Below are 113,003 nucleotides of genomic sequence, written 5' to 3'. Positions count from 1 at the left end.
GCGTTGCAAGATAGGAACCACCTTCACACTGCATTAGAGGGAAAGACTGTTGTCTGTAGTGATCTCAGGTGTCTGGGGTCTCAGTTCTGGTATAGAGGGGGTGAGGTGTATGAGCTATCTCTCTTCTGCTGTACAAAATGCATGCAATAGCCTTGCTTCATACTTGGCCCAGCATCCTTTGGCATAGAGCATGAATGCTCCTGTCAAACAGTGACTGCATTGTGTCTCAGGGCTTGAGAGACTTGGCTTGGGACAGGGAGTCTAAGAGGCGTAGAGCTGAGAAACCTTAGTCCTTTCTCAGCCATCAGGCAAAGAACTGGGAATAGAAAAGAGTTGCAGATGAGGCAAACACAGCTCCCCACCACAGAGGGAGAGGTCAGGAGCTGGAGGGGATGCAAAATATCTGACAGCCACCATAGTGAAGGCCACAGCTGGATGTAACTGCTTTAGTACTCTACCCTTCCTTCTCCTCCACTTACCTAAAGCAAGCCCAATGCTCTAACAGTCATTTGGGGAATCAGCATTGCTGCCCATTTCCAAGGGAGGGTAGATGACCAAAGCAATATTCAAGGTTGTTCCTTGTGTTGGCAGAGCTGAGGAACAGCGTGTATTTGTGCACAGTGAGCTCTTCCTTAAGGGGTAAGAAGGTGGGCAACATGGGATCTCAGAAGCTCTGTGGTCAATGCAAGAGCCAAAAACTGTTTCCTAAATGAGGCAGTTTAGACGAGAGCAGGGAAAGAGGGAGGGGAGGAGAGAGCGGCAAACCACCTCTGTCTGTTCAGTTTTTCCCTTGTCACAACTGAGTGCTCCCCAACCTCTGGTTTGCATGTGGCCTGGGAGAACCTTTGGTATCACTTTTGGGCACAGCTAGATAATAAAACTGAGGCTGTCATGGGAGAGGTGAGTTTGGGGCATTACGTGCTGCATATTTATTTCTTTAGGCTGGTGGAAGTGGAGGCACCTGCCCTCAGCCCTTAAACTGTTTTAAACTCAGGTGCCCTCTGAGGTGCGCTGGAGTTTCCTGCACTATGTATGAGGCTTGCCAGGCCCACGCATGGCCTGTGTGGTGCCAGGCAGGAGGAGTTGAGTGCAGTTGTCTTTGATTCAGGGGCTAAGTGAGGCTATTACTGCGGGGCCCGGCCCCTCCAGAGCACTGAGGAGATGCAGGGTCTCACCCCAGGCCCCATCTGATGTTACAGGTTTGGGGATTAGAGATGGGTCACCCCACAGTGGCTCAGAGTCCAGGCAGAGCAAACTCCTGCCTGCCTTCCTACATCCCTGTGCCAGTGGTGCGAGACATTTCTGAGCTCCTGCTTTTGAACCAGGCCTAGTCACAGAACATGCAGGTCTGTGTCTTCTAGCAAGAGCTCTGCTTTCTCTCTTTCAAAGGTAAAATTGCTCCTTTTTATGGCTATAGTTTGTTCCTCCCTAGGAAGGGGTTTTACTGCTTTCTCTGCAGCCAGGTACAGTGGGAAGGTCTTCTGCAGAGACATCTGTGAGGAGCCTTGGCGTTGTAGATGTTTCTAGTGTCACGCACCTCTGTGGTCCAAACCAAACAGTGTGTGGGTGCTGGCCTGCTGCATGGGTGTCTGAGGTTCCTCTCTTGGCCCTGTATAGATCTCTTGGCCCTGTATAGACACGACAACTGCAGGACTTGGGCACAGCAACGTGACTCTTCCTCACTGTAAGAGGGAAACAAAACACGACGTGAAAGAAGCCCTGGTTCTGCAAACAAACCTGGGAGCAAAAGCAATGTCCCCGGTGACTCTGTTCACTGTGTACACAGATAAATATGGGGACAGCTTTTTGGGATCTTCATTGAGGGGTGGTGTAGGGGGGTGTTAATTCCCTCTGCAACATAACCAACAACCTTGGGAGCCACAAGGCAACCACAGGAAAAGCCACCTCCTCCTCTAGCTGCCCCAGGACTTGCACAGTGGTGGCAATGGAGCCAAGGGGTCTGCTTTAATCCCTGTGCTCTAAGGCTTCTGCAATGCAGCCTTAGCACTGGGTTTAATCACTGTGACGATAAGTCCAAGGCAGAAAACAGAGGCTGAATCTTGTGGAGGGACAATCTCTGTTGTTTCTTTTTGGGTTTTGTCACCAGCTGTGTTATCTCTGACCTGAGTCTGTGGCTTGGACCCGATGTTTTGAGCTGGCTGGGGAGGCTGGGCTGGTTTTCAAGGGGCGGAAGAGCTTAATGCAAACTGACAGCAGGACACTGTGGTGTGAGAGCCCCTGCTCTGCAGCAGCATCTGAACCCAAAGGACTTGTAAAATAGCTAAGCTGGCAGCTGAGCCTGCCCAACAGCAAAGCTAGGCTGAGGCAGCATGTGAGAGCTGCTGTCTTTACAGCAGGGAACAGGGAATTGGGTTGTACTGTCAAAGATGCAATTCACATTCATCATTGGTGAGAAAGGATTCGAACACCTCCAGAAGGAGAATATTACAAAGGCCTGGCGGTTCAGCAAGAGGACTAACATTTTTTTTTTTCCCCCTGAACTATTTTGTGTGACATGAAATAAGTGAATGCTCCTTAGAAGTGAGGGCAGGGTCCCATGAGTGCTCCCCACGTACCCTCCCCTGGAGGAGCAAGCTGCCAGATCCTTGTAGCACTGTTCAGCTGTCTCGGGCACTTCTCTTTGGTGCTTGCAAGTGCCCTGAGGATGCAGATGTTTGTGTTACAGCCCTCTGTAGTGTCCCCTGTCTGCTACAGGGTGAACCTAGAATTTCAGTCCAAACACCTCCGCACCTAAACTGTGGAAGTGGACCAATAAAGCCAGGCAGTGATATTAGAAGCAAACCCTGTCTTACAGGTGGATAAACCGCAGGGCTTAGTCACTCTGCACCTCTGCACAAGACGGCTTCCCCTCAGCACCACTAACTGCAGCCCATGGGCTGGCAAAGAGGTGAGGGCAGTTGACACAGGAGGGGAAAATATCATCTGAAGGATGCAGCTGAGGAAGTGGTTTGCAGAAGCGTGAAAGAGCAGGGCAGAGAAGAGCCAGAGACTGGTTTTGGAGGAGGAGAGGACTTGTCCAGAGGGTGATGCCATTGGGGGCAGGCAAGGGTCAGTGAGGGAAGGTGCTGGGTGGGTACCTCAGGGAGCTGATAATGATGGGGAGCAGAATATAGCAGTGTTTTTTCTGGGACTGTGAATCAAGTTCTTCTTTGACCCACTTTGGCTTAGTCACTAAGAAAACTTCAGAGGAATATTCTCAGTGTTAAAACCTGCAAAGCCTCAGATGCATATTGAAGAAGAAAGTGCTTGTTCTCCCCTTTGAATTTCTCCCTTCACTGCTAATGTACCTAAAAATCCAGGCAGGTAGGTTATTTACCTGAGCTGCAAAGCAGCACATTTCTCCAGGTAAGAGGAAAGACTGATAAATAACTGCCTCCCTTTTTACACCAAGCCTCTGGGTATGGCAGCTGTGCACTTGCCTTTTCTATCATGGCTGTAACCAGTGCTGTGTCCTCCTCCTCACACGCTCACCCAGGTTTCTCCCTGTCCCTCTGTTACGAGTACTGTGTGCCTTCACTTCTCCCGCCTCCCACTCCTCCAGCGTCCACATTTTGTCATCTTGTTAGGGGCTTTGTGCAATTCAGTGCCCTCCAGGTCGTGTGGTTTGTATAACGTCTGCACCACCAGCATTAATTCTTGCCCTTTATCTAGCAGCTGAGTCATTGGTTGTATTGCTCTTTGTACATTCTTGAGGTACAGGGTAGAGACAGCACGTCACTACTTCCACAGGTACCAGAAGACATAGCATTGGTACAGTTCACTTCTGATTCCTTGGTCTGTGGGCAGAAATATGTCCCTTGGTTTGCTTATAAGAATCTAGGGGAGTAGGATGGGGTCTTGCAATTTTCCTTTTATTTATCTAATTATTTTTGTATTTATATTAGTGACTGGTATCAACAGAATAATCACCCCAAGAAGAACTCTTCATCTGTTTTCTTATCCATGAGTAATACAGAACTGTATGCCCAAAAGATTACTTTTAAAAATAATAGACACAATATTCTCGGTATCTTAAAGCACTGTTGTGCTTTAAGGATTCCTTGGCATTTCGGAATTCAGTGTGGGTGTTGATCCTAGGCTATTTCATGACTTCCCATTGTAATCAAGATTTTATTTTCCTTGGCCAATTATTTTTGTTATTTGGCTAAGAAACAGAAGAGACAGTAATTTACCCCAGATTGTAGAGGAAACCTGTGGGCAGGGCTGGAAAGAGAACCCAGATCTCCTGAATCCAGAATCTTCTTTTATTTAGAATATTTTATTAAAGATATTAACATTTGTCTTATTTTATTAAGACATCCTAATATCAATATATTCAGATATTTCTAAAAATATCTTCACATATTAAGAAGATTAGAAAAGATCTATGGCAGGTCAGAGGAACACGTGAATGAGGCACTGCTTGGTATATTTTAGTTTTGGCAAGACCTTCAACAAGACAGCAGCACTGCAGAAATGAAGGGACTGTTGCAGTGAAAGGTAAATAGATTCAGGGTATTTTTGATGCTGTACCTGAGATAGTGATGCTTGTATCAAAGGATCAGCCATCTCTAGTTGCCCTACCATTTCTGCTTCATCTGTGAATCCTGGGACTGGTAGTTCAGTGGTCCCTCTTGGCAGAACTAGTTCTGTGATCTAGGAGAAAAACACCTTCCTTCTTTTAATAGTAAAGACAACAGTACTCAGGATGTTTGTAACTTGAAAAGCTCCTTTACCAGCATTTAACATGATAGGGAGGGATTATTTCTGTGGTTGTTTGTATAGAAATGAGATGGTTTATGTGTCTACTTGTCCTGTCCCCCCTTCCAAATGACCAGCTGCCCCTGACAGCATGGCAATGGTCTCTAAAGTATTACTGGTACTACTGGTTTTGTGGCACAAAGTATCAAGCAGCGAAGGAAAGTCCAAAAAGTTGTATCATCAGCTTTGTTATGCCAGGGGTGTGGTGTTTCTGACCATTACATGCCTTCACATCCTTGCTGGGGCACTCAAGACAGACCCTGCCTTAGATGAACTGCTCTGGAGCTGCTTCTTGCTTCTTGCCCAGTGCCTTGTGAGGTGCTGAAGTTCTCCAACCCACCTCTGTACCCCATTCTTGAAAATCCAGGCAGGAATGTTTACTTTCATTTGGGCTGGGGCTAGCCTGAATGTCTGTCCTTGTGCTGGGAACCCATCACGCACACAAACCCAAAGCCCCTGAAGTGGCTAGCTTCTATTTCTAGCCGTGATGATCTGCCAAAGGCTTGGTGCTGGTTTGTTTATGTTTAATGTATTAAATCTGTCTCTGTGAATTTCTCTGTGACAGGCAGGCATGTCATGTTTGGGTGGTGTGTGTTTGAGCGGGCTCTGTTTCCAGACGAGCATTCCCCTCCTCCAGTCCCCCCCCCCCCCCCCCCCCCAGTCCCACCACCCACTTAGCACATTTCCTTGTGGTTGGGGAAAAACAGCAAACTTCCACCAACAGCAAAGAGGATGGGGCTGGGAGGAACAGCAACGTCATCTGCCCCAAATGCTCGTAAGAGCAGAGCGGAGATGACAGAGTCCTGAGATGGGCCCCAGGGAACCAGGACTTCAGTTTGCTGCCTCATTCCTTATTTATGCAGCTGCTGTTGGCCTGGGGAAGGGGCTGGGGCTGCTGCCTTGGTGTGTCCCACCTCTAGGTGGTGTGCAACCTCTAGGACTGATATATGCTACAAGTCGTGTGTGTGGTTCTACGTGATTTTTGTGCCTGTATCAATTCTTAAAATGCAATCCTTTATCATGTATAGTGAGAAAAATGGGTGAATACTGTCCCACACTCCAAGACACAGCCCTGTCTCCTTCCCCAGGCTGTCTGTCCCTTCCACCACAGACACGGCACTGCCACCTCCCACCTGCTCCAGGCCCTTTTGGGCCTCATGGAAAAGCTTTGTTGGCCCTTCCCAGCAAAATCAAAGCCTGCTGATACCTAATGGAATTCAGACTCATACATATAAGCTGTCTTAGTCTGGTCATCCCAACCTGGTGGCCTCTCGCAAGCCATTTCTCTCCTCTGTGACTGCTGGGCGCTGGTCTTGGTGGTGGGGCTTCACATTGCTGCAGGAGCAGCTGGAGGACAGTGCTGCAGAAAAAAACCCTGCCTGGAGCCTGGAGGCCTTTCAGAGAGCTCACGACTCTGCATGCTCCAAGGAGAAAGAACAGCACCCACCAAGGATGGCAAGATGGGCATGAAAGGTTCAGCAGCAAGCCAGCAGGAGCCTTTTTCTCAGGAGCAGCTTAAGGTCAGCTTTGTGTCTCAGTGCTGAATGTTGCACAGAGGACACAGGAACATGACCAAAGCAATCCTGGGAGCTTGTTTTCAGGCAGGAGAGAAGGAGCTAAAGCCAGGCTCTCAGCTCTTACTCCAGCCTTGCAGGTCTCGCTCTTTGTTGGCTCCTTGTAACACTCCCGTTGATGTTCTGTGCTTCCTTTCTGGAAGCAAAAACCCACTGTGGTAAATTATTTTCTCATGGTCTTACTATCTGATAATCTCCCCAGCTAGGAACAGCTCTGAGGTATAATAACAGCAGGCTTTTGTGCAGCAGCCCAGTGTCTGCAATAGTTGCTGGAGGACAGCAAAAGATTGTCATTGATAGTGCAGAGAAGGGCAGAGAGATCAGATAAGAGAGAAGAGCTTCAAGGGCTGAAGAAGATTGTGAACTTGATGTCTGAGCCTTTGGGATGCCTGTGTATCATCTGTTATCACCAAGCCCGAGGCTCGGGGAGGCCAGGCAATGATAAGGGATTCCTTGGCTGAGGAAGGTGCTCCTGACAGACAGGCATCTTCTCCTGTGGAGGGGCAAAGACAGGCACGTAACCACATGTCTCTCCCTTCTGGGGCTTGTACAGGACCTGGCACAAACAGGCCCTTAGTGCTAATAAGGTACTTGGGGGATTTTCTGGAAGAGACTGTTCTGACTGCAGTCATTACTGGAGTTAGCTGTTCATCTCAGATGAATGCTCAGGTCTCGAAACAAACAAGGGTATTTCTAAGAGCTAGTGAGTATTTTTTATTTATTAGGTGATCCAGCAGGTTTACCAGTGAATTGACCATTGAGCAAGACAGGTGCCTATCTCAAAGAGCTGAAGCGACAGGCAAACATTTAGCCAAGTAATATGGAAGAAAGTTCATTCTACAAGTGTGTACAGATGTTTGGTAAATAACATGTGCAGAGCAAAGACTCTCAGGCAATGTCTGCTTTAGGAAAATGTATGGTATTAGATAATGTCCTCATTAATCTTAGGCTTAGCCAGCCAGCAGGGTTGTCAATGCTTATGTACTGAAGAGGTTACTCATGCAGTGTATCTTGCTGATGAACATACAGCACCATTTTCCAGTGCAGGTGTGGCTGTATGTAGAAAACCGTATAAATAGAAATCCCGATTAATGCAACTCATTGGGAGCCAGGAAGTATTGCCTATAGATCTCACTAGTAGAACAAAGGGGGGAAAAAAAACCAACTTAGTTACAAGACCAGGAAGGACAAAACTGTTTTTGCTGGTAGAAGTCTTTAATGAAAAGTCCTGCTATGGAAAAACTTCTATGCAACCTCTGGGACTGATATATGATAGAAATCATTTCTGCGATTTTATGTAATTTTTGAGCATGTACTGAGTCTTAAAAGGCCATCCTTTATCATGCACAGAGAGAAAAATGGGTGAACAGTGTCAGCACATCAGACCCCAACCAACGTTGACCAAAACGAGGAGGGAGGTTGAATCCAAGAATGTCACCTCAGGCCTCATGCCTGCAGCACTGGTGATCTTCTTGTGTATCTGACCTGAGTTTTCTCTTGGTATCTGGCTAAGAGGACCACAAGCCAAAGTGGGAAGAGCTCCGAGGGAAGTTTCTTACCACATAGAGCACTGCCAAAGCTGCAGAATGATGTGAGATGGTTTTGCATGAAGACTTTTATATACTGAAGATATCATTAAAAAGTCAGCATGGTACCTTTTAATACCTCATTTTGCATTAAATAAAAATCAGCTTTTAACACCTCATTTTGTATTAAGTAAAGTTGCAGTAGTGGAGTAGCAGAAATCAATGTGAGACACTATAGAGAGGAAATGTTTTATTTTAAGCCACACTGATTTCACTTACCCAGACTAGCGCTCTCATAACTACATATTCACAAACACCAAGATGCATTTATTCATACAATTTGGTTTCTTTGCAATGACACAGAAGATGCAGGACAAGGGCTTTGGAGTCTTCATTATGTCTCCCACAGTTGTCTTAGTTTGGCCGCCATATGCTCATTTTAGATGCATCTCCTGCATCCTTGAAGAGCTGGCTGTAGTTGTCATCTTTTGTCTCTTTATCTTTTCCCACCTCTGAGTACCATAAGGTCTCACTGTTTCTTGCCTCCTTACCTAGGTATCTTATGGCTCTGTCATGTCCTTTTTCTTAACACCATCATCTCTGATGGTTTGATTTTGGCCCTTTTTAAGTCTTAAGAATGCTCTCTCCCTTGTTTTAGTACATATCTTGTTTTAGACTTTTTTTTTTTCCCCAATCTTGGTATCTAGAGGTTCTGTATGTCAAATGCTTCATGATCTGATATTCTAGGTGCCATCAATATGTGCAGTTCTTGTAGACCTTCTGCCTTTCTTCCTAGCACTTCCACACCCAGAGCTCTCCTTCCATTTATGCCAATGTTATTGTTTTTATTACAATTTAAAGGAAATTATGATCACTAGTGATAAAGACATTATCCCTGGTAAAGTAGTGAATTCTGGACCCAGTGCCATTGGAGGAAAAAGAAAAAAGATACTGAAAAGCAATAAAAATTGATCTGTCATTCCTTCTCCTTTTAAAATTCTTTCCTACTTTATGAGAAGATGTTTCTTGGTCACTTGGCCTGTTCAGCCTGGAGAAGAGGAGGCTGAGGGGGGACCTCATCGCAGTCTGCAACTTCCTCGCGAGGGGGAGTGGAGAGGCAGGTGACCTATTCTTCGTAATCACCAGTGATAGGACCCGCGGGAACGGTGTCAAGCTGAGGCAGGGGAGGTTTAGGCTGGACATCAGGAAGGGGTTCTTCACCGAGAGGGCGGTCGCACACTGGAACAGGCTCCCCAGGGAAGTAGTCACTGCACCAAGCCTGTCTGAATTTAAGAAGCGATTGAACTGTACACTTAGTCACATGGTCTTTTTGGGTCTTTTGGGCAGACCTGTGCGGTGCCAGGAGTTGGACTTGATGATCCTTATGGGTCCCTTCCAACTCGGGATATTCTATGATTCTATGATTCTATGATTCTTGATAAAAATAAACAGTTGTCAAATTGCATACAAATCATAAACATGTCTCCAAAACAGTGTGTGAAATTCATTACTATGGAAGGTCATCAAGTCAAATGACTTGGCTAGTGTGTGATGTTAGGAACGTTAATATAATTTGTAGTTATGCACTGGAAGATAAGAATAACTGGATTTAATGCTTCAAGGAATAAGGAAGCCTTTCTTCTCACCACAAACAGTATTTCACAATTAGCTGGGTATCATGCATTTCCCCCCATTCCTCTCATCTTCCTTTGAAGCCTATCAGATATTGACAACAAAGAGAGGTGAAGATCAGGGCTTGGTGTTCCACAGAAAATGTTATTTGCTTACTAAAGACAAAATCTATGATACTATAGATACTGAACCTGAGACAGAACAAAGAAACATATATAGCATGACAATAGTGCTTGTAAATATTTTAGCGGCTTCCTGCGTTCAAGAGAGCACAGAAATGTTTCAGTTTAATCTTGGTCTCACAAGGACTTGCAGATTTTGGATCTAAGATGCTGTCTAAGTTCAATGATTTAAAAAGAGACAATATTGTTCTTTATTATTTACCAGATGGATGAGCAGAGTGAAACCACAGCTGCTTTCTTATCGCACTGCATGTCTGGGCAGGAAATAAGGCGGGTAAATCTCCTATGATCCCCAGGAATGAATCATGTCAGGGCATTTTTGTGCTCATATGGTGAAGCAAAAGGGTTAGAGGTGGAAAAGGAGGAGAGATTGCTGCAACCCAGAAGCATGCTCTGTTTTTACAGTCATAGTTCAAACTTTTTGTTTGCTCAGTTTTTCACAGGATACTGGAAGTACAAGCAATTTTTGTTACTTGTATGGATTATTTAATCCCTGCACAGGATCCTCTGCCACATTTCTCAACATCCAAATAATATTAACAATATCCTTCCTTCCCAGACAGTAAAAGAAATAGGCTGATTAGTGCATGTGGACATGTGTGGGCGGGTAGGTGGGTGGGGGTAGTGTGGGGTGAAGCCAAAGGAAGCAACAGAATTATATCTTAGTCCTGAATGCTTTATGCTTTGGTTGCTTTATCCAGTGAATTAAATAACCTTGGTCTGGCTTTTGTGAGATTCTGGTCTTCTCTGCTCATGAATTTCCTGTTACCAGAAATCTTTTCTCATTGTTTCAGAACACAGCTGTTCTGGGAAGCCCTGGCCAAACATAGAGAGTCAGTCTTAGAGGTAACTAAATGATATCCCATGGAGAGTGCTGAGTGTTAGAGTCAAAGGCTTGAGCCAGGCTCAGTTTTTGCAGCAAGCAGAAATGGAGAGTAATGACTTCTCATTGAGTTGTACTGCTGACCCCAAATGCTCCTGTATTTATACTGGGCTTCATTTTGAAGTCTGATGGATTACAAGGAGTAACTTCGAGGATCACAACTCCATAGACCATGGCTATGAAGTTGTATCTGGACACTATTCTTTGAATTACAGTAAAGATTTTCCACCAACAAGAGAATACAGCAGCTAGAAAAACAAGCAAACAAACAAACAAAGAAACCTATCTACCAACCAACCAACCAGCCAAACAAACCCCACAGCTCACAAACTGGAAACCTCTCTTCACGGTAGTGGCTAATGTGGATACAGGCACAAATGCTGTAGGACACTGCAGGTGAAAGAATATCATCTCACCCTCTGGATTTGCTCAGAGGGGAAGGAACTGGGCCTTTTCATGGTACTTAATTTCAGTCCTGCTCCTTTGGCACTGGAATACTGAACAACCAGTCACCCCAGACTTAAGTGACATCCATCAGGTTGAATGTGCAGGTGTGCTCCATGTATGTGGGCAGGAGAAGGTCACTGAAAGGCATCATGTATGATTTAAAGGAGAGTTTCTAAAATGCACCCCGGCCCAAAACTTTGGAGGAAGCATCAAAGAAAATAGCTATGAGCTGGCAAGGGAACTTTCCTCTTCCATAGGAGACAGACGCTACCTGTAAGCCTCAAATGGTGGTCTCTAAAGTGGTCCTAAGACTATATGTGACATATATTTGCTTCATTAGAAGAAATTTTAATCAGAACTAATCGTTTTTTTCCCACTAGAAACTTTTCTTTTTGCACAAAGCTGTAATGCTGATGACAAGATTCTTCACAAGGGAAAGGTAGAAACAGATTTCAAATATATGTGCTTAAATATTTTTGGAAAAAAAAAACTAAAACACACTTCTTATGAAATTACTCCTTTCTCCCCACCCCTCCACTGAAATGGAAATAAATCACTTCAGTTACTTTGAAAAAAAATTGTTTGATCGCTGTGAAACTAGGTTTCTCTTGCTTATGTGTACCCTATTTCTTTTAATCTTTGGTGCTTTTTAAATCTAGTTTTGAAATGTTTAAATATATGTTTTTCCCAGGATGAAAAAATGACTTTTGAACTAGTTTTAGGGTTAATATCGGGTAGCTGAGTGAGTTTGCTGCCAGAGCTAGCACACGTCCAGATATGTATATCAAGTTCTCTAAATGTCTGAAATGTGTTCCGTTTATTTTTATTTCATAGTCTTTTGACTAGCTCCTGTGTTTAAAAAACATCTCCTTTTCTAAAGCTTAGTGTCAGTATGCTAGTTTTCAGCACGATTTATTTTATGAGGTTGTTGACTTTAATTATATCGTGAATACTCGGACACTGTTACTTAGTGGCTCATTTATACTCGCTTCTTGGATCTGTTCCTAGGTATTACTTAGGACTAAATGAAAAAGTAAAAATAAAGTCTTGTTTTCTCATGTGCTGTAGAACTAGCTGTTCCAAAAAGCACTTGTTTATCATGTTGAGAAATCGCTAAGCCATAGCCCATATGGTGGTTGACTAACTTAAATCCTGAAACATCAGAGCAAGCTTGGGAAGGGCTCTCCAGGTCAGTGAGTTCAGTCACTTGATACTCTGGGCAACCTGGATTTAGAAATCTCTGCCATGGGGCTGATGGGGTTTATTCCCTTGCTGTGGTCGGTGCTCAGTGAGTGATCCTGCCAAAGCCCTCCTAGAGGTATAAAAGCTGGACACTCAGTGTGCTGGGCACTTGTGGGGGGTGATTTGCAGTCACCCCCAAAACGACAGATCTTTTTGCCATCACCTGTGGGAGTCACTGAGCCTCTCCTTGTTGACCAGAAGGCTTTTATAGCAGGAAAATAGACTGGCAATTAGGTTTTATTTCCAGTACACCCCTAGGGGTTGTTTCAGAACCTACAGCTATCATGGTTAGGAAACGTCCCATTTCAAGCCTCTGTCTCTTCAGGGACATAAACAATACCCATGTGTTTTTGTTCAAGTACTGTCCCTTGGCTTTAATAATTCTACCTCCCTAGTGCTTATCACAACACATTCATAGAGAGCAAATTATTATCCCTTCATTAAGCTCAATGAGCAGGGTTTTTTTGTTTGTTTGTTTGTTTTTCCCTTAACAGCCTCATTTACACCATTCTCATTTATTTCCACGGGAGTTCTTCCCTGAACACGAGTGACCTGGGCCATACAGAGGACTCCTGCTGAGGTCTCATTGGTATCCTAATCAAGTGTCACTAACAGTTGCCCATCTCTGCTGGTAGATTCTCAGTAGACATTTCAGAATCACCATTCTGTAATCACCTTCTGACTGTTGGTTCATAGTTTATTTTTCCTGATTTTTTCCAGTTTATGAGCTCTTAGTTAGCAGCAGGATTTTCTTTCTGCTAATCCCCTTGGAAGATCTTGCATTTGCACTATTGCATGTTACCCTGTTTCTGTTATTCCAGCTTTCAAGGCCATCTTTTTCCTCCTATAGGACCTCTCAGGAATCCCTTCCACTGATGTTGCTTTACTGCTTTGTGTTATCAAAAAACTTCTTTGAGGAAGTATTCCTTTTCTGAGCCAATCATTAACGGAAGTACTCAACTAAGCTAATCCCAAGAAGAATTCAAATGGTAATTTCTCAACATTTTCTCTTTTCCACTGCTCAAACTTCTGTCTCATTTGTCTGCTTCCTTGCCATCTCTCACTTTTGACTTCAGCATTCATTTCCTCCAACTTAACTAAAAATTTGCCAGATGGCACTTTGGCCAAAGCTTTCCTGATACCCAGATAGATGGAACAAACAGATCTTCTGTGCCCTGATTTCTCTCAGGGTTCTGCACAACACGGGGCCAAATATTCAGCTGTCCCTGGAAGGTGGTAGAAGAGGGGGCAAGAAATGTTCTGCTCTTTACACTACTTTTCAAAGGTGGCTCATGACAATGCCCCTACACCCTGAAGACTTCTGGGGAACATTTTACTCCTGCTCCCCTGTCCTCGGAGGAATGAAATAAGTAAACAGATCTCTGCCATGTCAGAGATCAGGGCAGAGCTTTCATCCCTGGAAGAGCATGTGCACTGAACTCAATATGTAATAACCAGACCCAACACTGGTTACACGGACTACGTATTGACCATCCCTAAAACTCTGCAAACTGTCCCTGGAAATAATGGTGTGACTCCAATCCAGACAGTTCCATGTCAGGTTGTTTTTCTCAGGCTCTGAGAGCCAAGAGCTGCTTGTGCAAGGACACATGTGATGTGGTACCTTCGAGCCACCGGTAGGTCTGGACTTCCCAGTCAAAATCATCAAGCGCTGTAGGAGCTAAAGATCCCACCCTTGGACAAGAGCCTTTGGGAACCAGGCAAAAGTACATAGATCAAGGATGCATGTGCTAACTGTGAGGTGACAAAGTGTCCTACAAAAGTGCAGCAAACCCACCTCTGTCCCAGACAGTCGGTGGTAACTCCACAGTTATGCTGCCATTTTCATTTTGCAACCAAGGCACTAAGCCAGGTCACACTCGATCTTTTCCTGAGCCAAACCAGCCACAGCCACCAGCTGTTTGGTTAGTGAATAGATGCGATGGGTTTTCTTTCTTAACCTCACGATTGCTGATTCTGCAGCTGCTCATCTCCTCCATCTCAGGTCTCCTGAGCTTAGTCCCTCAGGTTGTGCCTACCCTTACTTTGGGACCAGACCTGCCAGCACCCCCACTGGGCATAGCAGGGGTTGATCTTGGCTGAGCAAGGACTGCCCCGGTGAGATGTGTGTGCGTGCTCCTGGCCTGGGCACCTCCAGCACAGTCAGAGCCAGGAGCCCAGGAACCCAACAGCCCACCGAGCTGGGCATGTCCCGGGTTGTCCAGCGGGCTGTCCAGCACTGCTGTGGGTCTGGAGGAGGGGGCATCAGGCAGCCGCAAAAGGAACATGCAAGGAGACAGGCGAGGGCCTCCTGGGCTTGTGCTTCCCACGGAAGAGCCAATGGCCTGGCCATCAGTGTGGCTCTGAACAGAGTGTGGATGGGGAAGGAGGGGGCCGAAGATGGGGGGCATCAGGCTGCAAAGGGGAAGACCGAGCTTGTCCTTGGACCTCTGCCCACACACCGCTCCTGGGCACAGAAATGCAGCCTGGTTGTGGCTGTGCCCCACTAGCCCTTGGTGCCTGTTCTGGCTCTCTCCTCTCCCCCCTTGGCTCAGTTCCTTGAGGTTTCTGTTTCCTGGCTGTGGGCAGAAGGTGTTTTTGACTGAGAAGGTGGAAGCCTGGGGGTGGATCGGGAATGGGAGACAGAAGAGGGGAGGAGTCATTCATCAATGCTAATAAATAAAAGGTCCCTCTCCTTCAGTACAGGGTCCAGGACGCCGGGAGAGCTGCCCCCTCAGACGAGCTGCAGGCTGGCCAGGAAGGACGGCTTAGTGAGTATGCAGGGACCGCCTTACTTTTCCTGGATGGCTGCTCATTATTAATGCCTTGCTGGTGCTTCACAGCTGCAAAATGTTAGGAGTGATTGCTATGGCGTGTGTAACATCGTGGTTCTCCGCTCCAGCAGGAGACAGGCCAGAGGGCTGCTTTTCTGATCTCCCCTTTTTGGGGGGGACTGTGGAAATCTCCCTGGCATTTGCAGGCAGTTTATCTTACCTCCTCTTTCTGTATTTCCAACCAGTGGATGCTTCTAGAAAGCAGGAGGATTTAGCTCCCTGTACTTTGTGGTGTGTTACCTCTGGGGCAGCATGCTGATGCTGGGGAGGAGGGATGTGTGCTGAAGAATCCAGAGTGCAGGGGGAGTCAAGAGGCAACTTATCTTTGCAAGGGAATGTGTTTCCTGAAGTCAGTTGTTGGCATAGAGCTGTGTAGTCAGCAAGTTCTCTCATCTCTTGGAAAATGCATTGCTTCTGTGGCAAAAAGTGAAATGTTTGAGTTAAAGTGGTGCTTGTGGCGTTTCTGCTGTGGTGATGGCAGGGGATGCTCCAGGCGTACTGGGATCAGTGAGTTTCTGAAATGGGAGTGGTCTTCCAGTGAGAAGGCTCTGATAGGTAAATAAAGAGGGTTTGGCTGGAAAGTCTGCCGGAGTTTCCCACTGTGCAGCCTCACCTTCATTCCACAGCATTCCCAGCGTCTTCCTCCCTGTGCCTCACTGCTTTCCCGCTGGGCTGTCTCCCTCAAACCTCCCTTCCTTGGCAGTTCTGATGAGCTGCCAGAGTGTACAAAACATTCAGGAAACCTATAAAATCCACATTCAACACCAGCTTCAAAACCCTGGACTCCAAGGAATGAAAACAATCCCGGAGCAGAGAATTCACTTAAAGAGACTAGAGTAGGGCAGAGCACAGAGGAACAGTAGAAAAGTCTTAGTTCTGTGACCCTGTGACTAGAGCAGACTTTTTTCTGTCACCGCACAACCTAGTTTTCCTCCTCATCTTAGGCAAAGCACTGAACAGGCAGGATGTGGGTAGTATGGGGGACATTAATGGTGAAGGACTGAGCTGCTCTCTGTGGGAGATAATGGGGAAGGAAAGCAATTCTTTCTGTTTGGCCTGAAGCTGAAGGCCCTGCTCAGTTCATCTCCCAGAGACCACAGGCTTCAGGCAGAGAGCATGAGTTTGGCATTGAAAAGGCAAAGGTAATCTTGTTCCACTGAAGTTTCACTCCCTACTGGGGAAGTGTTAGGCTCTGGCTGATTGTCCCTGTAGGTTTTGACTGTGCCACCTGCAGCGTGGCTCCCCAGACTGGCCTCTGCAGGTGACAGCAGTGACGCCACCCCACTGGCTTGGTAGGAATAGCCGGCTGGAGCCTGCACCCAGTCAGAGAGAAACCCTGATGTCTGCATGTGGGTAGGGACCCGCAGGCTGGTGAGTGCATGTTCTGTGTACACCTGGGCAAAACAGGCGGTCACTGCAGCGCGTGGCTCACACATAGCAATGGTTACTGTGCCCTGGGCTCGTCTGCAGGCAGTGTGCATGGTCCCAGCCCCACTGCTGCCACGGGGAGGGATGGCAGGCACTGGTTATCCCCCTCCCCTCCCTGCCTCGCCTCTGGCAAACTGCTCCCCTTTGCTTTTCACCTTTTCACCTGGTCTCCCCTGCTTTCAGGAAGATGTCCCTTGGCAGAGGAGCAGTGTAGGGGCAGGAGCACAGTGAGGACCTGCAGAGATAGAGTTACAGGTGCTGCTGCTGTGGTCTCAATGCAAAGCTCATGATCCCTCCAGCAGAAGGGATCCTTCTGTGTTGCTGCTTGTCACTCCTGGAGCAGGAAAGCAGGAGGTGGGAAGGGGCTTGGATTCCTGCTCTGGCAGCTGGCAGGCTGGGAGGGCAGTGGGGCCAGCTGGAGGAAGGGGGGCTGAGTGGGGAGGAAGCTGTCTGAAGCCCTGCTCTCTGTGTCTCCACCAGCAGAGCTGACGGAACAGTCTGGGCTGTGTTTCCAGACAGAGCACGGCGAGGGTAAAGAGAGCAGATCAGAGGAAAAATTAGAAAGGCAAACATGTACATCTGGGATCAGCACACGCCTCTCCCTGCAGGCCCCTGGCAGCCCCTGGAACAACTTCCACTTGCACGGGCCAGGTTTCTGAGTGCAAGGGACATGCTTGCCTGTGAACTCTGCCCCCCACCCTGAACTGAGAGAGGAAGGGGGCATGCCCCCTCCTTCCCAAAACCTGACTCAGTCTGCTAATAGAGGATGTTTTGTAATAGCTCCATAAAGAGTGTGTACCAGCCAGCCATTGCCTTCCCCAGGTTCTTTCGTGGGCCCCCTCCTGTCTCTGTTTTCATAATAAACATTCCACTGCTAATTTTGCAGGCAGCCCAGGATCTCTGGCTGCCCTCTGTGGGAAGAGAGCGAGACACAGCAAGGAAGACGGAGTGAGGGAGCCCTCCCTGCACTTGCACAATGCGCGCTCTCATCATCATTACACTCTTGGCTACCTTGGTCATGGCCGCTACTTGCTATGGTAGGTGATCATTTTTACTGGGTAGAGCGACAACTCCAAAGTTGCAGACATATTTGGATCTGTTCAGATTTTTTTATTCACCTTTGTTTTTTCTTTCCCTTTAACCCTGCTTTCCTGCCCTTGTGTCAACTCTGCTCCAGAGCAGCCAGCTCCAGTCATTGTGGTTTGCAGTCCAGGATGCTTCAGCCCCTTCCCCTCTGCTCCAGCTCACACTGCAGACTGGTCCTCTTCCTGCTCCTCTGTTGTCTGGATCACAATAACAGGACTTGGAAGAGACTACATCATTTTTGATATGGTCATTCCAACTTATAGTTACCTTTCAGGATGGCTGGGGACACAGCTGATAACCAGAACAACTTAAAAGGCTGAGCCATACAGAGGTGCTTGGGCTGTGACTCTCCCACAGGCTATTTTGCAAGGCACAATTCCTAGACTACTACACGCCAAGTCAAGGCTTCTTCCTTGTTAATGGGGAGATCTCCCTTTCCCCTTTTGTAATATCAGCACCTTCCTCCTGTCAGGCATACAGATGGAGTTAAGATGCTATTTTATGCAAGAGTCAAGCACACTTCCCTGTGCTAATCCATTCCCTAAGCACACATGCAGGCTTTGAGGTTAAGCAAAAATTGTAGTGTCAAAAACATGAAGGAAAGAAATATGCTTGAGAATCACATACTGGAAGACCAAGTGTGACCCTTGAAGTCCTGCCTAGGACACCAGATAGCTCCATCCGAAACACATGAACATTGTAAACTCCTCATATAAATACTACATGACACTACTGAACCCTTTCTTTTCCTCTTAAACAGGTGCCTTTAAATCTGGTTTCCCTGATTTGTGTGTGAATGTTCTACTGATCTGTGGTGTGTGAGACACTGCAAATGCCATGAATACACTGTCTTACTCCTTATTCCTCTTTCTTTCCCCAGAGTCCCACGAGAGCATGGAATCCCATGAGTATCTCAGTAAGAGACTGCTTTACTATTTTTTTTTTTAATTCAAAGTGTGCTGCAGACATCTCCAAGACCATTTCCTTGTGCTTTACTATGGGGATTAAATAGGCAGAACCACTCAGCTCAGGGAAATTGAATTTATTGGATGTCAGAGTTTCAGGATGAATGGGAAGAGAGTTAAAAAAGAATTCACGTGTTTGGGCACAAGTACATACCACTGTGCTTTGCAAAGAATCTAATAAGAATTGGAAAACAAAGAGCAATGAACTTAGATCCCTGCTGCATGCACCTAAAACAGGTTAAATGGTATTAGAAAAGGGCATTGCTCAAAGAGCTCTGGGAGGAGTGTGGAAAGAGCCAGTGACACTGGCTGTCCTTACCCAAAGACAGGGAAAACCGAACTCTCAGCACCTTGGAAGAAGCAGGTGGGGTGTGTGGGCAGGAGGCATCCTTGTTCTGGATGAGAGTTGGTGTCACAGAAGCAGTGGGAGATCGTGGAGAGCATCACTTAGGAACGAGCAGTAACCTGGAGAGGTTAGAGAACAGATGGATCAAAGCTAAAAAGAAATTAGACCATCTGGGAGAAGGATTTCACAGAGCAGCGAGTCAGAAGCACAAAGGTACAAGTGGGAGCCAATGACAAGGACATCCCCAGACTCCTCAGTTCTGCAGTCGGACTCTGTTGCTTCTCAAAAAGGACAGAAGGGACCTTCAGACACTTCAGTTCAAAATTTCAGCACAGACCTTTTCTACTGCCTAACTGTGGAGGCAGATAAACTTGTTCAGGCCCTTCCTGTTCCTACTCGTAGCTTCACAATCCTGCTGATTTTACCGAGTGCGCCCAGGCCTCCTGCGGTCTGCGCAGCTTGGCACCCGCCTCTTGGCCAAGCTCCAGTCAGGGAGGCTGCAGCACCAGGCTCACAGTAGCTTTCCCTTGGGCACCCTGAGCTTCCATACAGGCTGCACAAGACATAGGGAGAGCCAGCAGGGTGGATGGCAGGGAGTATTAAAGGGTCCTGGGTTTCACTGTGAGGGGAGGGCAGAGAGGGAGGCTGTCACCAGTGTGGGAGATGGGCTTTGTGGAAATCAAGTCTTGTGAAAAGTGTTTATATATTCTGGAAACAAAACAAAACAAAACCTTGTCTTCCCAGATCCCTTCATCAACAGGCGAAGGGCCAATGGCTTCATGCAAACTGACATGAGACTAGAAGCTATTGCTCAGGAGAGGTATGTTGTGGCCTGAGGGCACTGAGGGTGGGAGTGGGGAGAGGTTTCTCCTTGCCAAGCACAGGCTGGTAGCAGGGGAAGAAGCCATGGTGACTTCGGAGAAGCCTCAGCCCCTCTCTCAGCTTGAGGTGCCAGTCAAGTCCCCAACCTTGGGAGAAGCCAGAGCTCAGGCAGCAGAGAGTGGATCCTTGTGTTTGAGGGCACATCCTGCACGGGGAGGGCTCTGCTTAATTTGTCTGAAGGAAGCAGCAACAAAAGGAGAGAGGGAATCAGTGTGGGATACCCAGAAAGTTCAATGTGAGATCTTGTTCCAGTCTTCAGGTCTCATGCAGGATTTGCATGACCTTTTCTAAATCACAAGGCCTTCCGTGAACCTCCTTTCCTCATCTATATAAGGCAGATAGAGGCAGTTTTATGTCTCATGCGGGGCTTGTGAAAATAAAGGCCGAGGCACAGAAATCCTCTCCTAGAGGGAGGCACTGAGGCAAACCCTCTCAGCAGCACCATGTTGTCCCCTTCACAAGGTGTTTCAGCTCTTTGCTCCATGCGTGGGTTTAGGGAATAGCGAAATAGCTGGAGGGAGAAGGCTGGAAGTCTCTTCCTTCAGCACCGGGCTGAGGCAGGAGCCAAACCCCTCTCCCCACCACCCTACTCAGCCCTGAAGTAAAATGTTACCCGGGGAGGAACAACACTCCTGTACTCACATCAGCCCCCTGGGTGTCGTGAATACAGACGCTGGTATGCCATGGTCTTGGTAGCTTGATGATGGGGGCTGGGGCTGGGTCCTTAATCCTGGTGGGGTGTTGGGGGGGGAGGGGGTGGGGAAAGGGCTGTAGACAGATATTTAAGATGACAGCACTTACTCCTCATCTATCCTACTTCTGCAGGATCAGGGAACGTAATAAGGCACCCCAGGAGCATCAGAGGGAGATCTGCGAAGACTACTACCCCTGCGAACTGTACGCTTCTCGCCACGGCTATGCTGCTGCTTACAGGCATTATTACGGGAGAAGGAGGACTAAGTAAAGGGTGCTGTGTCCCCACCCTGGGGCCTGGAGCCGAGGGTATCCTCCCAGAAAAAAAGATATAGCTCTGAAACATATTCAGTTGCTTGTGTCCCTGTATGTTATCCTGCCTGCTGCTTCTCTCCCGTATAGCCATGGATTCCTACACGGTGTCGATTAGTGCTGAGCTGACATAGCAGAGATCAGAGAGAGTTCAGGATGTGGGTGGTTACTGCACAATAAATTGCTCCTTTGATACTATCTTCTCATGAGTCACAGTATTTTGGGGGGTAATTTTTCATGAAGAAGCTGAGTTTCTTTATCACAGAATCTGGTGCAGATTATGGAAACAAGTCACCACCACATGATCACATGAGGTTTGAAATGATCTACTGTGGTTTTGCTCCAGGGTCTAAAATCGAGATGCACTTTTTGAAAACGAAATCTACACCATCTTTTCTCAGTCAGGTAAACAAAATTCAGAAGGCATCTGTTTAATCTTAAAGGCAAAGTTCAGGTGAGAGTTAGTGACAGAAAAAACCTGTAAATGGCATCTTATCTTTCCAACTATACTTTGGCCCTGGTGTTTGGTGCTCCCGTAGTGTGGTCCAGACTTAATTCATATTTCTGTTAAGAGTGCTGTTTTATCCCCTTTCTTCCACTTAGAATCATTCCAGACAACTTTAGCATTAACCCTTCACTTTGAAATATTATATGAATATTATTATTTTTTTTTTATTTCTTCAGCTAAAACCAAGATTGCAGGCATATATTCCCCTTGGGTCAGCACCTTGTTCTTGTTGAGTTAGAAAGTCAGCTTGAGGCAAACATATCCCCTTGTATACTCTTTCTGTCCCCTCTTGTGTCATTCTGAACCCAGGAGGCAGAGGAGATCTGAGAGCCAAAGCATCAGCAAGTGACAAAAGAGGGACTCATCTGAGGAGAGATGGGGCAAGTACTCTACCACATGGCTAGGAGACCGTGTGATGGCTGCAGCCCCACAGGAGGAAGGGCTGGTGGTGGTGGTGAGGGGCTGAAGGGAGGTGCAAGGGCTCCTCTCAGTAGCGCTGGGTCTTGCCACCCTGACTGTCACCCCACTGGCACCAGGGATGACAGCCTGACCCCAAGGCTCTCACTCCTCTGCTCTGCTCCCTTTGCCTCTGAGGCAGAAGGATGCAGCCACAGCTCTTCGAACACCCATCGGTGTGGGTAGTTTAGGAGACATAAATCTTCTATCTCAGCTTGGCACAGCTTGTTCCAGTATGCACATCTCCAGCTTTCCTCTGGGACCTGCAAATTAAAGAAGTGGGAAAGATTCATGGCACACTATCAAAGGCAATGAGATATAAAGTATCAAACTGCTGACTATTCTATGAAATTAAGTCTAGAGCCAGATCTACCTTCCATATTAGAAACATGCATCTTTTCAGAAATATACTTCAAGGCTTTGCCAGCTTAGCAGATGAACTTTTGGAAAGAAAACAGATTTATTTATTGAAAACACTTCTGATAGGAAACTCCACCCTTACAGTTGCTTAAGTTTTGTCCAAAGGAAAAAGTGAGAGAGAAATAAGCATAGGGGAAAAAAAAAGGCTGTACAGATTAGGTATGTTTGCACCCTCACTTGTTCTGCGTGTTCCCAGGTAGGTGAATCTTATGATCACAAACCAAAGCAAAGCTTTCATACCCTAAAAGTCAACAAGTCTGCAGTGTCTGGGTTTGACTTGACACTGTGACACCACCAAAACAGAAGGAACAGCACTAGTGCTGTCTGGGTCTGTGTCCAGAAATATCTGGCAATTTCAACCTCTGGTTTACCAGGATAAATAATGAATAATAGCAGAGGTTTCAGAGGGATTTCATTCATGTAAGCAATAACCAAACATGTCTAAGAGACTACATGATGATCAAAAAGCTTGGGAAAAGCTGGGAAGAGAAATGAGGCTGTTTGGATTATTAGAATTCTGTATTTATATTCTTTCATGCTCTCTTTTGGAAGCATGGCTTTCTTAGAATACCCATTACATTAAGATATTTATTTATTTTTAGAATGTTTCTTTTTAAGACACTCGTGCTGGATGTTGCTAGTATATATGTTCAATCTCTCCTGCACTGTAGGAAAGCTAAACATTTGTTTTTTAAACTTGAAATTTCTCTAATTTCTATGTAAGCTAAAAGACAGTGTTTCTAAGGATTGGCCGAATCCCCAGTGGCTGTGACTGCCCTTGGGAGCCTATTAATTCTGTAACCCTTGGATGTCTCCCCTGTGTGGGGGGCCGAGTAGGACTGGATGTGAGGTGGAGGAAGATGTTATACATGTGCTGTGTGCGGGACATAGTTTGGGGAACTTGGCTGCTGGCTTTGGGGAATATGGGGTTACTGGTAGACAGGCTGTAGAAGAGGGTCACACGGTGAGGAGCAAGAGGAGGTTGAGTTATATTGTGTGTGAACAAAAGCACTGCCCATCATCTGACTCAATAAATGTCATAAAACAGTACATTTGGCGATGAAGCTGAAATGGCTGTCACCATATCTGAGGACATACCCAAAGACTTAATTTAAAATTTAAGACAGAGCTACAATACTCACTGAAATGAATAGATTCTGTATAATTCTTATAAACTGGGGGAAAAAAAAAACAAACCAAATGAAAAAAAAAAAAAAAGCCCCACAACTTGAGCTTATTTCAATTACATGTTTGGGGTTGGTTGGTTGGTTTGTTACCGGTGCTAGGAGCAGTGTGGGCTCTGGGTGCTCCTCACTGATGCTTCCATGGACAGGGACAGCAGTGATGCTTCCATGCATGTGGGGCTTTGCAGACACCATCACTGCTAAGGGAGCATGTTGAGATGAGCTCTCAGGGGCACAGTCCTTCCTTTGGGCCTTAGTGTACCAAGTGCATTGGGTCTCTTGATATACCAAGTAACCACAGCCACCAAGTCCTGAAAAATAAAACACCCCTGGAATCAAAAGACTTATTTGATCTTGAGACAAGAGAGGCCAGACTCGTAGCCTCCAAACTGGGAAGATTTCCAGGGAGAAAAAAAGAAAGACACCCCACTACTTCCCCAAACTAGCTTCCAAAGATCCCAATAATGTAAACAGCTCTCTGGAGTGGTTTCTTGAAACTGTCTGAAGTGAAAACCTACTGTATGTTTGCCCTATGCAAACCATTTTATGGATGTCTTTTCCTTTAGGAAAATGTGTCAGCGTGAGATGAGGGAAAAGAGTCACCATCAGGTTGTTTCATTTTATTTTCCACATGAGAAAGTCCCATGCACCACATGAAAGCAACTGCTCCACATTAGGCTGTTCTGGTCTGTCCCCTGGCTTTCCTGGGAGAAGCTGAATGACTTCCATGTTTCTAATAAAACCAATTTTTTTATCCAGTTGTTTTTCTTCAATAGACCCATTCAAAACCTCAGATAAAATTTTCTGGAAATGCCGTGAGTCCTGAGATGGATGTCAAATGGCTGTGCGGAGAACAGTCAGACTTGTTAGCGTCATGATAAGCACCACCCTTGGCCAAGGGGGAGTTGAGCAGCTTGCTCCTGTTTATCTCTTAAACAAACTTTGTGGATGGAGGTCCTCAAGTTCAGTATGAGAGGTTGCTGAAGTAGGTAGTCTTGTGGTGGCAGGACAGCCCTGTTTTGGTGGCACAACAAAATCTTGAAGGCTGCCGTGCCTGGAGTAAAACTTTTTTGCTTGATTATTTGTAAAATTAATATTAAAGTTAACACCTCTGAACATGATAATGAGCTCAATGAAGTACATGCTAAACATATATATGACTATAGCACTAGACCCAAATCATGATAAATGTCACTCCAGGGAGAAAACCAGTTAAGGTTAGGATATTAAATGGGAGTTAGTGTTAGGAAAAAGTGTTAGAGTTAGGAAAAAAGAAGAGTGGGTGGGCTGGGTTGGGAGAGAAGAAACTGTAGACCTGGAAGAGGCAGATGATGAGCCATGCTCCTTTCTCCTCCACCAAGACAGGAACACCTTCTTGGTAAGCTCTGCACCTTTTGGTGAGAAGTACCCAGGACAGCCTTTTGCTAGCACTGTTATCATATATTAGCACTATTACACTTAGTGTGTTTATCAACAGCAATGCCAAATCTGTTATATCTGTTACCTTTTTAAATATGTTCAACTTTGTGAAACTGTCTCAGTGAAAGTCCTCAACGAGGCTCTGGAACAGGCAAACATTTGACTCTGATTTGACATTTGATAAGTCCCCTTTAACGCGACAGGCTGCCAGGACCTGATAGTCTCCTGGCCCAAAGGACGGTCTTTGTTTTGGAGCTCAGACACAGGAACGCAAGCCAGAGCCCTGATCTCTCCAGGCAATCACAGGATATAAAGTGCTGCCTGAAAGCAAGCTCCAGAAAGCCACGGTAACCTCCAGGAACGCTCTGAGTGTAGGAAGAGTAGCGCAGCCAAAGACGACATGAGGAGTCTGCTGGCACTGCTCGTCTTGACTCTGGCCCTGGCAGCGCTGTGCTGGTGTGAGAAAGGTAAGGGGACGTCTTCCCTAGGAAAGCTGCTGGAGCTGCAGCCCCCAGGGAGCCTCCCTACACCATGCGAGAGATGCAAGGTTTTGGGGGGAGGCAGCGCTGCGGGTCATTGCACAACGTCGGGTCTCTGAGGGGCTGCACTGCAGCTGTAAATTAAAAACAGGGCTTGGGGGTAGGCAGCCTTATCTCCTACTGGGCGCTTTCTTGCACTGGTCAAAAAAATAGGATTGCACCATTGCATTGCAGCAGGGAATTCCAATTATTTTAACATGTTGAAGCTTTTAGGTGATCTGGCAAAGGTAGGCTGGATGCTCAGGTTTGAGTCACTGGGTAACCCAGCCCTGGGGTGAGCTGCAGGCAAGAGTTGTGTCAACCACAGTGAGGGGGATTTTATACCTGCCAGCACTGGGGTGCTGTAGGATCACGGAGATAGGCACCGAGTCAAGTCTTCACCTGCAGAAAAATGTGGCATGTGGAGAACTCTGGAGAGGAAAAACCTCGTATTGATGGTTAGAAAAACTGGGTGTTGTCTCATTGAATAAAAGCACATCACATTTGAAGGTGATTTAGCCATGGTGACTTTATGATCAAGAGAGAGCAATGCAGTGACAATTCTCTAGCTGAAGAGAGAGGGAAAGGACAAAAGATCAGAAACAGCAAGTGTTTTCTCCCTACAGCAGGAAAAGAGAAGCCAAGTAAGAAGGGGCCCTGTTTTTGCCTGTATTATCTCATTCAAAGTTAATTTTCATTAAGTCCCTGGCATCAGATACAACATGATTCAATACTGGCAAATATATTTAGTGAATTTTGTTTGATCTGTGTTTTCCCTCTGTCGGTCTCTTGTTCACTTTCTCACTCTTGAGTGTATCTCCGCTTTTTGCTGTTGTTTGTTTTTGGTTTTCCCAGTCATTGTTATGTTCCAGATTGCTTAATAGCCTTGGAGGAATTTCTAATTTTTATTTTTATTTTTGAAATCCAAGGAATGTATACATTGCTTAAAAATAGAACTACACACACCTCTTCTCACAAAGTCTTTGTTTAAGCACAGTTGTTATTTTTTGGTCTCCACAGTCCTCTTTCTGCCCATAAGTATGCTTATGCCAAGGACCTGGTGACTTGGGTGGAACTAACACTGTTGAAGAAAAATATGGTTAAAGAGAGGAAGAAAAATAATAATTGTGAAACAGTCCAGTGTGGGAAAGCCAAGATGAAGAGGCGACCTAACATTTCTCTTAGAGGACGTATTGCTTGGATGTTTGCAGAAAGCATTAAGAATTAAGTTTAGAAATGAAAACAGAAATACATTGTGTAAATTTATTGTTGTTTAGGGGGAGAGAAGGAGGGCATTGGTGAACCAGATACTCCAACCCTTGGCTGCAAAGCTGTGAGGGTAGAGTTTTTCTCAATTTTCAATCCTATTTCTCTTCCCTATTAACAGCTTGTGATTTCTCCCTAGAGTCAGGGAAACCTCTTTCAAAAGAAAGAGGAGATGCTCAGCTATCTTCTGATTCTGTCCAAATCTGGGATTTTGCTCAAATGGTCCCTTAGCTCCACCTGTCCCTGCTCTTAGCAAGGGTGGGGAGGAAGAAAAAGGAAGGTCTTCCTCCAGCTTCCACAGTAGTTGTATGGTTATTGTGTCATTTGACTTTGTTTGGAGAAGTTGAATTTAAATGAATCCAGGCATAATGGGTGAATTTTGTGGTGGAGAAATCTATCCCCACATTCTGGATGTTGATAAAATTCTTTCTGGGAAGGACAGACCTTCTGGAAAAGGGGGGAGCTGGATCCATTCAATAGAAAGAGGGATTCAGGTAGAGAGTGGACCAGAAGAGCAGACGTCACATGCAATCTCCTCTGTCTGTCTGTCTCACAGATCCTGAAGACCCCTCAGGACCTCCCAGCGCTGCCAGTGAGTATATTGTTGTAATGACTCTTAGCTCCATTCCTCTGCATCTGCCTCCCTTCTTCCCTTTGATGGGTTGAAGGGATGAACAAGAACCATGTTGACTCCCTCTAGCTGCTCCCCTTTTGCTCCCTCAGTGCCACCACCCCTGAGGTGCAGGAGCACGTGCAGCAAATGGAGGGGCTGCCTTTCACAGCCACGGGATGGGAGGCACAAGGGGGGTCAGCCTCCCTGTACTGGCAAGGGAGCATCGCTCTGGCTGTGCTGGAACCATAGGCTGCATCTCCACAACCCTTGAGGCAAGACATGAGCCCTGCAGGTTGTTAGTGGCTGGCTGCATCTCCCCTCCATGAAAGAGGGTGATGTGGGTGGAGAAACATGACTGGTCTCCTTGCTTCTCTGATCTGGCCTCAGAGACCCCTCCAAAGGGACTGCTCTGTCCCCAGCCTCTTAAGAGAGCAGAACCTGACCCAGGGTTTTCAAGCACTGTTTCTTTGGATCTGCTGCTCAGCCAGTCTAGTGTGTAGGATCACAGAGAAGGAAGGTTTGATACCTGAAAGCAAGTCCCTTACTTGGCTGCTGCTGAGGGTTGCAGTCCCTCCTCTGTCAGGTTGCCCAGTACATGGAGATTTGCACATCTTGGGATGTCCACAGGTTTCACGGCAAGCTGATCCTAACAGAAATTTGCATGGAAAATCCCCCTTGATCTTCTCTGTCCCTCCTTTTTCACACCTTGAAGGATAACATTGCTGCTGGTGAGCATGAAAGCTGGTATTTCTCCAGTGAGCCAATAAAAACATCGTTTGGGAAAGAGAGAAAAATAAAAAAGCATGCACAAAAAGAGTGTTCAGGGAAAGGTGGTGATTTCTGACGAGTCATTAATTGGCAGTTTCTGTGCAGTCAATATTTGGATCCTGACTAAACCCAGCTTGCTGGTGAGGGGACACGTCTCACCGGCTAAGCAGAAACAAACATCCCGCAATGATGATGGAAGGGCACAAAAACCAGTCTCTCCACTGGCAGTATTAGAAATTGCATTCCCCCGGTGACATTGATAGTTTCCCAGTTTCTCTACTGAAACGTGCTGGTGTGCAGCTGCTGGAGTTACCAGTGTGCCAGCATCCACACACACCTCTGCTGGTGTGGGCCCATCTCACAGAGAGAAGCTGTGCTGTGCTGAGTCCTGGCTGGGGACAGTGAGGTGGCTCTAGCTCCTGCTTGTGGGGTGCTCCACAACCCTCCTTTGTTTGCACAGCCACAAATTCAAGGGGGCAAATAAGAAATTTGTGCTGACAAGGTGTGTTAGTAGAGACCAGGGGTGAATGCTGACATGGCAAAAAGACCTCTCATGTTCTCCAGGTGCCTGAACACCGGGATGTGCACGTCCTGGGTGTATTTCTCCCTGTGTAACATTTACTTTTGTTATTTCATACCTTTCACTTTCCATGGAACTGTGCACATGTGAGCATCAGCAGTTCCATGTGCTGTTTGTAGCTTATGGCTAATTAGAGGTATTTCAAGGCCTGGTGCCTCCTGTCCCACATCACTCAGTCTGAGGCAGGTTATAGAAAGCAAGCCAAGGCTGAAGTTAGCTGGACTAGGGAGACAGGGTGCCATTCCCTTCATTTTCTCCTTATATGTATCTTATTCAGTCATGACTTTGCCTTCTGTAAATTTGCTGTGGACTCATATAAAGGTTGGACCAGATGATCTTAGAGATCTTTTCCAACCTAAATAATTGTATGATTCTATGGATTCATACTACATGATAAGGGAATGAAGTTTAAGACAGAAGAGCCCTTGTTCCATGTAGACAGGCAGGCTGGGGTGAGGAGTGAGCCCACTTGTCAGTCTTGGAGTAGACAGTGGGGTGGGGAGTGGTGAATGGGCAGGTAGGATTGGCTGCAGAAGTTATCTCCTTACGAAGAAATAAAACAGTCCATTTTCAGAGTGTAGACTGATCTCTGATTTCTATAGTCAATGGTCCTGCATCTCTAACCTGCCGTGTTCTCTCTTGGTAGGTATCAAGATTAAAAAGGAAGTTGCCAATGCCTTTGTGAAGAGGCAGAAGAGATCTGACTTTTACGAACGGTAACAATGCATGAGTCAGGCTGAGAGCTGGACTCTGGACCTGTTCTGAGGAGGGGGTGGGAAGCTGGGGGGTCATGGCAAAGCATTCATCATTTGCCACACATCTACACGTCATGTGTAGAAACAAAAAGGTATTAAGAGACCGACACTGATAGATAAATGGTTCTTTTTTCTTTTTCTTTTTCTTTTTTCTTTTTTTTTCTTTTTTTTTTTTTTTTCATAAATATCCTTTTGGGAGCTCATAGCTGGACTTTGTTATTCCTTCCCATGGAGGACAGTACTAGCTTTCTGGGCTAGCCATGGGAACAACAGGGTACAAGTTAGAAGCTGCTTAAACCTCCAGGGACATTAGATCCAAATTCCAGGATGATGAGCATCACAGAGTCCTGGTCACTGCCTCTACCTCCATACAAAGGAAGCACGGCTCTGTTGTAGTGATGAAGCTAAATCTGAAGCTGTAAGTCCTATATCCATTTGTGCAGAAATTCTAGGCACAAAGATTTGGAGAAATCCTGGATATAAACATTCGGAGAAGTTTGAGCTCATGCAAGAATATTCTTCACATATTTCCTAGAAGAAGTTGTTAAGCCACTGTCTCATGTAGGCCCGTGTCAAAAAGAATTATTATTTGATGTGTCTTGGACTGGAAGGATGATGTAGTTTTTAGATGATAGAAAACTGGGAGGTCCCATCTGTAGAGAAGAGGATCAGTGTATGGTATCAGGGGAACTGACTGATGTTGAAACCTGGAGTGATTAAAAACAAGATGAAATTCAGAAGTAGCAATTCTACTGACTACACTGACTGCCCCCTTACAGGTGGGTCATCATAAAAGTAGCTTCTGCTACAAGAAACTACTGTGTAGCTGAGACTAAAAGATTTGGGCTTGCTCAGCATGGCAGAACAAAAACTGTGAGGGGAAAGGTTTGCTGTCTACAATAGAAGTGAGGATCATGAGGGAAAACTGCTTAAATTAAGGGAAGAGAGTATCTAGTGGGAAAATGAGCAGAAACTGGGAACAAATAAAGGTAAAAAAGAAATAACAAGATAAATGAATTATAAAATAAATAATAAAGTTTAAAAAAAAAAAAAAGATTGCAAAATAGCTGGGGAATGAGGTTGGGGGACAAAAAACAAACAAACAAAAAAAAAACAGCTTCTATGGTCTCCTTTCCTGATAAAACTTCAAGAGCAATTGCTTTAAGATGGGTTCAATTCTGACTTTCCTCAGCATTTGTCAAGGAGGTCTATCCCCATGTAAGTAGGTATCTAACTCATCATGAGAAGTACCCTGGGGAATCACTCTTCTCATGCTAATATTGGGCTATGAAACCTCTCCAACTCCATTGACTGAATCTGCAGAACAGCATCTTTCTCTTTGTCCACTCCAGGTACTTTATGCATTACAAAACCCCAATGGAGCAGATGCATGAGCGTTGTGAAAGCTACCCTCCTTGTGATTATCTGTCTGACCAAATAGGATTTTTCATGGCCTACAACCGTTTCTTTGGGAGATACTAAGGATGGGATGATCACTTTGTTCATCTGGCTTAGGACCACCCTGAACCTCTCAGCAGGAAGAAGGTTGTGGGTGGGAAGGAGGGAAGATAGACTGGGACATTCTTCAGTTGTCTCCCTAGCCAGCTGAAAAAAACAAGGCAATAGTTATCCCACTTCTCTAGGTTGCATTAGCTTTCTTGCTTTCATCAAAAAATATTTCTATTCAGTTGTCTTTCATGGTATTTTCACTGTTAAATGGTTGAGAAGACTGTCTTACCTGTTTCCATTGTAAATGCTATTACATAGCCAGAAATCGTGTCTCAGTACACTCTTCTGATTGTTCTGTCACAAAATCTGCCTGTATAGCATCAATGTTTAAATCTGAAAAAGTGTGTCTGAGGAGTCCTTTTAGATGAGCCCTTCCATTTGTATGCTACAACCAATGACTGTGAAAAGTGAATTGGAAATCTCTTCTTGTTTTTGCTACAATTGATTTCTGGTGAGACTGAATATACCCAAGCAGAAACAAAAAAATCTGTTTCTCTGATGCTTTAGCATTGATGCTTGAATCTAAATGTGTTCAAATAGCTCCCAAAAGAAACAAAACAACAACAAAAAAAAACTTTATGAAATAAAAATAAAGCATTTCAATAGTGGATTGAAGTTGGGCCAACATTTTGTTTATTCAAGGCAGCTTGGCTCTCTCTCTGATGTACATACATATATAACGTATACATGTGCATATATATATACTGTCTCCCCTCTGCACTACTTCGTTCTGTCTCCCTGTATGAATATTACATGTTAGCAACTTTCTGCACAGCCTTTCTTGACATGGTCTGTCATCTTGCATTCCCTGAGAGGTAGATGGCAGATCCCATCTCCAACAATAGGGACTGCTGAGCCACAAGAGACTGAGGAAGACCAAATCTCTCTGTTTCCATGTAAGCTGGTGCAGCCGTTCCCAGCTACCCATTGCAATAAATACTGCTTACATAAAGTGGGTTGGTGTGCTGCTTCTCTCTGTTCCTCTGTACAACCTATATCTGCAATTAAAGAGATGTCCAGAAGATAAAGCCTCCTCTTGTTAACCCTGAAGAGCAGGATCCAGATGCACGAGGCTTCCTTCTCCCCTCCTGTGCTCCAAAGTGAATCAGAAGTGACTACAATGAAGTTCAGATCATGATTCCGGTACACTGTGACAGTAAGGGAGAGGAGAACCAAGCTTTTCCTGATTCATCATCTACTGTGTTCAGCATTTCTCTAAATGACCCTGCCCCAGTGCTGATGTGTGTGTGACAGCCTTCATTTGGCAAGCTGTTATGACTTGCATTGGCTATACTGACCTTGGCCAAGGAGAAAACATAAATAATTACCTCTGCTTGTCTCGGTCAAGTACCTGAGGCTGATTCCTCTTTTAGCATAAACTGGTGGAGCTTCACTGCTCACAACAAGACTCACCTCTGAATGCCATCTATTAAAAATGAACAAAGTGCTCATTGAAAGCAGCAAAATTTTCATCAGGAAAAATGCTAGAGATTAGTGAGTGCTTAATATCTGCTGTACTAATGTTAGGGCTCGTTGTTGTTGTATAGTTTTGTTTGTTAAAAGTATCCTTTGTGTATTTGCATCTTTCTGTTAGTTTTATATTTGTAACTTCCTTTTGATATACATATATATATATATATATTTTTTTTTTTTCTGCGAAGGTGAACATTAGGGCCTTGATCATGTAATCTGTTCTGTGTCACCAGATCTTTATATGGCCTGAAGTCAATATGGCCTTTGGAGAGTTGAGTGCACAATTCAGATTACAAATATAATGCTGGATTGAAGGAGCTCGATTTTCACCTGCTCGGGGTACATTTAAATACCATTACACATCCTCTGCTGCCATCTTATGGCCATTGTATTTATGGTCATGAGACAGTACCCTACGTTACTTTTGAAGGATTTTAAAATGCACAGCCCGTGAGTGGGTTTCCTTCCCCATTCACTTCATAATGCATCATACGCTAAAAGGCCAGAAAAAAAAAATAGGCAAGAGACATGATCTGCAACTGAATTATATCCATTTGGATTGATAGCGACTCTCACATTCTAGAGTGGCTGTTTTTCCTGACTGTGAATTTTCCACTAGAGCCTTTCACAGTTGTTAGCTATTTTTTATCTCTACACAAACAAGAGAGGAGGTGCCTCTGAATAAATTCACAACCCTTTCTCTGCACTCACTTCGCTAGTTGAATAACTGCTTTCTGAAGTGCAGCCCAAAGTGATGGGGCAGTTCCAAGGAGAAGTGGATAGGCTGCATTTATCACTTTGCATCATCCTTCATGTCTTCAACTTTTGCATCATCTTTCACATCATCATCTTATACCACCAGTGGCTGCAGATATTGTCACTCACTCAGAATCAGAATCAGTTAGTGCAGTGTTATAGATCATGTTGAGGCAACCCAGTACAAGACCTTTTTGTCATCCCTCATGCTATTTCAGCAAATGCTCTCTGTCCACAGAAAACAAGCAGCTGCACAGATGCTGCCTTTCCCATGGAATCACACTATGACTGCAGGTGCCCCTCTTCAAAATCTGTCTGACCAACCTATCACTAGCAGGCAATGAAAAGCAAGCTTCAATTCTCTGTGTCACAGAGTGAGGCCCTGACAACTACTTTTTGCTGTTTTTCTGTGCAGAAATATTGTCAGAGGCCATGGGTCTTTGCATGTGGGTAGCTCATTGCCCTTTGATTGGAAGGTTAACTGGAAAGTGGCCAGTAGAGAGGGATTAGTCTTGGTGTAGAATATGGATTTATACCCTCATTCTGAGTGTACCCATTTAAATAGTTCAACAAGATGCCACTCTGTAGTGGTGTAAGTGGAGGATTGGTAGCACACTATTAGGAACTGGGAGGAACTAAGGAGGAGTGGGGCAGTTATGTTATCTCTGCTTCCAGATGGGATCCCAACCTACCATGCATTCCTGTGTTGGCTTTATCAGAGCTCAGCACTTCATTAAGGGGACTTTTTAAGCTCTTAGGTAGGGACAGTACTCTCCACCTCATCTTCACATATAGTCCTCAGGAGAAAACTCCCTTAGACTTATCCAAGTAAGAGTTTTCTTCCTCTTTGCAAGAAAAAGAGTGGAAGATACCTTAGAATAAAGAGCAATATCAAGGCGACGGACATCTACACCAGCTAAAGTTGGAGTGAAGAAACAACTCATAAAGTCTCAGTGATTCTAGATGCTTCCCTATGGATTATGGCCCTACTTCTACCAGTAAACTGCCTGGCTTGATTAATGACATCTGAATTGCTTTAAGAATCTACCGAACAATCTTTGGTTGAAGAATTGTCACAAAGACATGAGTGCAAATTAAAAACTTCAGAATTCAAGAAAAAAGGAAAAGAAACAGATGCAGGTGTTCTCTACTTCAGCTCAACGCTCTTAATAGTGTCTTGGGTGGACTCTAGGATGTCAGTACCTCTGCTGGCCAGCCTTCTGTTGCTGATCTCCTTGCGAAGACTGGTAAGAGGGGTAAACATTGTACTTTGTTTGAAATGGTGAAATCACTTATCCCACTGAAATAAAACCTTTTTTTTTTTTTTAAATAAATGTTAAGTATGATTTTTTTTTAAGGAACGTTGGATTGGGTCTCATAGAACTGTTCCTCTCCTTTTCCAGCCTGTTTCATCTGAGACTCTGACAACACCAATGTGTTGTTGGATGGGCAGTGGCCATATTGCTCTGTTCCTTGAAACTGTCTTTTAGCTCCCCCTCAAAGAAATTACAGTACCATGAAGAAATAAAATGAATCCCGCTATAGTTTATGGGCCATTCTAACTTCAGAGAAAGCTATCAATTTAGTTATGTGTCTAGGATGAATGTCTGAGATGAAGTGAGTATCTACTTGCAGAGTTTAGCTACCAACTGGCTACAATACTTGACTAGTCCACTAAGAGATCAAAAAGGGAAAAGAGCTGTTGTCAAACACACCATTTCTTAGATGTTATCACACAGGGTTTTTATTAATTAGAAATACTAGAAACAGGTCATTAGTGTCATTTCACAGACAGAATATATTATAAATTATTTTCCTGTTATAGCATCCTGTTATTTAAATACTTACTTGTGTTTTTAATGTTTATTTACATAACAAGTCCAGCTGGCCTTAGTGAAAGAAACTGGGTAAGTAAAAGTTTTGGCACAGTACTACTATATTGTCTTTGTTGAACATCATGCTCTGGAGCCAGAACATGTCCGAGAGGTATTATAGGACAGAAAGAAGAAATTCACCCCTGAGATGTGTGCAGGTTTCACTGCCTCAGAATATTGTTTTGTTCATTCTTTCTCTCTTCAAAACCACTTACTAATCATGAAAAGAATATTGAAACCAATGGATTATGGGTCTGTCTTATTGGCCCTATCCCCTTGCCCTCTGAAGAGAAAACTCTTCTGAAGTTTTTGATGTCACTGACTGCCATAAAATAAGAACTCTAGCGTTCTGGTTGGTATTTGCCTGAGGTGGGGCTTTGGCGTGATGTTGCTCAGCAAGGGCTTGTTGAAAATGCCTGCCTGCTGTGCTTTTTCTGCCAATAATGAAAAAAATTAAAAGAGACGGTAGGGAAAAACCTGGTTTGCATCCACAGATATACATAAAATCTCATTCTGATGCTAACCTGCATTTGTTTTTTGATTTGCAGTCTGTGTCCCATCTTATGATGGATATGGCTTTACATTCCTTTGATGACCAGTACCTGGGATGCAGAGAGCAGGTGATGGAAGAACTGGAGAGAGGAGACTATTTCCATAAGGAAATAGCTGCTAATAAAAACTATTTGAGTCTTTGGAAGAAGGCTCAGAAGGCTTTGTTAAAGAGCCCTGTAGGTCTCTTAAGGGAAATGCATGAGAGTCATGCCATAGTCCTCATGGCTTACACCATGAATTCTTCCCTGCACTCTCAGCTGAACTGGGCCACATCCACAGCGGGAAGCTCTCCAGAGCAGTACAGACACAACTTCAGTTTCAAATATTTTCACTTTTACCTAACGACTGCTATCCAGATAATGAAGCAATGGCAGAGCAGCAAGGAGACCATGGGGAAACATAAGTGCTACCGAGTGCATAGGGGTGTAAAAGACTTACATATTGAAGCCACGGTAGGCAGAAGAGTGCGATTTGGCCGTTTCACTTCTACGTCTCGCCTCTGGAATGAAGCCCAGAAGTTTGGAAATGAAACTTTGTTCACAGTGACAACTTGCCTGGGAGCAGCTCTGCAAGGCTTTTCTTACCACACATCTGAGAAGGAAGTCCTCATTCCCCCTTATGAGGTGTTCATTGTCAAAAACTTCTTCCGGACAGAGTACGGCAACCGGCTGCACCTGCATTCTGTGGGGAATTACAGCAAGTACCACTGCCAGCTCTTGGAAGGTACTGCATATAGTCCCTTTGGGCAGGTGGGATGCAGGACAGTCTGTTCTCAAGTACCCCAATCAGCCCTCATCAGCTGTACCTATAGAGGGCCACACACAAGGTCCAATCTGTAGCCTACCTCCTGTGTTTGCCTGTGAGAGCCACATGACCCAGTTTTCACCCATTTGTCACGAAACCTGTGAGACCCTACAGCTCACTGATGATTAATCCACCCGCTACATAACAGATCTCAGGGTTCTTTTCGGCGTGCACTTATCCCATCTGCCATTGCAAGGATGTTGCAGGATACATGCGCTGGGGCCCCAGCATCCCTATTGCAATGGCAGATGAGATTTTCAGGCAGCCTGAATTCAGATATTATCCTGGTGGCTTGCAAGGCAGCTACACTTCAGGCCTCAGGATTACACTGGACTTTGATCCACCACTACTCTGGCAGGCTCAGGTAAATACAAACAAAACTACTGTTGCTTTAGTCCTGTTCTCTCTCCTGTGGCAGAAGAGAGGAGGGGTGCTGATCGGCAAAGCACATTCTGTCGGTTTCTTGGCTACAGAGATAACTGTTCTGTGCTGGAAGACCACATTGGGTCTGTTCCACAGCCCTGTCCTAAGAGTCCTCCACCAATACGGGACTCTTGCTTTTGTCTCTTTGGAAAACAGTGTGTCAGTGCAACCTCTGGGCACAAAACAGTCATTCAGGAATGAGAATTTTTGCCCAGCCCTAAGCCAGAATAGTAGGTAGACTGGAGAAAGTGTCTGTTTGGGGCAAATGCTGTGTTAGCAAGGGCAGGAAGCTCTAATCAGATAAAGGAGGTCTAAGTGACTGCTCTCTTCACTTTTTTTTCAGCTTCAAGAATTGAGAACAGTGGTTCTACTGCCTCTGCCTCTGCTGTTCTTCCTGGTGTAGTTGGAGTTTTCTTGTGCTTGGCTAAGCAATGACCGATTCTCTGGCTACATCCAGATGTATACATTTGATTATCAAGACAGAAAATAGACAGGAAATCAGTCGCTGGAGTTACTGTTGTTACAGAAGGTTCATCACTTCCCTCACTTTTAGCCTCAGCTCTCCAGATGAAACTGAGTCATTCAGCCTAGCTCATCAAAACAGACACTCCCTGGACTCATTCAGACAGAAGGGCATTTATCTATGGCCTTACTGAAGAGCAGGGCAGTGACACCATTCACTGTAGGTAGTTTGTCCCTTAGGCATTCAGGAAAGACACACATGGACTTTAACAACATCTTTACAGATCTCTTAGTAACTTTTAGTGAGAGTGCATCTGGCTGTGTGATGGAGAAGGCACCATGGTGGTAGACTGGTGGGTAAGTGTGCAGCCTTACATATCTCCTGTAAGTGCCGTGTCCCTGGTGACAGCCAAGGCTATGGCTGCAGCACATCTGCCTTTCCCCAATACATGATCCCATACACCAAAGCCATCTGATAGCTCTCATCTCAAACTGACCATCTGCATCTCACACGCAGAGGACAGAAGCTTAAAGCTTTCTTGAGACACGAACTTAGCAGCAGAGGGTCACAAGATGTGTCAGGACTGTCTTCAGCTTTTATGTTTGCCTTTAGCATTTCTTTTGAAAAAGTCAGGCAGGTGATGTGTTCCTAACAGTCCTCTACTGGCTGATGAATATCTGTTGGTTATTTTACACTGAAATGAAGGAGAGCCTGTGGAACCCACTGCTCTCTTCATGGGTGTTGGATGTGACTGAAATTTATTTACCTGTCTTTTTGCTTCAGTGCTCTGCAATGATTAATGATGGAGGTTGAACTTCTACATGTTCAGTTACCAGTTCTGGTAACTTAGATGCCCAAGCTAGAACAGCTATGAAGTTCTTCCATCTCCAAAACATAACAATGTGGAAAAGATAAAGAACATTTTCTGCCTGCAAAATCCCCCTTCCAGTATGCCTACCCTACTTCTTCACCCCTGGTTCCTCACCCCTTGGGCCTGGGCTGAGGCTATGGTCAAGAGACCAGTTGTGGTGATTTAACTTTGCGGAGGAGTCACTAAATAACTGAACTGAAACTCACTGATACGTTTCATAAATGACCCCTGAGTGGTAACACCTCTCAGTCACCAGTGAACTTGGCAGGAAGCTGTATTCACCATCACCCCTCCAAAGTGGTAAGCAACAAGTTAGCTATCCAAATGAGATCTGAATATAAGAGGACTGCACAAGTTGCTGACCAGCTAATTAGTTAAAAGTAAGGGTATTCAAAAGCATCTGGGTGAACTGCTTTACTCTCCAAGCAGCTCCATGAAAGCTTGGTGGTGCCGTTCCCTTGGAAATCCTGAGGCAAGGAGTGCAGAACTTCAGGCACCTGAGAATTAGAAATGTAGACACCTAAGGAATGTGGGGGTCTTTGTTTTTTTTGGGGGGTAGACTAAAAGGAGTAGCTTGAGGCTCAGCATTGCAGGTACCAGATTTAGGCGTATGCAATGCCAGACGCCATCATCTAATCATCTAATATGTAGTAGCATGTTCTGTCAAACTGAACTACTGCTCCTGAAATCCTGAGACATATTTGTCTGCACAGTTAGAAAAGATTTAATACAGAACTATTTTACTATTAGCTTATTTTGTATCTATATTTCACACCACATTTTTGTTGCTTTTGTTTTACCAGTGATTTCAAATAATTTATCAACAGAACTTTATTTTGACGCCTAAATGCTCAGAGATAACTAGGTACAGATTTCAGAAAGAACTACGGAGAGAATCAGAAGCAGCTGCTGCAGATATGTCTTGTACGGGCATGTTCAAACCTGCTCAAACTTTCCATCGAGGGTAAAGGAATCAAGATGAACTTCTAACACATCAGTACATTTATGGAGCTTCCAACTTTTCTGCTATTGCTGGGATGCAGGATTCCAGCATTTTAACAAAGAGTTGGAATGCTTCACAAGGTGGCCTCAGCACTCTGAAAGCCTCCTCTAAGTAGTCAGCTGCTGTTTTCAGGCTTTTCTTTATGGTTCTGTGTCCTTGAAGGAGGGTCCGTATGAAAAGAAAAGAGGAGGAGGGTAGAGAACGAAGTCTGAGCTGTTGTGATGTTTCACCTGAGGAGGAGCCGCTTGCTGTGGTGCTTGGTGGCTCATTTTGTTGCAGCATCTTAGCGATATCAGCATAGTCCAAGAGAAGTTCTGATACATGGAGGGACAAAGCAGGTGAACTCAGTAACTGATGAACAGCAGCCTCTACTGTGTCAGGGAAATTATCTTTTTTTAACATCACTCCAACAAGTGCACCCACGATGCTTCCTACAACCCCCTTATAATTCTCATAAAGACCTTTTACTGTAGCCACGTTGTCCTGCAAAGTGTTGATGGGACCAGCAATTCTAGCATAAAAACTTCGGCTTATGCTTCCCTCTTCATCTGTGTCATATCCCATGGTGGCTTGCATCTCTTTCAAAGCACTGATCAGGAGCTGCAGATTCTCTTTAATGCTAAAGTTTTCTTTTACTGCCAAGATGGGGAATTCAGTGCCAAGATACTGATTGAGGATTTTGAATATTGCATTGGTTGAAGAGACATAGATGTATACTAAGTCATACAGATTCTCGCAGGCCTTAATGATCCTTTCTTTATCACTCTTAAAACCGAGGCGGGCTAACATTTCCGGAGTGAGGGTTTGGCTCTGAAAAGTAAACAGAAGAAATCCAGGAGACAGGGAAGGGTGGATGGGTGGGGGAGTGAAAATATTTTCATCTAGAATGTTACATTTCTGAAACTAGTATTACAAATTATCAAACTACCTGACCCTCCCCCCAGGCCTTCAGAATTAGAAAAAACTCTTTGTTAGCCTCTGAAGGGGCCTTACCAAGCAGGCCAGCAAAATATGGTGTAAACAGCTGCAAGTGTGGTTATTCTTGTGGATGCAGGAATTACAGATCTGACCTTCAGCATGTCATCTGAAAAGCAACAGAAGTAGTGTTTTTTAGAATTATTCTCTCCTTTTTGATGTTTATTGGTAAATTTATGGAAGTCCTATCAAACAATCTACTTTACATCATCCTTAGAAATGTAACCCTTTGGATTGTATGTACTGGTGGTTCTGCACAGAATTAAGTGTATTCTGGGGAGGGGGAATGGACACAGCAGAGTCAAATGCACCAGTCATCTACATGCAGCAGGCAAAGCAATTGAAAGCTGAGCAATGCAATGTTTTCTCAGGCTAGTGCTTCCTGTGAAGTGACCCACCTTTGTCAGTTCATACAGTGGCTAGACATTGCAAGCGTTCCTTGAGAGGTGGAAGCAAAAAACATTCTCCTTGCCTTGGCTCCCCTCTTGCTACCGTTCTGACTACCAAGCAAGTTCTGCCCTTCTGCTTACACCAAAGAGCCCTTCCAAGGCCAACTGCCAGCACAGTCCTGGGACAACACGCTGCTGGGGGACTGCTTCTGATATTGTCTTTGTCTGTGCTAGAGCCCTGGGAAGACAGACTGGTTGCATCAGACAAATTTTATCAGCTCCATCCCACTCCATACTCTTTAAGGCTTTTCTCTCAGTATGCAGCTCAACTCTTTGCCTCTTCCTTCTTTCCCTTCCCATGAAGCAAGTGGTATGAAATTACATGAAACAGCAAAATGTTTTTCAGTATCCACTGTTGTTCACCCAGAGCTGTCTCTGGGACTCCACATCTTCTTCCACTCTCAGAGCACCAGAGGAAAGAACCTGGGAAATTGCAGCAAAGAAGGGTGAGAGACACTTCAGATGAAGTCCTTTCCCCAGACTTCATATAGATATGAAACAACAGCTATTTATCTTCCTTGAAGAGCTGGAGTAAAGCAGGAACAAAACTGCTTGTCTATTGTTTAAAAGATTTTCATGTTCCAAAGGATAGATAGAGACTCAAAAGAGAATTTGCACCCACTGCTAACCTTGAGAATCTAAAATTGGCTTCCAGACTACAGAATGTGTCACTGGCAGTTGCCAGCCCGATGAATTCATTTCAGTCCTATATTTGAAGAAATATTTCAGGACTACATGACATTCTCAGTCAATAACAGGAGTCACAGATGGGAAAAAGCTGTGACCAACTAACTGACCATTGCAGACGTAATAGTTGTAGTGAAATGATTACTGTTCTCTCATAGCTCATCTTCACATGTCTACAGCTCTGAAAACAAGTGGGGTTTGGTACTCTGTCTCTGAGTTGAATACAATAGCTCATTTTTCATGGGAAAAGAAGCCGGCAGTTGCAGATTACTTGTTTTATGCTTGATCTTGCACTTTCATCTGAGAACCACTCTCTCCTGAGGAGGCAACACTGGCAACCAGATGCTAGTGGGCAGCAGGTCCATCTCTTGAAGGATCAGAGCTTGGAAGATGTCTAGCCTGGATGAATGTAGAAGTACAAGCTTTTTTTTGCTGGGACACACAAAGCCTGTACCGATTTCACTGTCAGTGCTATTTTTCTATTTACGTGGGACTGTTCAACTTTTCTTCCATAATTCACAGGTGTACAAAACCAGTCATGGCAACAATTCATTATTTCAAAAACAGAAATAAAGATTTATAAATCCCTATATGAAACCAAATCTTGTACCTATATGAATAAAAAGTGCTTCCCAACATGTTTTATATCCTGAGAACAGCAAGTAATAACTTCCCCTTTCAGCCCTGGCTGTAGGTACTTGTGATGGTACCTCTCTCATAGGCAGACACATTCATGCTGTACCTGTCCTCTTCAGGAACAGACAGCCTTAGGAGGAAAATAACAATTTTGAACTAGCATCAAATAAACTGTGTTAAAATTGGAAGAAAGGGGAAACGAGGAAGAAAATGAGAAAAATCAGGGTAAACATCACATAATAAAATTAATGACAAGCAGGCAGGCAACAGGACCCAGCTGAAGCCCAGCTCTGGATTCCTAACTCATCAGATGCTGCTGGAAACCACCAGAGGAACACAGGGGAAAGAGGATGAGATCACTGTCCTGTACGCATTCATCTGATTGCAGGAGCACTCAGGCAAAAACAGGTAGGCAGTCTAAATGTTTAACTAGAAAATCCTCTGGGAAAAATCTCTGTGGAGCTCGAGAAATAGGCAGAAATACAGAAATATATCTGGCCTGCCTAACTCTAGAGAACAACTGTAAAAATTGGCAAAAGTGTTAATGTGAAGAGTAAGAGGCAGTTTTACGTTTAAAGGACATGAAATGAACAGCAGTCATAGGAAGCTGAAAGAATGGTTCATACAGAATAGATACATGCTCTAAGTCTCCTCCACAGCTTTCTTGTATGTAAAATGTTCATTGATGTGCTGTTCCTTTTGGAACATTTTTTTCTTCTCAATTTCTGCAAATGAGCATAAACAAATGGCCTTTCAACAAAACATCACCGGAGTGGAAAGGATTAATCTAACACTGAGTCAGAGAGCAAGCCGCCAACATCCCAGAGGCAGAGCTGATATGAAATCATACTGTCAGGGTTTTATGTTTCCTGAAAATCACAAACTTTTACTGTATATGAACTTTGCTTCCTCCAGCTTGAAGAAAGATGAGTTAAAGAGTTTATTCTCTTAACAGAGATACAAGGTAAGCAGCTGAAAGAAATGTACACTGCTGTGCAAAAGAATGTGGAAAAAAATATCCCTTCAGACTGGTTTGTATTTCAAAGCTGAGACTAAAAGCCGTCCAGAGGACTGCTGAAATCATTCTGTGTTTCTACAGTGATTTTGTTGGGGAGGGTGTGCTTAGTGAAATACAGCTGGGTCAGTGCCAGTTGATTTACAGTTAGCAGATAATGCAAGAACTCCAGAGGACCAAAATGACATGAATGTATCTTTTAAGAAAAAAAATCTAGCTAGTCTCCTACACACAACTATTTGTACCTATAGCTGTGGTGTGTAGGCACCAAGAGCAAGAAAGGACTTATCTTGGAAAAATGAAAAGTAATGCATGAAGGTGGCCCAGATTTGCAATAAAAGGGTTGAGAAAATGAAAGTACCAAGAAACCAGTCATCCTACTCCTTCATAGTCTGCCCCCGTTGCAACGTAAGATGCATGCATCTAAGTCAAAATCATGCTAAAGAATTTTTACTTTGCAGCTGGTGATGGGTTAAGAGAAGGTGGCACAGAGTTGATTATAGAAGCTTAGAGATGAGAAGTAACTCCACAATCACTGGTAACTCAGTCACTTTGGACTCTGTATGTTGTCAGGAAGGTAATGCTTGACATTCACCAGTGAAAAAACAATGGAGATTCAATGACAGCATTAGAAAGGGACGTGATTAGGAATATTGAAGAAATAATCAATGAGGGAAAAGGGACTAAATATCAGGGAAGAAAACACAGTTGGAGCTGTGTGTAAGGTGAAATAGGTTAGGATGCGTTTGGGATAGACAATTTTGCTGTTCTCTTTGAATTCCCAAATGTGAGGTGATTAGTATGCACACAAAGTTCTTATATGGTAACATTTCCTCTTAAATGCAAGAAGTGGCTTTAAACACCCTTACGCTGATACAGACTGTGCCCACTCTACCAATCATCATAGTCATTTAAAAATTAGATGCCACTGACTGAAAAAAATAGGCTGATACAAAAGTGTCTCTGTAACAGGCCTTTCATTTCCACAGCTTATTTTAGACTTTGCTGACTAGATGAGCTTGTTCTGTTTTTTAGTGAACTAGTTCTGCTTCTACCATCTGCAGTTTCCTAGGTGAAGAAAGACCCACGCTCATTTTAACAATATGCTAATTACATATTTGTTAGCTGGTTTTGTTGCTCTCATGTCTCATAAGGTCCTTTTGCAATCATTTGGCTAATGATATGAATCAATGTTTAAGATTTCTAGATTTACAAGCTATGTTTTGGGATTTGATTTGCTGAGTATAAAAAGAATCAGTGAGGCAGGGACAAAGCAGCTTACATTTCACTGTTTTTTAAGGGCTGGGATTATGGATGTAAACAGTGAGAACTTTCTTTGATCTCTTGAAGTAGTTTATTTCTGAAGAATGGCGCTGAGTGACCTCCTTTATCCAGATAACCCGAAGAGACGACAAGAATTGATCCATCTGCACCAGGAATTGCTTGACTGCATGTCCATGAATTTCCACGCAACAAATGAGCTGGCTGGAGTTCTGAACGCACACCTGGGATGTACTATTAGCCACATCAAGATGAGAGAGAGCAGCACGGTCAAGGAAAACTGTGACATTATCATTCAAGCGATGAGTGAGATTCAGCGTCAGGTACAGAAGATTGATAGTGACATGAAGGAGAAGCTAGAGCCTGTGCTATACCAGAAGCTGTATGACATCAAAGAGCCTGAGCTGGAGAAAATTGCAATAGCCCATCGAGTTTTTTCCATCATTCTTGGAGAAGCAACTTCAACAGCTGGGATGGTAGCTATCAAACTAATTGGCTCCAACCTTATAACTCTCACTGTTAGCAAACTCGTCAGCCTCCTTGCACAGATCGGGGCATCCGTTCTTGGGGGAATCAGCATCACCATTCTTGGGCTCGGCATTGAAATGATCCTCCATGCCATTCTGGGAGCTGTGGAGAGGAATCAGCTTCTGGCTGCTGTGAGAAGCTATGAGGAGCACCTGGCTGAGTTTAAAGAAGCCTCAGAAAAATACCAGCGTGCCATACATGAAGTGACTTCTTCGGTCAGACACCAGGTTCAGTGAATGAAGTCGATGTTCTCTTTCCTGCTGTGACAACAACTGCAGCAGCTACTTCTGCAGATTTTTTTTTTGTTTCATTATGGTAGATGAAATTTGGATTTTTTTTTTCTTATTAGTGGCAGCAGAGCAAAAAATGTGTCAGATCAGAGAACTGGCACAGAAATATGTTAATAGTAAACTGGCTTAAAGGTGTTCCTGGGAGGCAACAGTTTAAATACTTGGCACCTTTTCAGCTGTTTTCCAGAATGCATTGTAGATAACCTTGAAATGTTATTAGTAGTGGTGACAATAATATTCACTGCTGGAACAGTAGTGGAGAGAAGGTGTGATTTTTCTCTTACTGAGTTTCTTTGTCAAAATGACATCATGATAGGAGAAAATTATTTCAACAAAGCATTCCATATCATCATCTAGATGGTTCATCAGAACACATGTAGTTGCTAAACTCTCTTAGTGTGGATTTGTTCTAAATCTGATAGGCTCAATTCCCTGTTCATAGAAGCGATTACAAGGACTAGCTGAAGCACATTTATCTGCTATTTCCTGTCCCATTCCTGCCTGAGGAGCCAGCCAGAGATCTTTAAATAAAATCTAATGCCAGCAGATTAACAGATAGGAAAATCATGGGCCTACAGCCAAACACACACAACCTTGCCCCACAGCTGAGGGAAACCAGCTGTAGAGCAGCAGGCGTGTCTGACTGTGAGCGACCACTCATGCTCAGTATTGCCCTGCTCCTGCTCATCCACAGGTGAACATTTCTGTGCACAGCTGCTGCTCTGTTTATTGACATGGCACTATGCACTTAAACAAGGGTTTGTAGGATTACAGCCCTATTAATGTGCTGAATTTGTTTTCTAGTTCTTTACAAGCCACCAATGCGGGACTGCCAAGAACATGCACAGATTCTTCATTTCACAAAGTGCTACCAAATGTCCTTATTTTGCAGATTTTAAAAACAAAGCTAGAAGAACATGATTTGCTGTCAAGCTCTGATTTGCTGTGGTTTGCCTTTTTTTTGCTTTGATCTTTGAAGAAAAAAAAGAATTAATAAAAATATATCTATTTTAAGAGCTCTCTTTCCTGTACTTATTTTTTGTTGTCACAAAGATCAATCTCAAACCAAATCATGAAAAAGATTAAAATCTTCATTATACATGCAGTTTATCAATTCCTGTTTATCTCCATGATAGATTAATCTAGTAAAATTATAGTCAGTAGAATGTATAGATCCATTTAGTACCAGCTCCCCCCATATTAGAAGCATAGTCAAATTCATACATACTTGTTAATATTCAATATTATATGTTTATTTTAATAGCTAGACCGTGCCTGTGAAAATAGAGAGACGTGTGAAATTACATCAAAGAAGTTCTCCATTCCATCGTCTTCTTAACTATCCCCCCCCACCCCCCGCCAGCCTCCTACTATCCCAATCTTAAATCATTATCTTCCGACTCCTTTTTCTTTTGCGTTCATCTGCATGGAAGCCACTAGATGGCAATGGGAATGCAGCTCTGACAGCCACCAGGGAAAAAGCCCAGGGCTTGGGAGCTTAGGTGGCTGAGAGGCCACGGCTGGAATGAAAAACCAGGACCAGCAGAAGCCGCAGACTGGGTGATGGGGGTCAGGAGAGGGAATTCGGAGGAGACAAAAAGCATTTCCTTACTTAGACAAAAGGTTTGTGGTGACATGGTGACCTGAAACATCTAGTTTCTGTAAGACATGACTTCTCCCTGCTCCTGACCCACATGGCACTCAGTTTAGGGGTATTTTTTTAGAGGCAAGAGATCAGCAGAAGCAGCAATACTTTGAGTGTTGGAGAGGCAGGAGTTCCTGGCTCCTGTTCACTTTCTATGTGCAAATGTACATTCTAATTTAGGAAGAAAAAGCACGAACTCAGTACATATCTGTGAGATTGCTAATCACTGCTGTAGGAGAATAGTGGAGTCAAATAGAAACCAATCTATTGTACTTTTCAGGCATTTTGAAAACAAATTCTAAGCAGTATTGGGGAAGAAGGACATGGAATGAAGATCATAAATCCACACAATTTGTATTTACCTTTTGATGGATCTTTGTTCCTGGTGGTCTTAAAAGAAAGACATCTTCCCTGCAAAAGCAGGTGTGTAAGGTGTTATGTCCATGAGATATTGGAAGATGTTGGAGGTGCTGGAGGCTGATGGTCTGCAGCCTTTTCTGCTTATGAGGTAGAAGGCCGGAATCCTGAGAGAGGTGGGGCAGCCACCCATGACCTCACAGAAGGGTGTGTATGGCACCTTCCAGCCCCACGAGGCAGTGTTGAGGTGAAAAAAACCCACACTGATCTCCTTAAGACCTTCCCAAACTCTTTCCCCCAATTCCAGCAATAAGAAGACCATGGGATTTGCTTGTGTTGCTGACAGGTGTGTTTTTCTTTTTACTAGTTGTTTGTTCTTGAACTCGGTGCAGCATGCATTCAGCTGGCTAAATGCGAGAGACCAGCAGGGCAGAAGGAGTTTACCTCTCTGCTTCTGCTAGGTAACTGAAACACTGTCCCTCCAAATAGGATATACTTGCCTGCTTTTCCTAGCCCTCTGATCAGTCTTACACTTGATCTTCCACGGGTATCATTACCAGTCTGAGGCCAGGCTGCTGGCTCTTCTCTAGACTCCTGGTGCTACCCCCTTGGAGTGACAGAAGTATATGGCAAGTGAGAAGCATGAGGGGACTATCATACTCCACGTCAGCTCCGAGTCAGCAGTCACTCCTGGGAGAAGGCAGCTCCAGCTGCTGCAGTAACACTTTGCCCACCGAGCCCAGTATGGTGATGAGAAACCCAGCCCCCGTGAGGAGCGGGCAGCCCGCAAGGCCTGAGCAATGTCCCCCTCCAGTGATACAGTGATACTGTACAGTCCCATCACACCTCCTTATGCCTTTCCCCTCTGCTCTGTCTGTTGTTTTGAATAAAGATTAAGAATTGAAACTATATTAACGTGTGTGTTTTAGATAAGAACAACTCCAACAAAGAAACTGTAGAACAGGCAAAATGGGTCTAAGTTGGTCCCAAACCCGTGTAGAAACACTGGATTGTTGCAACCAAAATCTGTCCTGCAACAAACTCCTCTCTGTAGCAAGACCAAAATAAAAGAGCAGGCCGAAGAGGCACAAGGTACTCTGCTGCCTGCACACATGGTGAGCAAGAAGTCTGAGGTGCTGAGAGCTCTTAAAACCCTGGCTCTGAAAATGCTCCTGGCCTGGCCGTCTGTCAACTTGGACGTTGTGTAGCTTGTGACTGATGTTGGTGTTAACGTGTTGCAGTTCATAGCCTGGCTTTCATCCGCCTGCAATGATAAAGTTCCAAGTTTGCCCCCTCCCTATCCAGCACAGCACAAGGGGATCCCCCACGTATCTTTATTGTGGTGTTGGTGCGGGCCCTGACAGGGGAGCGCTGCTGAGGCGCTGGTCCCCGGGGGGAGCAGGGGCCCCGCCCCTAACGGCCGCCAGCCCCGCCCCTGCTCCTCCCGGCCCGGCCATAGAGGAGCGGGACCATAGAGTCGCGGCGGGCGCGCCGCAGTCCCCATTTGCGGAGCGCGGCGCGTTGCGACAGCCGTGCTTTACGGCGGCGCCCCACTCCGTCCCCGTGCAAGATGGCGGCGGGGCCGCGGCGGCGGCGGGGAGCGCTGCGGCTGTAGGGGCCGCTGCGGCGGGGGGAGCCCGGCCCGGCCCGGCCCGGCCCGGCCCGGGGGTGAGAGCAGCGGGACGGGACCGGGCTGGGAGCGGAGGGGAGAGGAGGGGAGAGGGCTTTTTGCGCTGCTTTCTGTCGGGGGAGGAGGGGAGGCCTTCGTGTGCCTCATGGGAGGCTTTCTGCCTCGCTCCCCAGCGGCCATAAAATCATAAGTGGGGTTCTCTATTTGTTTTTTCTTTTTTTTGTTTTTGTTTTTTCCTTTCTCATCCTTTTGTGTTGAAGCTTTGTGCCCTAAAAGGGTTTGGGATGGAGATTTGAGGAGCTTTCTCTTTACCCTTGAAATGTTAGGTGTCTTGGGGGGTGTGAGGTACAAATGTAAATCCTAGCTCTGGTTCCCATCTAAAGAAATAATAGCATCTATAAAATGATAAAATTATTATAAAATCGATGTAGTCTGATAAGAAGGAAGTATGTTATTGGTGTTCCCAAGCCATGGGGTGCTTTAGTTACCAGCAGGCCAGCTATGAGAATAATTTGGTGATGTGAGGCATGAGCAGGTCTCCGTAGTTCTGTACTGGTCAAACATTGAATGTGGTCAGTTCCTGGAGCTTCCTAGGAAGGCTTTCCATGAGGCATTAATGCACTGAATGACACTTGGGCTTAAATTTATTTTTAAGAGGGGAGGTACTTCAACAATTTGTAAGTGACATCTTCTGCATTCTGGGAAGAAGGATGTGTTTGGTGACTTCGGTGAGGCTGTAGGGAACTTTAGATTGAACTTATAAAGCTTTTGTTAGGACTCTGCTGGGTTGCGTGCAGGATGGCGCCAAAAGCTGCACTCCATCAGGTCCTGAATTTTAGAGGTTGCTTCAGATTTCAGTGTAGAACCTGCATGTTTGTTTGCTTTTTCCTTAGAGTGGTGGGTTGCAAGGGATACGAAAGAGGGGGACAAATTAAAGTTGTGAGAAAGGCAATGTCCCTGACTGTAGTTTAACCGTTACTGAAGTTGTCTGTAAGTTAAAGAACTTCTAAAGGTCTTCTAAAGACAGGAAATAACTCTTCTCAGAATAAATTTCTTTCTTTGGTCATTGTAATGCAGCTTGAAACAGTACTGATGGAGGTAGCATAAGGGCAGCGGCATGGCAGCGGTCTGTGAGGAGCAGAAAAAGGCAGGAATGTGTGCAGAGGACTTTCTGGTGGATATGGTGGTTGCTGGGGAGAGATCAAGGGCAGCTTAGAAGTCTGAGGGAAGAAGAATTTGTGGGAAACATTTGAAATGGAGAGCTCTTACGGGAGTAAATGAAAAGCTAGAACAACTCTGATATGCAGGTGCTTGTTTGAACTTCCCCTGCCCCCTTCCATACCGTAAGCAAGAAGGTTCTAGGTTTAAGTCTGGAGTGAATACCAAACTGACTAGTTTAAAGTAGGTACTTGGTTAAGTAAGTACATAGCTAAGTAGTGGCACGTTGTTAAAAATAGGATGGTTTTGATGTGAATGTCTGAACTTAAGTAGGATTTGAAGATCTCACAATACTTGAGGGTTTTTTCTTTTTTTCCTTTTTTTGTATCAGCCTACTGATACAGGGAGGAGGAGGAGTAAGTGTACTCATACCGCTCGTGTGCAGGACCTGAAACTGAGGTTATCTTTTCCAGATCTTTTTTATTTTTGAGACAGAAGAAAAACAGACAAAATGGGGCGGAGATCCACGTCATCCACCAAGAGTGGGAAATTCATGAATCCCACGGATCAGGCCCGTAAGTATGCATAAAAGCTGAGCAGAGGGGAATGGGAGTGATGGGGAGTGAATCTGTGTCTTGGGAAACAGATAAAAAGCTTTCTCTGAGGATAAGATTGTCACTTGGCAATGAGAACTGAGTTTCCTGAGCTTGAAAAATATTATCTCAGTTTTGTCTGGTGTAAGGACTTCCTGAGAAGGCTGCTTGCTTGCATACTGTGGCTGCTCTGCAGTATTTATTTTAGTTTTTACTGTAGTTATCAGTACTATGGGGTCTCTGTACTTAATTGTTGGCTAAGCTGCTTCTTGGGGTGCAGTTTGTCTGAGGCTAGGATTTGAGGAACGTGTCAAATTTAGCAAATGCTGTGGTTACGTGAGAGAGTTGTCCAACCCCGTCTTACCTTTTTGTGACATCCCAGATGGTATCAGTGCTAAACAGATACAGAAAACCCAGACTTCCACTGTGAATATGCTTTATTTCAGATGGGTATTCCAAACCTACATATTTTTAAAGTGCATTGTTGCTCATTGGCACTACATTTCAGTGGCAATCCTTTGACGATTGCGTGCATTGCTATGATTTCTGTTGTCTTTTATTCCTTTCTGTATAAAATACCCCAGCTTCTGGAGGGGTGGAGAAATGCTGTAGTTCCTTTTCCTTCTGTATAACACACATAACATCGACATCTATTTCTAGATTTGAAATCCATTTCGTATATGAAATAGAAATGTATTTCACGCCGTGTTTTTCTGTCAATGGGAAGATGACCTTAAAAGTTGCATTTTTTGTAAAATGAATGAACTGTTGAGAAAAATCACTACTCCTGATGAAGGAGAGGTTGTTCATGGATTCGATCCTCTCGAGTTATTTTCTCCTCCTTTTTTTCACCCTCTCTAGGGAAGGAAGCCCGGAAGAGAGAACTAAAGAAGGTAAAGAGACCAGAAACATTCACTTGTCATTCCCTGTGCTGTGCGTTGTGTTTGTGATTGTAATGAGCCGTGGCAGATGAATGGACTACCGATGTTTCAATTGATTTTGTAAGATTTAGTTTGGAAAATACTGTCCAAGTCAGTGGTTTAAGAAAACACAGACATCTGGGTTTGAGCAGCCATATCTTGTCATCTACTATACTTTTGAACTTTTGATGATTATAGCTTTCCAAAGCATTGTTGTAAGTATTTGGGAATTTAAAAACAAAAAACAACATGAAAAAAAATCACAAAAACTGCACAAACTTTTATATTTGTTAGCATGATTTATTATGTGTCTTAATTGGAGTGAAAGGATTATAGTAGCATTTATAAGTAGTGAGGTAGTGGAATTAAAACTCCTGTACATTTTAAATACCTTTGCTGCTGACTTGTGCTGTGGATAGTATTTACAAGGCATTTTGAGGTGCCTTTTTCTGCAGGCTGGGAATATTGAGAGAGTAATTGGTACAAAGATTGTCCCTTTTTCCTGTGACACTTTTCTGATCTCCTTGATCTTTGATCGTCTTAGAACAAAAAGCAACGAATGATGGTACGAGCAGCTGTACTGAAGATGAAAGATCCAAAGCAGATCATCCGGGACATGGAAAAATTGGATGAAATGGGTGAGTGAGAGGTACCAGGTGTTGGACTTAGGCAGTGGTTTATATAAACACAAAACATAGTTTAAGGGTTGACTGGGAGGCTAAAATAGAATAACCTTATTTTTTTTCCCCCATTAGAATGGGAAATTCTGTGAATAATCAGAAATTGTTTATGTTATTAAATAGATTTCTTCAAAGTGTGTTTTTTTTTCTTTTTGAGAAGATGGCTGGCATAAGCACTGAGTAAAGGATATGACAGTGACTTAGAGTCTCAAGGCTGAGGAACTCATGAAAATAGGAACTGGAGATGTTTTTCTTTGAAGTTGTTTCATTAGTTACAGCTGCAGAGTAGAGTAACTCTAGGAATTTTTGGTTTGTTTCTGCTGTCTTGGGTTAGAATTTAACCCAGTACAGCAGCCACAGCTTAATGAAAAAGTGCTAAAGGATAAACGCAAAAAGCTCCGTGAGACTTTCGAGCGTATCTTGCGGCTTTATGAGAAGGAGAATCCTGACATCTATAAAGAACTGCGCAAGTTGGAAGTGGAGTATGAGCAGAAAAGATCACAACTCAGCCAGTATTTTGATGCTGTCAAGGTAATACTTGTGATACTTCAGGTTTGTAACTGTGGTAGTGTATCCTTTGTCCACTCTTATGTGCAACAGTTAAAAAATGCAGGATCTTTATAAGAGACCAGTATATATACCTTATGTGGGCCATATTAAGCACTTGTACTAAGTGTTTAATGTGCTGTGTCTCCAGTTACAGCATTTCAGTGAAGACAGCATGGGGGATGTCAAGTCTGTATTTGTTTCTGATGTGTTGATTTCATTTAACAATAAATTACAGGGAAAAGGGAAACTTAAGTTGCAAAACAATATCAGAATCTGTTCTCTGTATTAAGGGGGGAGAGCTTGTGAGTGTGCAGTAGATAATTCTGTGAATTTCTGTTAAATCTGGTGCTGGAAATAGTGAGCATCTTTTGGCATTCGCATAAAGAGCTTTCTTTGAAATTCTTCCCAGCTGTATTGTAGAACATAATGTTGCACAGGTGCAAGTATCTAAGATTTTCTTTCCTTAGAACATGCAGTGCCTGTGATTTGTGCCTTCAGGATACTTGAGAGATGCGGGCATACTTGTCTGCAGCCATGTTGCTTTGAGGACAGAAGGTCTAAAGGGGGATGGAGATTTAACTGGGGTTTGCCTGAAAGACTAAAGCCTTTCATGGCTGCATCTCTTGTTTGGTTTTATATTGAAGACTTACTGTTGACTACTGCAAAGCAGCATGCCGTCATAACGGACCTTTGGCAAATGATGGCAGTTCCCTTGTGTTGCAGACCTCTGAAAGGTAATGAGGCCGTGCAGTAGCTTCTGTGGAATTAACTCATTCTCTCTCTCTCTCTTTCTCCCCACCCCCCTCTTTTTCCTTTTTCCCTCAGAATGCTCAGCATGTTGAAGTAGAAACTATCCCGTTACCAGATATGCCACATGCTCCTTCCAACATCCTCATACAGGACATTCCCCTTCCTGGGGCCCAGCCACCTTCTATCCTCAAGAAGACATCAGCCTATGGGTAAGAAGAAAAATAAAACTTGGAGGGGAAATAATAAGGGTTCCTGTTTTAGTGGGGAAGAGCTGGGTAGAAACAGAGGTAATACTAAGCAGCAAAAACTGGGGATTCTGTGGGAGTGATTTAAACAATATTTTTTTTTTTAGTGAAAGACCTTAATATTTCCCTACTATAACAGTTTTTGTTTAAACTGGTTTATGAGTAATATACTGTACCTTCTAGCACTTGTCTTTCTGTTTATCAGCGAAACTTAAAGCCCTGCTGCTTTGTTCTAACATAAATGCCCCTTAAACTGTCATACAGGTATTTTTCTGTCTTGCTAGCGTATTCAGTTTAAACTCCTAGTTTACTTGTGTATCTGGTTCTCGTTCTAACACTAGTTCATTCTCTTTCTTTCTGAATAGTCTTCTATTTTCACCAGTGTGTTGGTTAGTTCATTGTATTTCTGTGGTTGGATTCAATACTTGCTTTATTTGTCTTCTTTGGTTGCCTTCTGAGAAGCTTTCTCTTTTTGTCTGATTTTAAGCAATCATGTCTTTGAGGTTGTAAACTCCTTGGGGCACAACTGTACTTTTAAAACAGTCATGCTTCTTTATGGAAGTCTGCTGTGTAAACAACTTGTTTTTGTTTTTCTGGTTTTCATTTCCTGTCTTATTTGCAGACCACCAGTTCGATCCATTTCCATGCTTCCTCCTCCTGGTCTCGGTATTCCACGTTTACCTCCTGGCAGGAAGCCCCCTGGGCCTCCTCCGGGGCCACCCCCACCTCAAGTCCTACAGATGTATGGCCGGAAAGTGGGTTTCGCCTTAGAGATGGCTCCTCGAAGGCGAGAAGAAGAGATTTCTTACGGTTCTGAAACAGGTAAGGACTCTTCCATCTCTCTCTGAAAAGGTGTACTCTGGGCAATGTGGATGTTGACACTACTTGAAGAACTTGGTGATTTGCAATTCTGAGGTGATTCTGATATATTTTGTACTATCTGCAATTTAACAAAATTGGCTGTATTTTTAAGTGCTGTGACTTTTAATTACAGCTTTCAGATACTTTTCCATTATGTGGCATAGATTATTTTCCCATGTAGTCTTAACAAGGCTGAAATGTTGTTTTTTTAAAGAGATAGTATGTATATTCTCAGAGAAGTCTTCCTTTTTCTAAAAATGAAACATAAACCAAACAAAAACCCCCTTAAAAAAAAAAAGTGAGGGGAATACTTTGACTAGGTGTACCTAGGTTCTCCTTTTTCATAAAATTGCTGTATCTGCCATAGAAAACTCCGTGAATGGTTAGATTAGTCCTATTGCATAGCAGAAAGGATTGAAATATTTCAAAGGGGAGGAAATTGTTGGATGGAAATGTACTTGTAGATAAGAATTGCCTTTACTTGTTTACTGTGCAAATTAATCAGCTATGAATAGGAAATCTTACAAATAGACTCTCTAAAATATTCTTTTAGAATGTGCTAAATAGTAAAGGATTGACAATATGTTCACTTGGTTGCCAGGAAGATTTTCCAAACTGTAGATATAAATATTCTGTCTTTCACACCAGTATATTTGGAGTTCATACATTTCCTAATACTTTGCTTCCTGCAGGACAGCGAGGGCATGATGATGATATGTCTAGTACCAGTGAGGATGAAGGCTATCCTGAGGATATGGATCAAGACAAGCACGATGAGAGTAGTGATGACAGTGACAGCGATAGGTCAGATGCAGACAGTGAAGGTGAGGACTTTCTTCATCGTGATAACGACAAGGAGAGAGAAGGTGGAGAAGAAAAGAAATCAGGTACGATGGGAAGTTCGAGGTTGGGCTTTTGAGTTTTCAGAAGAGAAACTTTACTTAACAGAGGTTTTCTGTTTTCCTTACAATGGGGTGGGGGGGAAGTAGTTGGCTTATCCAATTAACTCTGTTCTAACTGACTTAAATTCCAGCAGAAGAATCTTACTGATAAATGGATCAGAAGGAAACTATCTAGAAGTGAAGTGGAGAAGATGTGCAACGTACATCTCAGATTTAGCTGTTTATTAACAGTTGAGTTAGCTTAGTAAGGTTGTAAGCCATTTTTCACCTGAAGTATTGGAAAAAATACAAAAATTAAGCCTTAGTATACATATAATCACTGTTCAGTGACTTAAATGTTTGAGATATCCAAAAGCACTGGTAGTGTGAAATGTGGTTAATTTTTCTTGAATTTTTTTTAAAGGATTGCAATTGTTTGACAATATTAGGTTAGAAAAACTTAAGGCTAGGGAAGATTACTCTTAACTCTTATGTAGGAGCATTGTTACATTAGCATGATACATTATCCATACCAGGTAAAAGACTTCCGTGTGTCTGAAATATTCTTACGTATATATTTTTGTTTTCTCTCCCCCCACCTTTTCACCCTGTTTTTTGTTTATGCTTTGCTTTCCCCAGGCCATAGTGTACGGTTTGCAGACATGCCTGGGAAGTCACGAAAAAAGAAAAAGAACATGAAAGAACTGACTCCACTCCAGGCCATGATGTTACGTATGGCAGGTGGGTGATATAGATAAAGTGGAATTATACTGTCAGATTTCTGGTTAAGGTTTCTCTCGTGAGCTTGCTTTGTGCAATTTCTGTTTTATAGATGTAAATACATTACTGTCATAATGTTAAGATCTTCTAAGATTGTCAGCTGTGGAGCTGTGATTAGTGGTTTTTTTTAAGATTATTATTTTTATTTTAGTAATGTATGTTTTTAACATTGAGTTAAAATTAAAATAGCAACTTTTTTTATATATGTACTGGGATTTTTCCTTCCTTTATAAATCTTTGCTTAATTTTTAAACAATTGTTCAATGAAATATGAAGCTCTTAATGAAAAAAAGGTGATACTGCGTTCAGCCTGTAATCTACAAGGATTAATCTATCTAGAATATCATTTTGGGGAAAGATATTAACCCATGGAATTGACTTTCTTTTCTTCTAGAAAGACACCTCAGTATCTTTGGGGGGGGGCTGGAGTTTCTTGCAAGTGAGAATTACGTCTGTTTTGGGGGCTAAATAAACCTTTTAAAATTAAAATAGATTTCTATCTCTCCCCACCCCCTTCCTTTTTTGAACTATTCATCTGATCGTAGGAAGTTATTCCATGTTCCTTCTGCCTTCCCTGCCCCTGCTCCAGACTCCCACAAACTGTAGATCAAATAGCTGCAGTTCAGGTTTGTTAGCAGAAGTTTCAGCTCCCACAGGAAAGCAGAGCTATCTAGAAATGCACTTGCTTTTTTTTTTTAATATAATAACTAAACGTTATCAGTTTTCTTTCCTTTGAGGTGATTTTCTTAATTTTTGTTTTTCCCTTCTTATTTTGTGTGATCAAGTTTTTTTGCAATGTTCAAAGCTATTACCTGTGGACCAATTTTGTAAATACATCTGTTTCCAGGTCAGGAAATTCCAGAAGAAGGGAGAGAAGTGGAGGAATATTCAGAAGAGGAGGAGGAGGAGGAGGAAGACTCAGAGTCTGAAGAGACATCACAACAACAACAGCAGCAACACAGTGAAGAAGCTCTTGCAGAGACTGGGTCTTCTACTGCAACCTCGACGCAGCAGCAGCAACAGTCCTCACAGTCTGTTCCTCCAAACCAGATACAGGCACCTCCTATGCCTGGGCCACCTCCGCTAGGACCGCCTCCGGCCCCTCCACTGAGGCCCCCAGGACCACCCACTGGCCTTCCTCCTGGCCCTCCACCAGGTGAATATTTGACCTGCTCTGAAGGCTGCAGGCTCTCAGTTGTACAGACAGTGATCGGTTTGGGAGGTTTGGAGCTGCAGAGCATGTCGCACGTGAAGTAGCGAAGCCTAGCGTGGTAATTGCTGAGACCTGTGTGGTCTCTTCTATGGTCAGCGTATTGTTTTCTTCCCAGTGTCTTCCCCCACAGTTTCGTTTTGATATCTGCTAGAGGGGGAACCTTAAACCTCAAAACAGCTACTTTCAATAGAGAGAAATTACTTATTACTTTTCAGGCCAGAAGCACAGTCAAATGCTGGACTGAAAAGTATTTTCATTTCTAGCTGTTTAAATTCAGATAACCCTAGCTCAGTAGCTGTACCCAACTATTACTTCAATGCATGGGGAAGAGTCTTTCCCCAAGTTGGAGAAGACACTTATATTTGACTATAACCAAGAAACTTTCGCTCTACACCTCTTGTCTCTTTTTGAGACTTTTAGGTCTATTTAATCTGACAGCTGGTTGGTATGCAAACACCTTTCAAGCTCCTGTTGAGGATCATATTGGTTGATGGGATCATTCTTTTATCCATGAACTAAGTTGCTCTTCTCTTCTGTGTATGCTTTCAGGAGCTCCTCCTTTCCTGAGACCTCCTGGTTTACCAGGTCTGCGTGGGCCTTTACCTCGACTTCTACCACCGGGTCCCCCACCTGGGCGACCACCTGGCCCTCCACCAGGCCCCCCGCCTGGTCTGCCCCCAGGCCCTCCTCCACGTGGGCCCCCTCCTCGCCTGCCACCTCCTGCTCCACCAGGTGAAGTACTCTGTTTGCTTCAGAGCCAAGTCTCTCCCTGCTTTATTTTCTCATTTTGCTTATAATCTTTGCTGTGGTGACCGATCCAGTATATCTAATTGAAGAAACAGATTCCTTTAGACTTAAAATAATGCCTTGCTACCGATTTCCCTTTGTTCCTGTACGTGTGGCTGAAAGCACACCTGTAAGTTTTTCCTGGTTTGCCCCTTGGCACCGTCTCTTTTACGGTGCAGTAACAAATAATTCCATACTGCTGCATATAGCTTGGTAGCAAGATATCTGTCATTAAAAAAAGGGAATTTCAGAGTTTAAACTTCTGTTGGCCTGTTTCTGAGTTGGAGATAGGGCGTGGTTTGTTTTTTTTTTTTGCTGGCCATGTGCTTGTGATGCTGCTTTAAATTCCAGTGGAATAAATCATCAAAAAACTTAATTTTCAGATTACTTTGAAACTTGAAAGAGAGGAATACATGGGATCCTGTAGTTCTCAAAGTCGGAGGGGCACTTTTCTTGTCCTAATTCTTCTTCCTTCTACCTTCTTGGTGGGAACTAGCAATTGGTGCATGGTTAAATATTTCCCCTCCCTCCTTCTCTAAAGACAGTGCTACTCCCTTCTGTTGATGTTCCTTGGCTTTCTGAGCCCTTGCATTATTTTTATCCAGAGGCTTTAGAATTCCCAAGCGTGGAGCCAGCTCATGCTTTCTCTTTGTCTTACAGGAATCCCTCCTCCTCGCCCAGGCATGTTACGGCCACCTCTGGTGCCTCCGTTAGGACCTGCTCCACCTGGGCTTTTCCCCCCAGCTCCCATTCCAAATCCCGGGGTGCTGAGTGCCCCGCCCAGCTTGATTCAGCGCCCCAAGGCGGATGACACCAGTGCAGCCACCATCGAGAAGAAGGCTACGGCTACTATCAGTGCTAAGCCACAGATCACTAACCCCAAGGCAGAAATCACTCGCTTTGTGCCCACTGCCTTGCGAGTGCGCCGGGAGAATAAAGGGGCTCTGGCTGCCTCCCAGAGAAAACAGGATGATGAGCCTGCGCTCCCATTAACCAAAGCTGCCCCTAAGGCTGGATCGTCTGCCCCTATCTCTGTACAGACAAAGGATGATGTGTATGAAGCTTTCATGAAGGAAATGGAAGGTCTCCTGTGACCTGTCCTAGTCAGCTTTCCTGCCCTCTGAACACAGATCTGACCACCACGGAGGAAGAAGGAAAGGTCCTTCTGCAAGCAATGGAAGGGCTCGCATGACAGGGAATAGTTCCCTACCCACAGGTCAACTCGCCCAGTATGCTCTGAGTAGAGACTGCTGCGGATGAGGTGTGGCTAGGCACCTCCTTTCGGAGCTAGCATGTCTACTTGGTGGAAGGAAATTACAGTCAGTAAGGCGATGCTGCTTCCCTCGAGCCCTCCCCCTTCCTTAGAGGGAGGGAGTGGTACTCTGGGGAGGGGGGCATGGGAGTGGGAGGCACCTCCGCTCTGCTTGAGTCCTTTCACATCCTGAATGCTCTGGTGAGGGTAGTGGAACCGATTTTTAAGGAGCCAGACAAGTGTTAGCAGCATTTCATACACATGGTTGTCCAATTTTTATTTTCTGTACTGTTCTTTTCTGTAAATATTTTATAATCCTGTTTTTTTTTTAGTTGCAGTGAGATTGATCAATCATCTTTCTTCCGGGGTAGTCAGGGAGGTAATTTGCGTATACTGTACACTGGAATTTTGCACCCTGTCCCCTTTACAGTCCTCTTGATGGCTTTCATCGGCAGGGGAAACTTCATTTTGTCTTGTGAAAGACAATAAATGTTCAGTGTATCAAAATACTGGCTTCCTTGCGATATGTATAAATGTAGCATACAGATGGAAGGGGAGGAGGTTCTTTACTGGCGTTGGGGTACGATACAGGCATTCTGAACCTCAGGAAAGAAGAGCAATAGCTACATTATAAATAATACATACAGTTAGGCTTCTATCGTCTACCAACAAAGGCCATAAGAAATGGTTTAGAAACTTTTGAATATATCAGGACTCATTTTTTTTTTAAAAAAAAAAAGGTAAGTCTAATACTAGTAATTATAAAAGTTTATGTATTTGAAAGGCTAACTTCATATCAAATGTCAGATACCCACTGGATGTGTCTTGGACAGAATACTTCAAATAAAAATCGGTAAACAAGTCTAAGAGCTTGACAGATAATTTCACTTGTGTAAAATCTCTGGTTCCAAGTTCTGTGAAGTTAAGTTTTTATAGCTGCAGGTCTTTTTTTTTAAAGGGCATTTTCATTTTCCATCTTAATTTTTTTTCTGATTTTGATTGAAATATTTATCTTGTTTCATTTTTTATGCTGACAGAGACAATATTCTAATAACCCTTACCACATGCAAGAAACAAATATTTGCAGTCTATTTCAAATGAGAATAAAATCTTGTGGGATCTTGAAGACAAAACTGTCTACAAGACATTGTAAAAAAGACTGGTGGAATAAGTTTGTGTGGGCAATAAGTCTTTCCCAAATGAATTTTGTCTGGAACACTGAATTTGAGTACAAGATTAGTGATTAACTATGTAGGTGTCTTTATCCTGCTTTTAAAACAACAACTACAAAGAGTTACTTTTAAAAGTATTATGTCGCATAAAAGCGGTTAGTAGAACTTTGTTTTCCTTGTGGAAGGGATTGCAGTGGGTGTCTTTAGTGCCTTAAGAATGAGTCCTCTAAGAATAAATCAATTTCCAGGTAAATATATCCAGACACTGGTGATTTTTTTCTTAGATTTCAATACAGAGAATTTACAATAATCGTAGGCTGCCAGACTACCAGATGGCTCAAACAATGCCTTTCATTGGCTATAAATCTCAGACTTAGCTGAATATTCAGTGTTTTGAGATTAAATCCATTTTAAGGAGACAAAATGGTTAATGACCCAAACTCACACTTTGATTTTATTTTCATGAGTTCTGGATACAATCTTTTTTTTGCAACAGTTTTCTTCCCGGTTCAGCGGTTAGTTACAATTGTGTCAACAGCATCTTAAACATCACTGGAAAAGATTCATGGGATATAATCTGTTTATTTATTTTAAATACTTGGATTTTTTTATTCTTTAGAGTGAAATATATGAGCAGTAATTTGGGGGGTAGGGGTATCATTGTGGTACTTCTGATGTTGGACTTAATAATACAATCATCCATCCAGCCCAGGAAAGAGCCTGAGAAGAGGAATTTGTTCTGGGGTAACGACCTCTGTCCCTGTCATTCAAGATCCAGAAAATCTCCCTAGCAGGCCTGTGATTACATCAGTTGCCTGCTGGAGTCATTTGATCCATTCCATTCCTTCACTTAAATCTGATTTATTTATTTACTTTTAATCTTTTTGTTTAGGGTTCCATTTGCCGTATTCTCACATAAGTGAGCCAACTCTTTTCTTCTGTAGAAACAGTGAACGTCTGCCTATTGCTCTAACTATCCTCTTCAGACATGGAAAAGGATTTGGATTTGCCAAATGTGTCAGCGGTCTCAAAAAGGGAAATTTCATGCACAAGGAATGTGCATAACGTCAGAAACAAAGCTTCCTCGCCCTGCCCAGGTTGAAGGCAGGGGGAAAGAGAGAGGTAGGTTCCTACAACTGCTAGATCTCTAAGATGCCCTGGGGAGGGAAAAAAATACAGGTGTAGGGGTGAGATAGGAGGAGGGTGCTCCTGAATGGGCTTTGAGTCCATGCAGGAGAGCTGGATTTGACTATACAAATTCTCCAGGAAACAATTTTTTTTTTGTTTGTTTTCTGGGAAGAGTCCAAGGACAGGGTGCCTACCTCCTCTTGTGTGGTGCTCGCTCACGAGGCTTCTCGCATTGTTCTGTGGTTTTGGATAAATTGCAAACACACATGGCTGGGACTGTGCGTGTAGAAACTGGTTCGTACTTCATCTGAATGACCTGATCTCTGGTTTGTCTTCAGCTAAATTAATCCGGGAGATATTTTTTTTTCTTTCCCTTGCCTTTAGCACAGTTCTAAGTGGAAAGAGCACAAACAGACAAATTCTTTGTTGCTTTTATCAAAGCAGTGGGTTCTGGGGGTGCTCGTGCTTCAATCCGTTCGCTCCTGTAACCGCTTCGTTCTTCACCAGTCACACAAGTGACGGGCTATGACAGGAAGGTCAAATCCAGCACTGAGGATTGCTGCCAACCTTTTCTTCCCCAGTTACAGTGAAAGCACTCAGAAATGATTGTGAAACAATTTCATTTCTAAACTGACAATACTCACAGCATCTAGATTAATTTTTCCCTTTATCTGCGTGTGTTGTCTTTGGCTTCTGGTAATGACACTGAGTGACTGGAGTCCTTAAATAGGAACAGATCAATGAAATTTGCTTTGGCAAAGCATTCAAATCCATTGAATTACACGGGGTTTTGTGCCTTTCTTAAGGAAATATATATGAAAATAGACACGAGGGACAGTGTTGCAGCTCACTACCCTGATACCAGTCAAAAAGGGATAGAATAAGGAAGTGCATAAAATAGACGCAAACACACACATCATGCTGTTAGTTTACTTATTGAAGGAGAGCTGAATCGATTTTTAGTATTTAAATAGCAATTTCTATATTATATGCTATGAAATTATTATTTTTGTTTGTAATCCTCTTGCCATGACTGGCATAGTCTTAGCAGTTTGGTTGAGAATTCCTGTTATTGTACCCTTCTGGAAAGAATGATGTGATTCTTGCTTAATCTGACTTGCAGAATTTATCTGAGACTGTGAGATGTCGTGGGTTTTTTTGTTTTGTTTTGGTTTGTTTTTTTTTTTTTTTTTTTTGCGGGGAGGGGTTAGGTGCATCATGGATGGCCTGGTGGGTGTGGGGTCTTTGATTTTCCCTGTCACACCATACTGCTAGTATCCAGGGTGAGCAGAGTAGTCTAGTATCCACTCTGTTCAGTTCATTATGATTTTGTGATATGCATCTCAGCTCCTATGATATGAATTACAAAGAAGAGTGATAGGTCAGAGCATAACAGCATCACGGAATGAAGGTGGGAAAAACAACCAGGCAGAACTGGAATTTATTTAAAGGAGAGAGCAGAATTCCGGGCTGTGGGGAAAATGGAGGAGGAGCCTGCCAAGCACTATGGGATAGCACAAGGATGCAGCTAATTCCAGGGTGCAGGCTTGTTCGTTGGTTTAGACAAGGATAGTGTGTGCCCTTGCTAGAAATATATGGAAGATAATGAAAAAGATATTAGGAAATAGAAAACGTAAGTAATTAGAACAATGAAAGAGGAAAAATGTATATGAATCTGTCCATAAAACGAGAGCAGACCATACCAGACAGACATCTTGAATCTTGGCGAAGTTGATTGTTGAGATGTTCTCTGAGTAAAGCATCCCAGACTGACCTCTAATGCTCTGCGGAACAGCCTAACAAACACTATGCTCGTTTGATTAGATTTATAGGTGACTGCTCAGAGAAGTTCCCTTTGTTTCATGTTCCTGGCTGGTTTCTACACCTATCAGTAGTGTGGGGTTGCAAATGCGGTTTGTAAATTAAACCTTAACGAACAACTAAACAACAACCAACGTAATCCTGTAGCGGCATTTGCAAACGGGGGCATTTCTAAACGACCGCGGCACTAGCACATGTTCCCCTTCTTCCTGGGAGGCGGCTGCACCCCTCCGATCTCTTCGGGCAGGCGGGGACGCTTTTCCCGGCGGGATGCCCGGCTGGGGCACGGCCCGGGGGCACGGCCCGGGGGCACGGCCGGGGCCCGCCGCCAGCGGGGGCGAGGCACGATCGGGGCCCGCCCCGGGAGCGCCCCCGCGGAAGCGCCGCTGGCGGGCGGGGGCAGCGCGCGGGATGGGCCGGGGCCGGGGCCCGCTCCCCATTGGGTGGATTTGGATCCGCAGCGCCATTGGTCGGAGCGAGCGAGAGGGCGCCGCAGCCAATCGGAAGGCAAGCCGGGCCGCGCGGGGAGGCTATAAAAGGGGTCGGGCGGGGGGCGTAGCGACGCGTGTTGCACGTCAGCTTGGGTGGCGGCGGGGCTGCGTCGGAACCATGTCTGGGCGCGGGAAGCAGGGCGGGAAGGCGCGGGCCAAGGCCAAGTCGCGCTCGTCGCGGGCCGGGCTGCAGTTCCCCGTGGGCCGCGTGCACCGGCTGCTGCGCAAGGGCAACTACGCGGAGCGGGTGGGCGCCGGCGCCCCGGTGTACCTGGCGGCCGTGCTGGAGTACCTGACGGCCGAGATCCTGGAGCTGGCGGGCAACGCGGCCCGCGACAACAAGAAGACGCGCATCATCCCCCGCCACCTGCAGCTGGCCATCCGCAACGACGAGGAGCTCAACAAGCTGCTGGGCAAGGTCACCATCGCGCAGGGTGGGGTGCTGCCCAACATCCAGGCCGTGCTGCTGCCCAAGAAGACCGACAGCCACAAGGCTAAAAGCAAGTAAAAACCCGGGGACTCTTCCCACCTCAAAAGCAACACAAAGGCTCTTTTTAGAGCCACCCACTTCCTCATAAAAGGAGCTGTAGATCCTGAGCAAAAAAAAACATTTGCGTGGTCTTTGCTGTTGAAAGGCAGCAAAGTGTTGATGTGTTCTGCACACCAGAGTAAAAAACTCGATCTAATAAAATAACTTGTCAATTGCTCCTATATACATAGTAGGAAAAAAAACCTGATTCCGTATCAAAGGAGTCATTTTATTAGAACAAGTCATTAATATTGGAACAAGTGAGAAACATAAGTCGAATGTTACTACAACAAAAGCTTCATCCAGCAAGTCTCTCTTTTTTCAGTTCAGTCCTATGTCAGGTTGAGCTAACTCACTGATGTCAATCAAAAAAAAAAAAAAAAAAAACAAAACTGTCAGCCTGTCCCTAACCCCCTCCAACCCACTTCCGGACTTAGAGACTGTCATTTTTCCCTAACAATAGGCATTCAGAATTATTAATTTTTAATGCATATTTCTCGTTGCTTTGTCTGAGCTACCGTGTCCATTTTCTGTCTGGAATCTGAATGAGAACAATTTAAAATCACCGGGCAGGTTAAAAGGACTGTTGCCAACTTCGATTCTACCTTATACAGAGCACTGAACATTACAATAAAGATATTGAAACAAACAAAAATCAGTGGTCATAGGTCAGTAAACACATTTTAATATTTATCCATTTGAAAACGTAAGAAATTACATGAATCAAAGCGATGCTAAATTTTAGCACCACTGACAGTTACAACAACAGCAAGAGGTAAAGAACAGCTTATGGGCGGTCTTTGGAAAAACAAAGGGTTGTGGACAATAATGAAAAGAGCATAGGGAATTAAAACAAGCATCTTCTGATAATAAGAAATAAAATGTGTTTATTTTATGGTCTTGATAAAGTGCACGTGGAGAATTCCCCCTCTTGTTAGCAGCCACTCGCTTTAGAACAACAGATGCATCAATCAGATGTTGTTATTAATATTACTTCCAGCATAGGAATCAGTCACTGTACAGTAAAAATGTAATGTTTAGCCATCTTCTCTGGAAGGAGAGATGTAAAGAACGACTTGAGAAAGTTTTACAGTTCAGAAGAATGGAAAATCATCTGCAGCAGTGTCTCCCCAGACAATGATGACTCAGATTTTCACCAATCAAACTGGATCAAAATGAAAACAAAACTGAATTATAAATTGTCAGGGTATCGGTTATAATTGTTAATAACAACTGGCTGTTTGAAGTTCTGATGCCACGTACTTTATTAAGAATAAATATTTCTGTAAAGCAGCAATAGGGAACCATGTCTGCATTGTGCACACAGAGCAACACAGTACAAGCTGCTATGCTATAAAAAGTCATCTCCTTCTGGGGCAGAGAAAGTCCTTCAAGAGACTTTAATCTGCTTCTCGCCTTGTTGCATAATGCACTAATTTAATTTATTTTAATTATTTTTAAAGGGGTAAAGGATTTTGGACAAAGAAGCTAATTTCTAATCCATATTCAGTGCTCAAGATGAGTCTGTGTTACTTCCTCCTCTTTGAAATCAATTTGCGGTGAAAATATCGATTCAAATCCCTAGTTTTCAGTTCAGATTAAGAGAAGACCCTTTAAAGAATAATAATTAATTACTCTGGAGATTTAGTTGCCCACGACGCAGATTTTATTTGGAAGGAAAAACAAAAGTTTCTGTCTCCCGAGGTCTGTCCAGGTCCAGGACTCAGGGTTTATCGGCTCTTTTTTAACTCACCCTTTGCCTCTTCGAAGGGAAACTTTGCCCAGGGGAACAACAGTCTTTCTTTTCCACGCCGCTGCGAGCTGGGGCGATTCGGTGGCATAAATTCTCGAAAAAAGACGCTTTTTTGACTCCTAAGAAACACAAAATGAGCGGGGAGAAGGGACCTTTCTGCCGTGCAGCGGGGCGGGCTCTGCAACGCACCAATCACCGCGCGGCTCCTCTCTATAAATACGAGGCCACCGACTTGCTCCAGGCCCAGTGGTTTCCCCTGATTCGTGGACGACGGCTGCCACCATGTCGGAGACCGCGCCTGTTGCCGCTCCCGCTGTCTCCGCTCCCGGGGCGAAAGCCGCCGGCAAGAAGCCGAAGAAGGCGGCGGGCGGCTCCAAGGCGCGCAAGCCCGCGGGCCCCAGCGTCACCGAGCTGATCACCAAGGCCGTGGCCGCCTCCAAGGAGCGCAAGGGGCTCTCCCTCGCCGCGCTCAAGAAGGCGCTGGCCGCCGGCGGCTACGACGTGGAGAAGAACAACAGCCGCATCAAGCTGGGGCTCAAGAGCCTCGTCGGCAAGGGCACCCTGGTGCAGACCAAGGGCACCGGCGCCTCCGGGTCTTTCAAGCTGAACAAGAAGCCGGGCGAGGTGAAAGAGAAGACAACTAAAAAGAAGCCAGCGGCCAAGCCCAAGAAGCCGGCGGCCAAGAAGCCAGCCAGCGCTGCCAAAAAGCCTAAGAAGGCGGCGGCAGTTAAGAAGAGCCCCAAGAAAGCCAAGAAGCCGGCGGCTGCTGCCACCAAGAAGGCTGCCAAGAGCCCCAAGAAGGCCGCCAAGGCTGGCCGCCCCAAGAAGGCAGTGAAGAGCCCGGCCAAGGCGAAGGCGGTGAAGCCCAAAGCTGCCAAGCCCAAGGCGGCCAAGCCTAAGGCAGCCAAAGCTAAGAAGGCAGCGCCCAAAAAGAAGTAAAACGACTGAGAAGAAATTAGTCTACTCATTTAAATAAACCCAAAGGCTCTTTTAAGAGCCACCCACTTGTTCCCAGAAAGAGCTGGAGCGCTACGCTAGCCGCAGCAGCAGAAACAAATCTTGACAGGGCACGGATTGGGGCGCATCGGCTCCAACCTGCGCGGCCGATAAGGGCTCCCTTAAAGAGGAAGCGATTCCTGACGTCTAATTCGGGAGCCCCGCGACAGCAGCGCCGCGGCCCCGCCTCCCCCCCCCCTCCACCCCCGCCCCGCCCCGATGGGCGCAGCCGGAGCGCGGCAGCCGCGGGTCCCCCCGGGCGGGGCGCGGCGCTTCCCGGGCAGCCCGGGGGGAGTTCAAAAGTCCCGCGCTGGGGCGGGATTGGCCCCGCCTGGTCCTGCCCCCCGCCGGCCCCGCCCCGCCGTGAGCCCCCCCCACCTCCCCGCGGAGGAGCCGCGGCCCCCCCCCGGGGGGGGGAACCTCGGCCTTACCGCACCGGGGGCGGGCGGGCGGGGCTGGCCTCCCGCAGCGCTCCTCGTCCCGCGCAGCGCCGCCTGCCCCCAGCTCGCCCCGAGAACTTTGTTTTAGAGCGAGCCAGGTGCAGCGCGAGATCGGGCGCTGTCGGATGTAAAACAAGGGTGATGAAAAATTCCTCCCCTTCGGTAGTAAAGAGGGGAGGGAGAAGTAAGGAGGGCGCGCTGTAACATATGGAGTAAAAAGGAACGGCTGGAAAACCTGTTTCAGTAAGTGATTTGCACACTTATTCGTGACTGAAATAGATAAAAATAGGATTTTTATTTTATGAGTGAACATTTGTAGGGTACATAAAGCAAACTACAGCATCAACTAGGATTTCCTAATTGCAGTAACACTTAAAAGTACAAATCCTTAGAAAGTAGAGCAATTACCGCAACAATGTAAATGAAGAAGTACTTACGACCTTCCCTGAGAACTCTGAGTTCGAAGAGCTAGCAAAACAAGAAAACTGCTTCATAAGGTGCCCAAATCAATAGCGTACAGCTACTTCAGCTAATCAAATGTTATTCAGTATGTCTAGTAGAAGCTTAGTCCTTACCTATACTCAGAACTTTACCTCTTCAAAATTAAGTGGTTAACTTCACCTACCCTAAGAGCTTAAGTACGTCAAAAGCCTATTGTGCACCTCCCAGAAAAACCAGCAATGCAGCCCTTTTACTCGAGTAAGTTGGTGGCTCTGAAAAGAGCCTTTGGGTTAAAAACAGGATCCGCGGCGCTCTACTTGGAGCTGGTATACTTGGTGACCGCCTTGGTGCCCTCGGAGACGGCGTGCTTGGCCAGCTCGCCGGGCAGCAGGAGCCGCACGGCCGTCTGGATCTCCCGCGAGGTGATGGTCGAGCGCTTGTTGTAGTGCGCCAGGCGCGACGCCTCGCCGGCGATGCGCTCAAAGATGTCGTTGACGAAGGAGTTCATGATGCCCATGGCCTTGGACGAGATGCCCGTGTCAGGGTGCACCTGCTTCAGCACCTTGTACACGTAGATGGAGTAGCTCTCCTTGCGGGCTCTCTTTCTTTTCTTGTCGCCCTTCTTCTGTGTCTTGGTGACGGCTTTCTTGGAGCCCTTCTTGGGCGCGGGCGCGGACTTGGCCGGCTCAGGCATGGTGAATGCTCCCCCGTCCCTGCACAGCTCGGAGTGGCGGCTGGTGGGAGTTCTCTCCTATTTATAGGGGCCCTATGCAAATCGCTGGCTCTAGCTATCAGCGCCTCCATTGGATAACGGAGCCAATGACGTCTCTCCTCGTACGAACGCCTTTGTAATTGGTCCATGGCAAATCCCATGCTGCTATTGGTTAATAATTCAAATCCCGTCAACCAATCACGGTCAGCTCTTTCAATCGCATCGTTCTACGGCAGAGCTCGTCCTGTGCTGTCTGGAAGCGCGCCGCCTGGGGGGGCGTCTGGGAACAGCCCCCAGCTGCCCCCAGTGGTCGGTCTGCGCATACAAAGACCATGGTTATCGGTTATCTCCAGGAAGAGAAAAATAAAATAAAGTAAAATAAAGTAAAATAAAATAAAATAAAGTAAAATAAAGTAAAGTAAAGTAAAGTAAAGTAAAATAAAATAAAATAAAATAAAATAAAATAAAATAAAATAAAATAAAATAAAATATCTTCCAAGTTATTCACTACTTTTTTTTTTTTCCTCTTCAAAAAGAAGTATACCTGAATATTTCATTAATAACCTGTATTTTTAACAACCATAAATTAAATACAACCTGAAAAGGTATACAGGCTCTGGAATAATAGTCATTGTTAGTAGTGTTTGAAACGTGTGGCCCTCACATCATGGCTCATTTTTCAGAATGTTAAATGAGATTAAAGCTCTGATTTAATTTGTAAATTGAAAGAACGTGGACTTTTTTGAATTGTAATAAATATTGGACTAATTTCTTTCAAAACCAAAGGTATTCCTAGTAATAAAATTGAAACCTGGATTTAGGATTAAGCTTTAAATTTATCATGAATCAGAAATTCAAGCTGCTTTCTTGTTGAGTTAACTTCACTGCAAAAGAGGAAAATAAAGTTGTTTAAACAGACTGAATTATTTTATGATATTAAGATTCCTAATTTGATGACATATATGCATTATGATAGAGAAAGTGTTCGGTGTTACAGCAGTACTCTATATATTCAGAAAAGGAGTATTTATGATTTTTAAAATTAAAATATAATGTAGCAACATTATAAATTACAATTTTAATTAATTTATGAGTTAATTACTGTTACAAACCACTTTTAAAGAAATTAAATTAATTTTTTGGTTGGATGGAACTAGGGCTACATAGTACATAAAAATGATATATATTTTTTCTTTTTGGAACCTTTAAGGGCCATTCAAAGCCTAGACTTTCTTGGTATCAGACAAATTGATTTATAGACCTACAGAAGAAACCTGTCTGGCATAGCTAAGGGTAGATTAGAAAGGATTAGACTGCTAAAATCATAACAAAACTCATCTCTCAAGGTTTGTCAGGATAGCGGGAAACATTCTGGTGCAACAACACAACATTCTGTTACCTTACCAGAGTGTTACTGGTTCTGCTTTTTGCCTTTTACCCTGCTGTGCAGAATTCTGGATGCACAAAGATTTCCAGCCTATGTCCAAAGCAGTGCTGTCTGAAGACAGGGAGCCAGGATGTCTGGAGGTTTTGCTGTGCTGAACTTTGAAGCGAGGAGAGAAGCTTCAACCTGTTTCTGTGATGCTCAGGCTCTCAGCTTTAACGCCCACCCCTCCCACCCCCTAACTCCCCTCAGAAGGAACAAGTGGGGAAAGTTCAGAACCTGACATGCCACTCTGGTGGCAGTGTAGCCCTAAAATCTCTGGTTTTGTCTCCACAAAACATTTTGTTGCAATGTTCTGAAAGAGCAAAAGTAGAACAACATTTCATAAACATTTCTGAACAAACATTCCATATAATTTCAAAATGGCTCAAAACACCTTAGAACAACATCTAAGATGTCTGTTTTTAAGGATATTGACAGTTACTATGGTTGTTTTAGATGTTCAGATTGAAATATAAACCATGTGTTATATTTTTTATATGTTGTCATCTATAGCTGCAAGTTTTCTATCTTTATTAGCTGTTGACTGTCACTATCATCTAAAGACCTTATAGCTATTTAAAGAATGAGTAAATAGATGAGCCATATTTCTAGAGCATTTCTGCACTGAGAAAGACATAAGATGACAGAAAAGGTGAAGAGGGAGGGGGAATTTGTCCTCCATTTTCAGAGTTAAATAAAGTTTGAACACTTTAGTTTTCTAAAAATGATTAAGATGATGCAAGTCTTTAAAATCACGTGCGCTTCCCTGTCAATGCAGCTGTATAACTGCAGTTAAAAAATATATTGTGCTTTCTGCTCAGAAAGCACAAAAATGAAGAAAAAAAGCAAAGGGAATACTTGGCGATACTATGTATCAACAGTGTGTAGCTATTTGGCAAGAGTATGACCATGAAAGTGAGCAAAGAGTGACACATTCTTAAAAGATTTCGAAGGAATGTATATATTTCCATGGGTACATTAACTTCAAACACAAACCTGTTCCATCACCAGCACAACAGTCCCGTAAGAGCAAACAAGAGCCGAGTTTCATCATACACAGATGTGGCAGATACAAAGCAGATAACTCCCCGACACACAGGCACACAAGAACGTACACGCACCCCGAAAATAAAAATAAGAAAAGGCGACTCTCCTTAGAAAACGATGAGGTTTTAACCCGAAAGCGGCCGCACCTCCCCCCCCCACACACCCCCGCCTTCTAGCCCCGGTCGGGGCCCTTTGTGTGAGCGCCGCGAAATGGCGGCGGTGGCGGAGCGCGGGCGGGGGGAGCGGCGCCGCCGCCGCCGCCATTGGCTGGAATTTGCTGCAGAGCCGCGGCCGCGGGGCCCGGCTCCCCGCCGGCTGCGGGTAACGCAAGGCGGGCACCGGGAGACTGGAACGGGCCGAGCGGCAGAAGGGTCCCCGCCGCGACCGGGCCGGGCCGGGCCGGGCCGAACTGAGCCGAGGCGGCGGCGGCGGGGCCGTCGCGTCCCGGGGCCGACACGCGGCGCCCGCCCCCTCTCGCAGGCGCCCCGGGGCGGAGGCGCGGAGGAGAGCCCGCCCCTGCCCTGCCCCGCCGCAGTCCTCAACCAGGTCGGACCACCGGCAATATAGGCGAGCGCGGGCGGCCGTTCCCGCCACTCGCTGTTGAGGCAGATCGCGGCGGCAGCATGTCTGGGAGAGGCAAGGGCGGGAAGGGGCTCGGCAAGGGGGGCGCCAAGCGGCACCGCAAGGTGCTGCGCGACAACATCCAGGGCATCACCAAGCCGGCCATCCGGCGCCTGGCGCGGCGCGGCGGCGTCAAGCGCATCTCGGGGCTCATCTACGAGGAGACGCGCGGCGTGCTCAAGGTGTTCCTGGAGAACGTGATCCGCGACGCCGTCACCTACACCGAGCACGCCAAGCGCAAGACGGTCACGGCCATGGACGTGGTCTACGCCCTCAAGCGCCAGGGACGCACCCTCTACGGCTTCGGCGGCTAAACTCGTCGTAGGTTAGGACACGCTTTTACCAAACACAAAGGCTCTTTTCAGAGCCACCCAAGCTTTCAAGAGAAGGGCGTTAATCACTGCTCTAACATGTATTTTTTGTAGTGTCGTGATAAACTATATCGGGGAGGAAGAGAGAGTAGTTGGGTTTTCCTGTCTTTGTCCGGGACCATCCCCCCCATCATCAACGCCCCGGTCTTTATCCCCCCTCCGTTTTAAGCAGCAGGAAAGCTTGCACTCAGGGATGGGGAGTTGCCTTTCTTAAACTCTACAGCAACGAATGCGCGGGGAACGGTTGGAAGGCTTCACTCGAGGGAAAAATTCCTCGGCTCCAGCTCTGTTCTCCACCGGCAGCCGCTTCCCCTCTCCCAACGGTCCGACATGGGGTGGGGGCGGTGAGGGAAGGAAAACCAGGGTGTGGTGGGGCAAGCTCTAGTGTGAGAGCCGTGTCTCTGCTACCGCCTTCAGAGCAGCAGCCTCAAGCGGGAGGCTCAAGAAATGGCGGGGCTGCGTTTCCTCCCGTTGGCTCAGTCCGTTCTCTAGGCGGGGATGCGGGTGGACAAGAAGCGGCCACCATCTCTTGTGGGGCCCCAGGGACAGGGGAGGAAGGAAGAGGCACGCCCTGCGCGAAAGCAGCTTCGCTTACTGCCCTCCTCCCGCTCGCAGCCTGAAAGGATGCCGCTGTCCGGGCTCGTCTCCCGCTCTCCCTACCTTCTCCCCCTCCATCCCCCCCCCGGGCGGCTTGAAATAAAGAACCAAGGAGCGCCCTCTACCACACAAGGGGGAGGGGCTCGACCTAAACACAGCTTGCCTTCCACATCCCTCCCAGCGCCTTTATTTCCGACCGCCGGAAAAGAGCCCTTGCACACATCATCGCGCGCCTGCCACGAAAACGGAGATTCAGCTCTCTCTGGTGGGCGTGTGGTGGCTCTTAAAAGAGCCTTTGGGTTTGGTGGTCACGGCGCAGGAGCCTCAGGCGCGCTCCCCGCGGATGCGGCGGGCGAGCTGGATGTCCTTGGGCATGATGGTGACGCGCTTGGCGTGGATGGCGCACAGGTTGGTGTCCTCGAAGAGCCCCACCAGGTAGGCCTCGCTCGCCTCCTGCAGCGCCATCACGGCCGAGCTCTGGAAGCGCAGGTCGGTCTTGAAGTCCTGCGCGATCTCGCGCACCAGCCGCTGGAAGGGCAGCTTGCGGATCAGCAGCTCCGTCGACTTCTGGTAGCGCCGGATCTCGCGCAGCGCCACCGTGCCGGGCCGGTAGCGGTGCGGCTTCTTCACGCCGCCCGTGGCCGGCGCGCTCTTGCGGGCCGCCTTGGTGGCCAGCTGCTTGCGGGGCGCCTTCCCGCCCGTCGACTTACGCGCCGTCTGCTTCGTGCGCGCCATTTCCGATCTTGGAGCCTTTTCTTCGAAAAAGGAACAGCGCTCCGTGCCGGCTCCTATTTATAGCAGCTGTCCCCTCCTCCTCGCCTGGGATTGGCCGACAAGCGATGCATGTGATTGGTTAACTCGGAGCATTTCTCAAGCCTCACGGTGCGGTGAAGATGCGCTCGGTCCCATCCATTTCTAAACAGAGCCATTCGTCCTTTTTTCAACATCTATTTCCTTGCCTAGTAGGAAGGATTTTTTTCTTCCTTTTTCTAATATTTACTTCTGTGTGTGTGAATTGTCGTTATTGTATATTTGTGTACATGGCAAGGAAACATCTAATGCATTTAGTGCAAGAACCATGCACTAGGATAAAAATATTTGTTGTTAAAATTCAAATAAAACTCGATTGGTTAGGAAAAACTTTCTTAGCCGTAACAACAAAACGGAAGACAGTAAGGTATTTATTACTTCAATTTTTCAATATAGAAATGAAAAAGCATTGATTTCCTGTCTTGTAAACCTGGATTAGGTTACGTGTTTATCTGCTTAAAGGCTTGTGCAATATAAATATAGCAAAAAAATTTTAAATAAGTAAATAAATAAATATACGCCCTCTGCTTTACTCTGTAAGGATATTTTTACTGCTCTTCGGTAGCAGACTTCTTCCAAAAGTTAGATGAGGAACATTAGAACATTATCTAACTTTGAGCGTGACCAATAATAAAGAGAAATAGTTTAAGAGAAATGTTTCTGAAAGAACAAAAGACGAAAAGACGAAGCCTAGGATTTAACGATTAAAGAGCATTAGCCGGAACACAATAGGGTTAACGCGGGATTTTCAAAATGGCCCAATGAGATCGGTCCTTTCCGTCAGCCAATGGAGAGGAAGCGAGAGGTATAAAAGGGGGTCGGGCAGGGTCGGACCTCACTGCTCGCCTTGTGCGGCTTTGTCAGGCGCTGAGGAGGACGCTGCGGGATGGCGCGCACGAAGCAGACGGCGCGTAAGTCGACGGGCGGGAAGGCGCCCCGCAAGCAGCTGGCCACCAAGGCGGCCCGCAAGAGCGCGCCGGCCACGGGCGGCGTGAAGAAGCCGCACCGCTACCGGCCCGGCACGGTGGCGCTGCGCGAGATCCGGCGCTACCAGAAGTCGACGGAGCTGCTGATCCGCAAGCTGCCCTTCCAGCGGCTGGTGCGCGAGATCGCGCAGGACTTCAAGACCGACCTGCGCTTCCAGAGCTCGGCCGTGATGGCGCTGCAGGAGGCGAGCGAGGCCTACCTGGTGGGGCTCTTCGAGGACACCAACCTGTGCGCCATCCACGCCAAGCGCGTCACCATCATGCCCAAGGACATCCAGCTCGCCCGCCGCATCCGCGGGGAGCGCGCCTGAGGCTCCTGCGCCGTGACCACCAAACCCAAAGGCTCTTTTAAGAGCCACCACACGCCCACCAGAGAGAGCTGAATCTCCGTTTTCGTGGCAGGCGCGCGATGATGTGTGCAAGGGCTCTTTGCCGGCGGTCGGAAATAAAGGCGCTGGGAGGGATGTGAAAAGCAAGCTGTGTTTAGGTCGAGCCCCTCCCCCTTGTGTGGTAGAGGGCGCTCCTTGGTTCTTTATTTCAAGCCGCCCGGGGGGGGATGGAGGGGGAGAAGGGAGGGAGAGCGGGAGACGAGCCCGGAGAGCGGCATCCTTTCAGGCTGCGAGCGGGAGGAGGGCAGTAAGCGAAGCTGCTTTCGCGCAGGGCGTGCCTCTTCCTTCCTCCCCTGTCCCTGGGGCCCCACAAGAGATGGTGGCCGCTTCTTGTCCACCCGCATCCCCGCCTAGAGAACGGACTGACCCAACGGGAGGAAACGGAGCCCCGCCATTTCTTGAGCCTCCCGCTTGAGGCTGCTGCTCTGAAGGCGGTAGCAGAGACACGGCTCTCACACTAGAGCTTGCCCCACCACACCCTGGTTTTCCTTCCCTCACCGCCCCCACCCCATGTCGGACCGTTGGGAGAGGGGAAGTGGCTGCCGGTAGAGAACAGAGCTGGAGCCGAGGAATTTTTCCCTCGAGTGAAGCCTTCCAACCGTTCCCCGCGCATTCGTTGCTGGAGAGTTTAAGAAAGGCAACTCCCCATCCCTGAGTGCAAGCTTTCCTGCTGCTTAAAACGGATGGGGGATAAAGGCCGTGGCGCTGACGATGGGGGGGATGGTCCCGGACAAAGACAGGAAAACCCAACTACTCTCCCTTCCTCCCCGATATAGTTTATCACGACACTACAAAAAATACATGTTAGAGCAGTGATTAACGCCCTTCTCTTGAAAGCTTGGGTGGCTCTGAAAAGAGCCTTTGTGTTTGGTAAAAGCGAGTCCTAACCTACGACGAGTTTAGCCGCCGAAGCCGTAGAGGGTGCGTCCCTGGCGCTTGAGAGCGTAGACCACGTCCATGGCCGTGACCGTCTTGCGCTTGGCGTGCTCGGTGTAGGTGACGGCGTCGCGGATCACGTTCTCCAGGAACACCTTGAGCACGCCGCGCGTCTCCTCGTAGATGAGCCCCGAGATGCGCTTGACGCCGCCGCGCCGCGCCAGGCGCCGGATGGCCGGCTTGGTGATGCCCTGGATGTTGTCGCGCAGCACCTTGCGGTGCCGCTTGGCGCCCCCCTTGCCGAGCCCCTTCCCGCCCTTGCCTCTCCCAGACATGCTGCCGCCGCGATCTGCCTCAACAGCGAGTGGCGGGAACGGCCGCCCGCGCTCGCCTATATTGCCGGCGGTCCGACCTGGTTGAGGACTGCGGCGGGGCAGGGCAGGGGCGGGCTCTCCTCCGCGCCTCCGCCCCGGGGCGCCTGCGAGAGGGGGCGGGCGCCGCGCGGCGGCCCCGGGACGCGACGGCCCCGCCGCCGCCGCCTCGGCTCGGTTCGGCCCGGCCCGGCCCGGCCCGGTCGCGGCGGGGACCCTTCTGCCGCTCGGCCCGTCCCAGTCTCCCGGTGCCCGCCTTGCGTTACCCGCAGCCGGCGGGGAGCCGGGCCCCGCGGCCGCGGCTCTGCAGCAAATTCCAGCCAATGGCGGCGGCGGCGGCGGCGCCGCTCCCCCCGCCCGCGCTCCGCCACCGCCGCCATTTCGCGGCGCTCACACAAAGGGCCCCGACCGGGGGGAGCTGCGGGCGCGCTCGGGTTAAAAATTCCCGTTATTGACTCGATGTAGCTTCGGCCTGCGGTGTTCTTCCCTTCGTCGTTGCTGCTCCATTGAGGGGTCCGGAGAGGTTCCGGCAGCGCTGCGTTTCGGGCTGTCCCGCCGCAGGGGACGCGGGTTCTCTCGGGGGTCCCCTGGCAGCACGCAGCGGCTGCGGCGCCGTCGGCTGAGGGCACGGCGGTGCGGAGCCGCCGGGCCCCGAGTGCGCACACATGCTGTGTTACTTTGGCCCTCTATCTTCCTAGCTATACTTACTGGGAATATACATTTAGGGGTATTGTCCTGTGTTCTTGAGAAATCATCGATTAACTTGTATTCCGGACGTTGACAACATACCGTTTATTTCTTTCCAATACTATTCTCTGTCAGGCCTGGTTAGTTACAGTATTAAGGTCTCCATATATCCCATGTTTGGGTATGTATCTATATATTTACTGTGTTTTTCCCTAAAGGGTCTCCACTTCTATAATCTTTATCATAAATTGTTTGTTTTTCTTGTTAATTTCATGACTCTTTTCCTTTCAGATACTGTATTTGTATTTCCCTTTTTGTCTTTTTTCATCCCTTTTCCTTGAACTTAACCATATATTAGCCAATACTAGGCTTCTCAGTGTTTCTCACATTTTCCTGTTCTAGTGTAAGAGTACTATGAAAAGCAATGAAATTGTATCAGTTTTGTTAAACCATGTAGCATGAGACTGAATAATTTTTCTCACATTCCCTAGATTTTCTGGGGTCTTTCTTCTCAGGACTTCCATAAAGTTTGAGAAGTTAGCAGTGTTATTTTATATTATTAGTATCTTCCCCAATTAAGTTCTATCAGTAAATGGAGTATTAAACTTTCGTGGATGGATTAAATATTTCCTAATGTGACATATTGGTCTTGTATTCCATGCCCAGTGTTTACCCTTCACTCTGGTGGTTCTTTCGTATGGAGTTTGGTACTCATAGACCCCAACAAGTTGTTATTAAGCTATGAACTACCTATTCGTCATTTTTATAGGTCAGCTTTCCCTGTTAGTCAGCACAGAATGGGGAGGGTAATCAGTTCTGTTCTCCTCTTCCTGATCAGGCAGCGTCAGTTGGAAGAGGCTTTAGCTGTCTCTCAGATGTGGCAAGGCACCCAGGGAAAACAGTTGAAACAGGCTGGGAGAGGGCAGGAAAGGAGAGATACAGTAACTCTGCTCCTGTATGTCATAGCAGATCATAGCACTCCTCTTCCCTTCTGCATCAGCTTTCAATCACACACCTTGCCATTCCCACTAATACTTCTGACCTTCCCAAAAGACAACCAACACTTCAGGGGAAGACTGCTGAAATAATGTGAATTTCAACATTTTTTTTTTTCCGAATATCTACTCTCCTTGGGGTGTTGAGGAAATGTGTTTAGTTGTTATTAGAAAGGAGCTCACCCCACAAATGTGGAGCATTGAAAATGTCAGTCTCTGCCCAGGTCATCTTCCATGAAACTGAAGACAGGTCTATCGGCAAAGCTGGTGACTACACATCAATATAAAGGAGAATCCTGCAGTTTGAGCCTGGCAGCTCAATATGCTTCTAGATTACTGCTGGTTTGTCTAAGTTTTGGTCAGCTTAGCCCTCATGTCTGTTTTCCTTCAGGTGGACTAACCTGTTGGACCTGGCATCTGGACTGATAGCTCCCTATGGTTCTGCCTATCCAAGTGCAGAGCAGCATTTCTTCTCAGGTGTGAATTTGCCTCTGGGCTCTACCTGCATCTGTGTGCTGAAGACCACCGCTTCTGTGTTCAAAGTCATTTCCCTCCACGTAGAAACTAGAAACCCTTGTGCAGTGGGGATCATGACAGCTCCTATCCCAGGAATAATGGGGTCCGTTTCTGACAGAGCTTTATAAGTCTTGCTAAAAAAAACACCTGTGCTGGCCTGTCTTATTTATTTATTTATTTATTTATTTGTGATAGCTTACTGCCATGGAAGTAACATGTAACCAGAAGGTAAAGGTGCAATAGGGAGGGACAGCATGCAACAACTTATTACAGCATGAAACAAGTTTTGATATTTTAAAAAAATATATGCATGCACTTATTATTGATGAATAAAAAAGTCCTGTCACATCTGCAGACAATTAACAAGTAACTAAATAAATAATTTGTTCAATGCTCAGAAGCACCAAAACAAGAATAATCTGAATGTCAAGAATCACTGGAAGAGCAACAGAGAGCAAACCAGAGCATACTGTATCTTTGTACCATTGTAACATTTTGTAAAATAGATGCACCTTAGGTATTGTGTACATTTTTGTTCAATATCAAATTAAAATAATTTTTTAAAGTGTAGTGGAATTGGAAAAGAAAGTTCTGGGAAATGTAATAAAGATGATTTAAGGGTCTGAAATGGCTTCCATACAAGGACCTACTTGAGACTAGGACAATTTCAGAACATAGACTACTATTGGGTGAAGATGGTTTTACTTATCTCCTTTACTGTTTATAATGTCATTAGTTAAATCTGTCAACTTCAGTGAGGTCTATTTTATCATCTAAAGTTAGTTAACAAGCAAAAGGTTACAGAGGCCTAAAGAGCTATCTAAGCATTGCAGGTTTCCTTGAACAAATGGACTCCCTGTCTCCCTAGTCTTTTTCCAAGGAAGGAAGAGCTGAACGTGGTGAGTGAAAAGTTGAGGATGGATCCATCTCTCCCCTCTACAGAAATAAATACCGAAGAATGCAGCTGCTTGCATAACTGTGAACACTTCCTGCTGGTTCTTGCAGGCATTTCTGTGTTTCTCTCACAAACCACATGGGCAAGTAAAAGAAACAGAGAAAAGCTGCAGCATCTGTAGCAGGAGGGAAGGAGTTGGTTTCTATCTGAAATTCTTCCCCATGTATCAAAGAGCAGTATCATTCACATGCAGAGTGCAGACTTGAAAAGTCAAATTCTTAACGAAGTGCCTTTCTTCCTACTATTTCTTAATAGAAATGCCATCCGGAAAGGAAAAGAATTCTCCACTATGGCCTGTCTGTTATGGTATGGTTGTTTCTGCACTGTACAGTCAGACTTCAAGTTTTCTAATACAGAATGACCATGGGGGAAAACGCTGTAACAACGACAGACTCCTTACAGAAGCAGTTTATCGAGCAGATTGGTGCGTTGTTTGCTCTCAGCTGCAGAATCAAACCAATATTTTGTAACAGGGCAAGGTGATAACCCTGAGTGCTCCTTGGCTGTTTACCCAGAGCAGCAGCCGCCATACAAAGAAAATGCAGTTTAAATAAGACCAACACTCGATCCCAGAAACACGAGAAGCATTCAAAGCACGGGCTGCTTTTAACAGCTCCCTTTGCTGCGAGGAAGGGGGCTGCCCCCCCTCGCCCTTCGGCGCTCGCCTTCCCCGCCGGGAGGTGACTGAGATGAGAACGACCCGGGGAGGAGAGCGGCGGGGGGGCAAGGAACAGGAGGGGAAGGAGGGAGGGGAAGGAGGAGGAAGAGGAGGAGGAGGGCGGGCAGCTCCTGCTCGGGCGGGATTGGCGAGAAATTGCTGCAGCGCGGGGCGGGCCGGGGCCGGGTCCTCGCTCCCGGGGCAGGGTCCCCGCACCGCGACCCCCCCTCGCCCGGCAGTGCTACAGCGATCCTAGGGAGAACCTGCGACGATGCCAAGCGTACAGAAAGACGCACGATGCGTTAGCTGCGTTTTATTACCTCGATCTGCCTTTTGTGTTACTGTTGGATACACTCGGAGCGTTTATTTTTTAGCTACAAAGGCAGATTTCCTGCTGTGCTTGTGCAGCTACAAATTGGCTTTCAGACCCCAATCCTCCCATTCAGATTTCCTGAATTCAGAGGCACTGACTGAAATCACTGAGTGAATGAAGTCACATGATTTCCTTTCCTGTTTACCAATCAATCCTGTACCATATATCTCAGAGAAATTAGTAATATCAATTAATTTGTTTTCATCCCCTTTGCTGTCGAAGCAGGTTGCTTTTCAAGGGCTCACAAACAGAAACGTACTGATGATATTATTCAGACAGTTTCTGCATTATACCAGATTTGTAAGATATTTCTACCTGATTATATTTTGATTTGCTATGTGTGGTTGCAGAAAGGTACTAAAGGAGCTAAATATCTGAGTGAATGGTTTGAGAGGAATCTATGAAAAGATCTATGTATTGAGTATTTATTCTATGATCTATCTTCTAAGATCTATGTGTGAGTATTTATTCTTTGTATAAACTGTCACTTGGTTATAGCATTAAATGAGGTTTACACAATTCCGTGGACTTACCCTCAACAACAGACAATTCATTCCATTATTTTTTGTTAGAACTGGGGGAATTCTCTAACTTACCTACATACCTAGTAAATAGCATAGCCCAAAGCAACATCTCCTCGTGAAAGGCTGGAAAAAAAATATTAAAAAATCACACCTTCCTCTAGAACTATGGAAGACTGTTTAGAAGCAAGGGAATTTGGATTATATCTTTTTGCCATCCACAAAGAATGCATGTTACAGAGCAACCAAGCTAAGAAAATACATGCTAAGAAAAGCATGAATAAATCTTTCTGAAGGAAAGAATATTTGAGGAATTTTTCCATGCACTATTGTCACTGTGGTAAAGTTAACCAAAATGTGAATTTTCTTTTATTCCTTCATTGTTTTCCTTATTTGTCTACATACTAGTAAATGTTTCTGCAACTGAGTATGGTTTCTTTTTTGATATCATTTTGCTTACTATCTTTATGGAAAAAATATCTATGAAGTAACTACTGGGATCTATAAAGTAACTACAGATCGAATAACACCCTTTGAGGCCAGGCTATCTGAGAGATGGCATCACCTATGCTATGCTATACATGCTTATGTATAAAGTATATTATGTATATTTTATTGTCTAAAGCATAAAGATATGTCTTAAAAGTCAAAAGATTAGATATGTCTATGGCTGTCTTTTTTTTTTTTCTTTTTTTTTTCCTCCCCATGACTACCAACACCTGTGATGAATCATTCTTAAATAACAGATTTCCTCTTTTATGTAGAAATAGTTCAATACTTTAGGCTGGCTGAATAGCTGGGAAAGACATTTTGGGAGGGATCCAAATAAAATAGAAATTCTGCATATGAATTGACTTTTTTCTAAATATTTTTTATTTCTTTATTATTTTTTAAAGTGTCATCCCATACATAAATAGCTGTTCTCATCCACTTCTCTCTTCTAATTTAAAGTATCCATGACTTTTATGGAACTATTGTACAAGGGTAAAAATTATATTAATCTAAACCAAGCATGTTAACATGAGGCAGAAGAACATATTGCCTTTCCATTTTAAATAAGGATTGCCAAGAAAAACAAGGAAGAGAAAGTATAGCTGGTAGTTGTACAAAAACATTCCAGTTATGTTTTAGCTGTAGAATAGGGGCATTTAGGATACATAGATCAGAGTATGCCTTAAATAAGTAATTATTGATTGTAAAATGCCATGATAGTGCTTTGGTGGCACATAAAACAGAACATTAGTCATAAAGTATTATGAAACAAAGCCATGATGTTTATTTACACCAGCGTGAGGTAAAAGCATGGCTGGTAAGGCAAAGAACTAAATATTAGTTGGTGAAGTATGACAACTAAGTGGAAATATTTTTTACTGAAGAGAACAGAAAAATTCTATTTTGGACTACATTTCAACCAAGTCAAATGTCATTTGAAAACAGAATGTCAGAATACATCTGTTTTCAAGGAATGTTTTAAATATCTTTGGGGAAAAATATCCTTCCTTTCTAAACCTCCAAGACAAGCAGAACAGAGGCTTTCTTGTCACCCACTTCAGTGTGAGCATTGATTCTGAAAAGAGAGAAATGATCCCTCCTCACACCATGATTCCTAAGTAAAAACTAAATCTAGGAGGCCTTGGTTTCAAAATTTTGTTTGTTTTTCCCCAAAAGGCCCAATCAGCACTTTCTACAAATGAATGCTCTCCTTCAAGTCAATCTTATCGCTTCCCACCCCCATACTAAGCATCCACCAGTTTTTTTTTTTAATACACTATATAGAGAAACAGAGATTTTAAAGTTTTAAACATAGTTCCAACCTCAAATTTATGCACAACTATAGTCCTGCAATTAATATGGTTTCAAAGTCCAACTTTCGAGAACCACACCTAACTTTTTTTTTCCTCCAAAAATACAGGACTTAAAAATAGTAAAAAAAAAATCACGAAACAAAACTGGGCATTAATTAAGTAATAACCGGTTCAAAACAACCCCGGAGTTGTCATCATGTTTCCAAGCAACACTTCAGAGCATCACAGATTAACACATCGCCACAAGTGACCCGCTCCTCCGCCTCCTGAGGGAGGACACTGGAAAGAATAGCACTCTGTTTTCCTCCTTTTCTCTCTCAAGAGGCGCTTTTAGAGAACACAGAAAAACCTCCCCCAGCCCTCACTCAGCCCAGCGGAGCCTCACTCAGAGCCTCCCACAGCTTCCGGACCTTGCATTCCAAGGCTCTCCTTCGGACAGCTTTATTTTCTTGCACATAAAACACTACTGTATAAAAAAATATATATTGCTTTGCCTGTATCTGCCTGACAAAGCGGGACATACAGTGTCCATTACAGTGGAAGAAAAATACATGTATATCTGTTCCAGACAAACACAGAGCCTCAGCGGGGCAGAATCCCCGAGGCACGAATGGCGGAGAGGCTCCTCCCTGCGGATACCAGCCTCTGGCTGACTTCGCTTGTTTATCTTCCTCTCCCATTTTTAATCCTCTCTCTGAGCGAGTCCAAGACCGCGCCCACCGCCGTCAGGAAAGCAGCCAAGAGCCTTAAGTGAGTACAGCTGCCAAGCCACTACGGAAGGCAGTAGCAGCAAAGAATCTGGCCAAGGCAGCAAGGCCCAAAGCAGCCAAGACAAGAAATGGCCCAAGAAGACGTAAGGATATCAGAAGAGAAAACGTGCAGATAAACTTAAGAGCACCTTTAGTAGCCAGCCATGCTGTCGGAGGGGGAAAGAAAAGAAAAAGAGAGAGAGAAAAGAAAAAGAGAGAGAGAAAAGAAAAAGAGAGAGAGAAAAGAAAAAGAGAGAGAGAAAAGAAAAAGAGAGAGAGAAAAGAAAAAGAGAGAGAGAAAAGAAAAAGAGAGAGAGAAAAGAAAAAGAGAGAGAGAAAAGAAAAAGAGAGAGAGAAAAGAAAAAGAGAGAGAGAAAAGAAAAAGAGAGAGAGAAAAGAAAAAGAGAGAGAGAAAAGAAAAAGAGAGAGAGAAAAGAGCAAACCCACAACAGCTGATACATCAGTTTAAGCCCAGACAGGTACATAACAATCCCCCAACGTACATAGGAATTTATGCGGTGTGGGAAAGTACCCTTTAGTCTATTTTGCATGAACTCGTGATCCTCCATTGTATTTCCAATATCATGTACTCAAACAGCCCACGCTGTCCTTTAGAAGCTAAACCCGTGTTAGCTGCGGGATAGCATCCCGGTGAGAAACGTACAGATCTGCCAGTGTTGCCTGAAAGCCCTAGTAGCAGCGCATGGCAAGCATAAATTTCAGAAAGAAAACAAACAAGCCAAAAAACCAAGCAGGAAAAAACCCACACCAAAGCCGAGGGGAAGAACCCAGCGCGACCCGGGAGGCAGAGCGCCCCTTCCCGCCACGGGTTCGAAAGTCGCGCGCTCCGTCCTGATTGGCCGGACCCGGCCACGCCCCCTCCCGCCCCCGGGGCTGCGCGGGGCTTTTCCCCTCGGAAACCACGCGGCGCCCGCCCGGGCTGGGCTCGGCTTCACCTTACAGCGCGCCCAGGGACAGAGCTCGGGGATGTTTTTTTCTCCCCCCCCAACTTTTATTAATTTTTAGAAGTAGTACTAAGTAACTTGTTAGAGAATAAAATTGAAGGGATTTGCAGAACAGAGCTGGTTCATTAAATACAGAATTGCTATTTAGAAGAACTCCCCATGTATGCAAGTTTGCAGTTACATAAGATCAGTTTGTAAAAAAACAAGCGATCCCAGTACTTATACTTGGGTGTTCCTGCTCTTTTTAGGAAGATGTGGGTGGCTCTGAAAAGAGCCTTTGGGTTGTTTGTTGGCACGGTTTTACTTGGCCTTGGCCTTGTGGCTGTCGGTCTTCTTGGGCAGCAGCACGGCCTGGATGTTGGGCAGCACCCCGCCCTGCGCGATGGTGACCTTGCCCAGCAGCTTGTTGAGCTCCTCGTCGTTGCGGATGGCCAGCTGCAGGTGGCGGGGGATGATGCGCGTCTTCTTGTTGTCGCGGGCCGCGTTGCCCGCCAGCTCCAGGATCTCGGCCGTCAGGTACTCCAGCACGGCCGCCAGGTACACCGGGGCGCCGGCGCCCACCCGCTCCGCGTAGTTGCCCTTGCGCAGCAGCCGGTGCACGCGGCCCACGGGGAACTGCAGCCCGGCCCGCGACGAGCGCGACTTGGCCTTGGCCCGCGCCTTCCCGCCCTGCTTCCCGCGCCCAGACATGTCTTCGGCTGAAGTTCGGAAATCGGCAGAGCCCCCGGAACAAAACAGAGAAGCGGCGAAATCCAAAGGAGTAGAGCAAAAGCTTCCACCCGGCCTTTTTATCCCTTCCTGCTGGGGTTCCGTGGCACTTGTGATTGGCGGAGGCTGCGATTGCGGAGTTGGCCAATGGGGGCAGCGATGCAGCACAGGCCAATTGCTCGCCGTGAATGGCTTTGACATCACCGACCCGGAGCGCCCAATGGGAGAGAACAATCCTGAGCCGCCTCATTTGCATACCGCCCCTATAAATAGAGGCGCCGCCGCTATTGTATTTACGTCGTTCCTGCGGTAGACAGGTAGTGACAGACCCGTGAAATGCCGGAACCAGCCAAGTCCGCGCCCGCGCCCAAGAAGGGCTCCAAGAAAGCCGTCACCAAGACGCAGAAGAAGGGTGACAAGAAGCGTAGAAAGACAAGGAAGGAGAGCTACTCGATCTACGTGTACAAGGTGCTGAAGCAGGTGCACCCCGACACGGGCATCTCGTCCAAGGCCATGGGCATCATGAACTCCTTCGTCAACGACATCTTCGAGCGCATCGCCGGCGAGGCGTCGCGCCTGGCGCACTACAACAAGCGCTCGACCATCACCTCGCGGGAGATCCAGACGGCCGTGCGGCTCCTGCTGCCCGGCGAGCTGGCCAAGCACGCCGTCTCCGAGGGCACCAAGGCGGTCACCAAGTACACCAGCTCCAAGTAGAGCGCCGCGGATCCTGTTTTTAACCCAAAGGCTCTTTTCAGAGCCACCCACGTTTTCAGTAAAAGAGTGGTTCACACTTGCTCGTTTCGGTGAGTGGCACTGCTATTTGGTATTAACTTTGTTTTCCAGATTAGGATGTTCTGATTAATAGGGGAAAAAAAATACGCTTTGCGTGTGAGAAAAACGGATTTCTAGTGGTTGTGTTGTCCGTGACATAACTGGGCTCTTGAAAGGGTAGATCCATAAAGATAACATCATACTGAAAAGTTCTAAACTATTAAATATTCCTCCTGTCTTCTCATTAAGGTATTTATCTCAACTCTGGATTTTGGTAATTATAGAAATACACACGGTAGTCTCTGTCCCTCCGGTATGAAAAACCATTTCTAATAAAATGCCGCCGCCCCCTTTAAACATCAGCTGCTCTTCCCAGGCGACTTGGCCGAACGCCACCGAGCGGGTTGTTTACTTAGGGTACTCCACGGGGATTACGCCGCGTTTGCGCGACCTTCGGCAAGGCAACGCTGTTTCATGGGGGTTGTCGCGCCACGGAGAGCTGAAGATACAAAACGCAGAGAAAAAAAGTATCATTTTAACGAGCCTCGGGGATACCCCAAGTGCGTGGCGGATCGTTTTCCCGTCTCTATAATAAAATAAAATAAAAATGCTGGAGAACAAAGGGGACCATCATCGCTTGAAATTAAATGGGAACGATAGAAGTGAAAAAAGGGCTTCGCCCGAGGAAAGCAACCACGACAGCGAGCGCTGTATTGAAGTGGGGCTCGCGCAGGATGCGTCGGGGGGGCTCAACGCGGGGGCTGGGATCCGGGCTGCGCGGGGCGGAGGCGGCGATGACCGCGGCTGTCGCGCTGCCCGGGGTGAACGGGACGCGGGGTGAGGGGCGGCCGGGGCCGGGCCGCGGGGGGCGAGAGCCGGGGCCGCGCGGGGGGGCTGCGGGCGGGCAGCGGCCGTTACCTCCCCCCGCAGCGCGGGATTTTCAAACGCCCGCCGCAGACCAATGGAATCTGCGCCGTCCCGCCAGCCAATCACAGCGCGGACGGGTCTATAAATAGCGGGTCCCGCAGCCGCTTTCTCCAAAGCTCCTTGTCCTTCAGTGCCGGGAGGCTGCTCCGGGGAGATGGCGCGCACGAAGCAGACGGCGCGTAAGTCGACGGGCGGGAAGGCGCCCCGCAAGCAGCTGGCCACCAAGGCGGCCCGCAAGAGCGCGCCGGCCACGGGCGGCGTGAAGAAGCCGCACCGCTACCGGCCCGGCACGGTGGCGCTGCGCGAGATCCGGCGCTACCAGAAGTCGACGGAGCTGCTGATCCGCAAGCTGCCCTTCCAGCGGCTGGTGCGCGAGATCGCGCAGGACTTCAAGACCGACCTGCGCTTCCAGAGCTCGGCCGTGATGGCGCTGCAGGAGGCGAGCGAGGCCTACCTGGTGGGGCTGTTCGAGGACACCAACCTGTGCGCCATCCACGCCAAGCGCGTCACCATCATGCCCAAGGACATCCAGCTCGCCCGCCGCATCCGCGGGGAGCGTGCTTAAGCTTCTAGCAAAAGGATCTTTGACTATCGAAAACCCAAAGGCTCTTTTAAGAGCCACCACATGACCATTAAAAAGAGCTGTAAACTCTTACTCTTGTATAGTAGAAGATGTGCTTTCCTGCATTTTTGGTAAGTGCCAAACAACATAAAACACGTTTTTTCTGTGTTGAGGACACTAAACTGCTATAGATGAATTCTTGCTGTGGTAGTTACTCGATAAATTTCCATTGATAAGGAATGCTTCTTTTCATAGACTTTATCAGTCAAGTTGCTTTTGAACAATTAATGAAGAAGTTCTTTTCGCGGGCTTTCACAGGCTGAAAGTGAAACTAGTTTTTTTTTTTCTTTACTGTCTGCTCTTAGAAGCAATCAGGGATGCACTAATGCAACTTTGTATTTACAGCTTTTTTTTGTTTGTTTTGTTAGTAACAATGTGTTATGAGGCTAGTAAATTGCAAACACACCTTGTTACACAGCAAGTAGTACCTTCTGGTAGTACCACTAACAGTTATTCTGGTAGTAGCAAGAGTGTTTCATTTTCCAAATGCTTTTTCTCTTTAGATCTCTTATTTTTGAAGCAGCAACGTTTCCTTTCCACCCTTTAATGATGGGTGTTCTGTCAGTAATTTTCTCAGTTCTTTATCACTCGCGGTCTGAATGTGCCTATCATGAGCGACATCGGTCTTCTCAGGACATAATACTTTTTTTTTTCCTCCCTGAGATAAATGTAATGTTTCCCTGCAGAGCTGGGTGAAGGGCAGTGGGAACGTAGGGTGGGTAACTTTGAAAAACGTTACCCCTGTTTTGGGTAATGTTTCCAAATGTTACCCAAAATTTTTAGAGAATGTCTTCTCTGAGACGCACTTGAGGCATCCTTTGTGGTTCTGGGTCTGAATGCTTAGGGATGTGTATCTGGATCAATTTTTTCCTGGGAATGTTCAGGTTCCCCCCAAATATTTGCTGCACTCAGCGCACAAAGTATTTTTCCCATGGAATATTAATGATTCATAACTTGATATCGTGTCCAGAATATCATTAAATGCAGACTCTTACCCACCTGTTGTATTCAGTGGCTCTTGTAGACCTTCCAGGAAAATATTTCTCCCTGACTGTTGTGCTCACCTGCACAAACCCTTGCCCTCCTACTCAATAGATTTGGACTCAGCACCCAAAAAATTATTGCCAGGACTCCTTCTGGATTTCCATGGTGTTTTATTTCTTTTTCAATGCAGTAGGCCTTTTATGCAATTCAGAGAGCTTTCTCCTCCATTCATGCAGGAAATCAAGTCTCGGTTTTGCAATGCTGTGCTCGAGCAGCTGTATCTGTAAGAAGCAGTTGGATTGAGTTCAATTCAGCTTTCACTTAAGCGGATAAACAAGAAAGCAGGGAGGATTGCTTAGAGGAAATAAATATTTTCCAAAGCCTCATACATAAGATTTCTAGGCTCTTTTTATTTATTGCTAGCTGCTGATATGTTTCTTCTCAGGAAAGATTCCTTTCTCTGTTTCAGGAACTTGGACTCTGCAGCAAAATCTGACCAATCAAATTCCTTGATGCACCATTTTGTTTCCCTTGCCTTTTTCTTGCTTTCAGCCATTTTCTAGTACTCACTCTTGGCACACTAAAGCAAGCCGGGGGTGGGGGGGGGGTGGGGTGGGGGGAGAGGTTGGGGTGGAAGGAATCTCAGAAGACTGCTTTGGGAAGTAAGATAATCAGTGGTTTTTATTGATTTCTCTCTCCTGCCCTTACTTTATGGCATAAGACTTGTCTTTTTTGGAATGTATTTTTGCAGTAGATAATTTCTGACGTGATTGTAGAAATGAGTTTTAGTGAAATACAATTCATTTCCTGTTGCTGCCTGTTATACCAAGAGAAGGGATCTATTTACCTAACTCTGTCAAAATATATTTAGCATTAAACTTAGTGATAAGATTAAACTGTGTCAACTAATGCCCATTTTTACTATGTAATGGGTATTGAGTATCTTATGTAAGTCAGCAGTGAAAATAGCAATTTGGGCAAAAATGCTGAATCTCTTTTGCATGCTCAAAAAATAAACAATTTTGAGAAGACAAGGAGGCAGGCTTTATTGATTTTAAGTTTTATCAGTTTTCTTCTATTTTTTTAAAGTCTATGGACTTTTAATAAATATAGGATTATTTTCTCTCCCATTGTGAGAGTGACCTGTATAAATGATAATAAACAATAACACACAATCTGTTGAGAGGGAAGTAAAAGTGAAAGGGTTTGCAGGAAAGGTGAGCTCATGTGAACTCTGAATTGTAATGCTGGGTCCTGAAGAAGTTTTGCGATTAAACCTTAGAAAGGCAATAATAATCTGTCATAGCTTGTCCCAGAGGATGAGACCAGCAATGAATTTTGATGTCAGTTGCAGGTGGTTGTAGTGGTGATATGGGGAACCACGGTGGACTGACTGTAGCTTATGAAATAGGCTTTGCTCTTCCCTCCTTACATAACTGATAATTTCTGTCTGGAATCCTGTGAGTTTGCATATGATGTTAAATCATTTAACTGTGAGACAGCAACCACAAAATAACAAATCAGATCTAGGTAGAAGAGAGGTTCCTTTCATAATATATGAATAAGATCTAGTAACAGGAATATTTAGGTGTTTTGACCAGAGATACATTAGTTTAGGGATTGATAGATTTCTATCAAACTTCAAAACCTGAATATCAGTTAAATCTGATACATAATAAATCCGGCAAGAAGTTTGCCTTCAAACACAGCAGCAACATAAAACAACAGAATTTGCTATAGGTTGCTTTTGACTTAGCATTTGCATGGTACCAAGTCACACACAGGTAACTTAATGCTAAGATTTCCTGAATTGAAGGGAACTTTTCTGTGAGTTTTTTAGGAGAGGGTTGAACCTAACAAATGCTGCCAGGTAGAAGCTGGCTGTGTGCAGAGGGCTGGCTTGCAAACTGCTGCTGCTTTGCATTCTGACTGTTGGTTAACATGTAAAGTGCTTTTGCATGCGGCTTTAGTTGCTCAGTGAGATATATGACTGAGACTGTTTCTGGTTGCTCTTCCATCCACCGTGAGTGATCCACAACTTTTTATTGGCACAGTTTGGATCAAATCGTTGCTTGGATGAATCAGTCCAATGGTTAAGATAAACCATAACCACTGGGATTCTGGTGAAATTAGTCCTCATTTATCAGAAATGTATAGAAGAAGAACTGATCAAAATATCTTTCCCAAACCAAAATACATGAATCAGCTCTACCTCAGGCATTTATTAGTTCAGAAAAAGATCTAAGCAAAAGCTTTATCCATATGAAAAAATGAGATAAAGCTTTCATTTGCATTGACCATTGTAATGTAAAATCTATGTGGAGGTTGTATGGTTGAGTTCCTGCAAGCCAGTAGGGGAAGATAAAGCCTTTTTTGAGCTTTTTAAAGCTCATATTCTCTTCATTTGCAAATCCCTCTTAAGGGCTTCCTCACATAAATGGGTCACTTTTTTGTTTCCAGTCTTCAGTAACTACGAACAGTGAAGCCTGAATATGAGCTCTGCCACCCTGGGCTGTTCTGCCTTGCTGCATTTTCTGCCCTCTCTTCTCTCTGCCTTTAAAGTTACATTGTCTCTTCAGCTCAGCATAAGCATATTCAGTGTTGTAGATGCACAAATGTTGAGGCACAGAGCAAACACTTGCTGTATTTCCATATTATTCATACATTAAACTCTAGGAAGCACTTTTTCCCAGTTCCTAGGAAGCCATAGTAAAATGAGAAGCTGTTACTGAAGGCATAATGACTAATAATAAAAAGAAAACCTACTGTGGAACACAGTATATAAATCAATGCAATAAAAAACATTTGATGGAACAGCTGGAAGCTGAGAACTATAAGCTTAATGTGATAATTTGGCTTTGAAACCCAAGTTCTTCTAACTACCAAATAGTTCTATTAGCGTTTTGAAACTATATGAAAAATAGACACTGCCCTGGAAGTTCTAAAATTAGGTCTAACAAGCATTTCTGCGCTTTTCAAAATGTTAGGACAATATACCACAGTACAAATACAAGTAACTGTGCTTGTAAGCAGTACCCTTTCGAACCCTCTTAGTAATGTGAAAGTTAGGAGATGAGACATTTCTTGCCTCTTTAATCTCCTTTATCCAGGCACAGCTGTTGCTCCTAGGACTGCACTGTGGCAGAGTCCTTAAGCACCCCTCTACCAGTGTGAGAGAAAACTCTTGACTTCCGTGCAGAAATGTCTTGGGTGATGTTGCAGGGTTAGGATGCAGCACTGCTACATGGGGTGCACTCCACCCACTTCACCATTCAGCAGCTGCTGAGCTTTGGAGCTTTATGTTTTCTTGGGAAAAGCAGTGGCCTTCAGAACTCCTGTGAGTACTGACACAGCATTAATAGCTGAAATAGATGTGAAAGAATTCACATTTGCTTAGAGATGTAAAAAAATACATATTCCAAGAACTCTGGAAATAGCGTGTGTGCTAGCACCAGATTGAGCAGAAAAGTAGCTATAAGCACAGAAGTAGTCAATTGCACCTATACAGTAGATAATCAAGATCCCAAAATATCTGCTTGTAGTTTCTCTGGGACATCCAGGCTGCTCGAAAAAAGCACAGCATAAAACAAGGGATGGACTATAAAGCAATTGAGAGAAGATGACAGGAAGATAACAATCAGTCTTGGAGCAATAAGGCTTTCAGCTGTTGGTCAGTGAGTGAATTTTAACGGGTTTATGTGGCAGAAAGAGAAAATAACAGAATATCGGGTAGCTTTTCAGCTGCACAAGAGGTGCACTCAGACACCAGCCCTGCTGCAGTGAGCTCAAGACCTGCCCCTCCTGGGACCCGTTGAGGGCACATCGCTAGCATTCCTGGTCCTGCCTGTCCCTGCAAGCAAGCCTGCCCTGCCCATTTGGAAACTTGCTTGGTGTTTGGAGTGTCTGTGTGTTTTAGGGTGTGTGAGTGAGATCACTTGTTTTAAAATAAGATTGCCTTCCCTTCCTTGTATGTTCTTGCACTGTGTTTTGCAACAACACATCGGTATTGGGTGCTTTTCCTTCCCTTTTTTTCCCTCTTCTCATAACACTGTTTAATAATTAATAACAGATGTAGAACTATCCATCACCATGCAGTGACTGCATAGGGCTTCAGTTCCAGAACTGTCTTGGAGACTGTTGTACACCCACGAACTGTGTCAAGTTGCTAGCATGGAACCAGAGGGTATTAAAGAATGTGTTTGTCTTGGCCTGATCACCCCATGTTTATATGTCAGCAATGATGGTACTGTGCTAAGCTGTGCTAAACACACTGATGCACGTGTGGAGATGAAGTACAGTCAAAATGTTCACAAAGCTGTTCGTCTGCTGTATATCCTCTTCAACTGCTTTCTTTACTTGCTTATCCTGATCCATCACTCTACATCTCTGAAGACCGTTCTGACATTTCTTTGCATACCTGCCCTATTATGAATATTTGAGATGGTTACAGACATCTTCTCTCTGCATTTTTTGCACGTCATCCCAAGCACACTGATCCAGCAAAGCTATTAAAAATTCTGGCCTGCAATAGCTTCAATCTGTGAGGCCACTAGGGAGGTAATTGTTCCAGAGGACACGAGAGAGAATTTTCAGTGTTCAAATTTTAAACAAAAAATGTAGTCCCAAGGTGTGCTGCCACAGGGATGCAGAGCGTAAGACAGTATAAGAAGTGCGATGAAATACAGAAGGATTTTTTCAGTGCAACAGCCATTCAGGAAGGGCCACTAATCAAGTGCAAGCCTTTCAGTGCATTTCAGACACCAGTGCAATAAGTTGAGTGCTGAATATTTTTAGAATGAATTCAGACTACTGCTACTTTGTGAGAAGATAAGATTCACAGTGTACATATGAAATGACACATGGTATTTGAGAATTTCTATTTACTTTGCTCAAATCAACCAACTCAGTGTTAAAATCATTGTCACACCAAGATTAAAGGACTTCTGAGCAAAGAACAATGCTATCCACAATTTGAGTTATATATATATTGTATGAAACATTTAAGAAATATATATATTTTTTTACTTTCCCCTAATCAACATATGCTGCTTGCTGAAATCAGATGCTATTTTTCTTCATCATGCGAGCTTTTATCTATTCATCAGCTCTTCTGAGTGGGACACAGAATTTTTGTTCTGTTTATAATGAAATGAAAAGCCACAATTCCAGAAAAGAAATGATGCTCATTTACCTGGATTTAGACCTTTCCAGTTTCAGTGATGATACAGGTACCAAAGAAAACGATTCGGATATCACTGTTTTATTATCTGAGGGTACTTTGATAATCTCAATACAGGACAATACAGTACAGAAATTTCAGTAGACAAAGTATCACCACAACTGTGCATGGAACACCTGACCTTTTTAACAGTCAGCATTACTGTAAGGCCAAGTCTTGCTGTTTCACTGGTTGTTTAGACAGATGAGTGCAGTTTGTGATGACTTAGTTGCAAAGCAAGTGCAGCCTTCATAGAAATAGAATGAACAGCCAGCTTTATGCGAAGTAGTCAATACTGATTACATGCTGTAAGGACATAATACACATATTATACATTTTTAGATATCTGTAACTTCTGGAATATTTATTCTTTGCCCAAATAGAAAGTTCTTAAGGATACAAAATTTCTGAGGCTGGATGGTCCTGGAAAAAATGGCATGGAGGCCACAGAAGAGAAATTTGAGAATACATTGCATTTTGAGGACTACAGCACTTCCAGTTTCTGGTACCTTGCATTCTGAAGACACACACACACACCTTTTCTTTCTCTCTTTCTCACTTTTTCTTTTTCTCTTTCTTATATTCTTTTAAAGTGCATTATAAGTAGTATTTAATGGTTACTGTAAAGTAACTGGTAAAGTGGACCTCACCCAGCTTCCCCGAGACCCTCATGGAGCTCCTTTAGGTGTTTGCTGTTGCAGGGGAGATCATTTTGCATCCTGTCTCCTCCTTGGAATAAATTTCCATAATTGCTTCATGTGGCCATCGCTCCTATAGATGTGTTCTTCATAGTGTTCTGACTTGGGTTGTGCAGTTGCTGTTGGTTTTGCTTGGTAAATATCAGAGGCTTATGCAGTGTTTTACTGTCTGACCTGATGCTGACTCCAATGTGTGAAAGAATCTATCCCTTCATGTTAAGATTCATCATTTTAAACGTGGGAATCAAATAGAAAGCTGACTGGTGATGTTTCTAAGGTGACAACTAAGCTGGAAAGCCAACGGGACCTTATATCCTTATATCAAGAAAAGAATTTCAAAAGGTTTATGACATTTCCCTGAAGGCTGTAGTCACAATTCCTAGTCAGACATTTGTCTAAATGATAACATTGATTACACCAACGGCTTTACACAATTTCAGAAAAGGCGTTTGAAGTGTCTTGAACCAGATTGTGTCTGGTGAGACAAGAAATGGAAAAAGAATAAAAGCTAACAACAAAGATATAAAAAAAACAACAAAATCAAACAAACAAATGCACACACTGTTTTTTGTCTCTGTGTTTAGAAAAGGTAAAAGAGAGTGAGAAATTTTTTTCTTCTTTCTCCCTTCTGGCACCTGTGCCTAGTTCATTTTTCTGGGAATGCAGAAGGAGTGGGAATGGGAAAGAAACAGACGAACTTGTTAGCACAGAAATGTGGGACCTATTATGATTAATAAATAAGAAAGATTCAGGATCATGTTGTGGTTTCCACTGAACATTTCCCCTGTTTTCCAAATAATAACATTAAATAGTGATCATGAAAGAAGTCTCAAAATATGAAGAACGAATGCCAATTATAATGAAAAATAAACAGATGACACAAAAAAAATGCACACACACACAAATTTATTTTTTCACACTTTTTGAAAACTTATATCTATTTTTTTGTTATTGCTCTTTTAAATCACTAAAATATTTACTAGTGCTGTAGTAAAAATTTTTGAAAATCTGTGCTGCTAAAAGACAAAAAAGAAAACCCCACCTATGCCCAAAACACTTCCCTTGCCCCACACAAGTGTGTTTAATCTCAGTGGAAATTAGATGAATGTTTTCTGTGTCAGGAAATAAAGTGTACTAGTTTGTATAAATCTGCCCTAACCCATAAAAGTAAAATTAGAACAGAGTCCTGTAGTTTGTTGTTAACCATTAAAAAAATAAGTTGCTTTACTATTTTAATTGACATATATTTAACAAGGAGATAAAGCAAGGATTAGAGCAAGGCTATTATAAATACTCTTTGCTTTCCCTTAAATATTAAAGGGCCTCACAAGCACGGGTCTCCTGCTTCCCAGCAGAGCTCGGCCCAGCCATGACGGCTTGACTATTTCCTTATGTTGTTTCCCTTCTCTGGCAGAATCCTTCAGGCTATCACCTTTACTCGCAATGGTTCCATACAGGATAAGGCATGACAAACGTGTATGTGCGTGTGTGTGCGCTGGTGAACCTAAGGTGTTCTCATCCACATGAAGGAAATGCTACGGAACATTTTAAAAGGAAAAAGCTATTTCATGAGGGTTAAGCAGTTCCGTCCCACCAAGCACGACACGGTGATAGGAAGAAGCTGGAGGTCGGATAGGGAAAGGCAGGCAGAGATTATTTCGCTCTGCCTGAGAAAGGCCTCCAGCAGCCGGGCACGGATTTGTGTGTTTCAAAAGTATCGCCCGGGGCGCCCAACGCAGAACGGAACCGGGGTGGGCGGGCGGGGGACGAGGGCGGGGCGGCGGCGCCGCGCAGGGCCCGGGATTGGCCGGATTTTGCCGCAGACCCTCGGGCAGGGCCGGGCCGCGCCGGGGAGCCCCGGGGCTGCTGCGGACCCGACCCCGCGCAGGGGCGCGGCAGGGACCGGCAGGGACCGAGCCCGGGAGCAGCCCGAGCGGGGGCAGCGCGCGGGGAGCCCCGAGCGCGGGGAGCGCCGGGCGGCAGCCCCCGAGCGGGCGAGGCCGCGGCTGAGGGCGCGACACGGGGCGGGCGGCGCCGGGGCACAAAGCGGCCGAACGCCCGGCTCGGCTGCCGGCCCGCGGGAGGGGAGCGGGGGGAGCGGAGAGGAGAGGGGCGAGGGAGGGAGGGAGGGAGGGAGGGAGGGAGGGAGGGCGGAGCCTGCGGGCCTGCCCCGCCCCCTCGGCGCCCGCCGCAGTTCTCAACCAGGTCGGACCCCGCCACTTATACCGCGGCCCGGCGGGGCTGGCGGCGCGCAGTGCGGTGTGCAGGCGGTGCGAGCATGTCTGGGAGAGGCAAGGGCGGGAAGGGGCTCGGCAAGGGGGGCGCCAAGCGGCACCGCAAGGTGCTGCGCGACAACATCCAGGGCATCACCAAGCCGGCCATCCGGCGCCTGGCGCGGCGCGGCGGCGTCAAGCGCATCTCGGGGCTCATCTACGAGGAGACGCGCGGCGTGCTCAAGGTGTTCCTGGAGAACGTGATCCGCGACGCCGTCACCTACACCGAGCACGCCAAGCGCAAGACGGTCACGGCCATGGACGTGGTCTACGCCCTCAAGCGCCAGGGACGCACCCTCTACGGCTTCGGCGGCTAAACTCTTTTGTGACACCATACACTGTTAAACACAAAGGCTCTTTTCAGAGCCACCCACGAAATTCACAATGAGAGCTGGTAATTACTAATAAATAGTAGTTACATAATATCATGACATTTTCTGCAAGTTACCCGGACTTAGTATCCAAGTTCATTACTTCAGTTATTTTTAAGTATAGCATTTACAAGGAAACTTCGGGGGAGACAACTCTGAAAGCCATACAAATACTCTGGAGCCATACATCTTTTTCAGTTTATTTGTAATTACAGCTCTTTATAAGAAAATTTGGGGTGGCTCTTAAAAGAGCCGTTTGGTTTGGTTTAAACCGATTTACTTGGAGCTGGTGTACTTGGTGACCGCCTTGGTGCCCTCAGAGACGGCGTGCTTGGCCAGCTCGCCGGGCAGCAGGAGCCGCACGGCCGTCTGGATCTCCCGCGAGGTGATGGTCGCGCGCTTGTTGTAGTGCGCCAGGCGCGACGCCTCGCCGGCGATGCGCTCGAAGATGTCGTTGACGAAAGAATTCATGATACTCATGGCTTTAGATGAGATGCCCGTGTCGGGGTGCACCTGCTTCAGCACCTTGTACACGTAGATCGAGTAGCTCTCCTTTCGTGCTCTCTTTCTTTTCTTGTCGCCCTTCTTCTGGGTCTTGGTGACGGCTTTCTTCGAGCCTTTCTTAGGTGCTGGGGCGGATTTCGCCGGCTCAGGCATCTCAAACTTTCTTTCCACGCTCTTCACTGTACCTCAACAACACTGAAAATGGCGCCTGCTCCCCTATTTATAAGGACGTTATGCAAATTAGAGGATTGTAATCGCACAATTCCTATTGGTGCAAAAGAGAGGAACGTAATTAGCAGCACTTCAGATCTGTTGCCATCATGCCTTTTATGACGTGTCCGAAGAACAGAGATTTGTCGTTACAGTGATGTCAGTAATGTTTTAAGCCAAGTTTATTCAAAAACGTAGCTAAATATGTACTGCGTTTTTACTAACGAAATGTAGTATCGGAACTCAGTGTGCACATAGTATGCTACACATTTGAACTGTCGTTTGTGCTTTCTGGGAGTGTTTATAAACACCGTACTTATGTTTGTAAAAGAACTATTATTTCTCGAACGTTATAAGCATAGTGACTTGCCCTAAATGAAGGCAGCAATTACCAGCTCTCGTTGTGAATTTCGTGGGTGGCTCTGAAAAGAGCCTTTGTATTTAACAGTGTATGGTGTGACAAGAGAGTTTAGCCGCCGAAGCCGTAGAGGGTGCGTCCCTGGCGCTTGAGGGCGTAGACCACGTCCATGGCCGTGACCGTCTTGCGCTTGGCGTGCTCGGTGTAGGTGACGGCGTCGCGGATCACGTTCTCCAGGAACACCTTGAGCACGCCGCGCGTCTCCTCGTAGATGAGCCCCGAGATGCGCTTGACGCCGCCGCGCCGCGCCAGGCGCCGGATGGCCGGCTTGGTGATGCCCTGGATGTTGTCGCGCAGCACCTTGCGGTGCCGCTTGGCGCCCCCCTTGCCGAGCCCCTTCCCGCCCTTGCCTCTCCCAGACATGCTCGCACCGCCTGCACACCGCACTGCGCGCCGCCAGCCCCGCCGGGCCGCGGTATAAGTGGCGGGGTCCGACCTGGTTGAGAACTGCGGCGGGCGCCGAGGGGGCGGGGCAGGCCCGCAGGCTCCGCCCTCCCTCCCTCCCTCCCTCGCTCGCCCCTCTCCTCTCCGCTCCCCCCGCTCCCCTCCCGCGGGCCGGCAGCCGAGCCGGGCGTTCGGCCGCTTTGTGCCCCGGCGCCGCCCGCCCCGTGTCGCGCCCTCAGCCGCGGCCTCGCCCGCTCGGGGGCTGCCGCCCGGCGCTCCCCGGGGCGCGCTGCCCCCGCTCGGGCTGCTCCCGGGCTCGGTCCCTGCCGGTCCCGGCCGCGCCCCTGCGCGGGGTCGGGTCCGCAGCAGCCCCGGGGCTCCCCGGCGCGGCCCGGCCCTGCCCGAGGGTCTGCGGCAAAATCCGGCCAATCCCGGGCCCTGCGCGACGACTCCGCCCCGCCCCGCCGCCCGTCCCCGCTTCCGCTCGCCGGGGGCCCAGCGGGGGCCATTTCCGCGGCCGCTCTCCCTTTGTTCGGTGCCAGCGCGGCCGTTCCGCGCCTTCTTCTCCTTCTCGGTGGCTCCGCTCCTGGCAGCCGCTCCCCTCGTCCGCCCAGCCCCGGAGTTCGGGCCGCGAGCGTTCGGCGCTTCCGTGCCCGCATCCGCAGCTCGGTGCGAGGGGGATCGGGGAGCGAGGCGCTACGCGACGCGGGGACCGGTCGTTGGGGGGCTCGGGTGAGAAATGCGCGACCCTGAGCCTCCTACGGCGCAAATCCGCAACTCGGGCGCGCAGGAGGGTCCTCGTCCCTACCCCCCACCTCCTTTCCTTCCTTCTCACCCCCCCCCCCCCCCCCCGCTGCCCCCGAAATGGGGAATTGCTCGCTAATGCGTGGCTGGAGACAGGAAATGAAAGAAAACTTTATGAACATTACCAGAACATGTCTGAATGGGCACTGAAAAAAAAAGAACGACAACGAAATATATTTCCTTCAACTGACATGGCCAAAAAGTTTGTTGCTTCACATCTCTGCTAATGAACTTCACTGGCAAGTATGCTTCTGAGAATATGTCAGGCTGTATTCAAAAGTAGATGAATTAGCCAAGACTGAAGAGCCTACATATTACAATGTATTTTTAAATCTTATTTTACACTCAGAATAAAACCTTTGATAGTGACACTTGCCATTTTCTTATACTATTAGCATTTTGTGCGTGTCCAACCTCTCTACCTCTTAAAATGATTGAATTCCTTTTAAATTTGTACAGATGTTTATATAATTTAATTTCTGAACATAATTTACATCACTTAGGCCACATCTCCATTATATTTCTTGGCCAAATATATTAAATAGGAGGGACAATATGATAGAGATTTTCAAGTTTTAATTTACAGGTATCCAAGAAAGTACAATTTTTTTCTATGATTATTACAACAATTTCAATTTCATTTCAATTCAAACTCACTGTAAATAAAGTGAAAGAATTACCTATCAAATGTATACAACCTGAATTGGTAAAAGCAGCTTTCATTTTGTCACCTCGTGACTGAACAGAAAGAACTCAAGTTATTCACACAGCACCTGGAAGGCATGCCCGTGGTGGACCTGCCAAGCTGCTACCAACAATTACCATTTGGCTTCATGGTGTCTGCTTTGTTCTTTATACCTGAAGTTCTGTGTCTAGACATGTTTCCTGAAGCCGTAGAGTGTCAAAACATTTAAAACCACCACCTGAATACTTAACAAATCCTAAAGGAATTACAGGAAATATTTTCTTCTTTTAGAGTTATAATTTCTTCATAACTCCTAGTGCGGGGTGAATATCCTTGTATCACTTTCTCCTCTAGCATTATAAGCACCGAAACACCAGAAAAATCACCTTCCAAAGTGTTCTGGCAGAACAGTGGTGCAGAGGCTGAGACCAGTAGCTTACAGATTGATTACCGCAACCCCCTTTCCCCAAGGTGTGGAGCATATTTAAAATACTTCGATATCATACTTCCTGGGTAGCTGCCTTGCCTGTAGTGGCCACAGACAGGTGTTTCCCAAGTGTTTCTGTTAGTGATATTGCCAGCTCTGTCATGGACCAGCAGCTTTTCTTATACAAAAAACACCTGAGGCAGAAAGAAAAAAAAGATGTTGCTCAGTAAAGTTTCTAATAAAGTTGCTTTCATTGTGGCTTGGGGAAAGTAAGTGTTACATGGATCAAACATCATCATAAGTAAAAAAAATAATCACATGAGTGAATTATATATGACTTCAAAGTTACCCTTGATTTTCTTGAAAGCTTAAGTGGCAATTTATATCTGTGTCTATATCTATTACACCTGGAATAATGCAAATTAAAGAGATGTGGGATTTTTTTTTTTTTTTAGCATGCCTTTATTCTTAATGTTGAAAATAAAGGTGAAAAAATATGCACAAATCTTTAATTTTGTTTTTAACCTATGCAATTCTAAGGCTTAATATATAGACTGGCATTACTGAGTTACTGATGAATCTAGTTAACCTACATTGTTTGGGGGAGAGTTTTTTTTTTTTTTTTTCATCCAGCATAATTTGCCTGAAAGCCACTGGTCTTTAATTACTGAAGGCTGGCCAGAACTCTTATCACATAACTCATTTTACCTCAGAATTATCTAACTTATAGGACACGTAGCTTTGGAGCCTCAGTGTGGTGGCAGCACAGGAATCACAACTGGTACAACCACTAGTAGCTAAGAACAAAAATAGGGAATGCTTCGAAGTGGACATAAGTATTACAGAGGGTAAAATTACAGATTTGAAGAGAGCATTGAGAGAAATAGGTAGTGCTTAGAGTGAGATTGTAGAGAAAAATGGTGAATTGCTGGTCAGACAAGAAGAAAAATTCTGCGAGCCATAGTGGACTTACCCCTGCATGCAGCAAAGGGCAGGTGCCCTCTCCCATGGTTCCAACTGATTGCCATGTCCAGGACCTCGTTCATGATCTGATCCCACACCTGGGTACAGATGCCTCCAACCCCTGGGCTTTTTATGGCATTGCAATGCTTTAATCCAGCTATCACAATCCTCAAAACACACAGACACACAAAGAACTCTCTGTTCTAGAGAGTCAATATAAAAGAAATGTGCATGTTAGAACATATTTTTTATAGCATTGCAGAACAGAACCATTAAGCACAGATACTGCTACCATGTCAGAGCACTTTTCTGCCCCAGGTATCTCTACTCCATTCTGTCTCTCTCCACAAATTATCCCCAATATCCCACTTCAGATATGAGAACCCTACCTAAAGACCATCTCTGCTACAGCTGGGGGGTGTTTGCCTTGCTCTAGGTGGTATTTTTCTTCCTCTAGAGCTCTGCTCCTCCTCCTCAGGGGATGGAGGGGACAGACCCGCTGCACAGGTGAGAGCTATGGCCTCACTGCAGTCATGGGCAGCTTCTGGGAACACCTTCACAAGAGGAATCCAGCAGTCTTTCTAATAATCCACATCAGAGAATCCAAAGCGCTTTAGCACTGTGTTCTTGGGTGACATTTGTGCCAGAAAAGTATAGGATTTACTCAAGTAATGCTGCCCACTGTTAACTGATGTAATTTAAAAAGACTTTCACGTCTGAAAATCCTGCTTAAAACAGGAACATATCACTGCCGGTTTCTTCTGAATGAAAAGATTCTATAGTTGGTGATTTACTGCCCAAGTCTGACTCTTTCAGGGTCCAGATCAAAATAAGCTATATCCCCTAAGGCATTCCCAATTCAATACCTAAATAACAAAGTACAGCCACAGTTAAACTTTTTTTTTTTTTTTTAAATAGGCCAAGGGCCTGCTAAGGAAATCTTTCCTCATTGTTAGATATAGTTACATGGAGTCAGGTCATTCACCTATTTTCTTATAATGTACCAGTATTTTCCCCACCTTTTAGCTACCTCTCACCCCCCTTAATTTCACAGCATAAGACCGTAACATGCAATTTAGAGGGTCAATAATGTTGAACAGATTGAGTAAAACAAGTACAAGAAAAAAAGCATCTAGTACAAAACTGCAAATATATTCAGCTTTTCTTTGTTGAAAAGGATGAGTTATAATTAAGTATCTGACATCTTATGTAGGAACCTAAAATTGAGACACTGTTACAGAGCATAGATTTAACTCGATGAAAACAAAGGTAGCATAGAAGAAACACTAGAAACCAAAGCACTATCACAAAGAAGCAACCCAACTCTTTTATGACTGCGTGGGTGGCTCTGAAAAGAGCCTTTGGGTTATATATTATACTTTCAAAAAATCTAAGCAGCTTCGTTGGCTGAGCTTATTTGCTCTTAGCCTTATGGCTTTCAGTCTTCTTGGGCAGCAGCACGGCCTGGATGTTGGGCAGCACCCCGCCCTGCGCGATGGTGACCTTGCCCAGCAGCTTGTTGAGCTCCTCGTCGTTGCGGATGGCCAGCTGCAGGTGGCGGGGGATGATGCGCGTCTTCTTGTTGTCGCGGGCCGCGTTGCCCGCCAGCTCCAGGATCTCGGCCGTCAGGTACTCCAGCACGGCCGCCATGTAGACGGGCGCTCCAGCCCCGACCCGCTCGGCATAGTTACCTTTCCGCAGCAGCCGGTGCACGCGGCCCACGGGGAACTGCAGCCCGGCCCGCGACGAGCGCGACTTGGCCTTAGCCCTGACTTTACCGCCCTGCTTCCCGCGGCCAGACATCGCTCTGCTGTTAGCGCACAGAACCAAGCACCAACCCCTCTACCAACAGAACGCCGAGACAGCCTCCCCAGCACCTGCGCCCTTCCCTTTTATCCCTTCCATGGGCGGGATCAGCCCCGGTGATTGGCTGGACCCGGGCACGGCGAGGGGAGCCAATGCGAGACCGGATCGCGCCGCCGCCAATAGACACAAAGGAACGGCGGCGCAACGGGGTCCAATCGCGTGGCACGAGTCAGAGCCGCTGTGTTTGCATAACAGCCCTATAAATGCGGGGCGCCGCAGCCATCTTAGCTGCTGTTCCTGTTCCGTAGGAGAGGAAAGCGCTGTCAAAATGCCTGAGCCGGCCAAGTCTGCGCCCGCGCCCAAGAAGGGCTCCAAGAAAGCCGTCACCAAGACGCAGAAGAAGGGCGACAAGAAAAGAAAGAGAGCCCGCAAGGAGAGCTACTCCATCTACGTGTACAAGGTGCTGAAACAGGTGCACCCCGACACGGGCATCTCGTCCAAGGCCATGGGCATCATGAACTCCTTCGTCAACGACATCTTCGAGCGCATCGCCGGCGAGGCGTCGCGCCTGGCGCACTACAACAAGCGCTCGACCATCACCTCGCGGGAGATCCAGACGGCCGTGCGGCTCCTGCTGCCCGGCGAGCTGGCCAAGCACGCCGTCTCCGAGGGCACCAAGGCGGTCACCAAGTACACCAGCTCCAAGTAGAGCGCCGCGGATCCTGTTTTTAACCCAAAGGCTCTTTTAAGAGCCACCCACATTTTCCCTGAAAGAGCTTTAACACAGTAGCGTGTTTCAGTGTTTAATCGGCTTGAAAAATAACAAGACATAAAGAAGATGAAAAAATACTGGTTTCTTAAATCCAATTATAAATGTTTGCACTACATGAAAAGATTAGTCTCTGGAATTATTGGTCAATACCTTTAAGCAGTTTAAGATGTGTTGACAATCACTTCAGAATAAATCTCGTTCCAATAAATGCAAGTAGTACCATTAAATGACTTTCACTTGATGCAGCACACCAGTTGATTACAAATAGAAATTAACACTTAAGAGCTTCATTAACACATCCACTTGGGAAAAAAAAAAAAGACGAATGATATTTTAAAAAAAGCCTTTTTTTTTGTGTATTAGTCTTAGGAGTTCTCCAGGGTTATTTATTTTCTTTCTTTTTGAGAGACAGCAATTAAGCCTGAAGACCAAGAAAAGAGTACAGACCTGAGGCGGGACGGAGGCTTTCGGAGGATGAGGTTTCCGGGGACGCATGGACCGGGAACAAACTCTCGGAGCTGGTGCCGGCCGCGCTCCGCCTGCCGGCAGCAGCGCGGGCTTTTCGAATTCTCCCAGACGACCAATCAGCGGCCGCGGCTCCCCCCCTCAGCCAATCAGAAGAGGCCCGAGGCTGAGCCCCCGCAGCCGCGGGGAGCTCCGCGCCGCTCTGCCCGGGCTGCGGCTCCAGGTCCCCCGGCGCGGCTCGGACAGCTCCCGGCAGAGCCCCTGCGCCCGGGCTGCGGGGAGGACAGGCGGCAGCGCTGCCCGCCTCCCGGTCCGGCAGCTCCCGCTCTAGAAGCGGTGCTGTGAGGTCAGGCAGAAATTAGGAGGCGCCCCGCCGACGGCGCTGCCGAGCGGAAAGGTCATTGCCAAGGACGCGGGGGAGCCGTGCCGACGGCTACGGTCCCTAAAAGGTGCGGCAGGAGCTGCTGTTAGGAACCGCGCTGTGCTGGTTAAAGCACCGAAAGAAACCTGCGCGCCCCACAGCGACACCCGCCCTAACCGGTCCCTTTAACAAAGGCACCCCCTTGCGGTGCTCAAAAAAGCCAGCCTGCAGAAAGATTTTTCCAAGGGATCGCAAACTTTATTTTTCCCAAGTCTCCACGGCCGGAAGCTCGGCGTCCCGTCCTTCCCACAGCCGAACGCTCCGTCCCGCACGGATAACGGCGTGTGGTCAGCACCGCTGCGGGCGCGGAGCACGATGCCCGAGTGTTTCAGCCCTTTTTCGGACAGTAGTGGGTGGCTCTTAAAAGAGCCGTTGGTTTTAAGTATTTCCACTTCAATACTTCACTTTTTGGGCGCCGCCTTCTTCGCCTTGGCTGCTTTCGGCTTCGCCGCCTTGGCCTTGGCAGCTTTGGGCTTCACTGCCTTTGCTTTGGCCGGGCTCTTTGCTGCCGCTGCCTTTTTGGGCTTGGCAGCCTTGGTCGCCTTCTTGGGGCTCTTGGCAGCCTTCTTGGTGGCAGCAGCCGCCGGCTTCTTGGCTTTCTTGGGGCTCTTCTTCACCGCCGGCTTCTTGGGCTTCTTGGCGGCGCTGGCGGGCTTCTTGGCCGCCGGCTTCTTGGGCTTGGCCGCGGCCGCCCGCTTCTTGGGCGCCTTCTCCTTCACCTCGCCGGGCTTCTTGCTGAGGCGGAAGGAGCCGGAGGCGCCGGTGCCCTTGGTCTGCACCAGGGTGCCCTTGCCGACGAGGCTCTTGAGCCCCAGCTTGATGCGGCTGTTGTTCTTCTCCACGTCGTAGCCGCCGGCGGCCAGCGCCTTCTTGAGCGCGGCGAGGGAGAGCCCCTTGCGCTCCTTGGAGGCGGCCACGGCCTTGGTGATCAGCTCGGTGACGCTGGGGCCCGCGGGCTTGCGCGCCTTGGAGCCGCCCGCCGCCTTCTTCGGCTTCTTGCCGGCGGCCTTGGCGGCGGGGGCCGCGACAGCGGGCGCGGCGGCGGGAGCGGTCTCCGACATCGCTGCCGAGACTTCTTCCTAATCAAAAGAAAGTAATTGGGCTACAGTAACCCCGATGCCTGAATTTATAGCGAAGCGGTGATCTGTGATTGGTGCTTTGCAGAGCCCGCCTAACTGTTAGCCAGGAAGAGCTTTTCGTCCTCCGAGTCTGTGTTTCTTCGGAGTTATAAATTCATATTTTTTGAAAAATGCCTGCTGCCAAACCACCCCCGTTTCTTCGGGGAGTAAAGAGAAGAGTGTGAAGATTCATTCGGGGGAGTTTCTCGCTGTAGACACCCACGATGAGAGAAAAAAGATGCGTTTAACCTCCCGTCCTGCAGCTAGGGAGACCCCGGGGAAGGCGAACTTTTGTTTTTCCTTCTAAATTAAAATAAAACCCCTAGTTAAAAAACCTCCCCCGTAATGCTGGGGTGTTCTTTAGGGGCTTTTCTCCAGATTAGGACAGGTACCGAGGGGGCAGCTTCAATAGTTTTGTCATAAATTGATTTCAAAGAGAAGGAAGTAACACAATTTCATGGCTGAGCTTTGAATATGGATAAAGAATCGGCTCCCTTAACCACATCTTAAACTATTAAGGATACTGTATTTCCACAGATTTTCATGTTTGAGGAAGATAAGAGACCTTCAGACGAATATATATACTACTTAGAAGTGTCTGGAACTTGTCATGGCTCGATGTCTTTTGTGGTGTGCTGTAAATGAATGGCAGGATTTTTCTTTTTTTTTATTTTTTTTAATTTTTTTAATTGGGGCAGAAAACAGTTTGTGTTTATAAAAACGAAGCTGTTAATGTCTTGTTTATACACATAAATTCCGGATAAACGCATAGCTTAACGTCTCATTTACCATCCTGTATACTACTATTCTTTAAAACTTGCAGAAGTAAACAGATTTGCAGGGTAAAAAAGTCAAACAGGTATAGATACACAAATAAGTATCACACACTTCTTAAACATTAATGGAGCAAGCTGAAGCCTCGCTTATCCCCAAATAAATACAATAAAATGGAAATCTGGCCTCTGTGAGCAGAATGAATTAGACTATATTTTACTTACAAATGTTTGCATATAGACTCTTTTTTTTTTCCACAGTATTCAGAAAACCTGACACTCTCTTCTTTAAAGGCAAACAATCGTCAATTTAAGTTTTCTTACAAATCCTCATAATAGTTAAATGTTTTCCTGATAATCCCCATAAATAAGAATCAGCTTTTATTTTCATTTAATTATTAAATCTCACAAAGTGACAGCAGAAAATATTTTTTTTTAACTATTTATGATTTTTAAGGAGCACTACGGATTGTTGTCAGTGTTTTTGGATTTAGTCAGAAGACTCCTTCACTGAAAAGATCAAATTAAGACCAAACCTAATGTTTTGCCCCATACTTTGTAAATACAAGCCATGCAAAACGTTAGTGCGCTATTTCAGAAGAGAAGCATTTCTTCCAGCACTTATGAATTTGAGACTCTAAAAGTCAAGTAAAATGCTAGAAAAGGCCCTGATATTTAGTTTTCTTGATCAAATGTTGAAGATAACATTAAATTTTTCTGAACAGTGTGTAGTTTTGGTTGAAATGAGGTATATTACAACGTCAGGGAGAAATGAGATACATTAGAGTAGCTAGAGTGAAAGCAATGAACTGTCATCTTCACTTGTCATATTCTGATTTAGTTCTGTATTTAACTGCCGTGTCTGCATCTATGCCAGCTAATAAATACATTGAAAGTGAGGAGAGGGAGGTAAACGCAGAGAAAGGGGAAAATTAGGCTTTTCAGTACCTTACTGTAAAAGCCAGACTGAATGGCACCCTGAATTGGGCTGTGAAATCTGCCACTATTTTCTTGTGAATGTGACTTCGTTCCCAGAGAAGCAACCAGAGCAAATCCACAGAAAACACAGCTTTTGGGATCTCAGGCTGGTAATCTAAATGAATAATAGGAAAAAGTTTCATGGAGGCAAAAAGGTCGTTGCGAGTAGTAAGATGAAGGCACTGTGATAATTTTCCAGATTGGTGGGATGAAGATGTCCATGCTGCTGAATCAGGCTGTAAGTGACACAGAAGGCAGAGCCAGGGTTGTCAGGTATTCGGATCTGCTTAATGTAATGCACACTTCTGGGAACAAGGCTGGGGGATGCTTAATGTACCTTAATATGTAGCTCGGACGATTTAGGGCTAGATCTCTACAAGTCAGGCTTGGTACACGCAAACTGGTCAGGACGCTGGGAGCAGCTGGGGCTGGGCAGCCCCAGGTACGGGTCTTGCTCCAGCTCCATCCCTCACCTCCGCACCTTGGAGCACGCTTCCCTCCAAGCTCGCTCTTTGCAAATGTGTCCTCAGAGCACCAGAAGACAATGTCCTCCCTCTCCCCTTAAATGGGCTGTAGGTTAGGGATGGAGACAGGAGGCGGAGAGAGGCGGTAGGGCAGCTCCGGGGTTTGCTCCCTAAGGAGCGGCTCTGGCCGGGCTCCCTCCACGCAGGATGCCGGCGGGTCGGGATGGCAGCGCCTGCCCCGAGCCAAGACCTCAAGGAACAAGATCGCCTCGGCTTTGGTAAGGGAAGATGGTGGAGAAGCTCCCGGTTTGGGGATTGCAAGGAGCAGAATTTTGGATTTCTCCCGGTTTTAGTTCTAGGTGGGTCCGGGTTAATTTTTTAAAATTATTTCTCTCCTCCTGGTGCTGACTATTTGGAGTTGCACTTCTCAAGTTCTTTGCTGCTCCCTGTTTTTTTGAGACACGTGAACTCTTGGCAGTTGGCCTCCAGCATTAAGTGTCAACATCCTTTATAATTTATCCTGCTCCTCAACCATCAAACCTGCCCTGTTCCGCCCAAAGCCTTATCCCTGGCCTACTTCTGAGAGCCGACAATTTTCTTGGTCTTACCAACTACTTCTACTGAAGTTTTAAAGGGTAGGCCTCTAGAGATTTAGGTGGTGTGAAAAAGTGAGTTGTTTTTTAAAATTTTCTTTCCCTCCCCTGAATGTAGATGTGAAAATTTTCAGTTAATCGGATAAAACCAATTTGTCGGCAGCTCTGACAAGTTTACTGGAGCTGACAAGCTTTTCTGGATATAGTTGTTAAATGCGACACTGAACCAAAATAGCAATTCTCAGTTTTTAGAGACTAATCAAAATCTACTTCACAAATAGCATGGTTATTGACCCAGGTGTTTTACAGATGAGAGAAAAAGATAAAGAAAATAATCATCTCAGCACTTAACTTAGCAAATCAATGGGTATGGAAGAGAAAACAATTTTTCAAACTCATAGAAAAATTTCTTACTGCCAAGCAATATTACTTGAAACAGAAGTTTTTGAGTGAGATAATGATGATAATGATTGATGGTAGTGATTGATGATGATGATTGATGATGATGATTTTTTTACAGTTTCCATGTGAAGAAACAGGTATTTAAATGTTACTCATTTTATACCAAATTTCAACCAAACAGCAAAGATTGAAAATTCTGCTTTTTCTCTTTCTCCCTTCCAAGCATCCTGTTCAAATGCAGGTTTTGTTTTTCTCCTGCTCAACACCTCTAACCAACCTCTTTTGTCTCCTTACATCACATAGACTTACTCCCTGAAAACAGAACTTAAATTCCATCCATAATCATGCAATGTATGCTGACTTCCTTCCTTGCCTACTAGTAGAGGTATTAGTAGAGGTATTAATGTAGATTACAGAAGGTACTACAAAATGCCAATGCAGAGAGGTCCAACGTAAGGATCTTCAAAACAAAAATAATTCCTATATAAGAAGTCATTCCTACAACTGTATAACAAAGAAAGTTTTGTTTGTTTGTTTGTTTGTTTTTTCCCTTATGAGGACAGAGGCTCCAATTGGAGGAAAAGCAGATTAGTTAGACATTAAACAGATAGAGACAGATTGGATTTACAGACTACAGGGAAGCAATCTGGATAAGACGATTAGCCAAATATAGCTAAAAGGCTACACTAATGATATTTACTGTTCTTAGCAGGGTGAAGACAAAGAGAAATAATAATCTTTTAATTTAAGTGTCCCATTCTGTTGACAAAGGATGTTTTTGCACACATTTGTGTGAGCACCCAAAATTAATAATAAAAACAAACATAAAAAGATCAAGAGACATTAGTCAAGCTTCTGCAAATTTCTTGACATGCTATTTCAGCAATTGCAAAATTTATATACTAAGGAAGAGTTAAGATGTTAAAGAGCTATCAATAATAAAGTGACCAGTCCTTTACATATATCTCAATAAAGCTAACAAAAGTATGTCATTGGATGTTAGGGCATCATGGGTCCTAATAAAAGTATCTTGCCTTCTAGTTTACTACCTGAATTGATATAACAGCTTAGAAGGTTATGAAAAATGAATTTCCATTTGGTATAAGCCAAGAAATACAGTTCTAAAGATATACAAGAAAAAATTGACCCTTTGGTCAATGTTCCAGTCCAGACACTTGGAAAAACACTGTGAGCCATCTCTAAGAAAGTGAATATAAAAAAGTTCTTTTGCAGCTGTGGAGTGGTAGGATAGCCACTGCCACTTTCTTTCTTCAACATATGTACATTGCCACAATATTTTTTAATCCTTGAGTTCAGGAACAATTCTGGCCACTGCTACACTCAAAGTAAGACAAAGAAATTCTAAGAAAGCGAACTCATACGCAGAAAGGAAAATAACTTTGAGGACCATCATCTGGCTGAGTTCTTAAAAGTCAGAATATGAAGGTAATGTTCCTACCACAATCTCTCCATCATAGGAGAATCTGGCTATCTCCATAGTAGAAGTTTTCATCTTTGCTTAGGTTCAGCAAAGAAGGATTGCTGTCAGTGATGCGCTTGAGGATAACAACAATGATTTGTAAGACCACAGTGATTGTGGAATGACAGTTCAGACGAAGTTTGGAAAGTGTCTCTGAAGATTATCTAGTCCGAACCCCAAGGTCAAAGCATGGTCAGCTGGAGCAGGAAGACACTATAACTTCTCTGGGCAGCCTGGTCCAACATTTGACCACCTTCATAGTAAAATAAATAAATAAATAAATAAATAAATCTTTTTACTGTTTAAGTAGAATATCTTGCATTTCAGTTTGTACCAATTGCCTCCCATCCTGCCACTGAGCAGCCTGAGAAGAGTTTGTTTCTGTCTCCTTTACTTCCACATCGGGTATCTACACATGGGTAAAATCTCCCTGAAGCATCTCTCCTCCATGCTGAGCAGTCAGCTCTTTCAGCCTCTCCTTGTATGACAAATGCTCCTCCTATCTCTTTCTCATATTTGTGACTATTCACAAATGTTCTCACTCCAGTTATGTTCACGTCTCTGTTGCACCAGGGAGCCCAGAACCAGATGCAGCTCTCCAGACAAGTCTCACCAGTGCCGAGTGGAGGGAAATGATCACCTCCCCCAGTATTAGTTTGCAAACAGCACTTATTCAGGTTAAGCTGTGAAATTTATATGCAGATTAATGCTGAATTATACTCCTGACACTTTTAACTTCTGGTTGTGAAATAAAAGTAGCTACTGCTCTGGTTTGGCTTTGTGGTCATGTTGTCCATGGCTGTAGGTTTTGTTAAGCTTAGTTGGAGTCTCAGCAAACTGCCACATTAGATAACAATACAAATCAAAACAAAACAAGAGCCCCACATCCACAGTTGATCAAAAGGTTGGTACAAGAAAGGCAATAACTCAGAAAAAATAAGGTGATTGGAATATCTAAGAGGGGTCTAGTGCAGGTCCTTTTTTTCTCCTACTCAGCACCTCTATCTTTCATGTGAGTAGACAAAAGAAAATCAACAAAGCCAGTCTAGGGAGAGGTGACTCCCCTATCTGCTATCATTGCTGAATATTTGCTAAACAGAAAATAAAACAAGGTTGTATCTTTTCATGAACAAAGCCCCAAATCTCCTTGTCTGCCTGGAAAACAACAGTAAGTCATCAATATGTCCTTTCTGACTTTTGAAAGCCTGTGGAACAGAAATGTGGAAACGTAACCACGTTTTATTTCTACCTTCCCTTCACTGAGACTGAAAATTACTATTAATACTTTGTTTTGTTTTCAGTAGAAGAAAAAGATGAAGCAGGTAAATAAAGGCAAGAAAAAATACTAGGGGCCTATCTACAAAAGTGTGGAGATGTAACCCTATCCATAGCTCTCATTAAGTGCCTGGAAAGGGGGAAAAAAAAAAAAAAGTAGCTGAGACTATGCCTGATGCTATTTTCCCAAATGCACAAAACAGTGCCTTTTTGTGTGTTTGTGTGTGAGTCACATTGCAAATACTAATTTCAGTGTCAGAGATGTAAATTGAAACTAGGTCATCAATATAGAAAATCTAAATCTTACCCTTTCAATGGCAGTGAGGTTGTGCATGTTCTTAGGTGCCATTTCCTAAGATATCAAAGGTAGTTTTAACCTTTCATGCTGAGTGAAAGGAAATAGGAAGCTCACCTGTGATAATACTCAGTTCTGTTCCTTACCTAGTTGACCACTCTTACTCTTACGATCCCTAAAGAGCATGGGCAAGAGCTAAGCTGCAAGGCTACGTACCTTGGGATAGGAATAACTCTTTGACATCGAGTTGTACTAGTTACCAGGTCAGCCAAATTCGAGGAAGATATAAACCTGCTCTGCTCCAAAATTAACTTTAGAAAGATTCTCAGTAGAGAATGGAATATTTCTCAATCACTGCCTAATACATTACAGATTTTCCCTCCATTTCAATTTTACCCAATTTTGGAAGTTTTTGTAAGCACAAAAAATATTATAAGTGAAACTACTAATCAGGACAACTTTGTCTAATACAAAACAAACATGTACATGCAGTGGGTACAAATTTATATTTGAATACTTAGGATTGTCATTTATGAAATTAAAATGTTGTGTCAAAAAGACTCCTGCAAGGGTCTATCCTAGGCATGGTATAATTTTATTATTGATTTGAATTATAGTCTACAGTGCACAACTAGAGGTGTTATGGGTGTCAACAAGCTAAAAAATGCTAGAATGATGTGGTACAGGTTATGAAGTGAAAAAATTCTTATAAATTGGAGACACTGTCTTCCCAAATGTGAAATTCACTTGGAAAAAAATATATCAGTTTTATAAATATTGGGCAATAGTAGTTGACTAGTACTTGAGTAGATCTGTATCTT

The 113,003-nt window shown here is 45.4% G+C and overlaps 21 protein-coding genes and 2 long non-coding RNA genes across 27 annotated transcripts; 13 read left to right on the top strand and 10 right to left on the bottom strand.

Annotated features, from left to right (window-relative positions):
* Nucleotides 1-14,861: 14,861 nt before the first annotated feature.
* Nucleotides 14,862-20,991, top strand: MGP (matrix Gla protein). The gene is made up of 5 exons (XM_013196508.3): nucleotides 14,862-15,018; nucleotides 17,396-17,546; nucleotides 18,476-18,511; nucleotides 19,651-19,726; nucleotides 20,614-20,991. Exons 2-5 carry the CDS (start codon nucleotides 17,486-17,488, stop codon nucleotides 20,750-20,752), a joined length of 312 nt encoding a protein of 103 aa, XP_013051962.2. The 5' UTR covers nucleotides 14,862-15,018; nucleotides 17,396-17,485; the 3' UTR covers nucleotides 20,753-20,991.
* A 4,052-nt stretch (nucleotides 20,992-25,043) lies between these two features.
* Nucleotides 25,044-31,741, top strand: LOC106045799 (osteocalcin-2). Its single transcript, XM_013196523.3, has 4 exons — nucleotides 25,044-25,247; nucleotides 27,121-27,156; nucleotides 29,172-29,241; nucleotides 30,633-31,741. The coding sequence occupies exons 1-4, from the start codon at nucleotides 25,181-25,183 to the stop codon at nucleotides 30,760-30,762; spliced, it is 303 nt and encodes a 100-aa protein (XP_013051977.3). The 5' UTR covers nucleotides 25,044-25,180; the 3' UTR covers nucleotides 30,763-31,741.
* Nucleotides 31,742-31,886: 145 nt separating this feature from the next.
* ART4 (ADP-ribosyltransferase 4 (inactive) (Dombrock blood group)) lies at nucleotides 31,887-39,661 on the top strand. 3 transcript variants are annotated; one of them, XM_013196439.3, is made up of 3 exons: nucleotides 31,887-34,265; nucleotides 35,441-36,167; nucleotides 37,015-39,661. In XM_013196439.3, the coding sequence occupies exons 1-3, from the start codon at nucleotides 34,212-34,214 to the stop codon at nucleotides 37,104-37,106; spliced, it is 873 nt and encodes a 290-aa protein (XP_013051893.3). In that variant the 5' UTR covers nucleotides 31,887-34,211; the 3' UTR covers nucleotides 37,107-39,661. The 3 variants fall into 3 exon arrangements, with proteins under 3 accessions (XP_013051893.3, XP_066850318.1, XP_047917175.2); XM_066994217.1 differs by having other exon boundaries at nucleotides 31,887-36,167; XM_048061218.2 differs by lacking the exon at nucleotides 37,015-39,661 and having other exon boundaries at nucleotides 35,441-37,003.
* A 2-nt stretch (nucleotides 39,662-39,663) lies between these two features.
* LOC106045755 (uncharacterized) lies at nucleotides 39,664-47,386 on the bottom strand. Its single transcript, XR_007162344.2, has 3 exons — nucleotides 46,877-47,386; nucleotides 40,002-40,092; nucleotides 39,664-39,818 (listed from the first exon to the last, which is right to left on the bottom strand). It is a non-coding gene; the product is annotated as an uncharacterized lncRNA (long non-coding RNA).
* SMCO3 (single-pass membrane protein with coiled-coil domains 3) lies at nucleotides 42,028-45,925 on the top strand. 3 transcript variants are annotated; one of them, XM_013196480.3, is made up of 2 exons: nucleotides 42,028-42,163; nucleotides 44,121-45,823. In XM_013196480.3, exon 2 carries the CDS (start codon nucleotides 44,138-44,140, stop codon nucleotides 44,813-44,815), a length of 678 nt encoding a protein of 225 aa, XP_013051934.1. In that variant the 5' UTR covers nucleotides 42,028-42,163; nucleotides 44,121-44,137; the 3' UTR covers nucleotides 44,816-45,823. The 3 variants fall into 3 exon arrangements, with proteins under 3 accessions (XP_013051934.1, XP_013051942.1, XP_066850326.1); XM_013196488.3 differs by having other exon boundaries at nucleotides 42,041-42,163; nucleotides 44,124-45,824; XM_066994225.1 differs by lacking the exon at nucleotides 42,028-42,163 and adding an exon at nucleotides 42,178-42,719 and having other exon boundaries at nucleotides 44,121-45,925.
* Nucleotides 47,387-48,397: 1,011 nt separating the features above from the next.
* WBP11 (WW domain binding protein 11) lies at nucleotides 48,398-59,676 on the top strand. The gene is made up of 12 exons (XM_048061271.2): nucleotides 48,398-48,539; nucleotides 50,133-50,234; nucleotides 51,114-51,145; nucleotides 51,717-51,810; nucleotides 52,187-52,383; nucleotides 53,227-53,360; nucleotides 54,019-54,218; nucleotides 54,950-55,144; nucleotides 55,778-55,879; nucleotides 56,766-57,074; nucleotides 57,681-57,863; nucleotides 58,578-59,676. The coding sequence occupies exons 2-12, from the start codon at nucleotides 50,171-50,173 to the stop codon at nucleotides 59,009-59,011; spliced, it is 1,944 nt and encodes a 647-aa protein (XP_047917228.1). The 5' UTR covers nucleotides 48,398-48,539; nucleotides 50,133-50,170; the 3' UTR covers nucleotides 59,012-59,676.
* A 4,177-nt stretch (nucleotides 59,677-63,853) lies between these two features.
* LOC106045109 (histone H2A) lies at nucleotides 63,854-64,702 on the top strand. Its single transcript, XM_013195447.3, has one exon. The coding sequence runs from the start codon at nucleotides 63,900-63,902 to the stop codon at nucleotides 64,287-64,289; it is 390 nt and encodes a 129-aa protein (XP_013050901.2). The 5' UTR covers nucleotides 63,854-63,899; the 3' UTR covers nucleotides 64,290-64,702.
* Nucleotides 64,703-64,972: 270 nt separating this feature from the next.
* LOC136790440 (uncharacterized) lies at nucleotides 64,973-66,240 on the bottom strand. The gene is made up of 2 exons (XR_010830353.1): nucleotides 66,064-66,240; nucleotides 64,973-65,475 (listed from the first exon to the last, which is right to left on the bottom strand). It is a non-coding gene; the product is annotated as an uncharacterized lncRNA (long non-coding RNA).
* Nucleotides 66,241-66,290: 50 nt separating this feature from the next.
* Nucleotides 66,291-67,067, top strand: LOC106045810 (histone H1). Its single transcript, XM_013196545.3, has one exon. The coding sequence runs from the start codon at nucleotides 66,346-66,348 to the stop codon at nucleotides 67,000-67,002; it is 657 nt and encodes a 218-aa protein (XP_013051999.3). The 5' UTR covers nucleotides 66,291-66,345; the 3' UTR covers nucleotides 67,003-67,067.
* A 703-nt stretch (nucleotides 67,068-67,770) lies between these two features.
* On the bottom strand, nucleotides 67,771-68,776 carry LOC106045814 (histone H2B 7-like). The gene has a single exon (XM_013196558.3). It carries the CDS (start codon nucleotides 68,632-68,634, stop codon nucleotides 68,254-68,256), a length of 381 nt encoding a protein of 126 aa, XP_013052012.1. The 5' UTR covers nucleotides 68,635-68,776; the 3' UTR covers nucleotides 67,771-68,253.
* Nucleotides 68,777-71,718: 2,942 nt separating this feature from the next.
* On the top strand, nucleotides 71,719-72,155 carry LOC136790437 (histone H4). Its single transcript, XM_066994189.1, has one exon. The coding sequence runs from the start codon at nucleotides 71,749-71,751 to the stop codon at nucleotides 72,058-72,060; it is 312 nt and encodes a 103-aa protein (XP_066850290.1). The 5' UTR covers nucleotides 71,719-71,748; the 3' UTR covers nucleotides 72,061-72,155.
* Nucleotides 72,156-72,871: 716 nt separating this feature from the next.
* LOC136790432 (histone H3) lies at nucleotides 72,872-73,493 on the bottom strand. Its single transcript, XM_066994173.1, has one exon. The coding sequence runs from the start codon at nucleotides 73,447-73,449 to the stop codon at nucleotides 73,039-73,041; it is 411 nt and encodes a 136-aa protein (XP_066850274.1). The 5' UTR covers nucleotides 73,450-73,493; the 3' UTR covers nucleotides 72,872-73,038.
* An 865-nt stretch (nucleotides 73,494-74,358) lies between these two features.
* Nucleotides 74,359-74,970, top strand: LOC136790433 (histone H3). Its single transcript, XM_066994178.1, has one exon. The coding sequence runs from the start codon at nucleotides 74,411-74,413 to the stop codon at nucleotides 74,819-74,821; it is 411 nt and encodes a 136-aa protein (XP_066850279.1). The 5' UTR covers nucleotides 74,359-74,410; the 3' UTR covers nucleotides 74,822-74,970.
* Nucleotides 74,971-75,703: 733 nt separating this feature from the next.
* LOC136790439 (histone H4) lies at nucleotides 75,704-76,153 on the bottom strand. Its single transcript, XM_066994192.1, has one exon. The coding sequence runs from the start codon at nucleotides 76,108-76,110 to the stop codon at nucleotides 75,799-75,801; it is 312 nt and encodes a 103-aa protein (XP_066850293.1). The 5' UTR covers nucleotides 76,111-76,153; the 3' UTR covers nucleotides 75,704-75,798.
* Nucleotides 76,154-84,393: 8,240 nt separating this feature from the next.
* LOC106045907 (histone H2A-IV) lies at nucleotides 84,394-85,140 on the bottom strand. Its single transcript, XM_048061280.2, has one exon. The coding sequence runs from the start codon at nucleotides 85,058-85,060 to the stop codon at nucleotides 84,671-84,673; it is 390 nt and encodes a 129-aa protein (XP_047917237.1). The 5' UTR covers nucleotides 85,061-85,140; the 3' UTR covers nucleotides 84,394-84,670.
* A 223-nt stretch (nucleotides 85,141-85,363) lies between these two features.
* Nucleotides 85,364-85,874, top strand: LOC106045851 (histone H2B 8). The gene has a single exon (XM_013196597.3). It carries the CDS (start codon nucleotides 85,415-85,417, stop codon nucleotides 85,793-85,795), a length of 381 nt encoding a protein of 126 aa, XP_013052051.3. The 5' UTR covers nucleotides 85,364-85,414; the 3' UTR covers nucleotides 85,796-85,874.
* A 1,008-nt stretch (nucleotides 85,875-86,882) lies between these two features.
* On the top strand, nucleotides 86,883-87,434 carry LOC106045829 (histone H3). The gene has a single exon (XM_013196577.3). The coding sequence runs from the start codon at nucleotides 86,934-86,936 to the stop codon at nucleotides 87,342-87,344; it is 411 nt and encodes a 136-aa protein (XP_013052031.1). The 5' UTR covers nucleotides 86,883-86,933; the 3' UTR covers nucleotides 87,345-87,434.
* Nucleotides 87,435-96,547: 9,113 nt separating this feature from the next.
* Nucleotides 96,548-96,989, top strand: LOC136790431 (histone H4). The gene has a single exon (XM_066994160.1). The coding sequence runs from the start codon at nucleotides 96,580-96,582 to the stop codon at nucleotides 96,889-96,891; it is 312 nt and encodes a 103-aa protein (XP_066850261.1). The 5' UTR covers nucleotides 96,548-96,579; the 3' UTR covers nucleotides 96,892-96,989.
* Nucleotides 96,725-97,732, bottom strand: LOC106045860 (histone H2B 7). The gene has a single exon (XM_048061283.2). It carries the CDS (start codon nucleotides 97,600-97,602, stop codon nucleotides 97,222-97,224), a length of 381 nt encoding a protein of 126 aa, XP_047917240.1. The 5' UTR covers nucleotides 97,603-97,732; the 3' UTR covers nucleotides 96,725-97,221.
* An 81-nt stretch (nucleotides 97,733-97,813) lies between these two features.
* LOC106045874 (histone H4) lies at nucleotides 97,814-98,475 on the bottom strand. The gene has a single exon (XM_013196630.3). It carries the CDS (start codon nucleotides 98,438-98,440, stop codon nucleotides 98,129-98,131), a length of 312 nt encoding a protein of 103 aa, XP_013052084.3. The 5' UTR covers nucleotides 98,441-98,475; the 3' UTR covers nucleotides 97,814-98,128.
* A 1,349-nt stretch (nucleotides 98,476-99,824) lies between these two features.
* On the bottom strand, nucleotides 99,825-103,385 carry LOC106045840 (histone H2A.J). Its single transcript, XM_066994154.1, has one exon. The coding sequence runs from the start codon at nucleotides 103,141-103,143 to the stop codon at nucleotides 102,754-102,756; it is 390 nt and encodes a 129-aa protein (XP_066850255.1). The 5' UTR covers nucleotides 103,144-103,385; the 3' UTR covers nucleotides 99,825-102,753.
* Nucleotides 103,386-103,437: 52 nt separating this feature from the next.
* On the top strand, nucleotides 103,438-103,905 carry LOC106045869 (histone H2B 7-like). Its single transcript, XM_048061275.2, has one exon. It carries the CDS (start codon nucleotides 103,475-103,477, stop codon nucleotides 103,853-103,855), a length of 381 nt encoding a protein of 126 aa, XP_047917232.1. The 5' UTR covers nucleotides 103,438-103,474; the 3' UTR covers nucleotides 103,856-103,905.
* Nucleotides 103,906-104,978: 1,073 nt separating this feature from the next.
* LOC125182477 (histone H1.10) lies at nucleotides 104,979-105,904 on the bottom strand. Its single transcript, XM_048061273.2, has one exon. It carries the CDS (start codon nucleotides 105,863-105,865, stop codon nucleotides 105,206-105,208), a length of 660 nt encoding a protein of 219 aa, XP_047917230.1. The 5' UTR covers nucleotides 105,866-105,904; the 3' UTR covers nucleotides 104,979-105,205.
* Nucleotides 105,905-113,003: the final 7,099 nt, after the last annotated feature.

The sequence above is a fragment of the Anser cygnoides genome, chromosome 1 (assembly GCF_040182565.1).
Source record: "Anser cygnoides isolate HZ-2024a breed goose chromosome 1, Taihu_goose_T2T_genome, whole genome shotgun sequence".
NCBI lineage: Eukaryota > Metazoa > Chordata > Aves > Anseriformes > Anatidae > Anser > Anser cygnoides.
The sequence above is the reverse complement of the archived record's forward strand: the minus strand, read 5'-3'. Positions and strand labels throughout refer to the sequence as shown.

What these genes read in the sequence shown, in the direction of transcription:
- MGP (XM_013196508.3), top strand. Translation starts at nt 17,486, where the DNA reads ATGCGCGCTCTCATCATCATTACACTCTTGGCTACCTTGGTCATGGCC. An exon ending in CATGGCCGCTACTTGCTATG is followed by an intron (nt 17,547 to 18,475) that starts GTAGGTGATCAT and finishes TTCTTTCCCCAG; the next exon opens with AGTCCCACGAGAGCATGGAA. An exon ending in GGAATCCCATGAGTATCTCA is followed by an intron (nt 18,512 to 19,650) that starts GTAAGAGACTGC and finishes TTGTCTTCCCAG; the next exon opens with ATCCCTTCATCAACAGGCGA.
- LOC106045799 (XM_013196523.3), top strand. Translation starts at nt 25,181, where the DNA reads ATGAGGAGTCTGCTGGCACTGCTCGTCTTGACTCTGGCCCTGGCAGCG. An exon ending in GCTGTGCTGGTGTGAGAAAG is followed by an intron (nt 25,248 to 27,120) that starts GTAAGGGGACGT and finishes TCTGTCTCACAG; the next exon opens with ATCCTGAAGACCCCTCAGGA. An exon ending in AGATCTGACTTTTACGAACG is followed by an intron (nt 29,242 to 30,632) that starts GTAACAATGCAT and finishes TGTCCACTCCAG; the next exon opens with GTACTTTATGCATTACAAAA.
- ART4 (XM_066994217.1), top strand. Translation starts at nt 35,336, where the DNA reads ATGAAAAAAATTAAAAGAGACGGTAGGGAAAAACCTGGTTTGCATCCA. An exon ending in CCACTGCCAGCTCTTGGAAG is followed by an intron (nt 36,168 to 37,014) that starts GTACTGCATATA and finishes CTTTTTTTTCAG; the next exon opens with CTTCAAGAATTGAGAACAGT.
- SMCO3 (XM_066994225.1), top strand. Translation starts at nt 44,138, where the DNA reads ATGGCGCTGAGTGACCTCCTTTATCCAGATAACCCGAAGAGACGACAA.
- WBP11 (XM_048061271.2), top strand. Translation starts at nt 50,171, where the DNA reads ATGGGGCGGAGATCCACGTCATCCACCAAGAGTGGGAAATTCATGAAT. An exon ending in GGAAGAGAGAACTAAAGAAG is followed by an intron (nt 51,146 to 51,716) that starts GTAAAGAGACCA and finishes TGATCGTCTTAG; the next exon opens with AACAAAAAGCAACGAATGAT. An exon ending in AGTATTTTGATGCTGTCAAG is followed by an intron (nt 52,384 to 53,226) that starts GTAATACTTGTG and finishes TTTTTCCCTCAG; the next exon opens with AATGCTCAGCATGTTGAAGT.
- LOC106045109 (XM_013195447.3), top strand. Translation starts at nt 63,900, where the DNA reads ATGTCTGGGCGCGGGAAGCAGGGCGGGAAGGCGCGGGCCAAGGCCAAG.
- LOC106045810 (XM_013196545.3), top strand. Translation starts at nt 66,346, where the DNA reads ATGTCGGAGACCGCGCCTGTTGCCGCTCCCGCTGTCTCCGCTCCCGGG.
- LOC106045814 (XM_013196558.3), bottom strand. Translation starts at nt 68,634, where the DNA reads ATGCCTGAGCCGGCCAAGTCCGCGCCCGCGCCCAAGAAGGGCTCCAAG.
- LOC136790437 (XM_066994189.1), top strand. Translation starts at nt 71,749, where the DNA reads ATGTCTGGGAGAGGCAAGGGCGGGAAGGGGCTCGGCAAGGGGGGCGCC.
- LOC136790432 (XM_066994173.1), bottom strand. Translation starts at nt 73,449, where the DNA reads ATGGCGCGCACGAAGCAGACGGCGCGTAAGTCGACGGGCGGGAAGGCG.
- LOC136790433 (XM_066994178.1), top strand. Translation starts at nt 74,411, where the DNA reads ATGGCGCGCACGAAGCAGACGGCGCGTAAGTCGACGGGCGGGAAGGCG.
- LOC136790439 (XM_066994192.1), bottom strand. Translation starts at nt 76,110, where the DNA reads ATGTCTGGGAGAGGCAAGGGCGGGAAGGGGCTCGGCAAGGGGGGCGCC.
- LOC106045907 (XM_048061280.2), bottom strand. Translation starts at nt 85,060, where the DNA reads ATGTCTGGGCGCGGGAAGCAGGGCGGGAAGGCGCGGGCCAAGGCCAAG.
- LOC106045851 (XM_013196597.3), top strand. Translation starts at nt 85,415, where the DNA reads ATGCCGGAACCAGCCAAGTCCGCGCCCGCGCCCAAGAAGGGCTCCAAG.
- LOC106045829 (XM_013196577.3), top strand. Translation starts at nt 86,934, where the DNA reads ATGGCGCGCACGAAGCAGACGGCGCGTAAGTCGACGGGCGGGAAGGCG.
- LOC136790431 (XM_066994160.1), top strand. Translation starts at nt 96,580, where the DNA reads ATGTCTGGGAGAGGCAAGGGCGGGAAGGGGCTCGGCAAGGGGGGCGCC.
- LOC106045860 (XM_048061283.2), bottom strand. Translation starts at nt 97,602, where the DNA reads ATGCCTGAGCCGGCGAAATCCGCCCCAGCACCTAAGAAAGGCTCGAAG.
- LOC106045874 (XM_013196630.3), bottom strand. Translation starts at nt 98,440, where the DNA reads ATGTCTGGGAGAGGCAAGGGCGGGAAGGGGCTCGGCAAGGGGGGCGCC.
- LOC106045840 (XM_066994154.1), bottom strand. Translation starts at nt 103,143, where the DNA reads ATGTCTGGCCGCGGGAAGCAGGGCGGTAAAGTCAGGGCTAAGGCCAAG.
- LOC106045869 (XM_048061275.2), top strand. Translation starts at nt 103,475, where the DNA reads ATGCCTGAGCCGGCCAAGTCTGCGCCCGCGCCCAAGAAGGGCTCCAAG.
- LOC125182477 (XM_048061273.2), bottom strand. Translation starts at nt 105,865, where the DNA reads ATGTCGGAGACCGCTCCCGCCGCCGCGCCCGCTGTCGCGGCCCCCGCC.